A 134,047-nucleotide genomic window follows, 5' to 3' on the forward strand; every position below is an offset into this window, starting at 1 on the left:
CATGAAATGTCAAACAACACCTTTAATACACTTTTTTTTTTTCTATTCTAATATATGTGTTTGACAAATAGCTATGGTGTAATAGGACAGGATAGCGTCATAGGATGGTGGATCACTTCTAACAATTTTTTAAATAAACTTACATATTAATGAGAACAGTGAAAAAACTTTGTACATTTCAGCAACCCTAAAGGCTCCCTCCCTCCATGTTTTTTGGTTTTGCACTTCTTCTTTCAGTTGTATGATATGCATGCCAGTATCAGCTCTGACAGAATCAGCCATCATATTCCTTGGCGGCCGGGTCTTCTTTTGCCACTGATCTGTCCAAGCATTATAGATTTTTCTAGCGACTCTGCTCACATTACATGGCCAAAATATTTTATACAGTAGCAAAAAAGAAGAGCTGACTAGTGTAGTTTGTACTGTTGTTCTGAAATTGAGGTAATTTTAGGGTACCTGCACACGGGGCAAATATTTCCACTGCAAGTCCATGGCAAATTTGCTTGTGTTACATCCGTGTTTGTTGTGGATTTCACCTTATTCATTCAGCCGCTGACAATTTACATGCTGTGAATTTCAAATTCCAATCCAGAGGTTGGTTTCCACAAAGAAAACCTTTACAGTGTGTAGATGACACTTGTCAAAGCAGAATACATAAAGATACCCTAGAGATTAATGAACTATAGGGGTTGCAGGGGACGTGGTTGCACCCAGGCCCAGGAGCCCTAGGGGGCCCATAAGGCCTCTCCTCTATATAGGGAGCCCAGTACTATGAATAAAGCATTATAGTTGGGGGCCCTGTTACAGGTTTTGCATTGAGGCCCAAGAGCTTTAAGTTACGCCTCTGCATTAAGGGGTTAAGAGAAATTGGGGGCCCCAAGAAAAGCTCTTGCACCCATGCCCATGAGCCTTTAGTTACGCGCCTGACGTGATTCCAATAGCCCATTGAATTGTATTGAGCCACTCACAGCAGCATTTTTTTGCATGCATATTGCTCGCGTGAGAACAAATCCCAGAATGCTCTATCTTGCAGAATATTATGTGTGCATACATGCCAAGATAGTGCATGGTGATTGTCGGCACGCAATAAGTATGCATATCATTGCGCTTACGGTCATGTGAATCCGGCCTTATGGCAATAATCAATTTGAGTCAATAACTTTATTAGGATTACAATACAATGTAGAAATCTAGTCTATCACAATTGAAATGCAGTGGATGAATACCATAATAGTAAAAGCTACGCCGTATTTAACCCTTTCCAATCCAATTTTGGATTCAGGGTTTCCTAAAAGGCTTTCTCTTTTTGCTGTTATACAACGATGCCATCTACTGGCTAAAGCCAGTGTGTGTGCGCCAGAGAGGCTCTGACAACGGAGTGGCTGGCAATAGACGGTAAGAATACCCTGTCACACGTCTTCTGACATTGGAACTGTACAAGCTTCAATCAGATTGTAGAAAGATGTCAGACAGTGGATTGGAAAGGGTTAAAACTTACTGGCCAAACTTTTCTAAGACATTTCAGGTATGCCAACTTTTATCAAGTGGTTCTTTAACAAAAAAAATCCACCTAAATTTCATTGGTAATCCCTTATCTCGGATCACTTACAGCAGACCCAGTTTCAGCCATCAGAAAGTAGCCAGAATTCCATAACAGCAGGTTGACTATTATACAGTATAATATGCAGCCTGTTCCCTTTGGCTCTCCAAAGTATAAGACAAAATGCCGAGTAAAGACAAAAACCCCTTGTGGAATGAAAATCATTCACCAATACAGAAGCCATTTATAATGTTATAGAACATATAAAGCTTCTGATGCAGAAAACGTTGCCCTATTTTTATATAATTCATGAAGCACAAACTTCAAAATTTTATATAAAATACGTAACGCCACTTTATGTAACGCCACTTTTAATGACTGAACTAAAAATGATGTGACTGGAATCATTATTGGCTAGCAACATGAACTGATGGGAAGATAAAAAAACGCTTTTATTAAAGTTTGCTGCCTAATTTCTGGGAACTCTGTCCTCTAATTGCATAGAAATTATTTTTGGGGGGAGGGGGGAATTGATGAGATACAGGGTACATTAACTAAGGAATACGTTTGTAATTAAAGTGCATTAGTTGCTAGCACACAGTTAAAGCAGTCATTCTGTATGCCCAAAAACGCTCATAAAATGGTCGTCGCCATTTCACTGTTAGCTACTGACAAGTAATAGACAATACACTGAGAACAAACAGGCTATTTTCTGGTTAATACATCAAAAAATGGCTTCCTCAATTTTTTTTAGACTTAAGATTCAGCGAATATGAAAGTTACAAAAAAATAGAAAGTGCAACTCTCCCTAACTGTAGCAGACGGCAGCAAACAAGTTATCTGTTTTGTTTCAGCATCAGGAATGGACATGCGTGGGTCAGTAGGTCCAAGTGAAAGCAGCCATATTTACATCCTATATAGGCCAATTATTGATCTTTGACTTTGGATAAAAGTCCATCAGTAATACTTTAATGGGTGCTTTATTTACCCTGATAGGTAGTCCAACCTTGTTGTTGTATATGTGATGATAGCCTGCATGAAATAGCTAACTTCAGATATCCTTATCTTGCCCAAGAAGGCTTTCATATCGGTTCAGTTGTACCAGTTTCCAAGGAATTCATTTTTTCTGCTCCATTATAAGAGCAGAAAAATGTAATTCAGCCTGTGATATAATCATCACATGATAGATACCAATGACATATAATGGGGAGTGTTGGGGTCGGACTTGGTGTCTGTCATTTCACAGAAATAAATAGTCGCATGTTGCACAGTTTTTTGCAACAAATATTATGGAATCTGCAATGGAGGCTTCAATGCAGATGTGATCGTAGGACATAATTAGAAACACAGAAAATTGAAAGCAGATTGGTATATCTACTGTGCCCTTATATTATTTCCATAGTAGTAAATCCACTGCAGATTCTGGCAGAGTCCGCATTAAAGTGCACATGTATTACACATTTTGGTGCGGATTTTACCTTTTGGATGCGAAAGGGTGAAATCTGCAGCAGACAATTGACATGCTGCAGATTTAAAATAGGCACCACATATAAATTTTGCATTCATTCTGTATCATTAGGCCTGAACTGTAAAGGTATCTTCACACAGTAAATGGCTACAACATTTTCTGTGATGGTTTTCGCCTCAAAAAAGTCTGTCAAAAACCATATGCGGAATTTGCCCCATCAATAGATAAAATCCGCATACAGAATTCCAATTTGGAACCTAAAAAGAAGTGACATGTCACTTCTCTTTAGTTTCCACATTGGAATTCCACATGCAAATTTTGTTCATCAACAGGGCAAATTCCACAAGCGGATCTGCGCCAAAAACGGCAGCAGAATGCCACAGTTCTTGATCCTTTTCTAAAGTGGAATTCGCCATGGAATATTGCGCAGTGAATTATGCCATATGAACATGCCCTGGATGCTGCAGATTTTTCATGCAGAAATTCTGCATTGTCACCTAAAGCTTAAAATGCATACATTACTAAATCAGGAGGCAGAGTTTAGGAATTCTGAGCTTTCTACATACAGAGGCATTAGTAGTCTCTGTTTCCTCTTGTCAGACATGTTTGCATAAATGAGAACAGTAAATGCAGCCATATTTCATTTTACCATCTAGCTGGGAAATCAATTTAATCCTTTCCAATCCAATTTGTATCCTGGTTTTCCTAGAGGGCTTACTCTTTTTCTGTCATTATACAACGGCGCTATCTGCTGGCTAAAGCCAGTACTGCATGAGGTGACACGTTGGATAGGCTCCGACAGCAGAGAGGCTGGCAATATACAGTAAGAGAACCCCCGACGGATGTCTTCCAACATCGGAGCTGTACAGCCTTAAATCATAATATCTTTAGACGCCAGACAGTGGATTGGAAAGGGTTAAAGGTAAAAAACTATATGGTTGCACTTCCTGTAATCAATATGTATTACAAAGTAATATAAAAGGCCAGTAGTTTTATAAATGAAAAGAAAGCCTCAAATTCCAAACTCTGGCACTGATTCCCTACTATGTGGCCATTCACTATTGTCAGTATATGATTGCACCTTTGGTCGTAACCTGAACGTAAAGCTGTCCTCTATCATCATCCAAATTCTGATGACGTACGGTAATGCCTTTCTCTCGTAGCAAGGAATTTTTCAAAAGACTTGTTAAATACATTTGTTTGTATCTAACCTCATTCTGTCTGTTTTGCTGTTCATGTGTTGGCAATAAAGAAAAATGCAATAAAACAAGTTCTTTGTTGTATCATTAGCAAACGCTTGACATCACAGTAACAGAATAAAGTAAAGGTGGAGGAATTTTTCATGCCAGCCAATCAGATTGTGTTCACTTTCAAAATGGCCTCCTAAATGGGATTTGGAATCGGATTGGTTGCGATGGACAACTCCTCTACTTTTTGTTTGCACAAGTTTTTTATAAATAGCACCAATTGTTTTACTTTATTAATTTGTGTTTGTTTATTATTGTGTATATGAAATAGATACAGAGTAAGTTATGGGTACATTAAGAGGTAGAACACTTATGTTCTATCCCTTATTGATATTCAAGGGATGAAAAAACGGTCTTTTATGTGCTCCTGTCGTGTCATTCATTTAATCTTACAATCCCTTCCCCTTTGCAGCGCTGTAACATGAGAGACAGGAAATTTTGGGTAGAAAAGGTGCTTACACTGTTGTAAACACTGGAAAGATGCAACACGACACAAAGTGACCACATTCATATATAGTAGTTTCTACATAAAGCCTCTGTTCACATCCTCCATTGGCAGTTTTGTCACGTCTGACTGCAAGGATGACAGTGGACTTAAAGGGGTTCTGTCACTTAAAAAGAAAAATGCTATACTTATCTATTCCTTTCCCATCAGTCTACTTACCAGATCTTCACCTCCCTTATCTTCTCCTGTCTCCTGCAGTCCAGGGGCTCACTTCAGCTTCAGCTGCCTGATTCTTCTCCTTCCTGTGAGGTTACGTACATTAGGTTGGCATTCTGCCAATGTACATTATGTCACAGCTCACAGGCCAGCAGGGGGACTGCCTATCTTCTTCAGAGATTGCTCATGCGAGCTGCCTCTGAAATAGATTACAATTCCTTCCTAGACAGTGAAACTACAGCACAAGGATGTGACCTTCACTGACCCAGCAGGAAGGAGTTTGTGATAAAGCAGCCTTCATAACAAGCTGGTCCCAGCCTGCAGTGAGCTGACCTGGGGCACTGGAGAAGCTCAACCAGGAGAAGATGTGCTAAGGAGACAGACAGGGAAGGAATAGGTAAGTTTAGATAATAATTTTTTTTTTAATGACAGAACCCCTTTAAGTCGATGGTATTCTTTGGGCACCGTTGCAATTCGTTGTACAATGTGAACAGAGCCTACAGTTATAGCCGGAAAATATGTTGCTAGGACTTTCCTATTTCTTGGGGTTTGGCTTACAAAATAAAATCAATATATTCTGCACCAGTTAACAACAGTTTTTGATATATCAGATAAGTACATAATTAAAATAGGAGCACTTGACTACATAAAACACATTGGTCAGAACGTCCTGGAAACCAGACAATCTATACCCAGCCCCTCTATCAGTCCCACGGCACAAATGAAGGAAATGAGCACCCAATTTCCTTCATTTGGAAAAGGAAAAGACACCCACCTATAGGTAACGGTTCTACTCTGCACTGATGAGGAGCAAGGACACCAAAAGGGCATGTTGCACACAGCAGAAACATCTGGTGTGTAGACCTATTTGTAGGGCATGTTGCACACGGCAGAAACATCTGGTGTGTAGACCTATTCCGTAAAGAATTACATTGGCTGACCAGGGGAGAAAAAAACAACAATTGCATGTATAAAGAAATCATTTTATTGTCTCACAGTCCATGATAAAGTGACATTTATGTTTTAAAAAGATTTTTAGCAGCACTTAAACAATATATAAAATATATTCCCATTATCACATATACTGTACTTTACATAGAAATGTACAAACTTTAAAAATAGAATCCTAAATATCTGTTTATAGACTAGCAAGTTTATCCGTCTTCATCCAACATACCATGGATTGCAGTAAAGAGGGGCAGTAAGAGGTGCCCTACAAGCGGAGCCAAGTTACTTCAAATACTTTCTGCATAACCAAAAGCTGTTTAGTAAGTCTACTGGGGTAGGGCTTTGTTCTCACCAGGGCATATCATTACTGTTCTTCTCCGTCACAGTAGCCAACCAACGAAAATAACAGAAGTCCTGGCACATGAGGGACATGAAAGGAACTGATGGACGCCATTAACTATAATGAGGACCATCCTTATGCCCTCTCGCATTTTACTATCACATTATTTTGTCTGGCATTTCATGCTGGATGGATGCTGGAAGCTCCAAAAGAAGTGTCCAACACCCCGCCGTCCTCGCAGTATCCAGAATCCAATTTACTGTCCACAAACTGCTGTAAATGCATATAGTACATGGCATTATATAGCTTGTTGACCAGCAGGCAGAGAATCTGCAGTGTAACTGGAGTGATTCCAATGACAATAATGTAAGTAACATCACAAGCAGCCAGTTCTGGGCGCTGCCAGATGTAGGCAGGTGGAGATAATCCACAAACAGCAGTAGAGGTAGATTTCCTATTATGGTATTGGCATAGTGACTAATATAATAATAGGAAATATACCTCCATTGCTGTTTATGGGTTATCTCTACCTGTCTGCATCTGCCAGCACCCAGACATAACCTGCTTTTGATGTTACTCCTAACACTACAATGACGGTCCGCCAAGACTGCACATCAACTCAGTCCGGGGACAGCAGCAGTTTGTTTATCAGCAGTCAGCAGAGTTGTGCCTGAGTTTGCACAACTTTTTCAACTAAGCACATTTGTCACCATCATGTACTTTTTTCCTGTGTTTTTCGATTCTTACTATTATGTTATGGAATTATTTTAAAGGGTTGTGCAGCATTTCAAAAAAACAGGAATCCTTTCTTGCAAAAACTGCACCATGCCTGTCCACAGGTTGTGCATGGTACTGCAACCCAACTTCATTCATTTCAATGGAGCAATACTAAACACAACCTGTAGTCACGTATGGTGCTGTTTCTGGAAGTAAGCAGTCATCCTTTTGTAATCCTGCACAGCCCATTTATACATGTTCCTAATAACAACCTCAAAATACAGCATTAATTGTAAGATGTACCCATAATGTACAACACAGAAATATCAGCAAATTTGGTGCATATTACAGCAATTTGTAGCACAGCATGAACTTCTAAGCTGTTCAGGGCACAATAACATTTTAAATGTACTGAATTCCAGCACTGGAATAGTTGTTACTGATGCTATACTAGAGATAGAACTAGTCATATCCTAAAGGGAACCTGTCATGATCTTTGAGTATCATAAACAAAGGGAACAGGGAGTCCGGGGAGAGCTGTTTTATACTGACCAGGCGCCGCATTCCTGCACTGTGTTCCCCTGAAGTCCACGCGTGTCAACAGTGTGACTCTTTTCAGTCCGCCATAGAGATGAGTGGAAGATCATGACAGAGAGCGGAGGGTAAAAAGTTACGTAGTGTCCTGAGTCAGAACCTAATGCCTGGCTTTCTGCTCCACCATTAGATGTTTGTAGAAGTATATAATTAACCCATTAAGGACACGGCTTTTTCTTTCTATTTGCTTCTTTTTCCTCCCCACTTAAAAAAAAATCATAACCCTTTTATTTATTTATCAACTTGGCTGTCTGAAAGCTTGATTTTTGTGGGACTAATTTTCAGTGGTATTTTTTAATGCACCATATAATGTACTGCTAATTTTTTTAAAAATTCAAATTGGAGGGGAATGGAAACAAAATGAAATTCAAACATCTCGGGGGGGGGGGGGGGGGTCTGGGTGTTGTTTCAACGGTGTACATACTGCAACAAAAGTGACATGATAATTTTATTTTATTGGTCAGTGCGATTACTATGATGCCAAATTTATCTAGTTTTTTGTTTTTTTCTGCTGTATTTCTTTTAAAATATAAATACCTTTGGAAAAAAAATGTGATTATTTTCCCCAGCTTTCTTCTGACCGCCATAACTTTTTTATTTTTCTGTTGATATAGTTGTGTAAGGGCTCATTTTTTTTCGGGACGTCCTGTATTTTTTATTGGAGTACACAAGACTTTTTGATCACTTTTTATAAAAAATTTTTCTTGGAGACGGAGTGACCAAAAGTGCAATTGCTGCCACCAATTACAGACCTCGGATTTTTAGCACTGGACTCTGCAGCGTGTAAACATTATGTCATGGTGGGGACCGGGAGATGTGGAGAACTAGGAGGGCTAAAATTAGCTAATTTCTTATTTTCTATGATAGGGACCTTGATTTAAAAAAAAATATATATTGGACAACCTCTTTAATTAAAAATGATCACTTCAACTTCATATTATAGAGTGAGTTTCAGAAGGGGATGGGGTGGTGGGGGGTGTCAAACTGAATCTTTGTCCCCGGTGAAAGAAAGCATATCTACACCTCTGGCTTGGGCAAGCTCATGTAATGCTGGTACTGTATCAAGTAGGTACGTTAATAAAGGAGCATGGGAAGAAGACATACATTCAAGTAGAAGAATTAATTGCAGTACACAACATTCTAATAAGCTTACTGCAAAATATATTGCATTTACTAGTTGTTCCAACCATGTTTAAGCAAATTCAGTATTAGGACTTAGTCACACGGGTGCATCCGATGCGCCGGTTTTACTGCATGAAGAAGACGGCCGCACTGCAGGTGTGGATGTCTCTCCACAGCGCCGGAAGAAAGAACACATGACCGGCAATGTGTTCTTTCTCCGCACCTGCAGTGTGGCCGTCTTATACTGCAGGAAGACGGGCGCATCGGCGCCCGGATGCGGCCGTGTGACTAAGCCCTCAACAACCAATACTAGGAAAAGTTATATCAGTTAAAAACGCCAACAACTATAGAGGTACCCATTCTAGTGACACATGCAGTATATATTCATGTACATGTGGCTTGTGTGCTACAAGTACAAGCATACACCAGGTAGTACACCAACCAACAATGGTTCTTGTGATTAGATCATAATGTTAGGTCAAATCCAATGTGCCATGTAAACAATCATATTTATCCAACATATTTAACATTTGGGAGAAACATCATTTTAAGTCCTATGATACTACTGTTTTCATCTTCAGCAGTAATAGTGAAGCATCTTCTGAATTCTACTGGATTGGTCTTTAATGAAATGTGGAAAATGCTGGGGAATGAAAGGGCAGTCTCAAACTTTGCTAGTATTCCTCAATAATCACATTTATGTCAGTATTTATATAACAAGATGCTCTTCTTTCTGGTCCGCTATGATGGTTAGAATTTTAGCCTTAGAAGTAACCTGTTTCAAAGTTCATTGTTTTTTTCTGAGAAGAAGAGTTGTTGACACCTCCGTACAGTGTCCTCAGGTGATACAACTGTATGTCCAACTGTCCTTGGGTCACTATAGATCTCATAGTCATTACCACCCTGTGAAGGAAATAACTGTTCAGCAATAGAAGTCAAACAGCATCACAAACCATTAAATAGATGACTCATCTATTACTGCCACCTGAAACATCTGATGGTCATATAGTCTTAAGTGTATGGTCTAGCTGAATTCTTAATTAATTAATTAGGATCTCTAATTAAGTCTGAGCTGTCTTAAATATTTTAAAACTTCCTAGTAAGCAGTGTTCAACCAACTATAATGCAGCAGAAGATATGAATGAAGACAGGATGAAAATCGTGAATTGGTTAAGAATGATGTTGAGAAGGGCGGACTTTTAAATTTCTATTTTGTACCTGTTTTCACTCAGAAAGTAGATGTAACATCAACAGATCTTCCATGTGCTATTAGGAGAATAGAAGAATGCAGTCTGTCTACAACCAGAGAGATGCTGAGGGAACACTTAGCTAACTTGAATGAATTCAAGTCTCCAAGTCCAGATGAATTATATCCTAGGATACTAAAGGAAGCAACAGAGGTAATTGCTGAGCCACTCGCCATAATCTTTGAAAATTCCTGAAGAACAGGAGAAGTCCCAGAAGATCAGAGAACGGTAAATGTTGTCCTTAGGTTCAAAAAAGGGAAGATGGTCGATCCAGAATACTACAGATCTGTTAGCCTGACTTCTATATCGTGAAATAATTGAACAAATTATTAAAGGGAATGTATGCAAGTACTTGGATGAGAATGCATGGGTTATTAACAAACACGTCATGCCAGACTAATCTAATGTCCTTCTATGACAGAATCACCGATTGGGTTGATCAGGGAAATGCGGTGGATATAGCATATCTTGACTTTAGTAAAGCATTTGACAAAGTATCTCATACCATACTTATTGAAAAAAATGACCAAACATGGGATTGACAAGGCAATTGTTGGGTGGATACACAACTGGCTGAGTGATCGTACTCAAAGAGTGGTTATAAATGGCTGCACATCCACTTGGAAGAATGTGTCAAGTGGGGTACCAAGGCAAATGCGTTAGATATAATATACAGTGTCAGAGTCAACAGTATGATGGAGTAGCAAAAAAGGCAAATACAATTCTGGGACGTATTAAGAGAAGCAGAGAGTCTAGATCACTTGACTAGACATCATTATCTCCCTCTATTCTTCTTTAGTCAGAGCTTAACTTGAATACTGTGTCCAGTTCTGGGCATCCCAATTTAAATAAAAAAACAACAGACTGATGCAAGGTCAGAAAAGGGGTACGAGAATGGTGAGCGGTCTGCAAATCATGTCCTATGAGGAACGGTTAAAGGATCTGGGAATGTTTAGCTTGCAAAAAAGAAGGCTGAGAAGAGACTTAATAGCTGTCTACAAATATCTGAAGGGCTGTTACAGTGCAGAGGGATTAGCCCTATTCTCATCTGCACAATGAAAGATCTGAAGCAATGGTATCAAACTGAATGGGAAGGGAGACAAATTAGATAGGGTGATGAATGAGTGGAACAGGTTACCAGGGGAGGGGGTGAGTTCTCCTTCAATGGAAGTCTTCAAACAGAGGCTGAACAGACATCTGTCTGGGATGATTTAGTGATCCTGCATTGAGCAGGAGGTTGGACCCGATGACCCTGGAGGTCCCTTCCAACTCTACCATTCTATGATTCTATTCTATGACCCAAAAGCTTGCTACATGCTACAACTATTTGACGCTGCTTTGTGAAGAGATTATGGACTCCATTTAAAGTAACCTTGGTCCTTATAACATTGCTATTTGTGATGTTTATCTTTTCCAAACACAATATTTAACTGTGCGGCACTGTGTTAGCCAGAAAAATTGAGGCAATGCTCTGCAAAAAAGCAAAAATGTATTATAGGAGTGATGCCTATATTGGGTATCCAAAAAAACTATTTGCAAGCTTTCAGAGCAGAGAGGCTCCTTTAACAGGCATTAACAAATGAATGACTGAGAAAAATACAACATTTAAAAGACATTACATCAGGATTTGTGAATGGGGGGTTAAGAAATACATCAATAAGATCTATTACACAGGTGATGTAATTATCGTCAGTGCCTCAGACATTGCCACAGGTGTTCTTACTATAGGATATCCTGAAAACATGATGTGTTGGTGGTGCCTGAGGACTGGAGTTGGGGACCCATGATCTAGAGCAATTAAACTGAGATGTATGTTGGATAGAAGGGCAATAGAGGCGCTTACTTAGTTCAGAGATCTGGAGTCAGGCTGCCTGCACACGAACGGGTCAGATTCCGCATGCGGGAGCCTGCAGCAGAATCCAGCCCTGTGCCCAGCCAGCAACCCTGCGTACCTGTCATTTTATCTTCCTTATCTGTACTGCAGATGGCTGCGGGGAGCCACTATCAGACATGTGCAGTACAGATTTTACAAAAACATATCTATTTTTCCCATGCTGTCGCTAGGCAATGAAGCTTAATACGCAATATTTCCGCAATACCAATTGTGGAGGGGCCGTGGATCGGACGGCTTCCATTGATTTCAGCATAAGCCGGCCATGCAGAAGCCATCCGTGCGGAATCTGTACGAAAATAGAGCATGCTGTGATTTTTCCTTCACTTGCGGAAATCGTAATTCGATTTTGCCAGTGTGCAGGAAGAAGCGATTTTCTATAGCATGCTATAAACAGCATTTGTTGTAAATCCACGGTGCGGCTGCGGATTCCGCAATGCAAATCCGTTCATGTGCAGCCGGCCTTAGGGTTCATGCCCACAGCCGTGACGGGCTCCACAACCGGAATCCCGCAGCGGAGTCCGTCTCGGTCCCCCCCCCAAAGACCCCATACTCACCTAAGAATCCGCTGCGTAGCTCCTGCATGACGCGCCGGCGGTGTCATCTGATGATGCACCGGCGTCATATGACACAGCCGGCGGTGGGCGGGGCGCTTATTCACGCTATACTTCCACTGTGCTACAGCGGAAGTATAGTGTGACGGGTGGCTTCCATTGACTACACTGGAAGCCGTCCGCGCGTATTCCCGCGGCAAATAGGACATGCTGCGGGTAATTTCACTGAATTCTGTGGTTGAATTCCACAGTGTGTACATTGAGCTATTTGGTTCAATGGAACCTAAAAGCTGTGATGAAACGCCACGGATTTCTGCTACGTTTTACGTGGCGGAAATCCAGCCGTGGGCATTAGCCAATAGTCTGATGGGAGTGTAAAGTATGTTCATCTAGTGAGTCATAAATCCAGGTGTTAGACTGAGTCCTTGAGTCAATGGCTGGAAAGTTCTTATCAGCTGGAATTTACACGTTTTTTATTTTCCTGTTAGTTGTAGTCTGGTCTACAGATGTGTCTTCCCACTGTGATATCCAAATTCTTCTTTATCGTATGTCTATGTAGATTCTTCCTGGATTGTCGTTTTTGCTTCATTTCCCAAATATAGATTCCTTCATTCATCAGAGATTTCTCATGTAAAACCTCCCATATGGGGTACATGATATTGTATCTAAAGTGCCCAAATGAAGGAATCTATATGTGGGAAACTAAGCAAAAACTACAATCCTGGATGAATGTATACATAATAAAGAAGAAGCTAGATACACCCATGGAAAGACACTTCCTTGGACCAAACTAAGTATGACAGATATAAAGGTCAGTACTGAAAGGTCTTTTTAAAAATGACAGAGAGAAAGAAATTTGGAAATTCAAACTGAGGAAAACCTTCCACTCATTGATACAAGGACTCAAAGCATCTAAATGTATGACCCACTGCATAGACCCACTTGTTGGTGTTGTGACCAGGCAAGAGAATCAAACAAGTCAAGGATCAATACTGGGAAGTCAGAGTAAATGACAGTCCCAATGGACAGATGAGAGTCAGAGTCAGGGCTTATTCTGAAAGCGTGGGCACAACTCTGCTCAGCAGCACGGAGCGTAATTGCGCCTGAACAAGGTCATACAATTAATGGTTGAGAATCCCGATAGTGAAAACGAAACCACTGAAATCCATTAATATCACTGTTTTCATTTTGTCCTGTTATGCGGCCATGATTATCACGGCCATGTAAGGAGAAAAAAGAACGTTTAGCACCTATCTTCCTGCTGTTATTTTCAAACTCCTGTGCTCTGGCGCGGAGTTTGAAAAGCCGGCATTTGGGAAGGGATTCCCCTTCTTCAGGCACAAGTACACTCTGTGCCGCAGAGCGTAGTTGCGCCCACGCCTGTCTGAATCTGCCCCAAATGGCAGGCAATGAAGGAAGGAGCAGGCTCATATGGAGCACCAAGCACAGTCGTTGGGGCAACACACTGACTGGTGTGCTGGCAGAATTGATTAGCAGGTGAGAAGTACCTCGAAACACACAGCTCAGAAAGTTGGGCAATTATACACAAAACACAAAAGTACCCTAATGCTACTGCCAGAGTTAAAGTGATGATATCTGACACAAAGCCACGCAGGTACATTGCACCCCACCAACAGCATTTTACCGATATGTAGACAACGGCACTGCTGGCAAAGAGGGCATACGGCTGCATGTGCCCTGAGCATGCCTGCATGAAAACACAGTCGTGAGCATGAGCCCTTACCCTCAGTCAGTCATTTGCTACCTGATGAAGGGACCTGTGTGCTCTGCAAGTTTGCAAATATAGTTTTTGGTTAGCCAGTAATGGTATCGCTCCTGTAATATATTTGACATCACACCAAACAAATGAAAAATAAGTTAAACCTTACCGGTGAAGTTTCGTTGCCAAAGAAATGTATACTTAGAAACCGTTCCTCCCCCAGGATATCCAGACAGTAACGTTTGTCCCAGCCTTCTGGAAAAATGTCAAAGCTGATCATTCCACCTAGGAAGGATAGGAGCAGAAATCAATATATTAGTACAGCCATGTTATAGAGAGCGTGAATGGGAAACAACTTTTTTGAAGTTTAGTGCAGATCCTAAGTATGAACTTTGACATGCTGGGGAAATCGAACAACATTCTTTCATAGAGTTTCAATGCTTGTGTATGGTCATAGAAACAGATGCACTTTGTTCCATTTAGCTGCTCTCACGACGGAACGCTAATGTGAACTGGCCCTTAGAGAAAACATAAAATATAGTACAGAATGTGGGGCATTACAATACTAAGAGAAACGTTCATGTCACCTCTGGTAAATTGTAGGCCTTTCCCTGCAAATTCCTTCTGTAGTGCCGACACAAACTTCTCTTTGATTTTTTCTTTCTGCAAACACAATGAAACATTTAAGGACCACACTTGTTGCCCATTGACAGGGTCTATTTCTACAATCTTCTACTTGTAAGAAATACTGTATCACAGGTATTGACTGTACTCAGCAGACTGGCCATACACATTACTACGTAGATGTATATGCCACCAACTTCCATAGGATTGGCTAAACATCTAATGTGTGTGGAGGCCAGCAGAATCTTCCATCACAGCCGATATCAGGGAGAAAGAATGATAGGGCTATTGGTTTTCAACTTGCCCAATTCTTATGTTCTCAAGGAGATAAGCCGACCACCACAGATGTTTTGCCTACTCCCCTCTCTCCACTTAGAAAACAAGCACAGTATATTTAACTGAGCTGACTGTGCATGTGTATGGATAGTTATCTAATGTGTATAGCTTGCTTGAGAATCTTCCCATGGAGATATCATATCCTAGGCTAAAGGTCATTTTACATGGACGGTTATCGTTCAGTATAAATACATGTTTCGACTGAACGATGAACAAGAATTTGTTTGCTGCTCGTTCCCCATTCAGTTTTTGCATTCACTTGTTCACTTACGAACGACTGCCTATTAATTGTGAATGGAGGTGGGACAGCCAGAACGATCCACCTCCAATCACTGAGCAATGCTTGTTCCTGTGTAAAAGCACAGGAACGATTATTGCTGGGACGATCTGTCAGGCATCTGCGACAGGCAGGTTGTCCCATGTTAAAGGGCCCCTTAAGAAATTAAATTTCATTATTTCTGGTGACCAGTAGGACTATAATAATTTTTATTTGTATAGCGCCAACATATTCCACAGCGCTTACAAAAACAGGGGGAATACAGAAAGACAAAAGTACAAAAATTACAGAACCACAGTTACATATAGTAATCAATTAATGGAAACAATAGGGGTGAGGGCCCTGCTCCAACGAGTTTACATACTACAAGTAATGGGGTGATACAGAAGGTAAAGGGGCTGGAGATGTGCACGGTATGGCGAGGTGGAGAGTGTGGGATACTATACACCTAAACAAGGGTCAGACACTTAGCTATGTAGTCGCAGAATCGATATGACTGCAGGGGCAGTTGATGATGGTTAGCAGGAATTGCAGTCAGTAGGTCAGGGAACATGTTATCAGGCGGAGTACAGAGGGGTTTGTTTAGGGAATGCGGTATGCCTCCCTGAAGAGGTGCGTTTTTAGAGCATGCCTGAAGTTTTGTCCTAGATTGCCCGGATAGCCTTTGGTAGTGCGTTCCAGAGCACTGGTGCTGTTCTGGAGAAGTCTTGGAGGGGGGAATGAGAAGTTCGAATTAGAGGGGCGTGCAGTCTAGTTTCGTTAGTACAGCGGAGAGCCCGGGCTGGGTGATGGATTGAGATGAGGGAGGCGATATAGGGGGGCGCTGCACTGTGAAGGGCTTTGTGGATGAAGGTAGTGAGTTTAAATTGAATTCTGTATTTGACGGGCAGCCAGAGCAGTGACTGGCACAGGGCAGAGGCGTCCAAGTAGCGGCTGGACAGGAAGATGAGCCTGGCTGCCACATTCAGGATGGATTGGAGGGGGTAGAGTCTGAGCAGGGAAAGGCGATCAGCAACAAGTTGCAATAATCGAGGTGGGAGTGGATGAGGGCAACAATAAGCATTTTTAGCGTGTCCATGGTGAGAAAAGAGCAGATTCTTGAGGTGCAGCTGACATGTTTGGGACAGAGATTGGATGTAGGGGGTAAATGAGAGATCAGCATTGAATACGATGCAAAGACAGCAGGCGTGCTGTCTGGGAGTTAAGGTAGCACCACACACAGAGATGGAGATGTCAGGATGAGGTTGGTCAATGGAGAGCGGAAATACCAGTAGGTCAGTTTTATAGAGGCATAGTTTTAGGTAGAGAGAGGATATAGTGTTAGAGCCAGCGGACAGACAGTCAGTGATGTTTTAGAGGAAAGGTGCAGAGATGTCACCGGAAGAGGTGTATAGATGGGTGTGGTCAGCGTAGAGGTGGTAGGGGCTGTGTAGATGGAGAAAAGGAGGGGGCCGAGGACCAAGCCCTGTGGGACCCCAAAAGCAAGGGGAAGAGGAGGGGAGGTACAGCCAGCAAAGGAGACACCGAATGAGCGGTTAGATAGGTAGGAGGAGAACCAGGAGAGAGCAGTGTCCTCAAGGGGAGATTAGAGATAGGTTGGTAGTTGGCAGCATCAGTTGCGTCAAGAGTCGGCTTCTTTAGCAGTGGTGATATAATGGTGTGTTTGAAAGAAGAGGGAAAGATGCCAGGGGTCAGACAGAGGTTAAATACAGTGGTGAGATGGGAGATAACCACCTGGGAGAGGGACTGGAGGAGGTGTGAGGGGAGAGGCTCACTAGCGCAGGTGGCGGGGCGAACAGAGGAAAGGGTACTAAGAAAAGCATGAAGGTGTCAGGATGTGAAGTGTGTGCAAGACAAGTTGTGGCTGAAAAGTCTTCATGGCTGTCTGTACACATATAGAGAAGAAAACCAAAAGTGAACAACTGCAGTCAGAGAAGATGTCACCTGTGATCACTGGAGGTAAGTAAACTGTAATCAGTATCACTGGCTAGATGTGGTTTATTTGGTGACACATAGAGCTGAGCCGCTGTATCTCAGCCTGCCATGTTTTAAAACTTGTCTTATAGATATGCTGTCTATGGTGCATTTAACTTTTTTTGAAATGGTGGAAGGCAAAACTTGTCTTGCTGCTTGTGTCCCTTATCTTATGTAGACTCACTTATGTAGTCTCAGAATTATGGAAACAGTTGACTCAGTTATTTGACACTATTTCCATAACTCACATATAAGTGAATAAGAGTGCCTACAGAAACAGTGTAGAGCAGCCGGCTCGGCTTTTTTCATAATTCTGTCCCTCCTTGGTTGTCCAAGATTAGAACACTCCTGTAAACTCCTTGCTATTCTAATTGAACATTTCTTTTTAAAGGTCCCACTACTTCATTTTATAACATACTTTATCCAGTTCAGAGAATTCAATCCTTTCTTCATGACTGCAGCTACGGCCAATGGGTGAAATATTCAACATTCCATTGCGAAATTCAATAAATGTTCCCCTGCAGATGGACAAACAGTAGAATACAACACATGAAATATATACTGCAAATTAGAATATCTGATTACAAATGTATCACGTATGGGCACAAGTTGAGGCACTGCCTCTAGGGGAGAATATCTCAGTGCATATGGAGTCTGATCGAAGATACTTTGACATCTAATTTACTATTTCAAATCTTAGAATTCATGGAGGAGATTAATCAAACTGGTGCAAAGGGAAAGTGGAAGAGTCGTTAATAGTAACCAGATTTTATTTTTGAGAGGCTCTTTGCAACACTTTTGATAAATCTCCCCCATTATGCTCTACTTTTCTTAGATGTGGGAGTAAAGGGTTATTCAATCATTTATGTAGTTTCTGCAACATTTTCAATTTTCGCTAAAATGGTTACATGTGACACAGCGTAGAAAAGACGCTAAAAAGTTGCATATAACAAGTTATGTATAATGGTAAGATAAGATGTTGCTATAGAGTGGCGGTCTCTCCACAACCTGCTTTAACAAAAGGAATACGACACTGTTGGAATTGTGGATTCTGGTTGAAAAATGTCACAATGTCTGGGGATTATGTCAAGATATAAAGTTACCCCCTATCCACAGGTTAGGGGATAAGATTATGGTCGCTGGGGTCCGACTGCTGGGAACCCTTCCAATAAAAAGAGAGGGGGTCCTGAAGATTCCTGAATAAATGGAGTGTAGGTAACTTATGCACACCACCACTCCATTCATTTCAATAGGAAAATTGTACATTGCACAATTTATACAGTGTATGGCAATCTCTGGTGCTCCCATTAAAATAATTGTAGTGGCAGCACATATGGAGGACCTCCACTCCGTCACTATATCATTAGGGAACCCCATTCTCGGTGTCGATGGGGCTCCCAGTAGTCAGACCTCCACGTAAAGCTTTATCTTATCCTGGGGTTAAAGAATAAGTTTATGTTCAAACTTTTTTATTGATATTAAGTAACAGTCATACAACGTATTGTGCAAAGATTTATCTTGCTACGCGCAAATACAATGCCCGTATATTAAAGAATACCTTTATTTCTTGTCACAGCCCCTTTACTATTAAGCATGCTTCATACACCGTGTATTCTAATGGAAATGTAGGATGTAGAGTTGAGCGAACAAACTCTGCCGAGCTTGATGCTCGTTCAAGCATTAGCGTACTTGATGGTGCTCGACCCCACCCCAGGTTTTGGCCCCTCCCCACCGCTACGTTCCTGTTTTGGCCCCTCCCCGCCGCGATGCAGCGTGCGTCATGGCTGGCTGGCTGGAGAGAGAGAGAGAGAGAGAGAGAACCTAGAGAAAAAAAAAAGCTCGGTACCCAGCGTCCCACATACAAAAATGCTCGAGTCTCCCATTGTAGTCAATGGGGTTCGTTACTCGAGTAGAGCTCTCGAATTTTACGAAAAGCTTGACTCGAATAACGCGGACTCGAGCATTTGGGTGCTCGCTCATCTCTAGTAGCATGACCTTCACATCAATGACTTTTGTTAATTACCGTTTCTTGGGAAGCTTCAGCATAGCAATGTAGCTGAGACAGAAATTAATGAGATCTTGTAGCAGTTCCTCCCCAAGGTGATTTTGGATAGCCTAGAAAAAATGTATAAGTCAATGTATTATAGACAAATATCATGATAGTTTAATATTTATTACATAATTGCTTAACCCCTTAGTGACGGAGCCTGTTTGCACCTTAATGACCAACTAATATTTCAGTTTTTTTCATCATCTCATGATGATCATCCAGGAGCTGTAACTTTTAAATTTTTCTGTCAGCACAGCCATATGAGGGCTTGTTTTTTGCAAGACAAGTTGTACTTTCTAATGCCATCATTTTTGGGTACATATAATGTATTGTATAACTTTTAGTATTTTTGGGGGGGGGGGTTGGGATACCAGAGATACCAAGTTTTTTGCTTTTGTGTCGCAGCATTCCAAATGCCATAGCATTCATATTCTTTCATTGACAGAGCTCTATAGAGGCTTGTTTTTTGCGGGATGAACTCAAGTCTTCATTTATCCAATCTTTGGAAGGAGATAACATTTTGATTGCTTTTTATTCCTTTTTTTTCTAGAGGCAAGATTAACAAAACCTGCAATTCTAGCATGCTTTTTTATTTTTAACAGCGTTCAACGTGTGGTGTAAATAACATGTTACATTAATTCTGCAGGCCAGTACAATTATGTCAAATTTATATTGGTTGTTTGTTTTTTTTTGCAACCTTTTCACACTTGAAAAAAAAATATTTTTTTATTGCTGCATTCAAAGACCCCTAACATTTCTCTTTTTTTATCAATGTGTGAAGTTTTTTTTTGTGGAATGAGTTGTACCATTTAATTTTACCATTTGTTGATTCATACGACATTTTGATCGCTTGCCATTCCTTTTTTTGTAAGGCGAAATAGACAAAATTAGCTATTTTCGCCATTTTTTTTTTATTTCTTTTTTTAATGGCATGCACTGTTCTGGGTAAATAATGCACTGACTTGTTTCTCGGGGTTATTACGAATGAGGCAATACCAGATTTGTCATTTTTATTTATTGCTTTTTTTACACTCTAAAGGGTGAAAGGTGGGGTTTTGAAGTTTTTATTTTCTTAATTTTTTGACTTTCATCCCACTAATTTAATATCATCGCCTTTGATCATTCTTATAATACACTACATTACTTCAGTATGGCAGTGTATTGTAAAGCCTAGAAGGCTCAGCCACAGGTTGAACAACATAGGCCACCATAGCTGGCAAACCCAGAAGGACCATGGTGGGTCCAATTGGTGACATAGGAAGCCCCTTCACTCCGTCACCCTTTTACATGCTATGGTTGCATTGACCTCAGCATGGAATAGGTTAAACAGCAGTTAAATTCTCTCTGGTCTCTGGTGTTCGAGCAAGTGCCAGGCACACAATAAAAAGGCAATTTCATCAGAATAAATCCTCTTAATGGCCACTGTCAAAAGGTGTATGGGTGATCGTTAAGGGTTAAAAAGTTTTTAAAAAATTAAAGCAAAATGTTTATGGAAACAAAGCTTAATCTCTACAAGAGCTTATTCTAACGTGTGTAGAAAGAACCCATAAATTTCAATAGGTTATTCACAAATACAGACAGAAAGTCCCCTATTTACGAACAAGTTCCGTTACAGTAGGCTGTCCGTAAGTGCATTTGTTGGTATCTCCAAACAAATGCACATTCAAGTACATGAAATAAAGTTTACAACCGCGAACAATAAGGGACTATACTTTTGTTTCACACTGAACAATTATTGCTTACTTTCGCTTGTTTGAATGGATTTGGAGCGATAATCGTTGTGTAAAAATACTGTAGTAACAAAAGGAAGATTTTTAATGTTACCTTGATAAGTGTTAGGTTGTGCTTCTGGGACTTGTAGTAATCTGGGTTCCAGAAGCACACTTGTACAGGTGAGGGTTAATTGAGCTGGCTGGGTGTGGTTGTTCTGGTCAGCCAATCCCCTGGGTCTGTGTGTATATATATACTCCTGCCCCTCTGCAAGAAGAAGCTGTATTTCCTCAGTCTGGTTTGCTGTGTGAATAGTGTCTGGTCAGCTTGCAGTTTGCTGGATTTTTGGTGTCCTGTTCTACCTGTTTAAAGTCTTGCTAAAGTAGGGACTGCAAGACACGAGGAGCCTTGTCGTAGCCTTGCAGCTTAAGTTCATTGGCCAATGTACGAACTAATCCCTCACTTTTATATTCAGCTTTGCCATCTGCTTTAGTGTGCGAGCTTGTGTGGTAAGTGAGTTTGTGTATTTAATGTGTCAGTTCCGCCTGGTTGCGAGTATCACCCTTTCAGGGAGAGCAGGGCCGAGGTTGCAGCGCAGGCCACCTTTATAGAGGCCAGTTACAAAAAGGGATGCATTATGTTACGTTCGTGTGGGCAATTTAGCACGGGGCCCACATGAACGTGACCCAAAAACATGGGTTAGGGGAAACTGACCCTTTGCTGCAGGAAAGATGGCAAGGCCCTACCTAACAAGCCGAGTGATGGCCTCTATAAAGGTGGCCTTGTGCTGGAACCTCGGCCCTGCTCTCCCTGAAAGACTGATACTTGCAACCAGGCGGAACTGACACATTAAATGCACAAATCACTTACCACACAACCTCGCACACTAAAGCAGATGGTAAAGCTGGATATAAAAGCAAGGGATTAGTTCGTACATTGGCTTAAGCTTCATATCGCCTGCGGTATTACCCCCAAGCAGTAGCGTCAGTCTGTCCTTTGTGGGTTTGAAGCCAAGCATAGACTTCTCTTCTTTACTGATGTAGGTTTGATCCGGCATCTTCTTCCAATAAAGGCCTGTTTCGTCAACATTATATTTTCTGAGGTGAAAACTCACCTTCTTCGATGATTTCCTTAAAGGGGTTGTCCCGAGCCAAAACATTAAAAATTTTTTCCCCCCAGTTCCCCAGTTACTGAAAGGGAATACCGCAGCCATGTGTTATTTAAAAAAAAAAAATTCTCTTACCTGGATCCCCGTTCAGCAACTTTGAAAAATCTTCTGTCCAAGATGGCGCCGCTAGTCTTGCGTGCCTTGAAGAGGTTAAACCATCCATGACTTGCAGTAAAGGTCACATCTGCTGCTTCTTCCCCATATTTTGTCTTCAAGTCTTCAAAGAGACTTAAAGCCTTGTCTTGAATCAGCATTAGGCTTAGCGGGTTGCTTTTCTGATGACAATCCTCCATCCAAATGCTCAGATGTTTTTCAAGTTCTTCTATCACTTTTCCACGTTTCCTACTAATAATAGTAGAGTGCATAGGCACTGAACTTCTCACATGTTCCATGATCTTATCCTTGTCCTTGAGAATTGTACCAATGGTAGAACGATTCATCTGGTACGAGCGAGCAACATCAGACATCTTCTCACCGCGCTCCACTCTTTTTATAATGTCTACTTTAGTGATGGCCTGGTGTTTCTTAGTACTACCCAACGCATCACTGCTGCTTTTTCACTTAACACCCAACATCTTAGAATGTACAACACACTCTCTAATGAAACTACGTGGGTACAGTAAGAGAGGGCTATTCTTTAGGGCGTACAATACTCTCACTTGCTGTGGCCACCACTCGGCAGCAGTGTGAGCTATTCTTACGCGCTAACTTTATACTTGAGGACAACTTTGTTCGTATGTACAAAAGTTCGTAACATGAACGTTTGTAAGTAGGGGACTTACTGTGTTTTTCACTTGATTGTCAGTCACATGAAAATTAACAGCATGTCCTATTTTGGTCCGTATTACAGGCTAAAATAGGCAATAGAAGTGAATGGAATTCCACAAATATGGAGTGAATATGCATAAAATGTGTATTAACTTCATATATGTACATAAAATCAATGGTCCCTACTTGTATTTTTTGCGTGTGTAAATACACAGTGCTTACACGCAAAAAAAACATGCTAAAAGGGCTAAAATACACCTTGAATAAGCGCATATTCACAGATTGAAACCAGCATACACTCGTGTGAATGAGCCATGATAAAAAGTTCTGCAACTTTCTAACATGCTTTAGGGCTCCTTCCCACGGATGGATTTCCGCCGCTATTAGGTTCTATCGAACCTAATAGCTCAGGGCTCACGGTGCGGAATTCCACCACGGAATTCCGCACCATAAAATCACCCGTCCTCACCCGTGGCATGCTCTATTTGCTGCGGGTGTACGCGCGGACGGCTTCCATTGCAGTCAATGGAAGCCGTCCGTCACGCTATCTTCCGCTGTAGCACAGCGGAAGATAGCGTGAAACCGCTTCCCCGCCTACCGCATGCCGCGTCATATGACTCTATGACTCTACGTCATGCGGGACGTAGGACGCCGGATTCGGAGGTAAGTATTGGGGTCTCTGGGGGGACGTCGTGACGGGCTCCGCCACGGAATTCCACGGCAGAGCCCGTCACGGCCGTGTGAAGCCGACCTTAGTGTTTCATCATTTTCATGAGAGATTTTTACTGTCAGTGGATGAAACCATTCTTATTTATACCAACCAGCTGAGAAAAGAAATATTTTAAAATTAGGGAGGAATTATAACACAGTCTGTGTATATTAGAAAGTTGTATAACCTTTCATTATGCAATTGGCTGCATGTTACAAACTTTGGAACCCATGTGGCAAATCTGGGAAGAAAATCATATATTCAAACCTATCACACCACAAGAGATGCTCTGGATGGAAAAGTGGATTTAGAATGTAGATTAAGTTCCTACATAATACAGAATGGTGGATTTATCTCTGTTTCTCTGCATTACAATGGTATTTGAAAAATAATGTAACCTTACCTCTCTTGAAAGGAGCTGCCCATCTTTATACTGAACAATTCCATTCTCAGCAAACACATAATCAAACTTTTTAATTACTACAGGGAAGACACAAGATACAAATAATCATTATTCGAAGTAATGAAGTAGGAATACATATAAACATGCTAGATACTTGGATAACACATCATGTCTTAATTGTTTCTTGAACCGCATTTGCAGTTTATACGTCACTAACAATTGGAATAACTTTGCACTAATCATGAGTTACATACTGTGTATATCCCAGAGCGTCATTCGCAATACTGTTGGTAGCTATTTGAACTGGCCAGTAAGCCTGCTGAGAGGCACATCTAGCTTAGCTGAGCTCTTAGAACATTTTTTGTACATCAGATTACTGTACAGCAGCTGGTGTTATATGGAAAACCATCAGAATGCAAACCATCAGAACAAGCTTTAAAGCGTTCCTGCCATTTCAGATGACTTTTCAGAATACTCTGTCGTGTCTGTGTACATGAGGAGTTGCACTATATCTGGCCATTATATGACTTGTATATGGCATGTTTAGTGATCTGCATTCTCCATCTCTAATTTTCACTTTTCCCTAATCTGTTGGGTGGAAACTAGCTGCTATGATGTCTCTCATACACTGCACACAGAAAGTGGAGAAGTTGCTGCCCCCCCCATCTCTTAAATAATAAAAAGAAGCGTGGAAGACATTATAGCAGTACTGAGAAGATGTGATTTCACTAGCTCTAAAACACTCACCATTAACTGCAGCAATCTATCTATTTGTGTCTCTCTGCTCTCTCACTCAGCTCCTGTTCCCTCCTCTTCTCTCCATAGACTTGTATGGGCAGCATGTAATCTGATCTGTCAGTGAGCTGTTAGTCTGGTCTCTCAAAATGGAAATTACAGTTAATTCAGAGTGAGTGAACAGTTTATATGAGGAGGGAAAGCCTAATAACTGAAGATAGAAGCATTTTTGTCTGATAACATATAATCTAAAGTTTTAGATTTGCCTGTACTATTGCTTTATGCAAAATTTGTTGAAAGTGCAGTGACCATTTAAGTGTGCATTAAATCATACAAGGATGATGGGGAAAATTCAGCTCCATGGTTAACAGTATTGTAAATAAACCGCTGCACATGTTGTAACTCAGGATCAATGGAAGATATGTAAAGCAATAAGTGAACACATTTCCGCTAAATGAAATATATTACAGCTATCTATTGTGATCAAGAAGACTAATGATATAAGTCATACATATGTTACAAATCATGTCACTTAGATAGTTGCCCACTTCAGGCGGCAGTCTGTAGGACCTCAGACGTGTGGCGCTAGGGTTGGCACCTGGCTAGTAAGTCACTGGCCCGGCAGGTAAGTAAGCCTAAAGGCTGGTGACGGTATTTATTTTTTTACTGGCCATATTGATGGGCAGTAAAAAACAATGGTCAGCTGCCAGCCCGCTGGGCATAAATCTATCACCATCAAGCATTTAACTCACTCTGTCTGTAGCTCCCATCTGGCAACTGCTAATGTATCAGACTGTGACCCCTGACCTCTCCACCCGCTGTCCGAGTTCCTGCATGCAGACACCATCTTGTACACAGTGCAAACAAAGCATGGAGAGGTCAGGGGTCATGCTGGTTACAGCAGCCACGCTGCTGGACCGGAGATACAGACAGAGTCAGTTAAATGCTTGAAGATGTCGGGTTGCTGCTCATTCGGAGACCCACTAAAGGGGACACTATTAATACTGGCACCACTATGGGAGTCACTATTACTACATGGGCCGCTATAGGGATTAGTATTTATCCTGGAAGCAATAAGGAGGACAATATTACTACTGCAACTACTATAGGGGTTAGTATTACTAGTGGGGGCACTATTACTACTAGGGTCACTATGAGAGTCACTATTACTAATGGGAGCACTATTACTACTAGGGTCACTATGGGGATCACTAATACTACTGGGGCCACTAATGGGCACACTATTACTACTAAGGCCTTAGTCAGACGGGCGTTTTTAGCCGCGATTTGCGCATGCGCATGCGTCCGGCGATTTTTTAAAACCATTGCTTTGCAATGGTATCGGACACATGAGCACTTTTTATGCGCTCGTCCGATAAATTATAGAACAAAAAATCGCAGATCGCACCAATCTGCGATCTGCGATTCCTGTTCTCTTCTCTATATGCGCTCAATGGGGCCGGCGGCAGCAGCGCCGACCCTATTGAGAACATATAGAAGACAAATCATTCTTCTCTGCCACAGCTGTAACAGCTGTGGCAGAGAAGAACGATGTTTGCCCATTGAATTCAATGGAGCGGCAATACAGCCGCTCCATTGAAAGCAATGGGCTGCCGGCGTGCGCGGGGTGAATTGTCGGGAAGGGGTTAAATATATAAACCCTTCCCTGCAATTCATCCTAAAATGTGTTAAAATTAAAAAAATTGTATACTCACTTTTCCGCTGCAGCCGGAGTCCAGCCGCGGCCGCTGTCAGTTCTCCTGAACTGCTTCTCGGCACTATTCAGCCGGCGGGACTTTAAAATCCCCGCCTGCTGAATGATCTGCCTCTGATTGGTCACAGCCTGACCAATCAGAGGCCGGTTTCACTCACACACCCATTCATGAATTCATGAATGGGTGAGTGACTGCTGCCTCTCAGCGCTGAGCCAATCAGGGGCAGGTCTGACTCACATCCATTCATGAATTCATGAATGGGTGTGAGTGAGGCATGCCTCTGATTGGCTCAGCGCTGAGCCAATCAGGGGGCAGGTCTGGCTCACACCCCCTTCACACCCACTGCAGGACGGCCGCTCGGAGCTCCGGCTGATGGTGGAGTATACAGAAGGTGAGTATACAATTTTTTTTTATTTTTACACATTTTAGGATGGATTGCAGGGAAGGGCTTATATATTTAAGCCCTTACCGACAATTCATCCCGGGCTCGCCCGCAGTGCATTGCTTTCAATGGAGACGGCTGTATTGCCGTCTCCATTGAATGCACTGCGCTGGACAGCTCCGGCCCGTTTCTAATGAAACGCGGCTAGGAGCAGATTTTCGGGCGATTTGCGGGCGACTTGCGCGCACCGGTCACGCGATTTGCGGATGCGCATCCGTCATGCGATCCGCAAATCGCGCGAAAAAACGCCCGTCTGACTGAGCCCTAAGGATACTATGGAGGTGACTGTTATTACTGGGGTCACTAATGGGAGCACTGGTACTACTATTCCTTTTTTTCCCTCCATATAATATACCACCCTTCCCCATGCACCTGGTTAGTTCTACCATTTTACATTATTATTTTCGTTAAAAGAATATGCAGTAGGGCTACATTCACCCCCCATAGATTTGTTGCATAGATTTCTGCAACTGCGAAATCCATCTCATACATCTGATTGGTTTTTTTCTGGATGGTCACTCAGATGAATAAAGAATCAGGCACAGCAGATACAAATTTGTTGTGGCCTTGTGACTTTAAAGAACTAGACATGATCGTTTGTATGGATGGTGTATATTACAAAGTCTAAATCTGTTAAATCCTATAACTGGGGGCACAGATCCAACACTTGTGTTTGTAAGGTCTAATGATTACATTACCCTCATCTCCATCTCCAAACTGCTCTGCAATCTTTGAATAATCGGATCCACCCACCACTCCAATCTGTACCCTTTGCCGGAGCTCCTGTAAGAACAGGTCCACCTCGGGGTCCACTTTCTGTTAGAGATAAGAAATCAAACGTTTTCAACATTTTTTCCAATCACAATCCCAAAAGAGCAGTTACAGATTTGAAGTTAATATTAGTTGTTTTGTTTTCTTCTGTTACAGTCACTAGCATGCGCCCCCACCAATCCATGGCTGCAACGGGCATTTTGTTATATCCGCTGAAACCAACACTGTGCTCAGTGATAGACTGGAAATGCCACAGCTGCAGCCATCATAAACAGAGACCCCCTAGGGGAATCATGGAAAGCTGGTGCAGGAGCTGCAGGGGATTAGAAAGTAATTATGACCTATTTTTCATAGATTGTGCTATATGCAAGTAAGAGTACATTTTCTATTTAGCTCTCAAACCCCTTTTAACCCTTTCCAATCCACTGTTTGATGTCTTCCTACATATTGATTGAAGCTTGTGCAGCTCTAATGTCAGAAGACGTCTGCCAGGGTATTCTTACTGTCACTCTGCTGTTGGAGCCTCTCTGGCGCACACACAGGCTTTAGCCAGCAGATGGCACCGTTGTATAACAGCAAAAAGAGAAAGCCTTTTAGGAAACCCTAAATCCAAAATTAGATTGGAAAGGGTTAACTGTATATAATAATAAATCTGTGTACTAATGTTCATTCAGATCTTATTCTTCTGTAGAAAGTTGCACGCAGTTTGAATCTTGCTAATTTACGATCCAGCTAAGAAAAACACATGCTTGGCTTTTTCAACACGTATAGCAAATATCAAAACACCCAATAACTCTACATTGACTTAACTCCACAAAACCACTAACACCTAGTCATTGAAAGGAAAATAAATGCTACTACAATTAAAGAATGGGTCAGTGAAGTGACATAGTATGTTAGGCTGAAAAAATGTGATTGTTCCCAGCAAGAGAAACCAAGCAATCTTGTAGATATGATACCTTTTAATGGCTACCAAAAATAGCTGACGTTATAGCAAGCTTTCGAAACTCTCAGGAATCTTCCTCAGACATAATGAAATAGATCAGAAGAGACATGAATATATGTACACAAATTGGGATTGTTCCCAGCAAGAGAAACAAAGTAATCTTGTAGATATGATAACTTTTAATGGCTTTTTCCATTATATATACACACATACTTATGACAAGGCACAGACATGGATGTGATTAATTTGCACTTAAAAGAATACTACAACAGGATGAGTAGAGAAATAAATAAATAAATACTTAAATAGTCCACTGATAAAGATCTGAAGGTTTTATAGTCCCTGAATTGGTGTTAGGAGGTCACCAGGCCAGAGTGTTATCTGTGCTATAGATTTCTCATACTTCCCGCTCATGGATGAATTCTCTTGAAGAATTTAACCCTCTATTGAAAGCATCATAAGTTGTTATAAATTTGTACTCCCAAATTCTTCTGAAAAAAGACATATGTCTATCTAGTTCAGCCTATTACCCCCCAATGTTGTTCCAGAGGAAGAAAAATGAGCCCAATGAGTTAGTAGCCAAATCATTTAAGGGAAAATCCCTTTTCCGACCCCTCTGAAATAATCAGTGATATAAGATGTAATATTGTACCGCTCAAGAAAGGCGTCTAGACCTTATCGAATTCTCCATCAGCACGTCCTCAGACAGAGAGTTCTATAGTCTCACTGCTCTTACAGTAAAGAACCCCTTGTAAGTCTATAAAACAAACAGTTTTGAAGAACTGCCCTAGATCCGATTTGGAAGATTTGATTAAAATCTGAGAATTTGGTTCAAATGAATAGACTTCCAAGAATCCAATCAAATTATCAATTTTTTACAATGAGTATATCTCAAGCCCCACTATACACATAGGTCAACTGTTCAATTTATAGGTCATCCCGCTCAACCAAAATGAATGATTTTACACATTAAGACACTCCACTCATCTTGCTTGTCTGTTAATTCGATAGGTTAATACAGGGGTTGGACAAAAATATGGAAACACCATACAAAATGCATGCCTTAGGCTGCATGTCCACGGGCGTGAATCTGCCGGCGATCATGCTGTATGAAGCTTTCCATAGCATTGCCACGAGCAGAGAATCATAGCAATCCTCCGTTTGCGGGATCTAAATCACGGCATGCCGCGATTCTCCGCGGCGAGCCTATCTATTAGATAGGCTCACTGTAGAGACCTGACAGATATTCCCCCCCCCCCCCCTTTCCCTGTGGCGCAATATCGCTAGCGATATTCCGTAACAGCCGTGATAGGGAGCCTTAAATTACAAGGGATTATAAATCATATTTCAATAAGACATGTGGAGACCAATTTTAAGTGCAGGTAATATGACACAGATGCTGCCAGGCAGAAGTGAACGTCTGCCCGAGCAACAAGATTTCATTGGTCAGGGGTTTGAGCCACTCAGCTGCTGTTACCAGCTGACTCCAAGAAGTACCCAGAGCGGGGCAAGAAGTGAAGAAACCACAAATTTGGCAGGAAAGCTCCCAGCCAAGCAGGGGTCAAAAGGGCAGCTTGGTGCTAATGGTTAAAATACCATGCAGTTCATAAGGTGTTTCCATATTTTTGTCCACCCCCCCTGTATGTGTTACTCAAGGGAAATGTACTTATCTTTTATAGGAAACATACCTATACATTAAAAGATCTCTTTTTCCCTTCCACTCTTCACCATTGTTTTAGAACTTCAAAAAGCTTGGAAAAATGCCACTAAATAAGCATGGAAAAATGCCACAAAAAATGCTTCAAACTCAATGGAGAGAATTTGTAGCAGACATGGCAGAAATGTTGTAAGTTTTTCTGGCGTAATTTATTGTAAATCTAATGGGCCCCGGGAGGCTATGCCCTCATCTGCCCAGTATCGACAATTTTTAAAAATGGCAAGACAAGGTGAAAGTCCCAAATTTTGGTAAAATATGGTGTGCTCCAAAATATGTGACTTTTATATGCCATTAAGCTGGTGTAAACAGTGAGATAATTCTACACTCAAAAGAATAATGAATCATTTAATGGAATTTTTATATTCCTAGCACTGAGACTAAACAACACTGATCTTATCCACCTTCTATTACATGTGTACTCGATGGTCCTGTGTAGCTAATCAGCATTCACATGAGACATGAAACTTTGGAGTGTCATCAAAAAGGGAATGTGTCAAACATGTTAAACATATTTTTAAAATACTTTATAGTGATTTTTAAAAACTTTTTGATGTCACATTATATGTTTTCAAAAAATCCTAATATCCTGCAGTTTTCACAATAAAGCCACCTGCACAAAGGCATATTTGCATCGTGGAATCCGAGGCTGGTGTTCACCCCCGGATTCCTTGGCAAATACTGTCCATAGCATGCAATGGAAAAACGCTTTTTCCTGCCCACGAGCGCAAAACAATTGTGATTTTCCGCTCACGGAGGAAAAATCACAGCATGTTCTATTTTAGCGCAGTGTCCGCACGGACGGCTTCCGTTGAAGTCAATAGAAGCCCCCCGACCTGCAGCCCGTACGCAATTAACACTGCATACAGAGCACGGATTCCGCATCATCGCCTAGCGTGGGAAAATCTGTACTGCGCGTGTCCTACGGTAAGCCGTCTGCACCGTACGCAGCACAGATAAAGAAGAAGGAAGACAGGTATGCGGGCTCACCGGCCGGGCACAGGGTCGGATTCCAATGCAGGATCCGGAATCCGACCTGGTCGTGTGCAGCTGGCCTAGCCTAATAATAACCCGACACTTCCTGTTCTGCAGAGAAAGCTTTGCAGCAGTCCACAGTATAGTGTAAACACTTTCTTTATGTTACATACAATACAATTGTTTTTAATTTTACAGCCATAAAATATAATTTAATGTATAGGTTCTTAAAATTTTAGAATTAGGTGCCAAAGGCCACCACATAATATTTTTTAGCCTGGAGCCCTGAGTTGGGTGTGTGTCACTATACACTATCCAATCAGTGTCAGAGTGTGATTTTTGGAACATCTGAATGATAGCTATGGTTCTTCTTCTAATTGAAATGTCTCCAGTGCATCTAGGCATTTTATAATTCATCATGATAGATCTGTTCTATCTTTAAAAGTATTTGGTATTGAAAAAGTGAAAAAAACGCTCCTGGTGGTGACCTGAGGCGCCTTTTTATTAAAAAGGGAACCTTTTGGATCACGAACCTCAAAACATTTACGCCTTTAGGACTAAATCGGAGGAGTGATTTACATCTTTGCTTCATAGCTGAGTATCATAAAGTTCTCTACCGGCGTACACATGGCGTTGGAGTACACGTTCAGGCCACGGATTTTGTATAATGTGACATCAGGAAATGTTTTTGTTCATATTATTTATTTGATGCCTATGCTGATTATTAAGTTTGTCCCTGTAATATATGCCCATCTTATACTCCTCGAGCACCATGGAGATTCTCTATTACTATGTACACTGCTTTGGAGCTTGTATTTTTAAACCAGTCACTTTACGTAATATCGGCATATGCTTGTATTTATATTAGGAGGTCATGCAATCTGCAAGATGTGCGTACACCCACATTATGCGTTATTTAATGCTTATACCAACCTGACAACTGTCGTGTATTACAAAGTTTTTTTACCACGATATATAATTGGAACGCGGTGCATGGTTGCACTGATTCCAAGTGTCATGTAACGTATGAGCTGTGGCTTGTCCTTATTTTTTTGTTGTAAATCATATATATCTTATATTCTGCATACATGTGTTTTCTCATTTATTTTCTTCTATCAGCAGATCTCCTTTAGTTCATTTGCGCATGGACTGGCTTTTCCTTTCAGGGCTACATTCAGTTGGAAGTTTTTCTTACCCAGGATGCATATGATGAAATATGTAAGATGAGTTCTGCTGATATACACTATGTTGGGAGAGATAAAACTAGAGAACATTTGTGCGCCTGTGCACACGGCATGGGTCTCCGCGCATATACACTGAGACTACCATGCCATCGCCGCTTTCCCCTCCCTCCCCATCCCAGGTTCACCTCTGCTCTCCTCCCCGCTCGTTCTTTGCAATGAGAGGAGGTGGGGTGGAGGCAGAGCTAAGCGCCGTCCCCTTAGCTCCGACCATGTCACGCCTCTTGTCCGCAGCCAGCAATGGGAGGAGGGGGGACGGACCAGTGCTTAGCTTTGCCCCCACCCTGCCCCCTACCATTGCAAAGAGCCAGCAGGGAGGAGAACAGAAGTGAGCCATGCTGCTAAAATCCCTCCCACATGCAGCCGCTGCTATGGGCTACCATAGGGGCCCATGCAGCGGCTGACGTATTCCAGCCCAAAAGATAGTTCCAGGACTATCTTTTGGGCTCGATGTAAAAATGCCCAGCACTATATTGGCCGGCTGGGCACTTTTACGTCTCAGGAATACGGCCATGTGATCTGATGCATTGGAATCTAATGCACCAGATTACAGCGTACATCAGCCGGCCGTGAAAACGGCCGGCCAATATACGCTCGTGGGAAAGCGCCCTAAGAGTGCTGGATGGCGCCTGGAATGCATTACAGGGAATAACAACACCATGGTGTGTTGTGGTCCCATGTCAAAATATTTTTTCTAATCTTCAAATAAAGGTTTTTGATGTTATTTTTACAAGCATTGGATGAGCTGGATTTTTCTCTGCATGTTAAATGATACCACTGAAAACTACAACTAGTTCTGCGCAAAACAAGCCCTTATGCAACTATGTCACTAGGAAAATTACTGTTTTTACTGTTCTACCCTGGACCTTCATGCCCTCGATCCCAGTATGGCTTTCTAACTTACGTGCTAGTGGTTCAATCGCCAGATTAAATAAAAGTGGTGATAGAGGGCAACCTTGCTTAGTACCTCTCTGTAAAGGGAATCTTAGGGATAGGAAACCTGGTGCATTCATTTGCTCTTGTGGAGAAGAGTAAAGCTTCCACAAATAGGAGCCAAAGGGGCCTTTGGAGGCCATCATGTTAATCACTTCCCCCAACCAAGACCACGAGACATTATCAAATGCCTTTTCTGCATCTATCGTGAGAAGGGTCGGGGAAGGGTGAGCCGTTAGTTGTAACTTAATATCAGAGGGCGGTCAGGATCTTCCTTATGTTTATAATGGCCGAGCGTCCTTTTGTAAATCCTGTCTGCATTGGGGAGATTATATGGGGCATGATGGTGGCTGGGTGATCTGCCATCAATTTTAAATCAGTATTGATTAGAGAAATTGGTCTATATGATTTAGCTTCTGTAGGGTCTTTACTAGAGATGAGCGAACGTACTCGGATAAGCACTACTCGTCCGAGTAATGTGCTTTATCCGAGTACCTCCCCGCTCGTCCTGAAAGATTCGGGACGCGCTGCGGAGCGGGGAGCTGCAGGGGAGAGCGGGGAGGAACGGAGGGGAGATCTTTCTCTCCTCTCCCACCCGCTCTGCCCCGCTCCCCGCTACGACTCACCTGTCAGCAGCGGAGCGGCCCGAATCTTTCAGGACGAGCGGCGAGATACTCGGATAAAGCACATTACTCGGACGAGTAGTGCTTTTCCGAGTACGTTCGCTCATCTCTAGTCTTTACCAGGTTTGGGTGGCAGCTTAATATGGGCGATATTCAGGTCCAAGGGAATTGGGTTGTCCTGCATATACCTGTTGAATAGAGACTCAAGTAAAGGGGTAATCTGGTCTTTCATTATTTTAAAGAATCACCCTGAATACCCGTCTGGTCCCGGAGCTTTATTATTTCCCATATTTTTGATACACAAGTGAATTCCGTACTGTACATTGTTCCTTAGTCAATGTGGGCCAGGATATGTCTGAAAATAATTCTTCCCCTGAGACTGCATTCATTTTTGGTTGAGAGTAGAGTTTTGAGTGACCGTATAAGATTAAAAAACAGTATTGTGAAAGGATTACACAGGAAAAGAAAAACATAGGTATGGTGCTTAGCGAATGCAAAGATAATGCCCAACTGCATTACACCAGCTGTCAAACCTGGTGGAGGGTCTGTAATGGTGTGGAGGCCATTTTCCTATGATGGAGTGAGTATAGAATCAATGGAATTCTCAAGCACAAAAGGTACCACAAAATCCTTGTTCACTATGCAATCCCTGCAGGTAAAAGCTGGTTGGCAGGGGATTCTGTATGCAGCATTATAATCACCTAATGCACACTTCAAAGCTTTGCAAAGACTACCTGGTAAAGAAAGAAGGGGGTTGCCTGAAAATAATCTAATGGCCACTACAATCGCCTGATCTAAACCCAATCAAACTTCTGTAGGAAGAACCCAACTGTGAAGTGAGAACAGTGTTCAACCTCTGAAGAAAGCCTTAGGAACATATTGCAAGCTTCAAGAAAACAATTAGAACCAAGCATTTTACAGAACATAGTCATTAGGATGCTTAGAATAGTCAAAAGTGTGTTCAAAGCTAATGGCTGTTTCTTAGATGACAAGAAAGTTTGGCAATGTTTTTGTTTTGATTCTTATACCCCACGAATACTAGGCGTCTGTACATATTGTAAATATATCCAGGACTAAGTACAGTATGTGAGACTACACCTTTACCAAATAACACAGTGAATAACAAAGCAAAGCTTAGTCCAAAGGTTGGGTATCACTAAAGGCAAAGGTGAACAGAACAGATGTAGTCACAGCAACATGTCCTGGGCACAGGTGAGGGCGAATGGGAGCTTATCTTCACCATTCCTAAATAAGAAAGGAACTAGCCAAGGATGTCCTTTGTCCGCTTATTATACATCGTCCTAATAGAATGCCTTGCTAGAGCTCTTAGAGCAAATGAGTCAATCCGGAATCTGGGGGATTGCAGTAGGCAACTCTATACATAAATTGGCTATTTAGACAGACGATCTATTAATCTATACATATAATCCCGAAATTGGCTTCTCAGTAACTATAAGGTTTATTTACATAAATCAGAACAGCTTAACATAAACATACCTCAACAACATTGGTTCCCCAGTCTAAAACTTTTTGGGCAACCAGATTTACCCTTCCTACAAGAGTCTCTCTACCTTACATTTGGCTCTTTTGACTTGGAGCAGATCATCAGTCATGTGGTTTGAACAAGTGAACACTTTGAAAATTAATGTTCTATCACTTATCCTGTATTTGTTTCAGGCTTTAAAGGGATTTTATGGGAAAAAACTATTAATGATCTATCCTCAGGATAGCTCATCAATAGTTAATTGCCAGGGACCAACCACTCAGTACAGCGGGGCCGGACGCTGTCATAGGGGGCGGCAGCAGAAGTGCCATAGCTGATTTTATTTCAATTGAAATCAATGGGAGCTGAAGCGACTATTACACTTCCACATTAACCCTGGGGTTGGGGGGAGAAGTACTGGAAGTGTAATAGCCAGATTCAGCACCCATTGATTTCAATGGGAGTAAAGTGAGCTATGACACTTCCACTGCTGTCCCTAATGATGTGTGACCCTGCTGCAGTGACAGTGGGATCAGGATGCTGAGCAGCGGTTTACCAGTAATTAACTATTAATAATGACCTATCCTGATGATAGGTCATTGATACTTTTTGCACAAAAAAAAACCTTTAACCAATCAACATACCAAGTTCTTTCTTCAATAACCTGAAATCTCTCTTCATAAACTTTCAGTAGGCGGGTTAGAAGCCCAGGTTGCTATATATATATATATATATATATATATATATATATATATATATATATATATATATATATATATATACCCCTTATAAAATGTAAAATCAGTGGGAGTATGGAACTCCCAAACATTGCCCCACACTTTCAAACTTCCCTGTTGTCATTTATACTGAAGTGGTTTCACCATAGCTCCAACAAGCAATGTGTGCCTCAGAAAAGGGGAACTATTCAATATAACCAAATTCGAGATCTGTTGACCCCTTCGATTTTGGTTAAGGACCCCATAAGCTGACAATCTGGTTCAGTAGTTCATAACACTTAATCATATTTGTCTCACCTTCTACTCATTTGTTTAATAAAATTGATTTAATCATAAATTAAACAAACTAACAACTTATTTTCTTATTTGAATGTGAAAAGAGATCGCAGGTGTAATAAATGTACAAGTGAAAGCGCTGTGTCCACTAAATAGAACTGTTCATCATGTTTAACAGTTTCCATGTGCTCTCTGCTAGGAGCAGTCATGTACAATATCAGTCTGTAATTACCTAATTACATCTAAAAACCTGGGAGCAATAATGGGTAATGATTTGATATCTAAATATATTCTCTGCCTAATGGTTTGGTGGCAATGCTATCAATGGCTATGTTTAACCAGGGATTACGCTTATGAGCCAGTGATTTACATCACTAAACATGTAGGTGATCATAGTAAATGCAGATCTTAATAGATAGGCCAAGTTTCTATTTCTACAGTATGTTCTCCTGTGTCTTTTCCAAGTCAGGCTTTAATTATTTAATTATTAAAAGCCATGTTTCTATGCTCCATTATCCACTGAAAGACTATTTAGGAATATAAATCCCAGAATTCTATAACATTATTGTCAGCAATTCATTGATTATCTTGGTCTCCTACATAGGAAAAATGTGTTTCGTTATGGTCTCTAGCTAGCCTAGCTGCCTTCATTCCTATTGAAATCAATGGTGAGAGTAACCTGCTGCTGTGCTGTGTTCTATAGACTGTACACAGAGAACTGCAGATTATGTTCTCTTAATGTCTGTAAAACACATACACACAAAATCATGTTAATCATATTGTAGAACAGTGTACAGCAAAGTGAGCAGTGAGAATGTGATTTCTATAGGTAAAGCACAGTGAAAAGTAACTATTAGCCTTAAAGGGGTTGTCCCGAGGCAGCAAGTGGGTCTATACACTTCTGTATGGCCATAATAATGCACTTTGTAATATACATTGTGCATTAATTATGAGCCATACAGAAGTTATAAAAAGTTTTTTACTTACCTGCTCCGTTGCTGGCGTCCTCGTCTCCATGGTGCCGACTAATTTTTGGCCTCCGATGGCCAAATTAGCCGCGCTTGCGCAGTCCGGGTCTTCAGCAGTCTTCTATGGAGCCGCTCGTGCCAGAGAGCGGCTCCGTGTAGCTCCGCCCCGTCACGTGCCGATTCCAGCCAATCAGGAGGCTGGAATCGGCAGTGGACCGCACAGAAGAGCTGCGGTCCACGAAGACAGAGGATCCCGGCGGCCATCTTCAGCGGTAAGTATTGAAGTCACCGGAGCGCGGGGATTAAGGTAAGCGCTCCGGTAAACTTTCTTTACTTCCCTGCATCGGGGTTGTCTCGCGCCGAACGGGGGGGGGGTTGAAAAAAAAAATAACCCGTTTCGGCGCGGGACAACCCCTTTAAGGTAGTTTCTGCAGGAATGTGTCCTTCCCTCCTCTCCCTCCCCTCTTCGCTACTCTCCTCACTAAACTGTTCAATGAGCACAATGACTAATCCTCCTTCCCCATCCCTGTTCTAAGGTCTCTATGTCTCCTGTCAATCAATTGAGAGCAGGCAGTGAACAGCAAGCTGAAAGGAAGGGAGACAACACTCTATAGCGATTTTTCAGCACAAAAATGTCATTTTAGGTTTACAAAAATGTAAATAGCAGTTTTGCTAGTTATTATACAGGCTATCATATAAGCACACGTTGAATCCGCAGCCATTTGTGCAAGCTCTCATACTATTACATGGCAATGATGATTCAGGTAGAGGAGTTGTTTCGTACAGACGATATCCCCCTCTAATGACTGAGATCAGAGATGACTACAATCCAGAATGTTTAGCCTCTTAGATGATGCAGACAAAAGTGACCGCAGTACCTGGAGGTAATATAGTATTTATACTGCATGAATGGTGTGCATGAATGGCGCATAACCACTGGGACCACTGTAGGAACTTCTGGAACCTGATTGGGTGGGGGTGGGACATCTAAGTAGTGAGTAGTTTATAGTTTGTTATTTTGTGTCAACTTCTGCCCTCAACCTCTCTTTTGTAACGTGGCCAGACTTAAAGGGGTTGTCTCGAGGAAGCAGTGAATTTTTTTTTTGCCCAGTCCCCCTAATTAAGCATACATTACTAAGCCCCCCCTGTAAATGACTTTTCTAGCTGGTTTGTACTTACAGTTCCAGCAACTTATAAAAATTTTCCCAAGATGGCCGCCGGCTCTTTTCCCATCGCTTGCTGTAGCCCGACGTGCGCGCTCCCGAGACGCTACCAGCTGTGTCTCCCTGACAACCAGATGCCCCGCAGCCGCCGACCGGACCCCTGGATTGAACGCGGCCGACCACGGCACACAGTCACCCACCGCCAGGCAGCAGGTAACCGGCGCAGCCCCCCCCCCCGGTACAGCGACAGCCCCCCCATCACAGCGGCAGCCCCCCCCCGGCACAGCGACAGCCCCCCCATCACAGCGACAGCCCCCCCCCCCCCGGCACAGCGACAGCCACCCCATCACAGCGGCAGCCCCCCCCCCGGCGCAGCGACAGCCCCTCCATCACAGCGGCAGCCCCCCCCCGGCACAGCGGCAGCCCCCCCGGCCCATCACTTACCTGGGCGGCAGGACGGCGGGACAGCTGGGCGGCTTCTCGGGACAGCTGGGCGGCTCTGCACCTTCCTCTAACAGAGGATGGTACAGAATGGCCGCTCCAGCGCGCTCCCGAGCAGTGACAGCTCGTCTGCGCATGCGCAGAAGAGCTGTAGCGGGGAGCACACTGAAGCGGCTCGTGCTGAAAGGAGAAGACCGGACTGCGCAAGCGCGTCCAAAAAAGCAAGCTGCCAGCGAATTTAGACGGAACCATGGAGACGAGGACGCTAGCAACGGAGCAGGTAAGTGAATAACTTCTGTATGGCTCATATTTAATGCACGATGTATATTACAAAGTGCATTAATATGGCCATACAGAAGTGTATAACCCCACTTGATTTCGCGATACAACCCCTTTAAGCGTCCCAAATGACTGCAGTTCTATTGATTTAGGGGTTCTGATTTCTGAGAGCCGCAAACTGAGCATAGCTAGAGCCAGCAGCAGGAGATTGTGATCCCGCTGTATAGAGCTCTGTTATGACCACATCTGGAATACTGTGTTCAGTTCTGGAGACCTCATCTACAGAAATACATTGATAATAAAGAACGAGTCCAAAGACCGGCTACAAAAAAGTGGAGTGTCTTAGGAACAAAACTTATCAGGATAGACTGAACTTAATTTGTATAGCATGGAGGAGAGAAGGGAGAGGGGCATGATGGAAACTTTTAAATATGTTAAAGGTATACATAAGGTTAAGAAGGGAAGAGTTTTTATTAGGAAGATGAACACTAGAACAAGGGGACAATCTGAGATTAGTTAGGGGAAAATCAGAAGCAATGTCAGCAAATATATTTTTACTGAAAGAATAGTAGATGCTCGGAACAAACTTCCAGCAGACCTGGTTGGAAAATCAACAATAAATGAATTCAAGCTGCCAGGATAAGAATAGATCTATGCTAAGAGACAGCTAAAAAGGAAATAATATAAGGGCGGACTAGAAGGACCAGGGGATCTTATTTGCCTACAATATCCTGTTTTATATTGCGTAAACTTTCTCTTTATGAAAATAATCCAGAATGCTATTACAATTCTTTGGATTCTTGCGATCATTACTATCTGTGCAAAATTTTCATCAGAAGTGTGAATGAGATTCTGCAAGTTTACAGCAGTTTTCATTACGATTTGTTACATCTTATTAACTATACTTTTCCTAGTTATGGCTATGTTATGTAGTTTGGCACGTACCTTTCGTGCAGGGGTTAATGTCCCATCCACGTCAAAAAGACACAGAATGTCTTTCTGCTTTCGGCTCCTTGTATCTGCCATTGCTTCTCCATCTGCAGAGGCCTGCTGCCTGTGCAATGAATGAAAGTAGGAAGGGAGTGTCAGAGGATGGTTAAGGAGGATGGGAGGTGTGGTGGCCGTGTGGCCAATTATGAAGCAGCCTTATAGTCAGCTGGTACTGGTAAACAAGATAGAGATCACGTAGCATGGACTTCTTCCTGCAGTGTTAGATTAACACCAAAGCCAAGTAGGTTAAAGGTGACGGAGCAGATAGCTGTGACCTTACACATACTGTATGCAAAGGCATCTGCCAAATAGATCGAATCTACAGCACGGACTGCGGAGGATATTCCTGCACAGAAAGCAAACCTTAATCATCTGTACATACACAGTACAGAATTTCCAGTGATATGCATGTGTAATATAAGTAATAATTTGTGTTGGGTTTTATAATAAACAAATAAAAGAAAGTTGACATATTTGTTGTATTAGAATACAATTTCTGTACTGTGACATAAGTTTTGATCAGTGTGGAATCCAGTGCTTGCACCCCAGCCAATCACTGAACCAAAGGCGCTTATCTGAGACCGGTCTCTCCTTGCTAGCTGAAGATGGGCTCATAGACTTTACCCAGGCCTGTAGTTGCCAAAAGGCACTGGAGGTCCACAGAACCTTGTGTGGTGCAGAGTGTTAGGGCAGCAGTAATGCAGTCCTAAGCTCTTGCTCATGACCTGAAGGTTGTGGGTTTAATCACTGTATGATTCAGGTAGCTGGCTCAAGGTTGACTCAGCCTTCTGAGGTTAGTAAAATGAGTACCCAGTTTGCTGGGGCGTAAAAGATGAGTGGGGAAGGCAATGGTAAACCCTCCTGCAAATACAGTCTGCCAAGAAAATGTGACAATGTGCTTGCACCAGGGGACTTTACCTTATTAGAGGTCCAGTGTCTAGAGCGTACAAGGGCCTGGAGAGCAGACATTTTTCTTTTCAGGTCCCCCAATATCCGAGAGGTTTAATTTAGGGTGGGTGGGTGGGAAGGATGTTGATACACATGGCCGGCTCCAACCACTAGTCACTGCATTGAGGGAGGGTGTAAGACTTAGTTACTAAAAGATGTGCTTCTCCTACCACTTTCTGCAACTGGTGTGCTGTCTTTCCTGATTGGTGGAGAAGAAGTTAATCTGCTGCTCCACCAATCATAGAGCTTTTAGGTCAATGTGTTGTGCGGTCATGGACAGTGTTGTAGGGTGGCCGTGGAGGAAAGGGGTGGACATCCTGTGTTGGAGGAGCCTGTAACATAGCTGCCATCATGTCAGTAAGTGTTCCAGATGCAACTACTTCAGCAACAGGATACAAGCGTGAGAAGAAATGCAGACCAAAAGCATGAAATCTGACACACCTTCACTGGTGGTAATCAAAACTCCATAACTTAATAAGTTTGTTATAAATTAACTTTATTAATAATTATCAACTGACACGTTACGAGGCGTGTCGCCTCCTTTCCAGAGTTGGAGGTGAACCGAACACGATGGCTCCTGCCAGAGAATGTTTAGTGTTGCTCAAAGAAGAAAAAGCACGGCTTACTACCGCAGATGTGTGGCAATTACGGATTTCCTTCTCGCCAATGAAAATCCATATGCTCTTCAAGCATGCACATGTGTATGGAGGAGTCTGGAGGGATCGCTGTCAGCAACTGCTTGTTAGGCAATCTAAAGTGTATGGACAGCAGCTTTCTGTGACTCGCCCATACAGGGTGTGAGCAGTAAAAGGGCCTAGGACAGAACGAACTCTAAATACGGCCCTGCCTTTATGTGGGAATGAAGGTGCAGGTGCAATTGTTTCAGTGATACTTTTCTCAGTTTATGGTCAGTCTGGTTCTGACTAGAATTCTATGGGGAGAGTAATCACATATGCTTTGCGGTATACAGTACAAGACAGGAGGTTTGCTATTTGATTAACTTAAAAAAAAAAGCCATAAAGTGTTACTGCACTTTCAAAAACTTTTGATATGTCATAGGGATTAGTCAACAGTTTTGATTGATGAAAGTCCGAATACTAGGACCCCCACCATCCCTAGATCTCACTAGCCTCTGCTCACTAGCTGTAGATAAGCTTCCGTTGAAAGTCTATGAGCTCATCCTCAGCTAACGAGCAGATACAGCCCTGTACATTATATAAAAACATATACTGTATACACAAACCAGTGAAGCCGATAGTGTGGCACAATTGTACATTGACCATATTAATAGCACTACTTCAGCACATTATGCAGTCTTTCTACTACTCCACCTTTCATGTGTTACTTGTACGGACCAATCAAATTAGCCAGCCGTCTCTCGACTGTTTGTTCAGCCAACAGCCATCTCTTCGGACTCCCTCATAACCAGGGATACATTTACTTCAGTAGGGTGGGAGGAATACCCGTTTGTCAGACCCCAGCACTTACCCTGAGATCACAACATCCATTCGGGGTGTAATTATTAAATAGTCTTTATTTATCCAGCATGAATCTCTCCCCCCCCCCCCCCCCCCCCGAGCACGCTTGTACAAGAATGCAGTCACTCGATAAGAGCGAGGCTCGCTCGAGTAACTGACTTATCTGAGTGCGCTCGCTCATCTCTAGTTATCATATAGCCACAGGATAGAGTATACATTTACGATTAGTGAGGGTCTAACTGCTTGGATCCCCACCGATCCTGAGAATGATTGTCCCAAAGGTCCCCGCCCCCACTCCATTAATTTTAATAAAATTGCCAGAGATTGCCAAGAGCTCAAACTCTGCAATTTCCAGTGTTGTCATTGATATGATTAAAGTGGCAGAACACATACATTGGGGATCTTGAAGGCCCCCATTCTCAGGATCATTAGGGGTTTCAGTGGTCAGACCCCTACGGATCATAAAGTTATCCCCCATCCTGAAAATAGGGCATAACTTTAGATCTAGTTACAACCCTTTGAAAATAACCATATGTCTGCAGCCACCACTAGGTGGAGCTCAGTGTATATGGATTGACACACCTATTGAACTCTGGGAGATGTAGAACTCTATAGGCCATGAGCTTTCCCTTAGTGGTCCTTATGGGTCAGGAGACGCATCATGCCCCTCTTACTGTGGACTCCTTAGCAGATGACGTGGTTTGCCTTTATGGAAGGTGCACCACTGTGCTACATGTATACCCCTTTGGGATAACATAGGAATTACTGTCTAAACAATGGGTCAGAGAGCCCAGCAGCTGAGGGGGGCAACAATGGGTCAGAGAGCCCAGCAGCTGAGGGGGGCAGCAATGGGTCAGAGAGCCCGACAGCTGAGGGGGGCAGCAATGGGTCAGAGAGCCCGACAGCTGAGGGGGGCAGCAATGGGTCAGAGAGCCCGACAGCTGAGGGGGGCAGCAATGGGTCAGAGAGCCCGACAGCTGAGGGGGGCAGCAATGGGTCAGAGAGCCCGACAGCTGAGGGGGGCAGCAATGGGTCAGAGAGCCCGACAGCTGAGGGCGGCAGCAATGGGTCAGAGAGCCCGACAGCTGAGGGGGCAGCAATGGGTCAGAGAGCCCGGTAGCATCTCACCCCCTCACCAAAATAAGCAAACTCAACCGTACTGAATACATACTTAGGGCGCCCACCCACTGGCGTTTTTTTTCCCTGCGAAATTCGCAGCATTTTTTTCTCTGCAGGGGTCTATGGGACTTGTAATGTTAAAATCGCGATCGCGCAAAATCGCGATTTCGCGGTAAATTGCGATTTTGCGCGATCGCGATTTTAACATTACAAGTCCCATAGACCCCTGCAGAGAAAAAAAATGCTGCGAATTTCGCAGGGGAAAAAAAAAAAAAAAAAAAAAAAAAAAAAAATCGCCAGTGGGTGGGCGCCCTTATGGTGGAATCAAGAGAAACAGCAGTCAGACAACCATTATTTCCAGGGTATGGCCACTTGAAGACATAATATGTTCTGCTGACAGATTCCCTTTTAATAGTCCTTTAGAGGGTATCTTATAAAGAATCAATAAGATATTATGATAGTGAAACATTTATTATACATTCAAATCCCAAGTTTCCATGGGAAAAATACATTAGTAACTAGTTCATAACACACAGGATACTAAACCATGTTGCAAAGAATGTATAAAACATAATACTACATCATGCAAGATGTAATATATCCACTGTTAATTGTAAGGATTAGACACAAAGAGGTATAAATGTATATAAGAGTATATAACCTTTACTCATGTCAGGGCACAAGGGACAGGGAGATCTATTAACACGTATGCTGATCTAGTAGTGTAAAAAAATAGGTTTAAATTCATAATGATATCCTATTTATAAGGAGGGTAAAAATTGTAGCAGCATTTCTAAGTCTTCATTCCTATGGGAGTTTCTCCAAGATGAGTAAAGTTAGTTCATGAGAATGTAAGAAAGTCCCATTGCTTGCATGAACAGTTGCTGCAGACTTCAGCTGGATTTAGACAACTGCTTTATTTTTTTCCTAAGGCTTTGTGCAATGGCAGAAAAGTGGTAAGACTCCTGCAAAGGGGGTCTCTATTGAGTCTCCACCTGTGTGCCACCCTATAATGTTTTTAGGGGAGATAGGCACTGCACCTTTATCCCTGATGGCACACACCACGATTTCTGTCAAATTAGCTTAAAATTGACAGAAAACCACTTTGATTAAGTTTGAGGCATGTGGGGGTGCAGCCAGGCTGCATGCACCTTTAGGAGTGCTGGCTCACGGCTCTGCACAAAACTAGGCAGCAATACTTGATAGAGGCCTAAACTGCAGCAAACTCTAACATGCACAGTATTTCCCCCTGACTGCAATGAAAGTTTTGTGTTATGGGTTAATGTATATTTGTTCTGTAAATAACAGTTTTGAATTACAATTAGAACTTGTTTCATTTGTTGGAAACCTCAAAACACATTTGAAACATTTACTATAAAGAATCATTAAGTCTAGTCACTATTCCAGTGTAGGCTGGGCGTTACGGAATAGGTTTCTGAGATGGAGGGTGACCCTCTGACAGAATGAAGAATTGGGTATTCAGACTCCAGGGATCTCTGCAGAATGGCCCTCCATCTCCCAGTGTATACAGGGGTCTGCCCACAGACAAAAAAAAAAAGAGGTTTGGGTACAGTGTTGGCCAGTGGAACAAAAAATGTGATTGTTCTCAGAAAGAGAAACCAAGTAATCTTGTAAATATGATGCCTAACAAAAAGATGTTACAGCGAGCTTTCAGGGCTCCATCGCATCTTTATCAGGGCTTATTCACACAAGTAAGAAACTCGCATGAGTTTTGTGTAATGCGATGCACACAAATGAAATCTTTTCCTTTGAATCAATTTATTCACATTAATAAGGAAAAAAATAAAATAAATAAAAATCACAGCATGTTCTATTTTTGAGCATTCCCGCAGGAGGAATTGTTTCCTATGGAACATTTGGAGAGAAAAAAAAAAAAAAAGTAAAAAATGATGGCACTCCAAAGCTGTGCAATGTGCACGCAAGTGCGATTTTTCCCATTAAAGTTTATGGGACATACTTACAATCCTTTCCCACATGGATATGCAATTTCCCATAAGCCATGTGATTTTTAATCAAAACCGCATTGCTGCGAAAAATCACCTGCTAGCTTGCCCATGTGAATGTAGCCTCAGGCTGACAGAAAGGCTAAAAAGCCCCAAAAGCTCGCTGAATCATCATTTCACTTTGTTAGCCATTAAAATGGTATCATAACTACAAGATTTTGATCCTCTTGTTGCGAACAGTCACATTCTGCCCATATGGCGTCAATGGCCAAACGTATGCCAAGAAGGAGGTTCTCCTGGCTCAACATTTACAGTATACATCGGGATCTGCAGCGCCAATTGTGCCTTCCTATGCAACTAACAAAACAGCTTTGTAAGATAGCGTATAGACGCACAATTACATACGTCCTGCGGCGCTACACCAAACAGAAAGCAAAATGATATACAAGAGATGAATCTCGTTTTAGTGCTACAATCGCCCTTTTGTGGTACAGAGTACATGACACATGTAGCGGTGTTATCAGAGAACACTAGATGTTAACTTGAACCGCGTTGAGAACTTGAACCGCGTTGAGAAATACTACAGATACTGTAGGTCTGTTCACACGTGGTAGATTGGCTTTGGATTTTCCGCAACGGCAAATCCTCCTTTTTGACAGGATTCCACAACGGATTTCACTTCTTTGTTTTAAGGTATGAAATCCGCAGCAAATCCACATAAATATCCACACCATTTGCAGTACAGTGGTTCAGTAGTTAATACGGTTGCCTTGCAGTACCGAGTCCCGGGTTCAAATCCGAACAAGAGTAACAACTGCCTGGAGTTTGTAGGTTCTTCCCGAAGGTTTCCTACCACACTTCAAAAACATACTAAGGGGTGAATACAGATTGTGAGCCGCATAGGGACAGGGCCCAGTGCAAGCCATTAATTTCTGTGTATGTATGTATGTATGTATGTATGTATGTGCAGATCACTAAGTAATTATGCCACTGTGGAAAATCCGCAGCAAATCCATCCTGTGTGAACAGACCAACAGTTTTCACAGCGATGATACAGGTCACACAAAATGGTAACATACACTGCCTAAAGCTACATTTGGCACAGATCTTAACCATTCATTATTTCTAGACACTAATCTAGTTTTACTGAGGATTACCCGTGTCGTGGCTAGTAATACATGGCCATTTATGTAAGTGTATCATCCCTTTAGACGCAGGAAATGAGGTATTAGGAACTTCCACCTGACAGTGCATGACGTTAAAAACATTTCAATGTATCAACGCTACTTTTCTGGAGTAAATACAGAACTTTTTGACACTTTTCTAATTGAAACAGTATTTGAAAACAAGGGTAATTCCATCCTGCACCACTTCCATCCACACAGCATGCACTGCACAGGTGGGAGATACTGGCTCACTGTGTAGTAATACAAGGAGATCATGTAATAGGAAGGCCTAATGCCTATAAACCGGAACAATGAAGATAGATAACATACATTAAAAATTAACTTGCAGAAAAACAACCTCCGTGTACACGTGGAGGAAAACACTGCGGAGGAAAATGTTACTGCACTTTGTCTGTCTGTCTTTACTGGACAATAAGGGAGCAAAGTTCAAATACTCAATGTCCAAAAGGAAAAGATACTTAGTGGCTGAAAACACTGTGTCCTGTAAAAGTACGGATTGTTTTCCGTACATTGGTCAAGGTCTCCTGCTTACAACCTTTCCACCTACCCTGAAGAAGGGGACTATGTAATGCAAGATCGAATACCTGCAACAGAGAGCTTACATGCATCTCATACGGAATCCATGGGGGCTTCTGGACTCCCCAGATGGGTGGACAGTAATGCCAAATACACTCAACCCTTCTTAAGTCCATTTTACAAGGCTTGACGAGTGTTTGTTTACCCTATGGTCAGCCCAACTAAATATGCCTGCAATACACTGCTGAACGAGCAAATGCCTTTTCGAAGGCCGGTTGGATATTTAATGCGGGCATGAGTATGGGGCAATCAATATGGGGAAAAGTGATCTGAGTCATGATCATTCGACTCCATACTTGCTGCTATCGGCTTGTGTAAAAGCCACTTAACAAGAACCGATCAACATGCTATATTGTCAATCAGGGTATTACGGACTGTAAAACAACCCTCACTGAATAGACAGCATTAACTTCGTATACAAGATGAAAACAAATTACTCAGCCTTTGACTGATGGACTTCATAAGAAAAGTAGAAAGGAGGGGAACACAGACTGGGACTTCAAAGGATATCTGCCCTCTGTCTCCACATATGGTTCTCACCCAAAACTACTTTTTTCTTCACTAGAAAGTTTTCTTAATGATACAACTTAAACAAAGACAAATATTCAGAATGTATTCTAATATCTTACTTCAAAAGTTGAATGTAAAGGAACAATTAGGGTCAGAAATAGATAAAAGTATATTAAGTTAAAAAGCAGGGCACTGCCCACATTCGGGAGCAGGGCAATCTTGGTTAGCTTGGTCCGTTTTGCCTGTTAAAACAGTTTCCTCCAGGTGGTTGAATTTGAACAGAATCCAGCAGCGGACGGAGGGCTTGTCCAAAGGGTCTGCAAAAAAGAAAGACTAGAGTGATTTGGTTTCTAGATAGTAAATGCTAAAAAGAAGAAGATTTGAGGGGCAAAAGCAAATCTACCTCTAAAGGTAAAACAGAGCAAAGAGGTGCGTTGTGTATCTCACAGCTATGTGTCAGGTTTCCCTTCTACATCATTTTCCATCCAAAACAGAAGTAGTAGAGTCCTCAGAATACAACACAGTAACAGTATAATAGGCTTAAAAAATAAAATAAAAAAGAGGATATATGGCCATCCAGTTCAGCTAATAACCCCCACCCAAGGTTAATCCAGAGAAAGGCAAAAAAACAAACAAAAAAAACCCAATTTTCTTCATTTTAGGGAAAAACATTCCCTCCCGACTCCAATCTGGCAACCAGAATTATCCCCGTATCACTGCCCCTTCTGAGTAATCAGTGATGTAATGTGTAATATTGTATCACCCAAGTAAGGCATCCAGGCCCCTCTTATACTCTTATCAAGTTTACCATCACCACGTCCTCAGGAGAGAGTTCCATAATGTCACTGCTCTTACAGTAAAGAACCCCCTTCTATGTTGTGTCGAAACCTTTTTCCTCTTGATGTAGAGGGTGCCCCCTTCTTACAGTAACAGTCTGGGGTATAAAAAGACCATGGGAGAGATCTCTGTACTTTTCCCTGATATATTTGTACATAGTTATTAGGTAGCCCGGCTGCCGTCTTTTTTCTAAAGTAAACAACCCCAATTTTGATAACCTCTCTGGGTCTTGGAGTCCGCCTATTGCATTTATTACTTTAGTTGCCCCCTTTGTACGCGCTCAAGCTCTGATATGTCCTTTTTGAGTAGTACCAGAGCCCAAAACGGTCCCCAATATTCCATGTGTGGTCTGACCAGTGACTTGTAAAGAGGAAGAATAATGCTTTTGTCATGTGCCCCTAGAACTTTTGACGCAGCTGTAGTGGCCCAAAACACCCATTTCTGGCCCCTCTATAATGGTCATACATGTCTTTAATGTGGATGCACTGTGCAAAGTGTCTTGTCTGCTGTCATGTGTATTGCAGAGCTGCAGCATGGGTTTATGTCTGAAAGTGGCTGAACATTCATTGCGATGCAATTTTGACATTAGAAGGTCCCTTTGACTTTTGCAATAAAAGCTTGCGCAATTTATCACGATTATTCTCAAAAAAAAAAAAAAGAGAAAGAAAAACGCTGATGCTCAAAAATTGTTAGAACAAAGACGCGATTTTCTCGCGACAAAAATCACAATCGCCTGTGTGGCACTAGCCTAAGAAGATCAATGTAAACACGCTAGATGTGAAGGAATATACAGGGAGAGCACGGCAAGGATTTGCAAGCATGTGAGGAAAGTTTCCCTACTTCATTCTTACAAGATCTAATCCTGTTATTGGCATGGAATATACAACTGCATGGATAGCAGCATGAGTACAGCCATGTGAATGTGGACAAAACCCCATGATTAAACATTTTTGTCACGATTCCTCAAAGAATTAGTTCTAGAAGTGTTCCTTTTTTGAAAATCATGTTTTTCTTATGATACATTTTCCTCTATTAAAAGGAAATAGGGGGAAACCAATAACTCTGTATGAACATAAGACATGCTGTAGTTTGATCACGAGATGCAGCATCCTCTAAAAGCATCCCCCTGGTTTGAACCACAAAGTTTTGAATAGGGCTTTAAAAAGTCTTATGAATACTATGTACATATTGCAGTGGCCTAGACACAACTGGCACAGAAACATAGTAGCAGTGGAAGCTCCATTCCTTCCGTGGAGCGGCGCGACTGCAGTTTACCACAGACTGTCACCAAAGACAGCAGTAAAGCCACGTAGCAGTGCGGCTCACACAGACGGCTTTATGATATGCAGCAGAGATCTTCTTTACCCAAGTAGCTATTTGAAGTTTGTTTTAAAATCCAAGTTCTACTCACTCCAACACAGCAAGAAGCCATCAACTGAAGAAAAAATATATACGTATGTACTTACGTAGAGAGAACCTCAGACGGCAGCTCGGTAATATATGAAGGAATCTTCTTCCCAGTCAGAAATTGAGCGACTTCATTGCTAAATGTATTGCAGTTGTGATCAAATAAATGATAGGTCTCCCCACTGTGGTGAACAGAGCAAAACAGCAAAGATGAGACTTACACTTGGTTGGCGGGAGAAAATGAAAGAAAAAAAAAAAACTTGAAGGGGTTATCCAACTATTGGAAAGTTTTGGAAAACGGCTGCAGATTTCTCCTGACGATCCTCCTGGCGTTTTCTTACAAATGGCTATCACCTGCCTGTTATAGCCAACAAGTGGCCTCAGCTGCCGCGTGTCATACTCCACGGCATCACCACTCAGATGCTGCAGGCCAGGAGTATGGCACGTGACCCCAGATTGGATATAGCAGTCAGATGGTAGTTTGTAAACAAAGACTGGGAGGACGCTGGATCTCTAGGGTAAAGAACAAGTGTTGAACGACCCCTTTAACCCCTTCAGTGGCAAGTTTATTATGACCATGTCAGCGCAGCAAGCCCCAGAGATTTTCCTGAGGTAATTCGAAGTGGCAAACAAGTACAGTGGCACAATAACGGTGTGTCCTGGCCAGCATTTCAGCATTAGAGCTGTCCACCGAAATCTTCCGGGGTTTAACTGCATGGTCAGTGCAGCAAGCCCCGGAGATTTTTCAGACGTGCCACTAAAGGATTTAGTACCAGGAAAACTGCAGTTCTTAGAAGCATAGGGGCATTCAGATCATTACTGTAGCAGTTTTCTAGTTTGACTGTTCTTGTTTCATAATGATACTGAAGTTTCTGCATAAGTTTTGAAAAATTAAACTGATTTCAGGTATATTCCGAAATAGCGGGAAAGCTGTGGATTTTTCTGCAGTGGAAAATTCTGCTACAAAAACCTCAGCATTTCCACATCAACAGAGTCAAAATCAGCACCAGTGAATTGTGACTCAAAACAAGTTGTGAAACTGCAGCCAATTTCGCTGTGTCCCTCCTCTCACTTCGTAATCAGTAGCCTCTCCCTGCAGCGCAGCCAGCCCTTAGATCCCTCACCCAGCGTCCGCCAGTCAGGTGATGCAGAAGTGGGTGGCGGTATGGGTTTTGACAGATTTTGCTATGGAATTTTCAGTTATGTGTGAAAATACCTTTAGTGCATAAATGGGCCGGCAAGCTGTACCTGATCTTTGTGCTGATCATTTCACCTAACCGCATTACTGTATGAATAGGACATGAATTCTAAGAATATAATTGCCCTTCCTTTACAACCAGAGGAATTTGGGTAAAATTCCCTGGAAGACATGGGGATTTCAAATCTCCCACAGCTGCCCTCAAGGTAACATCAGTATACTATGGGTGTTGTTTAGATAAAGATTTCTCATTTTGGCTCCGCAGTGTTGCATTGGAGGGGTGAAAAACATCCCTGAAAGAACTTCCTACCAATTAAAAATATAATTTATCATTACTCTTTATATTACAGTTGCAAGAAAAAAAAAGTAAGCTGCTTTGGAATCACATGGATTCCTGCATTGATTACCCATAAAAAAAAGTGTTGGGATTGTGTTTGTTTATAATTGTGACTTTAATAACAATCAAACTAAAAAGACACAGTTGTACTGGTTAAGGCCCAATGTCCACATGCAGATTCCGCGGGACGGCTTCCATTGAAGTCAATGGAAGCACTCATATCCACAGCACAGCCATAACTGTCATTGTGGCTGTGCCGGACGCATCCACCGTGCTGAAGAAGGAAGATCCCGCCGGCGCAGAGTAGGTCCACGCTGGATCTGGACAGGTAAGAAAACCTTTTTTTCCTCCCACTGTCCGCGGGCACAGCTGGATTCCGCTGCGGGATTCAGCAGTCGTATCTGTGCGTGCAAGTGGACATTGGGCCTTAGCCTCTTAGGGCCGGCTGCACCAAGGTTTTGACCTGAGATCAACAACAATTGTTCTAAGATCAAGTAGAAAAGTGTTGCACCAACATGGTTTAGCCTGTGGCTGCAGTTCAAACTTTAGTTCAATTTGATATTTTTTGTTTAGCCGTTGTAATCCAAGATGCTGGACTCGACTGGTAGTTTTTTTCTGGGTGGTGACAGTGTACCCATGCTTGCTTCTGGTGGCAGCCATTTTTTTTTACTATCACTATGAATGCTGGGAAGAACAGCTGATCGCAGTTTAACTGAACCTGGATCGATAGCATGGTTGGTGCCACCAGCCCTTAGCGAACACACCACGTTAAACATCTATTGTAACATACAGATTTCGCAGCGGACTTGACACAAGTGCTCTGCTGTAGACATTACACCCCATGTGGACGTACTCCAAGGGATACGAGTATACACCAAGTATATGATCTACACTTGTGTCCTTCCAATCCTATTAAAAATAATGCCCACCTGAAACCAGATTCTCCCAAAGATGACAAATACTCTAGAAAGATCTCTTCTGTCACTTCGGTGGTACCAAGGTCTATTACGTTGTCTGGTTCACCCAGCATTGTGCCCCCCTAAAAGAAGAAAAGGAAAAAAAATCATGCAAGAGTGAACAGAAAACTTGCATTTTCAATGACTGCATCATACTTTGAAGCAATGAAAAAGTTTTCCCACAGTTCTACAAGATGGTGATTCAACACTGATCCAGTCGACTATCGTAGTAGGACGGCAGACATTCATGCTTATTTTTGTTAAATAGGACATCGTTTTTTCCACAGTTTCAATATTTACCTGTGCAAGGAGGGGAATGAGTCATACTGCTCATTGAAGTTTATGAGGGCAGAAGGGAAAGAACAGAAGGAGACACTCACCTAGACATGATTAGAGCTAATGGTAAGCTATGTACTGCTGTTTGTTCACATCTCCACTGCTCAGTACTGCTGATATGTCTCTGTGTGTTACAAACAGTTACAGAGCAGATTATGCAGTTCTCTGTGCATAATTTATAGAACACGGTAGCCAAGCTCCTCTCAACAATTCTGAGGAACGGAGAATCAGCTATACAGCCTACATAGGGGAAATTGCAGGACACAAGTCATATAATGGCCAGAGATGGACTAATGCCTCATGCACACATATAGCAACTTATTCTGAATAGTTAGATGCATGGAAATCTTAAAGTGTATCTACTAGACTCTTAACTTAAAAGGGTTGTCTCACAAAATGATGTTATCCCCTATAGTGTCTGAGCACTGGGATGCCTACCAGTCATGAGGATGGGAAACCCGAGCATTCCCGAATGGAGTGTAGATTAAGCGTGCACAACTATCGCTCCATTTATTTCACTGTGATTGCTATAGACAGTCAAGCACCTGTAGTCAGCTATCCCCATCTGTCTCATCGAAAAGAATGGCGTGGTAGAGCACACGAGTGATCACCACTCTAGTCAAGAACTCACAGAACCCCAGTTCTCATGATTGGTGGATGTCCCAGTGGTTGGACCTCTACGATCAGCTTGTTATCCTATATTTAGTGGATAGGAGACAGCTTCTTTTCTTGGGACAACCTCTGTAACTAGAGATGAGCGAACGTACTCGTTTAGGGCGATTTCACAATCGAGCATCGCTATTTTCGAGTAACTGACTACTCGGGCAAAAAGATTCGGGGGGCGGTGTGGTAGAGCGGGGGGGGGGGGGGGGGGGGAAAGCTCTCTCTCTCCCACTCCCCTCTGCAACCCCCGCTCACCCCCGAATCTTTTCGCCCGAGTAGTCAGTTACTCAAAAAAAAGCGATGCTCGATTGTGAAATCGCCCTAAACGAGTACGTTCGCTCATCTCTATCTGTAACCCCTTGGTGACTGTCCTTTTTTTGGGGGAGGGGGGGGGGTCTGTTTTTATTAAATAAATGCTAGATTGCTCTTAGTGGGAAGTGGGGGTGAGAGAGGGAGTAGGAAGGGCTCAAGGGTGAAAAAGGCAAGGATTAGATTTTTTAGGAAGGAATCCTACTACGGGTTACACCTTGATGAATCAATACATAGAATTTACAGAGGACCGCACATATACCAACTTAGATATTAACAAAGTCTAAGAAAGCATTTTTCTATTACTTCTAAAAGATTATACGGGATTAGATCAGTTTAGACCGTGGGTCCCAGGTAACTCAGAATTTTTTGTGGGTTCTATTAGTGCAACATTAGGGGCAAAGTGAAAGAACCTCAAATCTGCCCTTTATCTTTTAGGCATTTACTATGTAGTATTAATGACGGGATCATCTTTTCTGCAGGCCGGTAAGGTTACGACAATACCAAAATTATATATATATTTTCTTAGTTTGTCCACTTTTGGACAATGAAAACCCTTTGTAAAATATAGAGATGAGCGAGTATACTTGCTAAAGGCAATTGCTCGAGCGAGCATTGCCTTTAGCGAGTACCTGCCCGCTCGAGATGAAAGATTCGGCTGCCGGCGGCGGGCAGGGAGCCGCGGGGGAGAGCGGGGCGGGACAGTGAGGAGATCTCTCTCTCCCTCTTGCTGACTGCCGCTACTCACAGCTCCCCCGCGCCGGCACCCGAACCTTTCAACTCGAGCGGGGAGATACTCGGTAAAGGCAATGCTCGCTCATCTCTAGTAAAATAACTTTTGCCATCGCTGCATTCAGAGACCCATAACTTTTCTACTTTCCCATAGATGGGGCTGCGGCAGGGCTTGTTTTAGTGTGACAAGCTGTAGTTTTTACTCGTACTATGTTGGAGAACAGCTAAAATAACATCTTGGCTCTTTTTTCTATTGCAGTGGCGTTTAATGTGCAGGATAAAACGTGTGATCCATTGATTGCACTGATCGGTATGGAGATGTTGGCAGCAAACATATTTTTCAATTTTTTTTTTTAAACCCCTCCCTGTGTTAACTCTGTACATGCTGCGATCAACATAGGTTGAAAAAAGGTTCAAGGGGTTGTCCAAATTAAAAAAATTTTTTCTTAAACAATAGAACAGTATGCCATTGGGTGTAGCGGGAAACCGCTGCACATGTTGGGAATCACCTAACCGTACATTTCAGGCCAGACTCCTGCGGGGAGTTGTGCGTACAGGTCAGGGACTGATACAAGGTGCATTTTCACTAATATGCATTTAGAGAAATATTTTCTGCAGACTAATGATTTGTCAGTGAAAACAGATATTGGATTTCTGGCGATAGGTCCTCTTTAAATGGGAGTTTAGGGGCTGGTTGTTGTGTGCAGCAGCTCACGTGGCACCAATTACTTTGGGAATTTAAGAGTCACCAGAGCGTAAAGAGTACATTTGCGACAGGTCCTCTGCCTCTTAGGCATCCATGTCAAGTGGAATACCACAAACAATACACCCATTACTGTTGTACAATAAGGGGGAACAAGTGACTTCGGACCACTGAATAGCACTAGAATCAGGGTCCCATCTGTGAATAGCTGATAAGTGTCGTTGCAGGAAACACCCTTTAATGATCATTGTAAGAAGGCACATTGGCAGTCAATAAGAGGGGAATGAGGGACAGCAGCCTGGTGGGTACCAAGTAATAGATGCCAACAGATCAGCTGTTATTGACCTATGTGAACAATGCATAAGGGTGCTTTGACTTATTTTCAAGCACTATATGGGGCCATCGTTAGCTGCCAGAAGGAGCAGGAGCGCCCTGAAGTGAAAGTGCAGGTGCCCTTTAAACATTGTGGTGATTAGGGAAAGAGGTCAAAAGTACTTACTGGCTCACAGCTAGTGATGCCTCCTCCACCATAGAAGAATTCTTCTTTAAAGACGATAACCGAGGTGTGCCTGGAAGACAGAGCAAGCAGTTCTTAGTACACGTCCCGGATGAGTGGCACTTTTACCTTGTGTCATTTGAAATGATTCTACTATTTGTAAGACGGTTCAATGTCTTTAGGTTGTCACATAGACTTCCTTGATGACGACAGCATGCACCCAGTGTCTTATCTACTGCATCATCTAAGAGATACGCCCTCTAATGGACAGGGTGGAGCGTACCATCATCACAACTCTGCTTAGGCCGAAGAAATTGTTTCATCACCCAATGATGGCCTGCGGTGGTCGCTTCAATGCATTACCAGGCACTGCAGTGTATTTGTACTTTTGGAAATTACGGCAACAGCCACATTCACGTCAAACTACAGAAATTTGCACGGCAATCATCAATAATTGAGGAGCTAGAGGCGATACAACAGGGTACTAGAGCCTCTATGCCCGCCTGTATCACATCTTGTATCCAAGCTAGAGGCAGTACAACAGGGTACTAGAGCCTCCATGCCCACCTGTATCACATCTTATATTCAAACTAGAGGTGGTACAACAGGGTACTAGAGCCTCCATATAAGGGGGTAGTAAGTGATTGTAATCACTTACTTAAATCAACATTACAATCACACCGGGCAAGTTTCATTCAATTCTGAATTCTCTGGGCTCTTTTGCCAGTAGGTGTCCAAGTATCCAGCTATACATCAGTGCATACAAAGTGTCCAGGTGTATCTATCTGTATCGATCCAGGTGTGCCTATAGCTCCATCTCTGTACATGTAGAAGCACACACACTAATATATTACACACACAGCTGCGGCCACTTACCAGATCCCCTCCAGCTGTTTACCTGGAAGAAGCAGAAAGAATTGTTAGAAGAGACTACAGAACTGCTTATTCATCCCCCACACACAGGAGGCCAGCAGGGGGCAGCAGGGAGCACACCGCTCTAGTCACCTCAGTACCAGGCTCCATCCAACCCAGTGACATTTACACCCGCGCCTACAGACACAACCTACCCAGCATGACGGGGCTCAGGCGGCGGGCGAGGCCCCGGGAGAGGTCGTACACGTAGATCTGCACTGGCGTCGGGCCCTCGGCGCATTCCATGGCGGCTCTACAATTCCCCACAGTCACTCTGGCCCTGCAACACCGACTGACAGCCCGGCAATACAAGGCGGGCTTACTCTGTCCTAGACACGCCCACTGCGGGGAAGCCAGCCAATCCCTCTGACCAGCAGGAACACCAAAACAAGCAAACCGTAGGAAGCACACCAGGAAGACACGCCCACTTGCAATGTCATGACCAATGCGATGGAGGATGTGTCCGGAAACAAACGTGCTGATCCATCATGCCCCGCCCCTAGTGCCGGCGCCGGGTAGTGACGTGCCTGGAGTAGATCCGGGACGGGGAGCGCGAGGAGTGCGGCTGCTGGGGCAGGTACCGGCGGTGTAGCTGTGTGCACTGCTGTAGTCTCTGCACCCCCGGTAAAGGGCCACGAAGGATACGTCACACAATGACGTCATCCAGGGGGTGCACTTACTTTCTGACGTGCTTCAATTGGAGACTTGTTGGTTTCCGTCTACCAGAATTGTCTCCATGGAGACAGAGCTGAGGCGTCTACCAAAGAGTCCCGCAAGATGGCTGCTAAGCCTGCGTCGCTCATCAGTTTACTTGTCCGCGGTTTGTTGGACCCTCAGGAAATAGAAATGGCGGTGATAACCCAGCCAAAAATCTGGTGTTCCTGACGTGGTTTTACCGTCCTGACGGCCGCGAGCATATCCTGCAGGCGCTTCTACGGAGCCGTCAGCGTCCTCGCGTGTAAACGCAGAAAACCCCTGAGTGGCGGATGATAATTAGTTCTTTGTACTCCGCACTAATTGTCGCCGGCTCGTTCTCTAATTGCTCGGTTCGCACTGCGCTCGTTCAGTTACGTTTACAGCGAGGGTGACGAGCCAACGATGTGCCTGTAGTGACAGGCGGCATGGCGAACGGTGATGTTATAACGAGAAATCCGCAGGCCTGACCGGACGCCGCTCTTCAATACAAACCGCGGCCGGCGGCATCCTAATGTTCCAATATTGGGGGGAAAGATTGTTTTTAGTAAATGTAAATACAAAAACCGTATCTAACGGTCGACTGGAGAGAGCGAGAATCGCCGCGGCTGTGAAAGTCCTAAAAAAGTGCTTTATTCCACATGGTAAAAAAAACCCCAAACCCCAGAATTGCTGTTATATTGGTTGCATCGCTTCCCAAGAAAAAGTCCCACAAACCGGAGAGCGGTCGGATGAAAATTGCAGCTCAGCCCCCCCGCCCCCCAAAGCAAATAAAAGAAAAAAAATGAAAAAAAGTTGCAAAAAAGCAACAAAAACCCCACCTTTTGTATCCCCACATTGTAGCGACGTACAAACACTTTTACGGTTCATCGAACAACATAACAACAACCCCCACAGAACCGCGGTGCACCGAGTACTTGCGCAGACAAAATAACTCGCCGTGAGCGCACAGGTTTTCTGCGTATGGCGCACACATTTACGCGCACACATTGATTCCGTTGGGCTCTTGTAAATGCCACCATGACTGTTTCGCATTGAAATCAATGAGTCTATTTACTGTGTATTACGTGCGCAAATGTTGTACACATAGTACACTGTGCAAATACGCTGGTGTGAACAAGCCTTAGGCTAAAGGCATGTGGACGTATTTATTGAGCCATGGTGCTGTCCGTGGTACCCCAGTCCACTCCCATTATAATCTACAAGGCCTCATGCATGGGTTGGTGGTCTGTGGCCATCCTGTCTGCTTCAATGGATCAGAATGGCGCACGCAACGTCCCATAGATCGCACGGCACGCGGACACTTGTTCCCTCACCAGCTTCGTTATAGGAAAGGAAGTAGTAAAACACACTACAATTTAATACATTTTTTTTGTGCGTTTCGTCATCTTGCGTGCAGTTTTTTTGGGTCAGTGGCTCAATTTTACCGCAGCATCCTCGAGGGGTGGCTTTTTTTTTTTTTATAGACAATTTTCCTCCGGCATATTTATAGGACTGGAAAATGTGTCTTAGAAATATGTCAGTAGAAGAAGCATTTGTAAGAAAATAAAATAAAATTGAAGGTGTACAAAGAAAGCCCAAAGGTAAAGATGTGCGGGCGTACTTACAGTCCGTGTCTACAACGGAGCGAGCGTACTTGTAGTCCGTGTCTACAACGGAGCGAGCGTACTTGTAGTCTGTGTCTACAACGGAGCGAGCATACTTGTAGTCCGTGTCTACAACGGAGCGAGCATACTTGCAGTCCGTGTCTGCAATGGAGCGAGCATACTTACAATCTATGTTTACAACGGAGCGAGCATACTTACTATCCCTGTTTACAACGGAGCGAGGATACTTAGTCCGTGTGTACAATAGAGCGAGCATACTTACAGTCCGTGTCTACAACGCAGCGAGCGCACTTACAGTCCGTGTCTACAACGCAGCGAGCGCACTTACAGTCCTGTCTACAACGCAGCGAGCGCACTTACAGTCCATGTCTACAACGCAGCGAGCGTACTTAGTCCGTGTCTACAACTGAGCGAGCGTACTTACAGTCCGTGTCTACAATTGAGCGAGCATACTTAGTCCGTGTCTACAACGGAGCGAGCGTACTTACAGTCCGTGTTTACAACGGAGCGAGCGTACTTACAGTCCGTGTTTACAACGGAGCGAGCGTACTTACAGTCCGTGTCTACAACTGAGCGAGCGTACTTACAGTCCGTGTCTACAACTGAGCGAGCGTACTTACAGTCCGTGTCTACAACAGAGCGAGCGTACTTACAGTCCGTGTCTACAACGGACTAGATTCTGACAGATCCGTTGTAGTCAACGTGCCAATTCCCTCATCAGTGTTGTTTTACACAGACACACATATTGCGTAAAAAACATGGCGTACATTATTCTAAATGATTTTGTGGATGAGACTCTCACACTCAAGTCTGAAGAAAAACGGACACGGTTCGGGTTCGCTCCATGTGCTGTTTGTGTTTCATGCATCCTTTGCTAATAAACGCTGATAAAACGGACACATGACTGCATATGGATGGCATATGGAACCGCACGCACATGCAGAAAAGTTTTTTGAGGATGCAACATGGATAAGTCTTTATATGCTTGCATGCCTTTAGCCTAAGATTGTATTCACGTGGCGTATTGTGGCACGTATTCCATGCCACATTCCGCTTACAATATGCATCTCATCTGTAATGGGAAACCGTGTTTACATCATGGCAAAGCGTTTCTTCTAGACACATTTAAAATACACGTCACAGAAAATAAAGTAGTGACGTTGCGCCTTTTTTCATTTTCCATGTCGGATTTCCTCTTTGCAATCAATGGGACATCAAAATACACGGCACCGGGATTGGACGCATATTTTGACTTATATTCGCAACTAAAAACCAAGTGTTCACAGGGGCGGATTTTTTTCACCCCGTCAATTACGCTGCGTGAACATATTCGAAGGCCCCAGTCAGATGGCCGCATTATGCTCAGTATTTTACATCTGTAAGCCAAATCCAGAATTCGTCTAGCGAAGCCGCGCAAATCTCAAACCTACAGAGAGATCCATTTACTTCTTCCTGTAAAGCCTTTGCCGTGTTGGTGGTAAAGGTCTGAAAATGGGCCGATGTCTGTCTGTTGAGTTTTGTTTAGCCCATGTGTGGCTGGCGTTATAGACTGCAATACCCTGGATTGCATTTGTGTATTTCCACAGTTTCCATTGCTTTGTATAATTAGATTATTACATACATATTTCTTGTAGATTTCTGCAATAATGCCTGAGTGGGGATCCTATTACAATAAAGAAGAGGATGATGAGGATGAAGAACAGGAGGACGGAGGAGGAAGCCTTCAAGGTAAGAGTCCTTGTTGGAAATCTGTATTCACGAAATACCAGTGTTAATGTCTATTTCATCTTGTTTATTAGAGTTGTGTTATGTAATAATAATCTTTATATAGTGCCAAACATATTCCGCAGCGCTTACAAAAACGGGATACAGAAAGCCAAAAGTGCAAAAATACAAAAAACCACGGTTACATAGTAATGAGTTGGTGGAAACAGTAGGGATGAGGGTTCTGCTCCAACGAGCTTACATACTACAGATAATGGGGTGATACAGAAGGTAGAGGGGCTGGAGAAATGCAGGTATGGCGAGGTGGGGAGTGTGGAATGCTATACACAGACAATCGTCAGACATTAAGCCGTGTGGTGGCTGAATCGGTATGACTGTCAGGGGCGGTTGATGGCGGCTGGCAGGGATTGCAGTCAGTAGGTCATGGAGCACGTTATCAGGCGGAGTACAGAGGGGTTTGGTTTAGGGGATATTGTATGCCTCCCTTAAGAAGTGCGTTCTTCGAGCACGCCTGAAGTTTTGTGAATCAGGGATTGTTTTGGGTAGCACATTCTAGAGGAGCGGTACTGCTCTGGAGAAGTCTTGGAGGTGGGAATAAGGTTCGAATTAATGTGGCACTCGGTCTGATTTCGTTAGCAGAGCGTAGGGCCTGGGCTGGGTGATGGATTGAGATGAGGGAGGCGATATAGGGGCGCGCTGCGCTGTGGAGAGCTTTATGGATGAAGGTAGTGAGTTTAAATTGAATTCTGTATTTGACAGGCAGCCAGAGCAGTGACTGGCACAGGGCAGAGGCGTCCGAGTAGCGGCTGGACAGGAAGATGAGCCTGGCTGCCGCATTCAGGATGGGGAGGTAGAAACAGCAAAGGAGACACTGAAGGAGCGGTCAGATGGGTAGGAGGAGAACGAGGAGACAGCAGTGTTCTTTACGCCAATGGAGCGAAGCATACTGAGGAGGGGTTTGTGGTCTACAGTGTCAGATGTTGTGGAGAGATCGAGGAGGATCAATACAGAGTAGTTACTCCTCGATTTGGCTGTAAGGAGGTCTTTTGACACCTTTGTAAGGGCGGCTTCTGTTGAGAGTTGGGGGCAGAAGCCAGACTGTAGGGGGTCGAGTAGAGAGTGTTCTGATAGACCGCTTATAAGGCGGGAGTAACCCAGGCATTCTAGTAGTTTGGAGATGATGGGGAGGTTGGAGATAGGTCGTAGTTGGTAGATATGATGGCGTGTTTGAAAGAAGAGGGAAAGATGCCAGAGGTCACAGAGAGGTTGAAAATAGCGGTGAGATGGGAGATAACCATGGGAGAGAGGGACGGAAGGAGGTGTGAGGGGAGGGGGTCGCTAGCGCAGGTGGTGGGACGAGCAGAGGAAAGCAATCTGGAGACTTCTTACTCTGTCGTTGGTCTGAGTACAGACAGTGAGCAGGGGCTGTTACTGACAAGACTAGGGCCAGGGGAAAGTCTGAGATTGGGAAGTGCCGGATGTCGTTGATTTTCTTTTTGAAGTAAGCAGCCAGCTCTTCGGCACTGAGATCCGTCACTGTGGGCTGCGGTTTAGGGCTGAGAAGGGAGTGAAGGGTATCAAAGTGATATTTAGGGTTGTGAGATAGTGAGGAGACAAGAGAGGTGAAGTAGACTTGTTTGGCATGGTGGAAGGCGAGGTTGTAGGTTCTTAGCATAAATTTGTAATGGAGAAAGTCCGCGGACCTTTGCGACTTTCTCCACAGCCGTTCAGCACACCTAGAGCACCGCCGGATGAAGCGCGTTTGAGACGGGAGCCAGAGTTGCAGACGTCTGTATCGGATGGCTTAGGTCACTGGAGGGCTTCATCCAGGGCATGTTTGAGAGCGGTGTTGTAGTGTGCGGCAGCCAGGTTGGGGCAGGAGAGCAGAGAGATAGGGGGTGTGAATGGTCCTAAGTTTACTGTATGTACGGTAAGTAGGAGGGTCTGGAGAGATGTTAGGGAGCTTGACAGAGAAAGAGAGGAGGTTATAGTTAGAGAGCGGGAAAGGGTAGTTAGAGAAGTGGGAGGCAGAACAGAGACTGAGGAAGAGCAGATCAAGATTATTGCCATCCCTATGAGTGGGAGAGGCTGTGAGTTGTGAGAGACCAAGGGAGGAGGTGAGCGATAGAAGCTGAGAGGCAGATGGGGAGTTGGGGTCATTAGTGGGGATGTTAAAATCACCTAAGATGAGGGTTAGAATTTCGCAGGATAGGAAGTGGGAGAGCCAGGCAGCAAAGTGGTCCAGAAACGGGCAAAAAGCACCTGGGGGGCGATAGATAACTGCTACTCGCATGGACAGCGGACGGAAAAGTTGTAGTATATGTACCTCAAACAATGGAAAGGTGAGTGAGGGTTATAGGGGGGAATGACTTGGTAGGTACATTTTGGGGAGGGAAGAGCACCCACTCCTCCACCACGCCTGTCATCTGGTCTCGGGATATGGGAGAGCTGCAGGCCATTGTAAGACAGTGCAGCAGGGGAGGCCGTGTCAGATTGCTGTATCCACGTTTTTGTGAGAGCTAGCAGGTTAAGGCATTTAGCAGTGAAAAAGTCGTGGACGGTGGGGAGTTGATTACATGTTGACTGGCTGTTCCAGAGCGCACAATTAAAGGGGTCAGGAGAGGGTATGCATTGGCTAGCAGTTGGGCTTGAGGGATGTCCAAGTCAGGTAGGTAGGGGGTAATAGTTGGGAGCAGTGGAGGGTGGATCAGGATTGGGAGAGATATCCCCAGCTGCTAGAAGCAGCAAGATAGCGAGGGTGAGCAAATGGTTAGGAGATTTTTAAGGGCAACTGTTATGTTTCTCCGTGGCATTAGGGGGTTTGAGGCTTAGTAAGAAAGTAAAGAATGAATGCGAATTGTGCATAGGTGAGGATAGGAGACAGGGGCTGATGTGAATAGAGTGCCCCAGAGGTAGGCATTGGAAAGAGGTTCTGAAACTGACAACAAGGATGAGGACAGAGGTGACAGCATTAGTGATAGGTTTGAATTGTAAGGCATTTGGGCAGAGTCCTGCCGTATCGAACTGCCATTTTCAAAATGCATAAAACACTTGATTCATCTCACACTTAATACAGCTCGTATTCGCGAGGCTATCATGCTTACACTGATTTTATAATGAAAGTTAAGGTGACATGTATACTGTATCAGGCCGGGCTGACACGACATATGCATAAAACGCTGCGTGTATCCTGCAGCGTCTTACTGCTGAGTCGGCCTATCGCTGTCATGGCAGCGAGCCTTCCTGGTTTCTCTCTTTGTTTAAATTTTTCACTGTGTCGCTTTGCAGCGGTGTGTATAAACGTGTGTAGACGGCGTTTCCATACGGCAGAAAAATAAATCGCAGCATGCACTATTTCTCTGTGTATGGTACCGTATGAAAACGCTGCCCCTACGCAGGCATTGCGAGAGGGACGCATTTTGAAACACATTCCCACTCTAAAAACCCCACCGCACATGTCCATGGCGTCAGATTCTCGGACATTCACCATGTTGGCCGAGCGAAAGTTTGTGTGTAAAATGGCGCGGTTTTTCACATACGCCCGTGGACATAAGTTTTAAACGCTATGTATACGCAATGTAAGTGTGTATGTATAGTGTTGATTACGTGCCCATAGGGAACAATGTGCTCTATCAAGTGTAATACATGGCAATATACAGCATGCTGCATTATTTTTTGCACAGTTATTAAACACAATTGATATTTGCAAGTGTGAATGGATCAATGAAAGCGGTGTACTTTCATTGACTCCATTCGCCGTGTAATACGTAGTGAAGTTACGCTTGTGCGAGCCCGGTCGTAGAGAAATGAATCTGTACATCCTGCTGCATATATTCATGGAGGCAGACGGAGGTATAACAACTGCTTCCTGTTAGTCCCTGTTTTCACACGGTCATTAGGGCCAAGAGGGCCAATATACGAATTTCAGGGAATCAAATGAAGAAAGAGGCTAATGGTCTTTGACATATCCGAGAATTAAATCTCTGTTTTTGATATTTGGGTGGCATTCTGCTTGGATGTCATAATTGATTTAGTGATTTATTGCAATCTATATATATAAAATTGAATGTATGTCTGCGTGCGTGCGTGTCTGTCTGTCTGTTTGTCCTTTATGCGCTACTACACCATTCATCCGATCGCCATGAAACTTTGGGAAGTTGTTGAGTACACTCCTGGGAAGATTATAGGCATAGTACAATTATGCTATGATAAATGGCGCGCGTGCGTGCGTCGTCGACAGTTACGCCCCCCCCCCCCACATAGATCGTTCGATTTCCATCATTGCCACTAATTCTCTCACTTCCCAATGTCGTAGAAACATGAAATTTGGCACGAGCATTGATTATGTCATAAATAGGAAAAGTTAATGGGTCCCAACTCGATTATTCAATTCTAAGCGCCAAAGAATTAGCGTCCAAATTTTACGCACGGAATCTCATTTTCTCACTTCCCAATGTCATAGAAACTTGAAATTTGGCACGAGCATTGATTATGTCATAAATAGGAAAAGTTAATGGGTCCCAAATAGATTATTCAATTCTAAGCGCAAAAGAATTAGCGTCCAAATTTTACGCACGGAATCTCATTTTCTCACTTCCCAATGTCATAGAAACTTGAAATTTGGCACGAGCATTGATTATGTCATAAATAGGAAAAGCTAATGGATCCCAACTTGATTATTCAATTCTAAGCGCAAAAGATTTAGCGTCCAAATTTTACATACGGAATCTAATTTTCTCGCTTCCCAATGTCATAAAAACTCGAAATTTGGCGTGAGCATTGATTATGTCATAAATAGGAAAAGCTAATGGGTCCCAACTCGATTATTCAATTCAAAGCGCAAAAGAATTCGCGTTCAAATTTTACGTACGGAATCTAATTCTCTCGCTTCCCAATGTAATAGAATCTTGAAATTTGGCACAAGCATTTATGTAATAAATAGGAAAAGTTAATGGGTCCCAACTCGATTATTCAATTCTAAGCACCAAAAAATTAGCATCCAAATTTTACGTACGGAATCTAATTTTCTCGCTCCTTAATGTTATGGAAACTTGAAATTTGGAACAAGCACTGATTATGTCATAAATAGGAAAAGTTAATGGGTCCCAACTCAATTATTCAATTCTAAGCGCAAAATAATTAGCGTCCAAATTTTACGTACGGAATCTAATTCTCTCACTTCCTAATGTCATAGGGACATGAAATTTGGCACGAGCATTGATTATGTCATAAATAGGAAAAGCTAATAGGTCCCAACTTGATTATTCAATTCTAAGCGCAAAAGGATTAGCGTCCAAATTTTATGTGCGGAATCTAATTTTCTCCCTTCCCAATGTCATAAAAACTCGAAATTTGGCGTGAGCATTGATTATGTCATAAATAGGAAAAGCTAATAGGTCCCAACTCGATTATTCAATTCAAAGCGCAAAAGAATTAGCGTTCAAATTTTACGTACGGAATCTAATTCTCTCGCTTCCCAATGTAATAGAAACTTGAAATTTGGCACAAGCATTGATTATGTCATAAATAGGAAAAGTTAACGGGTCCCAACTCGATTATTCAATTCTAAGCACCAAAAACTTAGCGTCCAAATTTTACGTACGGAATCTAATTTTCTCGCTCCCCAATGTCATGGAAACTTGAAATTTGGCACGAGCACTGATTATGTCATAAATAGGAAAAGTTAACAGGTCCCAACTCAATTATTCAATTCTAAGCGCAAAATAATTAGCGTCCAAATTTTACGTACGGAATCTAATTCTCTCACTTCCTGATATATATAAATGAATGTATGTCTGTCTGTCCTTTTTGCGCTACTACACCATTCATCTAATCACCATGAAACTTTGGGAAGTTGTTGAGTACACTCCTGGGAAGATTACTGGCATAGTACACCTATCCTGCGAGCATCGTCGACAGTTATGCCTCCCAGACAAAGATCGTTTGATTTCCATCTAAGGCACAAAAGCAAAAGGCATAACGAGCAAGCATGTTCAACTACAAAATGATGCATCCGCCGAACGTTTCGCAAGACAATTGCTGGATATTGAGAATGCTGAGGTAAAATGAAAGCTGTGCTGTGATTGGTTGCAATGTCTTATACTGCTGAGGTAAAATGAAAGCTGTGCTCTGATTGGTTGCTATTTCTTATACTGCTGAGGTAACATGAAAGCTGTGCTGTGATTGGTTGCTCTATATTATACCGCTGAGGTAACATGAAAGCTGTGCTGTGATTGGTTGCTATATATTATACTGCTGAGGTAACATGAAAGCTGCTGTGCTGTGATTGGTTGTTATATATTATACCGCTGAGGTAACTTGAAAGCTGCGCTGTGATTGGTTGTTATCTAGATATATAAAAACGAATGTATGTATGTATGTCTGTCTTCGCAGCAACGAGCGACGGGTAAGCTAGTGTAGTATAAACTATGTAGATATGACATAATAATACTTCCTGCAGTTATTTTTTTATATATTGGATAGGTCATCAATAGTTGATCGGCTGGGGTCCATCGCTTGGGACCCTGACTGATCAGCTGAGCGGACTTAGGCCTCATGTCCACAGGGAAAAGAAGAATTAAAATCCGCAGCGGATCACCCGCACGCGGATCCGCGCCCCATAGGGATGCATTGACCACCTGCGGATGGTCAATAAAAGTGAATTAAAAAATTTCTGGAGCATGAAAAAAATAGACATGCTCCATTTAGGTGCGGGTCTCCCGCAGGGACGGCTCCCGCAGGCTTCTATTGAAGCCTATGGAAGCCGTCCGGATCCGCAGGAGACTCGCGTCTGAATTAAACTCACCTGCTCCGGGCGATGCAGATCTTCCTTCCTTCGCGGCAGGATCTTCTTTCTTTGGCCCGACGGATGTGCTCGGGCAATGCGCGCGGCACGCTGCCGACGTGCCGAGCACATCCGCCGGGCCGAAGAAAGAAGATCCGGCCGAGAAGAAGAGAAGACCTGCAAGATCCGCTGCGGGTAAGTTTATTCTTATTTTAATGCCTCATGTCCGCGGGGCAGGAGGGACCCGCTCCGGATTCTCCATGGAGAATCCGTAGCGGGCCTGATTTTCCCCGTGGACATGAGGCCTTATACTGTCAGCGCCGCAAATACACAGAGGTCGGAGCAGAAGCAGCAGAAGTCTCCATGCCGACCTCAGTGTAGTGGCCGGAGTTTGTAACTGCAGGCACAGCTCACATTGATTTCAATGAAAACCTGCTCCGACCTCTGTATATTTGCGGCGCTGACAGCATGCGTCAGCTCAGCTGATCGGTCGGGGTCCCAAGCGACGGAACCTAGCCGATCAACGTTTGATGACCCATCCTAAGGATACAACATCAATACTATTCACCCTGGAAAACCCCTTTAATGTGACATTTTTGGAGATGTTGTCCTAATATGTGTGTAACTGCTTTTGTTAAAAATGGTCATGTATTTTTGTCCTTTCTCTGCTGGAGTAGAGTCTTACTACGGAGGCCGGGACAGTATCATCTTCCTCATTGACGCCTCTAAGCCGATGTTTAAGAGCATGACTAATGAAGATTTAACACCGTTTGACATCGCGCTGCAGGTAACTAAGATTAAGCATGAGCTAATTTAATCTGTTTGTTGCATTTCCATGTTGTACACATTGGACTGTCTTATGGATTTTGGTTTCTTCCTAGAGAAGGGCACATCAGTATTACGGATCTGTAATACAGAGGCAGTACTGATTATAGTACATACTAATGCAATGGACCAATGAAAGGGCTTTATAATGTACCTGCACGATACTTGTTTACAAACGTACTTGTGTGAACAGGGTATTCCCATCTCGGGTATTACCATAACTTGTCGGAAAGAGCCGAGCGCTTAGTGCAGGACTGCTTCCATAGGCAGACTTTAATATACTCTTCTATGTAAGCTGCTGTGCCTGCACTAGAGATAACAGTGTTCAGCCATGCAGTTACATGAAGACGGATTTCTCTAGCAACGGCCTCTAGCTGCATTGCTGAATAGGGGTTTTCTATGAGAAATGTACAGAATGTTCGGATTCAGCATATTGCAAAAATACTTACAATCATCTATTTTGTACATTTTAGAAGAAAAGTCACACTTGAAGATCTACTATGATACCAATGTCTTGTTTTCACACTGAAGTGACAATAATTAGATCACAGGCTGTACTTGTACAATAAAATATTTTAGATACTTTGACATAAAACAATGTTTGTTTGTTTGTTTTTTACTCATTTCATTGAAAAATATCATTCGGCATATACAAATGTTTTCAGCAACTCTGCCCTGATTCAGGTGTTGGAAACAGACATTTGTGGTTACGAAATATACCCGTGGTATGTTTAATATGTTTTATTGAGATTTTGCATATTAATCACATACATAACATAGCTACGAATAGACAGAAAAAGAAGGCATCTGTTTTGCATCGGACCACGCAGGGTCTAGGCAGGAGAATTAAATATAGGAAACAAGTGCAACAGTAGTTCTATAAACCGTACCATCATCTGGGATTCCCTCTTGTGACCCCCTGGGGGCGGCCATCAATGAACGATAATTGTTAAAGCATGACCTTAGGTCCTCACATCTGATTTTCTCTTGTGCCTGCTTAAACGATTCAGCTCTCGACTGGCTGAACCTACTGTAACAGAGAGTGGTAACCAACATTAACCCCTTCCTGTTCCATGACGTAGCGGTCGTCATGGAGCGGCAGGGTATGTATGAAGAGAGGTTGCGTGGCAACCTCTCTTCATACAGTGCGGGCGTCAGCTGTTTATAACAGCTGACACCCGCAGGCAATAGCTGCGATCGGCCGATCGCGGCTATTAACCATTTAAATGCCGCTGTCAATTCTGACAGCGACATTTAAATCCCCCAAACGATGTTCGTGGGTCCTGCACGCCCCCCGTGGTGAAAGGCCCCAGGGCTGCCTTACCAGACTGCCATCCCTGTGGGGTGGCTTGATAGACTGCCTGTTAAATTGCAGTATGACGTAATGCTATAGCTGCAGGAGTGATTAAAGCAGGGGGACTTTAAAGTAAGGTTAAAAAAAAATCAATAAAGTTTTTTTAATTTGTAAAAAAAAAAAAGTTATAAAAGTTTAAATCACCCCCCTTTTGCCATATCTATTATTAAAAAATCTAAATCATAAAATAAAAATATGTATTTGGTATCGCCGCGTCCGTAAAAGTCCGATCTATCAAAGTAGTGCATTATTTTTCCCGCACGGTGAACGTCATCCGAAAAAAAAAATAACGCCAGAAATGCACTTTTTTAGTTACCCTGTCTCCCAGAAAAAAACGCAATAAAAAGCGATCAAAAAGTCGTATGTATTCCGAATTGGTACTATCGGAAACTACAGGACATCCCGCAAAAAATGAGCCCTTGCTCAACTACGTCGACGGAAAACTAAAGTTATTGTGCGCACAAAATGACCGCAGAAAATAATTGAAAAAAATTAAATGTCTTTGAAAAAAACAAAGAGGAGTATAGTAAGAAAAAACCTATACAAGTTTGGTATTGTAGTAATCGTATCGACCCATAGAATAAAGTTATCATGTCGCTTTTGTTGCCGTTTGTGTGCCGTAGAAACAAGACGCACTAAAAGATGGCGAAATGTCCTTTTTTTTTTCATTTTACTGCATTTAGAATTTTTTAAAAGTTTTTCAGTACATTATATGGTACTTTAAATAGCACCATTGAAAAATGCAACTCATCCCGCAAAAAACAAGCCCTCATACAGCGACGTCGATGGCGAAATAAAGGAGTTACGATTTTTTTGAAGGGGGGAGGAAAAAACGAAAATGGAAAAAGAAAAAGGGGCCGCGTCATTAAGGGGTTAAATAGACAAGAAAGGGTATAAAGTAACTAGGAAACTGAGGATAGAAAATGAGAGAAAGAGGAGTCTCAGGGGGAGAGGAGACTCCACAAGGGCAGAGGGGGGAGGAACCCTTCAAGGCTCACCTCAAGTTCCGCCACCTAGCTATGTCATGTTGCTTCCCCTTGCCTCCCGATGCCCGCCTCATCACCATCCTACCATCTGCTGGAACTGTGGTGAGTCGCGGTATGCGTTCCATACTGCCCAAGCCTGAACACCCTGCCTAGGTCCCTCAGCTCCCTCGTCACCCAACTCCTCCATGTACATTAATTGATTCAGTACCTGAACAAATTCCAGGATAGAGGGGGCTGAATTGCTACGCCAATGGCGCGGGATAACCGCTCTGGCTGCAGTAAGGAAATGTCGCAAGAGCCTTTTTTGATGGTGGCGAATGAACCAGGAATGATTGACAGCAGTGCCATTTGTGGGGTGACATCCACCTCGCAATGCAATACATTCTCGTGGAGCTCAAACATCTTACTCCAAAAGGGTTTGATAAGTGAGCAGTCCCACCAAATGTATAGCATGGTACCACGCACAGACCCACACCTCCAGCACTCCTCCGGGGTTGAGGGGAAAATGCGGTGCATTATATCAGGGCATCTGTACCATCTGGAGAGGAGCTTAAAATTTTTCTCCTGCGTGGCGCAGGCTAGGGGTAATTTATGGGCGAACGTGAAGGCCCTCTCCCAATCGGAGTCCTGCAATTCCACTGATAGCTCCCTCCCCCAGCCCCCAACATAGCTCGGTAGGCCCTGCGTGAGCCTCTCTAGGATGATTCTATAAATCCGGAAAAGGACCCGAACTGGGGCTTCGGTTCTCAGGAATAATTCCTCAATGGGCTCAGGGGTGTTCCCAAAGGTACATGATCCCAATTGGGTCCTCCAAAGCGAGGACAGCTGCAGGTACTCCATCCACAGCAATTTCTGCCCAGGCATGAACGCCTGCAGATTATTAAAGGATGGGAAGCCCCCAGAGCCCATGATCTGACAGCACCTTGTATCCTCCTCCTCCCGCCATCCCAGAAATTTCCGTCTCTCCCACCCCAGTGGAAATGCGGGGTTATGAAATATCGGAGCTAGGGCTTCTTTACGAAGCGTCGCGTCTCCTCTGGTCGTCAGTCTGTCCCATTCTTCTAAACAGTTCAGCGTCATTGGGGTATGAGGCAAAGACGCGAGTCTGTCTTCCCTCTTAATCCAGGGTAGTAGCCGCATGTAGGGCCAGATCAGTGATGCTTCCATTCCCACCCACTGCTTTGAGGCTGCGTGGTGATGCCAGTCTATCAGCCTGGTGAGAACCGCCGCTGAGTGGTATGTTTTAAGGTCTGGAAGACCCACTCCACCCCTGGATTTAGGGCGCGACATGGTTCTGAAGCTAATACCGCTGCACCTCGCTCCCCACACAAATCTGTGGAATACTTGATGAATTTGTTTAAAGTACTGAGCCGGTAGTTTAATTGGTAAGGTCTGAAAGAGATAAAGGAACTTTGGGGTCACGTCCATTTTTAGTACATTTATCTGCCCAAACCAACTTAATTGTTTAGTAGCGTACCCTTTTAGTTCCTTCGTCACTCTTTCCAATAGAGGAACATAATTAAGGTGGTATAACGACGAAACATCCGCCGCCATATGTACTTCCAGATACTGGATGGAGGTTGAGCGCCATTTGAAATTGAACTGGTCCGCAAGGTGAGCTACTTCATTGGGGGGGAAGTGAAATATTCATAGCTTCAGATTTGTGCAGATTGACCTTAAAGTTACTCAGATGGCCGAAATAAGCAAATTCTTGTAGGATTGCTGGAAATGTGGTACATGGTTGAGATACAAATAGGAGAAGGTTGTCTGCATAGAGGGCCGTCTTACAGATCTAACTCCCGACCTGCACACCGCGTACGTCTTGATTATTCCGCAGTGCCACAGCCAAGTGTTCCATAACAATGGTGTATAGAAGGGGGGACAGAGGGCAACCCTGTCTCGTCCCGTTCCTAATATGTACCGGGTCGGACGAGAGGCCGTTCACTCAGATCTGTGCTGATGGGTTCCCGTATAGTGCCAGAGTCCAGTTCAGGAAACGCGGTCCCAGGCCCAGTTGTGTCAATGAAGCACTCATTCTCCTCCTTCTGGGGCTCCTGTATGGCTGTTGAGGATGTTCGTTTCTGGGTAACGAGGGTAGGGTTGGCCACCCCAGGATGTCAGGGATCGGAATGTTGGGTGTCTCACAGAAAGCCGGTACCTCCTCCGGGTGCCTCAACTCTCTCATGCCTCCTCTATGTCGGACCTGAAGACGAAAGGGGAACCCCCAACTGTAAGTGATGTCTCGGCGGCGGAGTTCCTCCAACAAGGGGCGCAGGGCCCGTCCTTTAGCCAGTGTGAATCTGGATAACTCCGGCAGTATCTGGAGCAGTGTCCCCTCAAACTGTATGTCTCGTCGTTCACGAGCCCCTCTCATTGTGGCTTCCTTCAACCAGAATTTGTGGATTCTGCATACTATGTCACGTGGTCTGTCAGGGTCCATAGGTCATGGACCGAGGGCTCTGTGACATCTGTCCATCTTCAATGGGGCGTTGGGTGGAGCCTCCCGTGGGTCATTGAAGATGTTTCGTACAGTCCTCTATTCTAGCAGGCTTGATCTCCTCGGGAAGGCCCCTGACTCGGATATTGTTCCTGCGGCCCCTGTTCTCTATGTTGTCAAGAGAGTCCATAAGGAAGTGTAGTTGGTGAGATACTGTCGCTAGGGCACTTTCATGACTCTCCACTCAATCAGCAAGGGAAGCCACATTGCCTTCGGTTGTTGACACTCTCTCTCCCAGGTGGTGGACCTCTTGGCACACGGAGTAGATCTCGGCCTTATATGCTGATTCTAGACGCGAGACGTAGGCCTCCATATCCTCCCTAGTGGGGATGGATGGAAGCTGGGCACGCAGCTCACGAAACTCAGATATTGTATAATCGTGTCTCTCTTGTCGGGGGGGGGGGGGGGGGGAGATATGTTGGAGATATGAGGACTGCCTGCTGTGTTCTTCACACTCTAATGTCTCTGCACATCTGTCTCTTATTGTGGCCGTGTTTGAAGTTAACCTGTTTGCATTCAGTGCCTGTGTCTCCCGTGTGGTGCTGTAATCATCTCCATGTGGGAAGGATAAAGCATGTCTGTGTTCTAAGTCCGTGCTTGCATTGCTGGCTAATACCCCTACACTGGGGGTCAGGACAGGGCTCGCAGCTTCAGTCCCTGTGACTTGGAGGGCTATTGGGGACAGTCCTCCTCAGCCCTCAAAGGCCTGTGCCTCCATCTGGAGTTGGGGATCCACCTCAATGTGCCTGCTGCCTGCTTCTGTTTTTTCATGCTCGGACCTCGATCCTCCGCCCAAGGTGGGGGACGTTCCTCCATTTGCAAGCTCAGGGCTGGGGGGGCCTAGAGCCGGTTGCTTGGGAGGGGGGCCGCTGTGGGCTAAGGCCGCCATTTTGTGTGGCAGCATGGGCCGGTGAGGGCAGCCTCCTCATTGTGTTGGAGGTCTGTGTCCCTGCTTGTGTTTCGGCTGTCTCCCCAGGGAGCCCGGGAGGGGGGTTCAGGGGTAACAGCTGTCTCCCCCCTATCTCCTCTACAGTACCTCCATCTCTGTGCCGTACTCTCCCTCCTGCTGTGGCCTCTCCTGTAATGGCCGCTTCTTGCCACATGGGTTTGCTGGTGCTGGGGCCAGGTGAGCTGCCGCTGGTCTCTTGGCCCTGATCTGCGCTCCGATTGCCGCCGCAGTCTTCTACCGGTGCTGTGATGGAGGAGCAGGGAGAGTCTTCCCTCTCTGCCGGCTGCTGTAAGGACTTACTGTGCTCCCGCAACTCCTCCCCCGGTCTGCCGCCGGTGCCATCTTGGGGCTTCCCGCTGCTGGGCTCCCTCTGCTGCCCGCTGAAGATAAAGGCCTCCAAGCCCCGGCCCGTGGAGGTGCGGGAGTGAGTTGCCGGGCGCCGCTGGGGTCTGCCCTTCTTGCTGCTGCCTATTGTGGTTTCCTGGAAAGGTATGTGGCCGCGTTACGGGCTGCCGGCATCTCCGGTATCAGGAGCTCTCAGAACCTGCTACTGCTTACCGCCATGGCCAGGCCACACCCCCTATACCCGTGGTATGACCCAGTTTGTGTACAGATGATTTCCAATTTTATGTTATGGGAAAGTAGTGTACAGAAAATAACAAAAAAAACTAGAGTAATGTCAACCATAGAGGAGGAAGCATATAAGAGACTAGTAAACTAGTAAAGATACTGCAGAGTTGCACCACACAGTCCACATTTTATGGAATTTTTAGGTCGTAAGGTCGCCTTTCCACCATTTAATCACCACTGTCTTGTGCTTAAGAAAGAGCATTTCATGTAGTAAAATTTGTATGTGGCGCTGCAATGTTCCTCATCCAAGAGGCATAGTGTTAAAGTAATCACTTAATTTGGCTGATATTCAAGTGGTAGCATAACCTTATCAATCAAGTATGACTAATTATATATTGACGATGCATCATAGAAGAGAACCGTGAGAAACGCTCAAGTGATGTTTTCAAGCTTTTCTGTTCTATTGTTACAATGCAAGAAGTTATATTGTATAACAACCCCCACAAAGTCAGTAAGTCAACAACTCAAAGTCTACAGTTTGTGTGATACTTCTCTCTTAGTAAAACATTACAAAGGTTGATTATGACAAAGCTGCATGCTCAGCGTCTGGGACATATAATTCAATACTTTCACTCCAGCAAACAGACACCAGGGACTACGATCCCAACCACCTGGCTGAGCAAGTCTATCACGTGCAAGGCTTGTACTTATCTATTCAGACTGCCATTTATACCTTTGGGGAAAATAAGGTTATTTAGGCTAAGATATATCCTTTATATGATTGTTCATTTATGTTTTAGTACAGATCCAGCACTTCCAAAATTGACTTTGGCGGAGTGCTACATTGTTACCCTAAGGTACGATGTAATTTGCATAGTCCAATAGTAATTATATGTCCGTAGCTATGCAGATAGCAAAACGTGCCAAACTATGGTTCAGCGCAATAACTAAACAGATGTAGCATGTCAAACATTAGTTTGGTGCATGGTACATCCGTGTTTCTACTTACGTGTAGTAAAGTTCCCTCTGTGATGAAACTTCTTTCCTTGACTGTACTTGCTTGCAGTCTTAAATGTTACATGAAAATATTTCAAAACTGTACTTGATGTTCAAAATAAAAAGCTGTTATTTGATCTTCAGAGGGTCCGTCCATGCACACAGAAGTTATGTCTTATATAGAAATAGGAGTAGCAACCCAAGACATTGGTGATTACTGTCCCATTCACAAAGTCTGGCCTTTGTAGTATTAAGTGTGTTATGGATTGGTACTGAGTGTACCTAATGAATATCTGCCCCCTTCCTAATTAAGAAGCAAGTGCATGCACTAGAACGAAGAATCACACGCTGACGTGTTCAGTTGAATGACACTTCCCCTTTTACTCATCAAGCTGCATGAGGTTTTATAAACGGTATGCATAGTTAGTACGTCATGAAGTACGAATCTGTAGCTGATTGGTTATTGCCTAGGATCTGACGTCATCGTCTGTGGTATCTGGGTTGCATTCTTGGATGGAGGCCGCGAATTCTCCGGGGTCAGCCTATCTATTAGATAGGGCTGACCAGTGGAGATTCGGTAGCGGCTCCCGCGTCGGAGCTTCGTCGCGGGATACCGCATCGCACGTGGACAGCCGGCCTTAGGAAATCCGCGCGGGTGTCCCGCATGCGTTTTCCACGGCCATAGGGATGCATTGGACATCCGCAGGTAAGTAAATACCTGCGGATGTCAATTTTCCCTGCCACGCAGATCACATGTGCGGGAAAACACCCGCAGCATGCTCCATTTTCTGCGTGTCTCCCGCAGGCTTCCATAGAAGCCTATGGAAGCCGTCCGGTCCTGTGGTACACCCGCAGCTGAATTTCTGCTCTCCGGTGCGGGAGCGTGGGAGGGCAGGTGTTAAAAAAAAAAAAATAGTGCACAGCGCATGTGCGCGGCACACTGCCGGCGTGCTGAGCACATCCGCCGGGCAGAGGGAAAGAAGATCCGGCCGCAACAGACGGGAACCCACATGGTCCGGACAGGTGAGTTAAATAATTTTTCAGGCCTCATGTCCGCGGGAAACGAGGGACCCGCTGCGGGATTCTAGTGGACATGAGGCGTAAAGGTCTAATATGTTTTTTGTTTCAGAATTCAGGCTTCATTTGTGCTTGTCAACAATGTGAAAACTTTGGTAGTGAAACTTCTAGATGGGGTATTCCAGTTATATCACCAGGCTATGTCCTCTGAAGGGCACGAGGCACAGCAGATTGTGAACAACCATGGTGCTGCTCAGAAGGAGCCGAGGACACACAGCCCCTTCATTCCAGCAACCAGTAGGGTCCCCACAATCTGTTGGAACACCCCATTCCTGCTTTTTCATCATGACCGTCAGGCCCATACAGTATATTCTCCTGTTTAACACGGTGTTGTCTTCTGACTTGTTTCCTACCTAGTGTACCCGAAGCGTCTACACCAGCAAGATCATCAGCAGTCACCAGGATCTTCTATCTGTAGTGTTCTTTGGTACTAAGGAAAGCAAAAGCGCTGGTTCTTTCAAACACCTTTATGTCCTCCATGATTTGGATACACCAGGTGATGGTTTTAGTAGGCAGTCATATGTTTTAATGGAGAGAACGTCCTTCCTTATCGGTCATGACTTCCAGTGCATTATTTTTCTTTTAAATTGTCAAATAACATGGTTACTAGCGTGATTGTGACCCAGTTGTGCTTTATTACTCTTATTATCAATCATGTCTTAAGTATGATAGCTTACCATGTAAATGGCCAGCAGAATGCATAATCTAAATACATTGTACATTTTAAAGTGTAATTCAAGTTTTTAGAAACTTCTGTTGATCAGTGGGGGTCGGGTACTGAGACACAGCAGCTCCACCATGCCAAGGGGCGCTGCCACTTCCTCTATTCATGCTGGTCATTCAAAAAACATAGCTGTTCATGTCCGGTATTGACAAGCTGGGTCCGCCATAGTTAATCGCTGGGGGCCCTAAGTTAGGGATTCCCTGTCTACATGTCCATATGCCCTAATATGAGACAACACTCTTATTGTACTCATAAAGTTGTACGCTAACATATGCTATTACAGAGAGCAAAACTAAGACAAGCTCTGAGCCGTACTTTCCTGTTGTATGTATACAGGTGCAAGGCGGGTCTTGGACTTGGATAAATACCGGGAAGAGAAAGGAAGAGCATGCTTCTCTGAGACCATTGGGCATTCATCGGACTTCTCGCTGGGGGAGGCTCTCTGGCTCTGTACAACACTCTTCAGCAACATCAAGATGAAAATGAGTCACAAGCGTATAATGTTGTTCACTAACGAAGATAACCCACATGCTAACGAGTCTGCTAAAATCACACAAGCAATAACCAAGGCAAAGGATCTGCTTGACGCAGGTAGGCGATGGCCAGACCTGTTGTATGCATGCTTTAATAACGCTTGACCTGTGGTCTCTTTTCCGAATGCACCTGAGGGGTAAAGAACAGATTCCACATGCTGTTTATTATTTAACTGATCTAGTACTGAAGATAGATACCTGTCTGGTACATCAGATCAATCCAATTAGTCAAGGTTGATTCACAGACGCTTCTAGTACAGTAGCGAACACCCAAGTTAAGGTCCTTTGAAATAACTATAAGGCCAGCTCACACAGGCATATGATTACTGCGTATGGTCACTTTTGTGATGCGTGGTAACTCACATGCAATTACATTGCTTTCCGCAGTTCCAATCACATTAGCATGTCAAGATTGCGCAATACGCAAACACAAAAAATAAAGTAACATGTTCTATTTTGCCATGTACATATGTGAAATAGAGTCCGTTGTTCCCTATGGGCGCATATATACATGCCCATATGCAATTATATTGTGTATGGGTGGCATGTATATGCACTGTTGTGGGAAATATAAGCGAAAAAAGAAAACCTGAGCCAGGTGAGATACGCTGTCATGCGCAGTAAAATTTTGCTGCCATACGCAGTAGTACGCTGGGTCACCACTGGCTCCAGAGCTGTAAAATGCGGTGTGACCCATGCAGCATTTTACACTTACGGCTGCGTGAGCCCTGCCTAATATGGCTCCGTACATTTATGGAACATATAATTTTGTGACAGGAAGGGGATCAGATTTGGTTTGGGAAGGGTTTCTTCATTTTGTTCTGACCGTCTCGGATTGCCTTATTGGCACACATAGCTATATCCCATTATACATTGCATCAAAGCTGCAGTCACTTATATTTGTGACCTAATGGTTCTGGGCCAAAAAGCAGCCAATCACACAGGTTTATGTACTTGCAATCTGTGAAGGTGGCAACTTTGTTAAGTGACCAAGTTTTTCTGGGTATTTTCAGGGATTTTCCTGGATCTTATGCATCTTGAAAAGGAAGGTGGTTTTGACATCTCTCTATTCTATCGTGATATTGTGAATACAGATGACGATGAAGACCTTGGAGTGCAATTTAAAGCTTCCCAAAAACTAGATGACTTGATGAGAAAAGTGCGGGCCAAGGAAAGCAAAAAGAGATCTTTGTGCAGGTAGATGACAAACATTTAGTGGGGGTATTCCATGGTATATGCCATAAATGTATATCCTATCTCTGGGACCCACACCCATCACCAGGATGGGGTCACCCAACCACATCTTGGCTCACCTTTGTGGCCACTGGGATTACAGAGACAAACAGATTTGCTGTTTTACGCTCCTTATGTAACTCCCATTCACAGGTATAGGATTTACAGAACCGCTGGTTTGGCTGTTTCTGTAATGCTGGCCACTATTGGGTGTGGCTTATGGGGTGGTATTCCCATCCTTGCCATATTTAGCTAAGATAGGAATGCCTCTTTCCTATCCTTCACTATTGAGTGAATGGTCTTTACATGTTACAGTAATTTGAATAAATGTCTCATTTTCAATTACCTCTATAACTGAAATTCATAGACCACCTCCAGCCTTAAAAAGAGGCCTTCACTTCCCTAATATATATAAGAATCAATAGGTGATGAAACTTGTCTAACAGTAAAACTATTTACATGAGTCTCTTCCAAAACGTATGTCATGTGGTGCCACGAACAAGCATTGTTTGGATTGTTGGCTTTTGTAGTATTAGGTGAAAGCTGCCAGAATTAACATGTTATACTGAAAGCTTCCAAAATTTTACACACAGTCTCAATTTAAAGTCAAACTTTGATGAGATTATTGACTACACTAGTTGTACGAAGGGAGAGTTCTACAACTTGTATGGCAGCGTCTTGTCATGCAAGTCTTATAGTTTATTCTAGTATTTATTGGGAAATTATAGTACCAGTGTTTCTGGTGGCGCAATGCGCCACACAGCTGTGCTATATGATTTACAGACATCACACACACACACAGCTCTACTACATCCATTGTGACTCCACACATCACAAATATTAGTACTACATTTATTTGGATTCCCACACATCACACACACAGCTGTACTACATCCAGCCTAATTCCCACACATGACACAAACAGCTCTGCTACATCCATGGTGATTCCCACACATTACACACACAGCTGTACTACATTCATGCTGATGGCTAGACATCACACACACAGCTGTACTACATTCATGCTGATGGCCAGACATTACACACACACCTGTACTACATTCATGCTGATGGCCAGACATTACACACACAGCTGTACTACATTCATGCTGATGGTAAGACATTACACACACAGCTGTACTACATCCATGATGATTCCCACACATGACACACACAGCTATAATACATCCATGCTGACCCCACACATTACACACACAGCTCTATTACATCCATCCTGACCCCACACATTACACACACAGTTCTACTACATTCATCCTGACCCCACACATTACACACACAGCTCTGCCACATGCATATTGATTCACACACAGCTATTCCACATGCATCCTGATTCACACACATCACACACACACAGCTGTGGTACATCCATGCTGATTTCTAGACATCACCAGATCAGCAGACTCCTGGATACAGTGAACATCTCCTGGTCATGTGATCCCTGACTCCTCCCACACAGGTGATCACATGATGGTGATGCTCTGGATGAGGTAGCAGCCAATGGGTCAAGAGTTGGGGGCCTAGATGGATAGATCACTCTAAGTTTATCAAGTGATGCTTCACTATGATCACCCCTTTACCCTTCCGCCCTGATCCATATGTTTTTCATTAATCCTCTGTTAAATACAGTCCAGATTATTTGGATAAAACCACCAAGATTGAGACGTCAGATTAAATCTACTGAAAGTAACCTTAACCCTTTCCAATCTATTGTCGAACCTGGCCCAACATTGAGATTTCCCTGCATAGCTACAATGTCGGGCGGGGTCTGACACATGTTTCTAATACTATGCAGAAGAGAGCTCTGATGTTAGACCTCTTTTCTGCATAGTGTAATATACATATATAGTAATACATATAATACATATAATATATATAACGTCTAATTTTCAATAACTTGCTAATAAAATCATCATGACGGTGCATTTTGATGTGTTCCTGTTGAGTAAGTCCAAGGAATCCACAACAGTCTTTCCCACCAAAAATAAATAAGAGTCGGGGAGTGTGCAGACGGCAGAGAAATTGGATTGGAAAGGGTTAAAAGTGCAGATCAGGCTACTGTTGGGACCAGTATACTGCAACTCCAAGTCATTTGGGAAAGACTCCTCTTCTTCTCTTTGATGGGGTCTAATCCAATGTATTCATTTTGTTGAAATGCCACTAAAAGCACTATATACCGTAACACTCGTGTTCGTATGGATTGTAATGCTTTCTTTCTATAAATTCTTTTCCTCTTTGCAGAATCCCCCTGAAGCTGGGTGACGACATTTGTCTTACGGTGGGAGTGTATAACTTGATCCAAAAAGCTTTCAAACCACCTCCTGTAAAGTTGTACCGTGAGAGCAACGAGCCTGTTAAAACAAAGACAAGAACTTTCAACAGGGAGACGGGTAGCCTCCTACTTCCCAGCGACACAAAGAAAGCTCAGGTACCCAGGTGACAGCAGAAGTAGTTCAGTGAACTATGAATTCACACTTTATGTCCTAAAATACCAGAATAATAGCAGAAAATATGTTTTTATGCTTCCTAATTCTCTGAGATCTATGTTTACAGTTAATGTCATATAACAGAACGCCCAGAAGCGGCTTTTATGCCGATGTTGAGGGGGTCATTCTGAATTTTTGCTACAATTAGAAACCAATGCCTTGTATGTCTGATTATGATTATAGATGATGGTAGAACTTTTCCTGCATTAGTGAACGAGTCCGCGTATGATAGCATTAATGTACCTATCAGATGCACTTCTTGATCTCTCTTTGGCCAGATTTACGGAAAGCGGCAGATTGTGCTTGAGAAGGAAGAGACGGAGCAGCTGAAGAAGTTTGATGATCCCAGCCTTGTGCTGATTGGATTTAAACCAATCAGTTTGCTGAAGAAGCAGCATTTTATCCAGCCTGCGCAGTTTGTTTTCCCGGAGGAGTCGCTCGTCACTGGTAAGTCCAGTTCTGTGTTTTCTCTTATATAACACATGGCTGAATCACATACTTCGATTACCAAAGCATTGACCCACATCTGTCTACAGAAAGAGGAGATGCTATGTGGCTGCCATGCTGCTTATAAGGAAGAGCTGCAGATTTAGACAATGTGTTTATATTAAAAGGGTTTTCCCATTAAAAGATGGCAGAGACTGTTAATGCGATAACACTGCAGCTAATTATTATAGGGACTCGCTACTCGATCGCTGCAGTCTCTTGTTAGGGCAGCAGTCTATACCAGGACATTGAGAAGAACGAGGAGGGCAATGTGAGCTGCTACGAGGGATGTGATAGATGCTGATGTAATGGAACTTAGCCACATAAGATGTATGACATCCGGTTTATCCTGGAGAGCGGGCTGGACTGGTGGTCAGACTACAGTCGCACTACACAGCTGCCCATGATTGGTGGGGGCCGATCTCATTGACCTGCCTACTGATTCTAAGAATGAAAGGACCACAGCGCTGTGTTAGCAGTGTCCCCATTACTAGTTCTTCCTGCACAGCAGCCCCCTCTCGCAGGTCACCGGGGTCAGTGGGTGGTCATTCACTGATGTGAAAGGAACACAAAACAATACTTTGTATTCTTCATTCTCAGGATTGGTGAAGTTCCTAAATGTCCGATCCCCACTGATCGTGGAGTGTTGATATATCCTAGCGATACTTCTATATAGCGCTCACTTTATAAAATGGGAAACTTGTATTTCAAATGTGTAGTATAAAAACTGATGAACCACAAATGCACTAGATAGACTGAGCTCATGCTGTAGTTATGTTCTACCTTATATATGAAATAATATTTCTCATCCCATGCCCTGGGGTACATAGTAAGATCGTGGGTATAGCTGCTGCCACTAGGAGGCGGACACTAAGCAAAACAGTTAGCTGACTACCAGCTGTACCTCTCCCGCAGGCACTGAGATAAATCGGTCTTTGCTACATGTCCATAGGAGGCTGACCTCCTCAGGTGTTATCGGCTTTTATTATTTTTCCTTTTCCCCTTCCAGGTGGGAATAGGGGATGAAATGACTTTTCTAATTGTTCCCAAGTGAGGAGGGTGAGCAGTGTTGTATCAGACACGTTACCCTCTCCTGAAAGAAGAGAAAGCGGAACAGAGCAGGAATAACTGCTCCGCTATCTGCCAGCCATGGGGTCAGCCGAAATCCCAGCCTGTTCCCCCATATCCAGCGATCCCACCACTAAGTGAATGTTTCTGAAACTGTGAACCTGCTGGTATTCTGGGTGAGCTGAAGTGAAGAAGATGAAGATGAGGTGAGTAAAGTGGATTGGGTAAGTACGGTGCAATCGCTCCACACCTCCACTCTTTTGTCACCTTTCCATCCTCTACACATTCCTTTCAGTGTGTTCACTGCTAGTCAGGTAGCACCCAGCAGTGCCGCCAATCCCCTCCTCCATAGGACCCCTCATCTAAATTCACCTCTTACCGTTGCCGACCTTAACCTCCGCCCACCCTAGTCACTGGCTGTGTTTCCAGCCCCCTGCTAGCTCATACCTGTGCTGAGCGAGGGGTCTCCTGGCACCTCCCAACATCCACTCCCAAAGGGCTCTTCCTGGCTTAACACCACACCTGACTCCTCTGCCAACCCAGCGCTTCTAATTTAGGTCCCAGTTTCTAGGCTCTCTCAGCTGGGGCTTGCAGGAATTCCAACTGTCACGCTCTGATTGGCACATTAAGCTTGCAGGACTTCCAATGGGCCAGGCCAGCACGTTTATAGCGATATCGGCTTCTAGGCCTATACAGGCCATGTGGGAGGTGGGACTTTCGGTCAGTATGCTGGTGGGGGCCGCTCTCCACTCTGTCTCACTACAGGCCATTGGCCACGTCCAGGTCTACTACCCTCCAGTCCTAGATCACTCCCCTTCCTCCCTGACTACTCATAGCAGTCCTCTGTAGAGCACACCGTTCTAGATATGGGGCCTAGACCCCCCTATGAGGACAGTTTTCTCTAGTAGCTATTAAAGTACTTGCTCCGCTGCCTTGGACCAGGTAGGTTCTGCCCTTAGGGGCATTCTTGCTCCCCAGGAGGATTACATACTGTATGTCAGTGCTAGATTCTGTACCTGACATAACGCAGTGACTACAAGCCTCTGGCTGTCTTCCATATCCAGGGGAGGATCATTGTATTTGTGCTAGACTACATGTCTGACACGATTAGGCACTGAATGCTCCATAAGAGGGAGAATGGTATTACTGCTCAACCCCCTGTGTCCATCATGATTAGACAGTGAGGCAAGTGTCAGTCTGCTTTATTTCCCCTCCATAGCAAAAATAAGTGTCTTACTGGTAGACTCTGTTTCTGTATGTCATGATTGAATTGCCAATCAGCCGTTACCTCCGTCATTCACTGAATAACGATATTACTACTAGCCTCGGTACTAGTCCTGATTCTGCAGTAGTTAGGCTGCCTTCACAACTGCGGCGGGGATGTCCTACCCCTACCCCTGGCCCAACGGTTCCGTCTTGTAACGGAATCTAACCACACTAAACAGACTCGATTGACTATAATGGTGTCCATTCAGTTTTCGCTCAGCTGACTACCATCTTCCAGTATTTTGTGCCGGACCCGCAATGAAACCTTTGACCGGCAAATGGGAACCTAGCCCGAATAGTATCAGACAGTTACATTACACCCTTCATGGCGAAGTAGCTAAATTACTACGAGACACGTTATCTGACGCCATGTACAGTACTAACTTCCATAGGTCCAACAGCTATATAGCTTGATCATGGTGTTACACTAATGCTTCCAGGAAGATAATGAATGTCGCTAGCTTCCATACTCGGAGGTACTTATGCTATATTTGTAGCAGCTGGAGTGGTAACTGTATAATCTTCCTTATACAATAATCTCTGATATCAGTCAGACAGTGTCTTCATAAGCACATTGTAATGTATGATACCACACAGCCCATTTCTTGCTTCCACAGAAGGAGTTTGGTATTGTTTTGTTATTATAGTTGACATGGTCCTTTTTATTGTGGCAACCTCCATTCGGCTTCATTAAGCTCCCCCATGTGGGAATGACTACTGTACATTTAATCTCTGTACTGGACATAGTATTGCAGGTCTTTTCAGTATCTGCTGTGTCACTCCCCACAGAGCAGGTTGCCCTCCAATTTCAGTATCTGATGTTGAGGACTGTCAATGCCAGTATGTATTAAAAATCTCCTATCTCCTCTTTAGGCAGCATGTCACTGTGTACTAAATTCTGAAAAATCTCGCTAGCAGCACAGTACATGATGGGACACTCTGACTTCCAGCCCAAGTAAAAACAGTTAGGCCAGGCGCAGACGAGTGTATCTCGAAGTGTGCCAGCTGCAAGATATACGCGCACAGCACGCAGCCTGCGCAAAATGACATTGCGTACGGGCTGCAGGCAGCCCATTGCCATGTACTATCTTGGCGTGTTTGCGCTTGTAATACGCAGAGCATACTGAGATTTTTCTTAGGTGCTTAATATACGCAATTCGTGTGAGCGGTAGCATGGCTGCTTATGGGATATTGGTAGAGCGTATTATGTGCTCAAACCCTGCACGTGTAATACGCAGTTATCAGATGCTCGCGTGAGACGGCCCTTACTGGCTATATTTATCCTCAGTGAAGGCGTTATCTGGACAAGGCTTTAACTGGTTTGTCGACGTACCACAGAGGAAGATTCTTAAAAGCCTTCCAGTTGGTACTTCTGCCTGGCGAATACCTGCTCGCTTTTATTACATAGTACACTGAGCAGGCTATGCATTTCGCTCCACCATCAGTCAACCCTGATGATCCTTCCATAGCAAGAGCAAGTCCTCTATTGCTATCATAAGTAAACACACTACACATTTAGTGACGGTATTAGGCCTCCTTCACACGGGCGACAAAGTCGCGTGATTTTGTAGCATTGCTATGATGCTACAAATCGCATGTATGTGAAGCCCATGGTTTCCTGTGGGTTCCTTCACACATGAGATGCTTTGTAGCATGCTACAAAACGACACACAAACCTCGCAGGTCCGGCGATATGCCCGCGACACGCTAGGTTTTGTAGCCCATGTTTCTCTGTGGAGCCTTCCTCTCTGTTGCATCGCATCGCACGAAAACGCGGTTTGCATACGATGCGATGCAACTTTGATAGTAGAAGATGCTACAAAGTCGTGTTATTTTGTAGCGTCACATGCAACTTTGTAGTGCTACAAAATCACGGTATTGCTGCGAGAAAATTGCAGCGATATCATACAGTGCAGCGATGCGATATTGCTGCGATTTTCTCGCTGCGATGTGGTGTCGCCCGTGTGAAGGAGGCCTTACACTGATACATTATCTAGTAGTCACCTCTAGTGCCTTCTGCCTACACTGGCACACTGTACCTTTTTCTATTGGGTATGATGCCAGTGTCCGGGAACTACATTCTACATTCATTCTTCCCTAGGCTCTTAACGGGGGTGCATTCCATTGCATCTCTTGTCTCAGTACCTAAGTTCAAGGCATCTGGCGTGCTTCCTATAGCCCATCTTGACATTTGGTCCTTAGTACACAAAACAAAATATATCTTTTTTTATTTTATTTTATTTTTTTAACATTACCTGTGAGCCTTGGGCAAATTGGTCTCCCCCATATATGCAATCCTTCTCCATCTTCCATGCACATTCCTCTTTTAGGAAACATCATAACTTGACAGCACAGATTCTAGACCATTCCGCCTCCATGTTTCTGATATCCTAATCGCTCTCCAACAAGACTACTTATTTCCCCTAGGGGATTTTGGCCCCTTCTTCCACTATTCTGGTACAGATCCTTCTAGAATCCCTGCTTACAATCATCCTGGAACTTAAGATGTATATACGCCACTCATATACCAGATCTGTTTGGTGTCTATTCTCTGTTTGGGTCATTTGCAGGACCCCACAGTAATGGCCTGCAACGCGCTTATGTAACAGATGATTAACGTTCTGTGGCGGATTACACCCCACATTTCGACTCTCTTGATCTGCTATATTGTAGAAGTGGACAACTAGATGACCAACATCCACAGTCAAGAACAGATTAAATCGGAGGATGAGCTCTTCTCACCTTCATAAGGTTTAAGTAGAAGGCCTCTTTTCGACTTCAATTCAAAAATAGTCTTGCTTTGCCTTGCCTACTTGCAAAGGCGACATGCTTCCACACTTTGTAGTAAAGTCTGACAGGACTGGGAAGGGACAGAACTCCACCTTCAAGAAGGCTGAAGAACAGTCAGGAAAAGAAGGAATGGTAGCACATATAGTGTATTTCTTCTCATCCTGGGGTGGATGTCTTGGTTAACGGAGTGGATAGCTAGTGTTGTGACTAAGAATGCTGCTTTCAATACAAGAAACTTGGGCTCAGATCCTGGCTAAAACCCTGGCTAAAATGAAGCTGACCAGACTCACCCTTTCTTCTGCCCACCCCTTGGACCTGCTCTGGAACATCCTGAGGTTTTGCTATCTCCCCCAATGACACAAGAAAACAGGATTTTTGTTACTTTTCATAAAATCCATTTCTTATCTTGTTCATTGGGGGACATAGCACCCACCCAGTAATTTATTCTTTAAGGACTCGGCTTGCCTCCTCATAAAAGACCCTCAATCTCTTCTGTCTTTTACATGGTAACATTTGTTTTGTTTATTACGGTCTGTATTATTTCACACCGGGTGTTAATTTCTTTTTCTCCTACTGCTCTCCTACAAACTAATTAGCTCAGGGCCTGTGGGAGGGGTATGCAGGTAGGATCAGCTAACTCTTTTTTTTATTTGCTTAGTGTCTCCTCCAATGGCAGAAACTATACCCATAACTATATAACAGTAGATAAACTTGTCTCCCAATGAACAACACGAGAAATTAATTTTATAATAAGTAACAAAACTGTTATTCTCTCTAAAGGCAGCAGCACCTTATTTCAGGCTCTGCTCATTAAATGCCTGGAACGACAAGTGATGGCCATTTGCAGGTATACCCCACGCAGAAATGCACCACCTCGTTTTGTTGCATTGGTCCCACAGGAGGAGAAACTGGATGATGAAAATGTACAGGTTAAACCTCCAGGTGAGTACAGTGAGGATAAGATGTGAGAAAAAAATGAATGATGCCTATTTTTTTGTTTTACAAGAATTGTAAAGGGAGTGAACGCGGCATCATTGATTCATCTAAAGTTCAATTCGTCCAACACAAAAATTTACCTTTTGAAATGCCATATTCTAAATTGAATTTTCTTTTACTTCCGTTTGCCTGACATATGCAGGAACACTAATGGCTGTTTATTGAAGCTTACACTCCACAACAATGTCCAGAAACACAGATAAATTTTATCCTGTTCATCTAACCCTCTTAGATGCCAAGGTCAGGAGTGACCATGGTATCTAATTGGGTAGTTAGAGGGAAGAGCCAAAAGTATTACAGTGAATTACAAGCAATCATAATGTAAAATCCCTTTGTGGGACTAAAACAAAACCGTTTAAAATAGAAGCAAAGGAAAAAGTCAAAGGCCCAATAATCACGGGTTTGATTTGAGGAATCCGCATGCAAATTTGATTTGCGGACCTTTTAGTCCGGAAAACAAATCGCAGCATACTCCAATCGAGTGCGGATCCCGCATAGACAGCTTCCATCCCATCTGTAATTGAATTTTGGATGGGCCGTGAATTCTGTGGGAAAGCAAGAGTTTAAAAAACAAATATGCAGGACGCAGCGCCAGCCGGCACTTCTGCACACAGCCACAGTGAAGCAAATAGAAGACTCAGGCGGGTAAGCAGAAGACCCGCAGTGTCCTTTGCCGCGGGCAGGGTCGGATTCCGCTGTGGGCTCCCACATGCAAAATTTCGATCTACCTGTGGACCTGAGGCCAAACACAAATTTTCCCACTTACTATGTAAAAACCAAATTGTATCGCTCCCTCTGTGAAGTCTAGACTGTTAACATGTGATATTGCTTACCCTGCACAGTGAACGCCATTTAAAACAAAAGAAACACAACAAAAAAGTAATGCTAAAATTGCTGTTTTTTTGCTTCCCCAAAAATGAAGTAACATGTAATTAGAAAGTCCTTTGTACCCCAAAATGGTAAGAATCAAAACTATAGCTGGCCTCACAAAAAAGGCCCCCCATATAGTTATGTCGACAGGAGAATAAAAAACGCATGTCTCTTGGAAGACGGAGATGAAAAAACAAAAAAGTTGCCGCCAAGGGATTAATAAAAATGTCATTCTTTTCAGAGACATCTACTCACAGTAATAATTTTCTCTATCGGAAGGGCTGTCATTGATGATAAGTAATTAAACAGCAGTAACACTAATCTTCTTTATTGTCTATTAAATTTAGGTTTCAATCTAATTTTCATGCCGTTTGCTGATGATATGCGTAAAATTGACTACCATGAGATCGTTCCAGCTAATGATGAACAGGTGGATAAGATGAAAGAAATTGTCCATAAGCTGAGATTTAAATACAGGTATGACGTGAGTTGTATGGTGCAAGAATAGTATATTACCTGTATTTCCAACTCACTTGCCACCGTGTCATGACATCAATGTGAAATGCCAGAGATCGCAGAGTTGAGGCACTTGGCATATTCCGGTGATCCCATTCACTTCAGCTGGACTGCCAGTGATTGCCAAGCGCGCCTACTGCTGTCAGAATTTTGGGACTTGCTGGGCACAATTTCTCTGGATTGTTTGGGGTCCCAGCAGTTGGACCCCCATTGATCAGCAAGTTATCCCCTAACTGGACAGGGAATAACTTGCCGAGATGGGAATACTACTTAAAGTATAGTGTCAGCTTGGTACACATTTAAAGAGAATCCGTTCACATAATTGTTCCCCCTCCAGTGGTGTTAGTGTCATGTGTGGCTCTCATTGTTTGCAGCTCTAGTACTGTGCACCTCTGTGACACAAGGGATGTCTACTAGTGCAGTCTGTCTTCATTTCTAAAGTTTATGTACCATAAGTAGTAAAGACATCAGGAGATCCTAGCAGTTGCATCTACACCGTGAAAGCTTATAGAATATATTATAAAAATACTGGGCAAATTAAACTCTTGGAAATTAGGATTTTTTATTTCTTTTGTCCTAAATAGGAGCTTAGAAAGTTTCATAGATTGCGACTTGGAGATCATACTTCCTTTGCCCCATACAAATAATGGATGTGTATATCAGAAAGAGTGTTGAGGAACCTTTAATAGATCAGGTATTGTTCCTGATAGTTGCATTAACGCTTGACCCCCCCCCCCCCTTCCCATTAACCCTATTTGGAAACTGATAGGAAAGTGTGCGATAATTTACAATACTGCAGATGGAAATCAGGAGGATCTGTGGACTTTATTAAAGCAGTTGTAGCATAGAGGGTTAATACGATATACAGTTGGGTCCAGAAAACCAGTATTTAGACAGTGATACAAGTTGAAGTGAAGCTCAAGGTCAAGACTTCAATCACATCTTCATTACTTTGTTTCAGATCCATTGTAGTTTGTAAAGAGGCAAAATTCTGAAAATGTTGTCACTGTCCGAATACTTGTGGACCCAACTGTTTGGCTGATTTTCTGTAAAGTTTCTCAGATGTTTTAAGTGTGTTTTAGTTTATTGAATGTGGTTTAATTGTTTGCAGTTGAGTTCTCTTTGTAAATCGAGCTGGAAGTATGACCAGTGTTTTTAATTTGCCTGTTTCTTCTAATGAGCTCGTATTGTTTGTGGCTGTCTAGGAGCGAGTCGTTTGAGAACCCTGTTTTACAACAACACTTTCGTAACTTGGAAGCCCTTGCTCTGGATTTGATGGAGCCTGAACCCATTGAAGATCTAACTCGTAAGATTTACTGGGATTTATCCTCATTTGTCTCTTATTTTAGTCATGTAGAAGAATATGTTAAAGGGAGTCTGTCAGTTCCTGTGACCGCCCAAAGACCTGACATGCCGAGTCTAGCATTATGAGTATAAGGCCTGTTTCAGACGGGCTACAAAATTGCATGATTTTGTAGCGATGCAACATCACTACAAAACACATGTATGTGAAGCCCATGGTTTCCAACGGGTTCTTTCAGGCTACAAAACTTCGCTAATGTGAAAGAACCCATTGGAAACCATGGGCCTCACATACATGTGTTTTGTAGCGATGTTGCATTGCTACAAAATCTTGTGATTTTGTAGCCCGTGTGAAACAGGCCTTATGCTTACCTTCCTCTGTGTTCCCTGCTGCATGCATAACGAAGACTACACATGTGCAGACATAGAATGAGAGGACCAGCACTATCATCGTATGTATGCTTCTAAGTAGTCCACGGGATGCAGCAGCACAGGAGCATAGAGGAAGGTTAGTATAATATTCATAACCCCGGACTCAGCCTTTCTGCTCCTGTGAGCGCATAAATTTAGCCTTCGATGCTCATTGGTGCTAACAGACTCCCTTTATGAAGGAAGGTTTTCTCTCATCATACTAAATCATTATCAACACCTGCTTTCTACAGACTTTGCGTTAAAGGGGTAGTATCAGAGTACATTTTTTATCACCTGTCCATAGGATAGGTAATAAAAGTCTGATCAGTGGGGATCTAAATGGTGATACCCCCACAATCCTGAGAACCGGAATCCTATGCACCCCTCTCATCGTCACTGCTAGCTTGCTACAACCACCCGCAGGGACTTCAGGTTGGCCGAACTTGCACAAATCTACTCTGTTCATTTTAATAAGGCTGAGGGAAATAGCTGAGTGCGAACACTCTTCTATCTCTGGTAGTCTCATTGAAAATGAATGAAGTGGCACTGTGCATGTGTAACCGCCATTCCATTCAATCTCCCCTTCACTGCTGGGGGTGCAGTAAGCTAGCAGTGAGGAGGAGAGGGGGACATGAGACCCCCGTTCTTTGGATTATGGGAGTCGAGGCGGTATGACCTCCACCATCAGACTTTTATCACCTATCCTACAGTCAACGGTAACACTTTGAATTTCATGATTTAGTGTTCATAAAACATTACATTGCACCTGTATTTTTTTTTAGCTCAGGTATGTTACTGTGTTATCATGTAATACATACACAAGCTGGATATTAAGGGGGTATTTCCTGGCTGAGATGAGAAACCCGCAGCTGGTTTCTCGGCCACCTCGCTGGAAGTTATGGAAACAACAGAGGCGGTAGCCTTACACTGTTCCTGTAACTCTCATTGAAGTGAATGGGTGTTAATGGAAACAACGTAACACTCTTTTTTTTTTTTTTCAACGGGCTGATTCCTAAAATGTAACTTTTATTAATAATAATATAAAATAATTATTGGGCTATGATGAAACAAGACATACATAAACCCACGGCTCAATAATGCCCCCAGCTCAAAATTTGACTGGACGGGGAAATATTTTTTATTTATTTCCGTCCAGGAGCACAGCGGAGCCAGTTTGCACTCCCGATATCAGTATAGAGGAAAAACGATTACTGTGGTTGGAAATAGCTGATAGGCCTTAGCTAAGGTAACTTGTCAATAGCCACAGAATGCAACCTCAAGGAAACAAAAGTTGAAGAATAGCACCTATTTAACTGCTAAACTTTGTTGAACAATATCTATTAACCCTTGTTTGTGTGCAGTGGCGGATCTTTAGGAATGGTGTTAGTAGGACTGCTAGTACACTGTTCAAATCGTATATTGATGTTTATATATTCATATGATTAAATAGTGAGCTAGAATCCTAATTCTCAGTTCAAAAAGTGTTGCTTCTTATCCTTAGAGATCTTTGGTTCATATGGTACAAAGCGTTTCTGTTGAATTCTCAACTCATCAGGGACCTTAGTATTTTTAGTTTCTCGCAGTTAGTTTATCGCCTGGAGGGTATCCCTTTGTGCTTTTAGATCTGCACGAGTGATAGCATAGATCTAGATATGCCTAGATCTCCTGACAGGTTGAATCCCTCTATGGTGACTAGAGCGGACGCTATCAGTTTGCTGCAGCTGGTAAAATACCAATCTGGCAACCCCCCGGTGTCTCTGATCTGCGAGAAAGAATGTTAGCGATCATAGAAGATGGAAACAACGTAACACAGTTCGCTATGCCTTTTTTACAAAATGGGAGTTAGAGACCGCGTTGTGCTACACTTTTTCTGTAAATCTCATTCACTTCATCAGGAGTCACAGAAACCACATAAGGCTGCTGCCTCGGCTGTTTCAATAACCCCTGACAAGGTGGTCGGGAAACCAGCCGCGGGTTTGTTATTTCCCTCAAGAGACACGGAAATTGAAAATACTCCTTTAATTTCGTGTGCTGGAGAAGAGAAATAGTAAGTAACACAACAAGACAAACACGATCTACAGCAATAGATAAGCATGGATTGGAATACTAGATCAACCCATCCACTTGGGTTTTTACAGTACTGTTACATGGTCTTAGACATTTCTGGTACAGATCTAATACATAACAATCCAGTCCATTACAATAAAAGTTCACCTCTTGAAACCGTAACCAAATCAAGTAATCTTCTTGCAGAAGTTGTACTCTACGTTAAAGGGGTTCTGACACAAATAATGTTTTTATGCTTTAGCAGCCATTGTTCCCTGGTGTGCCTAATGGACCCAGGGAACCCACGGTTTAATGGCTGCTAAAGCATAAAAAGATAATACTTACCTGTTCTTCTGTTGTTGTTGACATCGGGGGGGTCATCTCCCGGCAGGCAGTCTTCTTCCTCTACGAGCCGCGCCGCTCTGGGATCGCGCGCATGCGCAGTGGAGAGGTGCCCTCTGACAGGAGTCAGGACGGGCTGCGTCTCCACTGCGCATGCGCAACACTCCGGAGTTCAGCAGGACGGACGGGCCGCCCACAGCAAGCACTGCTTGTGACGTGCTTGCTGTGGGCGGTCCGTCCGTTCACCTCGGAAGTGCCTGACGGACGGACCAGAGCAGGAAGCGGTCTTTTTGACCGCTCCTGCTCTGCTTTAAAGGCACAGAAGAAGATGCCGGCTGGAGGGGGACATGCCTGGCGATCGGGCCAGGCCAGGCAAGGTGAGTACAATTTTTTATTTTTGATGTCAGAACCCCTTTAAGAGTATATTTACAGAGAAATGCCTCCGTTTGTGTGGCACCATCTTTCCATGGCAGTACTGCTGGAATGATCAGCGGTTAAGTGACAATTAGTCTCAGGAACAGGTTCGGGGTCCAAATCAATATGTCAAACCAGCTCAAGTGCCAAGTAAGGAAGATGAGGCACACACTGGACTTTGCACGTCTTCCACAGCAGCTATCCTGAATTCCTTGAGTTGATTAATACGATCTCTCCAGATAATGGCAGGATAGACCACCACAGTAGAAGGACCTGCTCACACAACGTTCAGGCATCCACCGCCGGGTTCTGTCACAGGTTTCCATCTGGATTGCTGAAAACTACATTCAGATAGAAACCTGGAAGGAACAGTATTTGCCTATGCTATACTCTATGGCATAAATGCCAGAAATGAACAGAACCTTGCTCAGAGTCCTCATTGGTCTTCATTTGAGTAATGGAAGCCTATAGTTCCATCCAAGTTTCTGTCTGGTTGCTATTTCTGAGATCCACATAGGTACCTGTGACAGAAACCAGAAAGAGGCCTGAATATGGTGTGAACAGGTCCTAAGAAAGTGGACTACTTTGTGCCACGATATTTAAAGCGTGCCACCTCTGTTATTCATTGCAATTTCTTGGGTTAGTCAGACATCAATTTGGCTCCTTCTCCTTCAGCAGATGTATCCATTTCTTGTAACTGTTTTGTTATACAGTTTTCTTTAGATTTCTTTTTCTGAGGAGATCTAATCTAGAACATAAGATACAATCTAGAGATGAGTTGATGGTTAATAGCCTTTTCTAAGTATTTTGACGAAAAAAAAGTTAGCAAGTATGAGAGTCAGAGTAAGACCTTCAGTTAGCTCATAAGGCTTTTGTCAGACGTGGAATAAATCCTCTGGCTAGCTGTTGGTAGCTGATCGTGCAGAAGTTATCTGACACATCTCCTTCGATCTTAAACTCTTTGGACATGTTTAGAGACAACAAGCAGTGGCCTATTGTCACTGACAAGCTGCTCAGGAACACATGTCGTGCATCCCTATGGGCAGCTAGAGGTGCAGATCTCCCACGCGGGAGACTCGCAATGATTTTATAATTAAAATCTGCCCATGGATATTGGGCCCTTAAAGGTTTTTTTTCCATTAACATAAAGGGGGTTTTCTATTAACATAAATTCCCATTGTACAAACTGAACTTTCTTATGTACAGTTTAACAAAAAATGCAGCATTTTTGAGCCCACAGTTACCTTCTTTCCAGGGTCAGAAGCAGGAAGAAGCAGGTTTAAAAAAATGTCCTGCTTCAGAGCTGCTTCACAGGTGGAGTATATAGACTTGTTTCCTCTTTGCACCATCAGAGCAGCATGCATGTATAGACCTCTATGGGCTGAGCATCAACAGCGAATGTTAGCTGTATATTAGAACTGACACTCTGCTGCAATGGTCAGAATCAGAGATAACTGTGATCAAGGGCGTCTAACTCCTTGGGTGTTGTACTCAACAGCTAATGCAGAGGGTGGTGCTTCCTTTATGACTCCACTGCCACCCCTCCACTGCGACCTGCTCATGGAGGGCGAAAGCAGTTTGCTATGGTAGCTAGGGGCTCAGCAATGGCTCCCAGGTCTGCTATCATTGAAGTATACCTGTTAAGCCTTGCTAAAGGCAGGGCCTAATTAAAAACCTGTCACTGCAGTGCATTAATAGACTTGATTAACAGAGCATATCAATTCATCAAGTTAGAACCAAAAAGATTTATAAAAAAGTGTAATACAATGTTAAAACAAATTAATAAAGCAAAAATCCCCAGTTTCCCCATTAAAAATGCTTAGTGTCAAAATATAAAAAAAGTAACTGTAGGATCACTTTCATAATAACCCAAACAATAACATTGTGTTATTTAATCCACACAATATAAATTGCTGGTTTTTCGTCATCCCGTCTCCAAAAAAAAAAAAAGAATCAAAAGCATTCAAAATGTGTTATGTATGCGTTTTGTACCACAAAATGTGACCACCTAACATCAATTTAGAAACCATAAAACTTTCACATTCCCTTGTCACTGGACTAATTAAGCAGTTATTGTTCTGTGCATCCCTTTCCGGTATTTATTTAAGTGATATTAATCACATTGTGTCTGTGCCCTCTTATCCTGTCCTAGAATTCGTATCAAGTGCAAATTAATCTTACCATGTTTGTGCCCTCCTATGTGATCATATGTACATGTATTTATATAAATGCATCTTTAGATCTGTTCCATTATGAACCCTGAGTAGGTTTGAAAGCTCGTTATAGCATCATGTAATTTTGTCAGCCATTAAAAGTATGATCTCTACAAGATTACTGTATATACTCGAGTATAAGCCTAGTTTTTCAGCACATATTTTTGTGCTGAAAAAAGCTCCCCTCAGCTTATACTCGAGTCAAGGAAGGCTTTAAAAAAAACCCTCCATACTCACCTCCCAGCCGGCGTCTGTGTCTCCGGCGGCGGTGCGGTAGGCTGCTTGAATTCTCTCCGCTGTCATCCCCCGCCGTCCTCTTTGCTTGGCTCTGTCATCCCCCGCTGTTATCACTGTGTAAGTAAGAGCTGTGATTGGATCAAGCGTCAGCCAGTCACAGCCAGTGTTCGATCATTCACAGCCAATCAAGCTGCTTTAGAATTCTCCCCGCTGTCATCTCCCTACTTGGCTTTCAAATCCCCCGCCGTCAGTGCTGTGTAAATAAGCACTGTGATTGGATTGAGTGCCAGCTGTGACTGGCTGGCGCTCAATCCAATCACAGTGCATACTTACACAGTACTGACAGAGTCAAGCAGAGAGGACGGCGGGGGATGACAGCGGGGAGAATTAAACCAGCTTGTCACACAGATGCCGACTGGGAGGGGAGTATGGAGGTTTTTTTTTTAACCTAGTATATATTCGAGTATAGCTCGGCTTATACTCGAGTCAATAAGATTTCCCAGTTTTTAGTGGTCAAACTTATTGTCTCGGCTTATACTCGGGTCGGCTAATACTCGAGTATTTACGGTACTTGGTTTTTCTTACTGAAAACAATCCCACCATACCACAAAATGGCACTTATGGAAGTGTCTACTCAATATACAATAAAGAAGCCTACACAGTTCAGTCTAATGAAAAATAAGGTTATAGTTCTTGAATATGACAATAGAAACAATCATATGTGTCAGTATTGCAGTGTATTATATGAACGATGTATACTGTATTATTGCTTCACAAGCAACCTAATACAGTTGGATGTTGGCTTTTAGTTACAGGCAACGCTCGCTTGTGATGGTGTGGGCGCAGCATCACTGTGACATAATAATACAGGGATTTGTAAACGATCTGCTATTCATGATGGGCTAATATGTTGTGGGGTGAAAAAGGGCTAACCAAATGTGTGCCATGAGTAAGAACATAGGTACTGTCAGAATTGAGTAGGTTCTTGGATTTTGTGTATCATTTTATGCCTGCTGTACATGTACAACAGAAAATGGAAGGGATTTCATGGACTGGGCCCAGGAGCTGAAGGGTGCTGGCTATAATATACAGCGGTCACCCACTCGCATTAACAGGAGATTGGAGATGTCACATTATTTATCCTGCATTGTGAACACCGTAGGAATGCAAAAGATTACACAGTGCCAGAATTGTACTTTATGTATTGTGCACTTGTATGTCAATTTTTTCAGATGATCGCAAGTCAACAGTGGTGGAGGAAGGGTGAAGGGTTGGTAAGGTTTGTGTTTAGCAAGATAATGTTAATGGCACTTTTTTATATTTTTGTTCAACTCTAGTACCAAAATCAGACATGATAGATAATCGATTGGGTGCTCTGTCAGAGGAATTTAAAGAACTCGTTTATCCGCCTGGTTATAACCCAGAAGCTAAAGCCGTGAAGCGGAAACAAGGTAAGATTAGCCACACGCCTGGTTTAATGATTGGTTAGTATTGCATTTGCCAGTTATATTTTGTATTTAATGCAGTGAATATGCAGGACTAGTTCTGGGTGCTGCTAATAAAATGCAAGTGTCTCCAAAACATGTGCACACATACATACAGTATACTTCTGACTGCAATCAGTGGTACAGGCTCCACCTGGTGCTGCCCTCAATGAGGTCTGCAAAAAGATGGGGCGATAAGAAGAAAGAGAGTAAGGTTTAGGCAGTACCTGCAGCAGAGGCTTGGATTAGGTACTCAAGGGATATTCAAAGTGAAAGCTGGATTGGGCTGCCAGGTCAAGATGGGAGGATCTGTGTTACCACTGCTCCGCTCCTGGCTGGACACAGAACAGACAGGGAAAGGGGGGAGACCATTCAGTCCATAAGGCACAGTGACACTTTAGCAAGAGCTATTCTTGCTGGAAATATGTCTTCTGCTCAGAATAATACGGTAATCCCTTAGGGCTCATGTCCACGGGCAAAAGAAGAATTAAAATCCGCAGCGGATTTTAACTCTTCTCCCGCACGCGGGTCCGCACCCCATTGGGATGCATTGACCACCCGCGGGTAGATAAATACCCGCGGATGGTCAATAAAAGTGATTTTAAAAAAATGGAGCATGAAAAAATCTGGACCATGCTCCATTTTCGTGCGGGTCTCCCGCAGGGACGGCTCCCGCAGGCTTCTATTGAAGCCTATGGAAGCCGTCCAGATCCGCGAGAGACCTAAAATAGGAATTTAAAAGAATTAACTCACCCGCAGCGGACCGGGAAGGTCTTCTCTTCCTCACGGCCGGATCTTTCTTGCTTCGGCTTGGCAGATGTGCCCGGCGCATGCGCGCGGCACGCTGGTGACGTGCCGCCGGCGTGACGAGTTCATCCGCCGGCCGAAAAAGAAGATCCGGTCGTGAGGAAGAGAAGACCTTCCCGGTTCGCTGCGGTTGAGTTAATTCTTTTAAATTCCTATTTTAAGCGCTCATGTCCGCTGGGCAGGAGGGACCCGCTACGGATTCTACATGGAGAATCCGGAGCGGGCCTGATTTTTCCCGTGGACATGAGGCCTTAGAGCCATGTGTGCATGAAGCAGACACAGAGGTTGAGCCTGCTCAATATGTAGTAATATCCAGGTTATTACTCCAATTCTGTTTGTCTAACCTCTTAGATGCTGCTATCAATAATACTAGCAGCATTTAAGTAGTTAGATAAAGGGAGGTTGCTCCCTTTTATCACCCCATCAGCCCCCTCGATCGAGAACACTGAATTTACAGCTGTCTTTTTAGTCAGAGTGTGTTCAGCAGAGAGGGAGGGCCACCCTGCAGCAGAGATCATCTAGAATTCTCCTGTACATCTCCCAATCCCGGATAGCATGAATTTTTGAATATCGCCACCATCAATCAGAGAGCATATTTGCTCTCTGATTGTCACATATGGGGTTTGTCCCAGAAAAGGAGTAAAATGATGAGGACTTACTCATCTGATGACTCCTCTACAATATTTAAGCCTTCAGATGGCATCTAAACGTTTTTTGCAAATAAATGTAGAAAAACTTTTAAGGCTTTAAATATTGAAAAAATGAACAAACAAAAAACCTACACATAATTGGTATCGCCACATCTATAACAACCTGTACTAGAAAATATTACATTTTTTATCCAGCACAGTACATTCGGTAAAAAAAGACAAACAAACCCTAATAATAAAAAGCAAAAATGGCATTTTTTCTGATCATCTCACTTCCACAAAACACGAATAAAAAATAATTTAAAAACCACATATACCCAACAATGGTACCAATGAAAACTACAAGTTGTCCCGCAAAAACAAACCTAATACAGCTCTATTGATGGAAAAATTAAAATGATTTGGTCCTGGAATGTGACACCACACAAAAAGTCTTTTAAAAAAGTATAATCATAATGACATGCTTTTCGGGCCACTCCTAAGGGACGCAATAAAATTTAAAGGGGTATTACTAGCTAAAATATTTATAAAATATCGAAGTATGTAACATAAATATGTGATAGGTGCAGGTTCTCCTTCTCATCAATCCAGGGAGGTGCAGATTATGGGCGTTGCAGTAATGGCCTAGTATGTCCTAACTCCTGAGCTGTGTGATATTCTTCCCTCCCTGTGAGCAGTCAATAACAGACAAGCATTTCTTTGTCCAGATGGTTAGGAGCTGCATAGAATAGTATGGTGGGCCACACATGGGCTTTGGGTTGCAGGTGCCTTGCTATTGCTTTAAACCAACCTTCTCCCCATGCAACGTATCTGTATTTTACATTGGTCATTACGTGGTCTGAAATTCGTAATATTTTTGATTCGCTTCCACAACTTGGTCTTTTTATGTGGGTACCAACTACGGGAAGATGTTCTTCAGCTTGTTCATATCTAGGATTGATAACTGCAGTGTTTGCAGTTCTCACACCGGTTATCTCTTTTTATGGTGGTGACAACACCTTTAACAGCATTAGGAAAATAATGTATCGGTTGGATCAGCATTATCCTCGCGATGAAGGGATTACATGGTCTAGTTGAGCACTGCCGTCCCTGCACAGTGGCACTCTTGACCACCCGCTGTGCAGACTTTTTCAGTTGGATGTAGCTGTGTTGTAGCTCTGAGTAGGTGACAGATCACTGCTGTGTAGGAAATTCCTCCGAGGATCGGTGGGTTCGGATAAGTCGGGCCTCCACCAATCATAATGTTACACCACATATCCTACCTATATAACATAAGATTAAAAGATGTGTAACTTTTTGTAGGTGATGGCAGTAGCCAAGCTGGAAAGAAGGCCAAGACTGAAACTTCCATTTCTGAAGCAGACCTTAGAGCCTATGTGAAGAACGGAACATTGGGGAAGCTGACCGTGCCGGTGTTGAAGGAATTTTGCCGCAGTTATGGGCTGAAGGGTGGGAAAAAGCAGGAACTTATGGATGCACTTGAAGATTACTTTGCGAAACTCTGAACATTTATTCCCTATGATGAAAACAATATATTTTCTACCAATGTTTATGATATTTCATTGTTTTGTTACAAATGTTACTGGTTTCTGATGACCCCTGAAGAAGCTTCAATTATAAAAGGATTAAAGAAAAAAAATGACTCCCCTCATAAATCGTGTGCCGCTCTTTGTTGTTATCCCTGCAGCAGTGTCCAACCATGCGGCCAATCCCAAGCCTCAGCAGTCTCCTGGTGTGTATGTCACCACTGAGGTCAGTGATTGGCTGCAGCATTCATGTGGGTGTACTGTATGTCATCACAGACTGGTGGAGGTGCTGGAGCCGCAGGAGCTTCAGGGGAGTCATGGGATTTAAAAACTTCATTTCCTGGAAAATCCCTTTAAAGTTTAAATGGAGCTTATGAAAGCCTGCGTATTAAATGGGGGCAAAATATTTCTTCTATCTGCATGCTGATGCAAGTCGAGAGCTTGAGTAAAGTTTATGGTCAGTTTAAGCGATGGGTGACAATTTAATAAAAAGGTCACATTCCTGTTTTCCTAACCTGCCCTATTTTGTCGTGCTGGAAACTCTGCACCGCACATCAATTTCCTCATGGTTTTTTTTGGAGAATATGTGAAACTTTTAAAAATCTCACCCATTTCTTTGGTACTGTGATGTTTTTGTTCAGAAGTCATCTGCGGCGTATCCGCTTTGTCTGAACATCCCCTGCAGTACAGTACAATGGAAGTGAATGCGTCCTACTAATTCCATTCACTTTGGTTGAAATCTGCAGTGTGCCGTCGCAGAAAAGTGATGAACTTTTATTAATTGCAGTGAGTGAAATACATACCAAAAATCACATTTTTTTGTTTGATCACCCCTTTAACCCCTTAAGGACCAAGCACTTTATAGGGATTTTCCGCACGTGGTGGTTTTACTGCCCTGTTTTTTTCTTTCAGCTGCCAAAATGATTTTTGCTGCATTTTTTAAATTCAAAATCGTACTGCTTCTGTGTAGTTGTGATCATTGTGCGCGTTATGATCGCAGGTGATTCATATTACCATGAAATGGCCTTTAAGGTCCTATTGAAAACAATGGGCAAGACATTCTGAGGGAACGCCAAAGATAGAATATGTTGTGAGGAAAAAATAAAAACAATCGCTCGTGAATGAATCCATTAACATATATGTCTAGTTATTTTGTATCTTTTTTAAATGTTTTGGTTTTTTTTTAGTTTTAATTCCGGTGAAAAACTAATACCTTTTTAAAAATCTTTTTTTTTTTTTTTAAAATAAACTAGGGAATGGGTTCCTCATTTTGTCTTGGACGTTTTGATATATATTACGTATGGTTTCGGATTACAGTGCGCATATGGCAATGGTTTTGGTTGGCGTCGGATTTGGGTCATTGTGTGTGTGTGTGTGTGTGTGTGTGTGTGTGTGTGTGTGTGTATTTTACTTGTTTTTGAAACTTTTCGTTACCATCTTTATCCCTCATGATATATCTATAATTTATCTTACTTCCACTGTAGCTGGGGCTTCTATATGAGCCACATCCATAGGAATCCCAGTTATAGGGGAAAACTTCCCCTGTAGTGACAACAATCACTAACTGAGCTGATCAGGGTCTGCTAGGACCCTACAATTCTGCTCCAACAAGGGACACTCGGGAGTCACTTGATCGCCGGGTCGCATAGTGGAAATAATGCTTCCACTTTCACTCTAGAGTACATAGCGCTATGTTGCCTGGAAACGAGAAGCAGAGCGGTTAAAAATTGCTTCTCCCTTCTCCTCCGGGTCCTCGGCTGTATGGCAGCTGAGGACCTGACCTACTTCTGCTTGATTGCAGGAGCAAAGCTTTAATCCTGCGCCATACATCTTCCATTGGAGGAGATTAAAGCCCAGAACCAAATGCCATATATTTACCGTGCTTGGTCCTTAAACCCTTAAGGACCAGACACTTTTTAGGGATTTTACCCATGTGGCGGTTTTACTGCTCTATTTTTTTCCTTTAGCAAACAAAATTATTTTTGCTGTGTTTTTTTTCCCGTGACATATAGGTCTTTTTTTTAAATATCTTTTTCAGTGAGTTTGTTTTCCGTTTTTTAGTTTTATTGGGGGTAAAAAGTTAAAAAAATGATTTTTTTTAACATTTATAGTTTTTTTAAAGTTATTTTTATATTTACACTAAAATAAAGTATGGGAATGGGTTCCTCTATTTGTTTCGGACGTTTTGATATATAGTATGTATGGTTTTGGTTTACAGGGCGCTTATAGCAATGCTTTTGGTTGGTGTCGGTTTTGGGTTATTCTCTTTCTTATGTATACATTGTTTAATTCTGTAATTTTATTTTACTGATGTATGTAATTATGTTTTTTACTGTCTATGTCCCCCATGACGTCACGTAAGACCTCTGGGGGACATTCACTTTTTTTTTTCTTTATTTGACACTTTCCCCCTGTAGCTGGGGCAATCATAGGAGCCCCAGTTACAGAGTAAAGCAACCCCTGTAGTGACATTAGTCACTTGCAGAGCGGCCAGGGTCTAGTTTGACCCTCCAGCTCTGCAGTAGCAGGGAATCCCGGGAGGTCACATGACCCCCCGGGCTCCCGTAATGAAAGTGCATTTTACTTTCACTTTCCCCACACAGTACTCATTGACCACTGTGTATCGGGGAAACAGAAGGCAGAAAGGGTTAAATGATTGATTGCAGAGGAAGGAGACTTAAAGCGCCGATGTAATTTTACTATTGGCGGTGCTTTAAGTCCAGGACCAGGGGCCGTAAATTTACTGTGGCTGTTCCTAAACGGGTTAAGGGAGGGGTTAAAGTAGTTGTGCAGTCGGATATTTCTGTAACTCCTTCATAGTATAATATTTCTCCATTATCTCACGCCGCAGACCAACTTGTACTGCGAAAAGGTAGTCAGAGGAAAGCTCTACCCAAAATGTGTTTGGCTGGAATGCCAACTCCATGCCCATAGCGGTCCCAGGGTGTGCCGCTGTACAGGCTTCAGCGTGTTGTCTAAAGGCTCTCCTCTTGGGGGAGACAAATAAAAGCAATAATATTGTATCCTTGTAAGGGCTGTATTTACACAGGCGAGAGACTGATATCACACTCCTAAACTTGCCATTTTTTATGTGAGTACAATGCGTTTTGTGAGAAATACGCATCACTGTGCATGTGACTTTTACACTCGTGAAAAGCGCATGCTATTTCAATAGGAAAATGTCAAAAAATTGCATCACCCTTGCATGAAAATCACCTGATCGCTCAAAAAATAGCACATGTTCTGATTTTCCTATCTTACAACATTGCAGCGAGAGAAAAGTATCTCATGTAAATAGACCCGGTTTACATAATAGCTTCTACTGTCCTGCCAGTTTTTGCGTCTCGCAATGCACAAAACTTGAGCGATTATAACGCTTGTGTGAATACACCCGAAAGATGAAACTTGACAGCAAGACATGAAGCGGCTTCTTATCAACGAAACGAAGCAACTAGAAAGACTTTTTGCTTAGGCCGGACTCACACCCGAATTTGTATTATGGATTCCGCAATCACCATCTGCGCCAACGATCCGTGGTAAAACGCAGGCATTGAAAGGCATACATCTTTAAATTTTTCCTTCACACTTGCGGATACAAATTGTGTGGAGGAAAAAAAATCACTGCCTGCTCTATTTTGCCGTGGCTACCTGCGTCATTGCTAAGCATCGATGCAGGAAATACAAATCAAAAGAAAAAATGTCCTGCGCATGACCGCCTGCGTGCCTCCGCAGTACAGTTATATGAGGGACGGCATTTGGTCCGGGCCTTGTTGAGAAAACTGTTGGGCACTCTTGCATCCAACAGCTGACCTGTGTAAGGCCGGCTGCACACGGCCGTGACGGGCTCCGCCGCGGAATATTTCGCGGCGAAGCCCGTCACGGCGCTCCCCAGAGACCCCATACTTACCAGCGGATCCGGCGTTCTGGGTCCCGCATGACGCTTCGGCGTGACGCGCCGCCGCGTCATGTGACACGCCGGCCACATCACAAGACACGCCCACAGCGTCACATGACGCGGCCGTGTCATATGACGCGGCGGCGGTGGGCGGAGAGGCGATTTCAGGCTATCTTCCGCTGTGTTACAGCGGAAGATAGCGTGAGCGGACGGCTTCCATTGACTGCAATGGAAGCCGGACGCGCGTACACCCGCGGCAAATAGAGCATGCCGCGGGTGAGGACGGGAGATTTCACGGTGCGGAATTCCGCACCGTGAGCATTGAGCTATGAGGTTCAATAGAACCTAATAGCTGCAGGCAACGCGGCGGATTTTCGCCGTGTATTACGCGGCGGAAATCCGTCTGTGGGAAGGAGGCCTAAAGGTACACGATGTTGCAGAGTGCAGTGCATTTACACTCTTAAGCTCGTTTCACCCAGGCGATCGCAATTTTGCTGCGAGAAAATCAAGTCTTTGTTCCTGCGATTTTGGGACGTCAGCAATACTATTTTTTTTTACTGCTGCCCGCAATAAAAACGCACATTTTTTATTGCAAGAGTCAATAGGACTTTCTAATGATGAAATCACAACGCAAGTTTGTTGCGTTGCGATAAAAAGGAGGGCCCATAGGAAAACATGGGAGATTAAAAAATCGCACATCGCTGAAGGATGGAACATGACGCAACTTCTTTGTTCTCTCAACATGGCATCAGTGAAAACATCGCAGATGGGAAGGAAACCATTGAAAATCATTGGTTTCATGATCTTATCATGTGAAAATCGTGCGTTTTTTGGGGGGGGGTTTTCCCCCGCCTTTGTGAAACCACCCTTCCCGCATCCAGTGGGGACTGGAAAGACATAGACTAAGTAAAGGAACAAATAATTTGGTGTTTGGGAGTTGAAGAGAGGTTTGACCTTTCTGGCAAGATTGGTGATATAAAGGGAACCTGCCACATTAAACATGGAGTCTGATCCACCGGCAGCGTGTTCTAGAGCAGATTCCCATAAAACTAAATAACTTGAATTTCATTTATTTAACCCCTTAAGCACGCATCTTTTTTTCCACCATTTTCGGTGTTCTCTCGCCACTTTCAAAAAAATCAACTCTCTTATTTACTCATTGATGTGGCTCTCTGAGGGCTCGTTCAGACGAGTTTGTTCCGTACGCATTAGTGGCGTGTGAAAATATCGCGGCTATAGTGCTGTACTCGCATGTCCTATCTTTTGCAGGTGCCAGCATTTAGCGTGTCTAAAATTCCTTTGTGTGAACGCTTCTATAGGAAACCATTGGCCCTATTTAGACGCCATCTTTTCACGTGCTGCTATTGTGCGTGAAAGAAATCTGAGGGCTTGGGGTTTTTGTGCAACGAGTTGTATTTTGCAATGCTGCTATGTTATGAACCATATACTGTACTGTTTGAACGGGCGAGGGACATCACCACTGCTGGCTGAAACTTTGCAGCAAATGTAAAGTGCGCGATGGCTCGCGTTTAGATGTAATAATTATCACTGTACTATGTTAATTTAACACAAATTTAATTTAAGTTATTTAATGAAGACGGATCAAGTTTCTCATTCATAGCAACGTTACTGTGAAGTTGATCTACACTTTGGCATAGGAAATAAATGTTCCTGCTATCTTTGTTGTGCCCCTTTGGAAGACTACATTGGCAAACGCGAGAAACACGGCCCAATATCGCTCTTGCCAACATCCGTTTCTCACAGGGATGCAAAGCGTTTTTGATTCAAAATCATATTCCTTGTGTGAAATTGCGATCCTTGTGCGCGTTACGATCGCAGGTGTCTCACATTACCATGCAATGGCCTTCAAGTTCCCTTTAAAAACAATAGGGAAGATGTTCTGAGGGACGTCAAAAGATAGAATATGTTGCTGCAAGGAAAAAAATTAAGAAAGAATTGTTTGCGTGAATGAATCCATTAAAAAGAATGGATTTTGTATTTGGGCAACTTTTGTACGCACCGTAAAAACTCACGGAAGACTAGTGCTCATGTGACTAAGGCCTTAAGGGCTATTAACACGGGACAATTATCACTCAAAATGTGTTCAACTCAACAAAATTGGCAATAATCGTGTCGTGTAAATTCAAAAAAATCATTTATTATTCATTTACTCTTCGTTATTGCTGACTTCCAGTTAGCGTTAAAATCATCGCTGGATCGCGAGCTTCTTGCTGCGTGTGAACGCTCCCTGCTTCACATAGGTGAAACACTGAGGGAGAAGCCTGCGATCCAGCGGTGAAGTCTACCTGTCTAAACGCTGTGTACAAGCATTAACGGTCTTAGCGGTGACATCAGCACTCGTGCAGTCGCTTAGATGACAGGCGTCCCGTCTAAATGGGACATTAGTCTGACCATTTACAAAAGGCCAAATGATTATTTTAGAACATTACTAGAAATGAGCGAGCACGCTCGGTGAAGGCAGATACTCAAGCGAGCATCAGTCTTCTCGAGTAACTGCATACTCGTCTGAGCAGAGGCGGGGAGAGTGAGAGATCTCTTCCCCCCCCCCCCCCCCCGCCCCCCGCATTTGCTTGGACGAGTATGCAGTTACTCGAGAAGACTGATGCTCGCTCGAGTATCAGCCTTCACCGAGCGTGCTCGCTCATCTCTGATCCCAAAGTAAACATCCCAGTATGGCCTCTTTCAGACGGGGAGCTAGGTGTGCAAAAATCACGCAACTATTAATACCAATGGTTTCCTATCAGTTGTTCAGATGAAGCAACCTTCCCACAGGAAACCATTTGTTCTAATAGTAGTTTTTGCCTGCCTTGCTCCCTGTGAGTCAGCCCTAAGGCTGTCTGGTTGGAGCCTCTGGCAGATTCACTGTGAAATAGCACAGCATGTAGGGTTATTTCATCAGGAAATTTCCTGCACACATCCCTTAGGTCCGCCGTCTGATGCTTTGTTCCAGTGGGATATATGCCAAGAACTGAGCCGAACACTAATGTAAAGTTGCCTCACTGACCGGATAAAGTGTTGGCTGCTGACCAGTTTTCATGCGGACAGAATAAACAATTGACAAACACCTTGTGTAAGTAGGGGATGTGCTACCAATAATGTGCCAGATCACCACTTAGGAACAGGCGCTATTACACGAGCACTAGCAACTGCCACTAGGGCTCACGTTTCCCAGACAATTATTGGGCTGCACCTGCAAGCCCAGCAATTAACACTATTACAGAGGCATTTAAGCAGCACCCTCTGACTATCTACATACAGGCAAGCGTGATATCGAGCTGAGAGACTCAGCCTGATTGTGCGCTCGTCAGCGTGTATTTTCATGCTGATATGAACTGCTTATCTGGGAAAAAGACCTCCCAACACTTGTGGCAAGTAGCAATCCTCTGGTGCGGCTTTCAGGCACACTGGAGGATCAGCAAGTGTTTCCCCTTGTTTTCAATGGGAAACCTCACATCACACACTCTGCCATGTTTTACTGTCCCATTGAAAACAATGGGTGATGCATTCCCAGAGACACAAAAAGATAGGACATGCGTGGTACGGAAAAACATTGCTAAAGTAGGACTCCAGTCAAAAGGAAATGGGATTGTATTTGTGCGTCTCACAACAAACAAATCTTGTACGAGTTGCTTGGCTGTGTGAAACCGGCCTAAATATGTTCACCTAGTACAGAATTAGACAAGCTAAGATGGGTCACACGGGTAGAAGTGCATTTGCACCACATACTTGAATATTTTACTGCGCATGAAAAAGAAACCCCCACAACCGTGCTCCGATTTATTAAAATAAACAAACCTATTGAAATCAATAGGCTCTATTCACTCCGGATTGCTCGTACAAGACACATTTCTGTGACACAGGCCCTAGAAAATGTCTCGGCCGTTGTAATTTGACTAATGCTAAGCAGCCTTTCTTCCCCATTATTCCGCTGAGGTTCAGAAAAAGAACAGTTCCAAGACGTGTAATCACACCTGTGGAGGTTGTAAGGCCCCTGAACCATCCTTTACCACAAGGGGTCAGTATTGCATGTTGTGTTCTAGCTTCTCTCCTGCTAGATCGTAGCGGTAACTGCAATAGGTCATGCTAAAAAAAATTGTTTATTGCACCCTTGTGCCCAATCTAGTGAACTACACCAACTACAATTTGTAGTATGGCAGCAGACAATTGAGAAACCGTCAAATTCCCCGTTTCTACAGGATGGAGGGAAAAACGGGAATTTTTCTTACCGATAATTCCCTTTCTTGAAGGCATCATGACAGCATACGCTTGGAGGTTGCTCACCTGCTGACCTGATGGGACAGGAAAAGGCAGAGCATAAAAGAAACCTCCCCTCCACCAAACACCAGTGTGTTCCAAATAACCACAGTGACAGAATACTTAAGCAGAAGGTGTGTTTTTATTGACATCACACACCTCAGACAAAGAAACATAAGCATACACATTACCTCATGTGTTGGACAAAATAAAGGTAACCATGTCGGTAGGGGGGGGGGAAAGCCCGTATGCTGTCATGATGCCTTCAAGAAAGGGAATTATCGGTAAGAAAAATTCCCGTTTTCCCTTCGTCATCATGACAGCATACGCTTGGAGGAATACCAAATAACTGGCATGGGCTTTTTTAGGGAGGGATTACCGCTTCGAGCACCTTCCTACCGAAGGTTGCGTCCTGACTACATTTAAAGTCCAGCCTGTAATGTTTAATAAAAGTATGGCCAGAAGTCCACGTGGCTGCGTTACAAATCTGCTCGATTGACGCGTGCGCTCTTTCTGCCCAAGAAGATGCCACCGCTCTCGTCGAGTGGGCCTTCAATCCTTCTGGAGGAGGGATGCCCTTGGCCTTGTAAGCTTCCTGGACCGCTCTCCTGAGCCACCGGGCGATCGCATCTTTAGAAGCGGCCCTTCCTTTGGCCTGCCCCTGAAATTGAACAAAAAGTTTATCGGTCTTCCTGAAACTTTCCGTTGCCTCAAGGTACGCTAGTATAGCTCTTTTGACATCTAGATTATGGAGCTTCTGCTCCTTTTCGTTTTTGAAATTTTGGCAGAAGGCTGGAATAACTATTGGCTGGCCTCTGTGGAAATCTGACAAGACTTTAGGCTGAAAGGACGGGTCTAAAGAAAATACTATTTTGTCTGGGTGAATAGTCATATATGGGGCCCTTCGTGAGAGGGCCTGGATTTCACCCACGCGTCTGGCCGACGTGACTGCCACAAGGAGGGCTACCTTATACGTCAGCAAGGCGATGGATAGATCTCTAATAGGTTCAAAAGGGGGATCGCAGAAGGCCTGAAGGACTATGGTCAGATCCCAGGGGGGTGCCGTAAGCCTTGTAAATGGATGCAATCTACTTGCCCCTCTAAGAAATCTCCTAATCCACCTGTGCTCCGCAAGCGCGAGATCAAAAAATGCCCCCAAAGCCGCAACTTGGACTTTGAGGGAATTCGGACTCAACCCTTTATCCAGGCCCGCCTGGAGAAAATCTAGGATTTTACGGATGTCTGGCTGATCTAACTGCTGGATGTCCTGGCCTATCCACTCTGAGAATTTTCCCAGACTTTGGAATAGATCTTTTTTGTCGAGGGTTTAAGGCTCTCACTAATAGTGGAAATTACGTTAGGAGAAAGACCCTTCCCCAAGAATTTTACCCGTTCAAGATCCAGGCCGTAAGCCTGAACCTGTGAACCTCCGGGTAAAGAAGAGGGCCCTGCAGCAATAGGTCAGGTCTTGGTGGAAGGTGGAAAGGCTCTCCTACTGACAGAGATCTCAGGAGGGGAAACCAAGGTCTTTTGGGCCAATAAGGTGCTACCAGAATTACTGACATGCTTGACCGCAGTAATTTCCTTAGTAGGAGCGGAATTAATGGTAAAGGGGGAAAAGCGTACGCCAAGTCCCAAACCCAGGGGTGAGAGAGAGCGTCCGTGCCCAAGGCCTGTTTCTCCGTGCCTCGGGAAAAGAAAAGCCGGCACTTGGTATTTGCGCTTGACGCAAATAGGTCTATTTCCGGTACCCCCCATTTCGTCACGAGCAGGCTGAACACCTCGGGATAGAGTTCCCACTCTCCTGGGTCCACTTTCTTCCTGCTTAGAAAGTCCGCGGCTGAATTCTCGGCTCCTTTTATGTGAAAGGCCGACAGTGACTTGGTTGTGAGTTCCGCCCACTGAAGGATCCTTCCCGCCAACTGCTGCAGTAGAGGATTCCTGGTGGTACCCTGGTGGCGAATGAGTGACACTGTTGTCATATTATCTGAAAAGATCCTCACATGCTTCATCCCTAAGAGCGATTGCAGGCTACGTAGGGATTTCCACACCGCATTAAGTTCTCTAAAATTAGACGAACCAGATCTCTCGATTGTCTGGTCGAGTGAGGACTGTAACTTGTCCCAATTCTGAAGGATTAGTGACTGGAGACCGCGACTATGGAACTGAGCCCAGGGAACCACGCCAATACACGAAGTCATTAGCCCCAGGATCCGCATTGCGTCTCTTACTGTTACTCTAGATTTTTTATAGAGAGTGGAGCATTCCTCTAAAATATGCTGTTTCCTTAGAGGAGGAAGGGATGAATTTTGGAGACTGGAATCCAGAATGACTCCCAGGAATTTTTTCCTGGTTTCTGGTTCCATGTTGGATTTTAGATCATTAATAATCCAACCCAGGTCCTTAAACAGTTGAAGTGTGGAACCCAAGTGTGACCTCAGAATAGTCGGGGAATCTGCCACCAACAGGAAGTCGTCCAAGTAGGGGACGATAATAGTCCCACGATTGCGCAAAAAGGCAACCATTTCTATCACCACCTTGGAAAAAATTCGCGGAGCGGAGGAAATTCCAAATGGGAGGCAAATAAACTGAAAGTGACAGATTTCCCCTTCCATTCTCAGTGCAAACCTCAGGAACTTTTGCGCGTTGGTGTAAATAGGGATGTGAAAGTAAGCATCCTTTAGGTCAATTGTAGCCATTACATTATCCCTGGCAATTAGGGGAGTTGCAGTTCTGATAGTCTCCATTTTAAATTTTCTATACTCAATGAATTTATTCAATTCTTTGAGGTTAATTATTGTGCGGTGGGAGCCATCTGGCTTGGGAACCAGAAAAAGGGGGGAATAAAATCCCTTCCCCTGTTCCTTTTTGGGGACGGGGATAACCGCGCCGAGATCCAGCAGGTTCTGTACACCTCTCAACAGAGCCTGCTCTAGGGCTGGAGACTGGATTGGGATTACAATAAATCTGTCAGGGGGGCGAGATTCTAGTTCGATCTTGTACCCCTCCGCCACCAGGTGTAGCACCCACTCGTTAGTCGTTATATTATGCCAACTAGTGGCAAAACGAGCCAGTCTACCGCCCACCGGGCACGAAGATGCGGGCTGAGGGACGATAATAAGAGTCTTACCCCTTCCACCCTTCGGATAAGACCATCTTCCGGTCTTCCCTTTCCCAGCGTATGTAGACGAGGGACGTGGAGTGAAGGGTCTTTTGGGCGGTCTGATGGCTGGCAGTCCCTGGTTCTTGTCCCAGGTCCGGTCCAAAAATGCGTGCACCCCGAAAGGGTAGGGCACACAGCTTGTTTTTGGATGTTAAGTCCCCCGACCACTCCTTTACCCAGACTGCCCTTCTGGCGGTGTTGGATAGGGCTGCCGTGCGAGCTCCGAAGCGGACTGTTTCCATAGAGGCATCCGCCAGAAACCCCGTTGCCATCTGTAGCAGAGGGATGCCGCTCGCCAACTCTTCCCTGGAGGCTTTTTGGTCGATTAGGGACACAAGCTGATCCAGCCAGACTGCCATGGAGCGAGCCACCGAAGTGGCCGCGATATTGGATTTTATAATAAGGCTGGACGTGGACCAGGCCTTGCGCATGGTCATGTCCACTTTATTATCCAAGGAGTCCTTTAAGTGGGACGTATCTTCAAATGGTAATCCAGACTTCCTGGACACCATAGCGATAGCTGCATCTACTTTCGGCATTTCGTCCAGAAACGCCACCTCGTGTCCCGCAAATAAAAGGCGCTCCTTAAACTCCCTAGGGATTAGCGGAGTCTGATCCACACAATCCCACTCGTTCAGGATTAGTTGTTTAAGTGTGGCATTTACAGGAAACGAAGATTTCCGTTGTGGAAGCAATCCCGCAAACATATTCGTTTTGTGCTGTGCGGGGTTGCTGCACATCTTCCTCCACCTGCATGGTTCTACGTACAGCTTTTAAAAGTTGATCCATGTCAGTGGTGGAAAAAAGGTACTTTTTCTCCTCCTGCAATACTTCCCCAAGATTACCAAACTCCAAATCTTCCGCCATGTCAGAGTCGGACTCTGACACAGCCGGAGCAGACCTTCGTGTAACCCCTGAGGGCCCAGGTTGGAGGTCTGAGAGGGAGGACTGAACTTCTTCCCGGACGACCGACTGAATTTCGGACATGAGGGAAGATTTTTCCTCCTGCAGAACTTTTGCAGAACAAACGGCACATAATGTTTTGGTGTTGGAGTCGTCGAGTTTGGCCAAGCACACTGGACACTTTTTACTCCTCCTCCTAGCCTCCCTAGGTTTTTGAGTATCCCTGTCCTGAAATGACATGGGAGAACTCTGTTAGTAAGGAAGTGTATGTAGTGCAGGTGTCTGTAGGTTGGCCCACTGGACCACTTACAGTTTGGAGATTCTCTGGGTCCTCTCTGGCCGACATCCTGTGCTTGCTTGTGGGATCAACTCCTGTACTTAGGATCGATTCCCGGCGTGAAGAAACACCAGCTGCTTCCCTGGTGTGGAGGAGCTTTAAAAATTTGAATCCGGCGCCAGCCGCGCTAAGCCACGCCCACGTTCACGCTAGGCCACGCCCCTTGCGGAGCATCTGACGTCACCGCGTCACTCCCGGAGCTCCGCTGAGGCCACGCCCCCTTGAGGAACGCTGCTGCTCGGCCCTGGACCCAGAGATGGCGGCCGCCGCCGTGCCGGAAAGCCCGTACTTGGACCCAGGCCCACGCAGTCCCCGGTAAGCTCCCAGATGAGGTACTTCCCACTGGGGCGCCGGGGCTGCCAGAAGAGATGCCGCCACTCACCGGTAAGCCCTGGAACCTCCGGCATGGGACAGCATCGCTGGAGCTCTGCCGCTGCTGTCCTGAAGGGACAGGAAAAACACTGGTGTTTGGTGGAGGGGAGGTTTCTTTTATGCTCTGCCTTTTCCTGTCCCATCAGGTCAGCAACCTCCAAGCGTATGCTGTCATGATGACGAAGGAAAAATGGGAATATTTATTCCTGTAAAGTCTGAAAGATTTGACATAGAACCTGTCACAGGTACCATGACAACATGTTCAGTATGACAGACCAAGTGCGTTGTAGGAGACTCCTCTATACGGTCAGGAACATTGAGCGACCCTCTGCTTGTTGATGACATACCCTAGATCCCAGAGTGCCAGCACTATACCTGCTGCTCAGGATTCCACATTCTGATCTATTGGAACAGCCCCATGCTTGTGGGTTATCTGGCACCACTTCAATTTAAAAAAAAACAAAAAAAATAAAAAAAATAAACACATCTTAAACTCCTTTTGTTTCTCAAAAAAAAAAAAAGTAGTTTATTCAGGTGGCATAAACACAGCAAAAACCTACAAGGTAGCATCAATTGTGTCAACTCAAAAAAAATGGTGCCAGGTAACCCACAAGTATCAACATCCTCTTTGATGCATCTTAAAGTAAAACAAGAAAAGCCAATATACAGGACTGAAAAAAAAAAACAAAAAACAAACTTCCATGTATGTTTTTTTAATTAAAAATACATATAATACAAGTCAACAAGGAAAGTTATCAGATTCTTTCTGGCTAAAAAATAAGTTTGCAACAATTGCACAATTCACTGTAGGGATACTGCGAAAGGACTTCTTGGTTCAGCCCACAGATTAGTTACACATATGTAAGCTAGGACATTAACTTGTTACATTGGTAAACTGTACAATAAATCTGCCATGAATGGGGATTACACAAGAAGTCTCTCAATGGCTTGCTGGACAGACTGAATCTGAGGCTTCAGCTGAGACCCTTCCTTGATGGTGACCGAGCAGGCGATAACCGGTCTGGACACCCCACAGGCTCTTCCCAAAGCTTGCTTGGATCGTACGAAGACATAAGGTACATTCTTATCCTCACACAGAAGAGGAAGGTGAAGAATGATCTCCAGAGGTTCTGCATCAGCCGCCATGGCAATGAACTCAGCGATCCCTCTGTTCAGGGTCTTTGTGGCTGCGAACAAGATCACATTAATGTATTACAGTTCCTTTAGTTGTGCAGAAGGGACATTGTGTCAAAATGAGAAGAGTGTTGATGAAATAAAAAAAGAACTTCAATCGCCGGTTCCGCCACGATGGATTGGCCGCCCCGTGTGGATGAGATTTTTACAAAATCTCATCACATGGCTGGCTGATCCAGGGATTGGGAGCCGTGGGCAGGCTTGCCGAACAGAAATTACACTGCATTTACATGGCAAATCCGTCCCGTGTGAACACAGCCTAAAAAAAAAAAATTTTTTTTTTACGCCACCGTGTGTGCAAGGCCTTATGCTCAATCTGCATATGGTAGCTGTGCAGTATTTCGGCCACCTTCGTGTAATGCTACAATCACAGCCAAACCTGTTGGAAACAATCCAATCAACAGGCTGCTGTGTATTGGGCTAGTCAGACGTGTGATGGTGAAGAGGACAGATGAACGCTGCACCGTTACACTACTATGCACTGAACACAGCCCACATCTTAAAGGGGTTGTCCCGTGGAAGCAAGTGGGGTTATACACTTCTGTATGGCCATAATAATGCACTTTGTAATGTACATCCTGCATTAAATATGAGCCATACAGAAGTTATACACTTACCCCCTCCAGTGCTGGCGTCCTCGTCTCCATGGTGCCGTCTAACGCTGTCTTCTCCTTCCTTTAGACGCGCTTGCGCTGTGCGGTCTTCTGCTTTGTTCAATGGAGCGCTCCGGCGTGCTCATGCCGGAGAGATGGTCTGCGCATGCACAGACGACCAGTGCGGCGCAAGCACGTCGGAGCGGCTCCATTGAACAAAGCAGAAGACCGCACAGCGCAAGCGTGTCTAATGGAAGGAGAAGACAGCGTTAGTCGGCGCCATGGAGACGGGGACGCCAGCACTGGAGGGGGTAAGTGTATAACTTCTGTATGGCTCATATTTAAGGCACGATGTACATTACAAAGTGCATTATTATGGCCATACAGAAGTGTATAACCCCACTTGCTGCCGCGAGACAACCCCTTTAAGGGGGACAAACCCATATTGGGCGGTGTAATAAGGGCTGACCTTAGATATCGGCCATCAAAGGACCCTTATATCAGGAAAGCCACCCCCAAGGGTTAGGAAGTAGACCACATCCAACAGTTCAGTATATATAATCTCAGTACCAAACAGTGAGACCAACTTGAGAAGACCACCCAGACCTGCAGTGAGGGGGCCAGCCTGCACAATGTATGATAAAGGGTGGAGGGGGCTGTACATGGCTCCTACCTTCATTGGCTCCTTTGCGCAGCTGCTTGTAGTTGGAGGCCTGCTGCACCAGGTCCAGGATGGTCTTCGTCAGCTGGGCATCGGCCAGTGGGTAGGCTTTAGGGTTCACCTCACATTCACTCTGGAAAACACACGTGGACGGGGTTAAAGGGGGCTCTGCACATGGTTCTCAGTTTATACCCATCCACCGGACAGCTAATAGCGCCCCCTGCCGCTGATCCCGAGACCAGGGGTCCCATTCCCTCCTCACTTGCAGGGACAGCACTGTATAGAGCGCTGGCCCTGCATGGCGCCCCTCCAGGCTGACGGAATCAGCCGAGCGCCTCGTACTCGACTAGAGCGGCAGCGGCCCCTTGTGAGCAGAACGGGAGAACAGACCACCAGTTCTCGGGTCTCCGGAATATATCCGGTGGAGCGGACCGGCTCACCATGGCTGCTGTCGGCTGCGGTTCCGTCTAGTCCCCTCGGCCCGGAAGCTTCACGGAGGAAAACTAAATGAGCGCAGAGCTCGCAATGCGGCAGCAACGTGCTTCTTACTTCCGGCGACCCGAGGCGGAAGGGGCGGGGTTACAGTGTGACTCCGCCCTCGTGGCCTACTCGCTGGCGCCTCGTGCTGCAGCGGTGAGGAGCGCTCCACAGTTTCATGTAGTGTGAAGTGGTTATCGCTCGCCTCACCTGCACCTTGTGATGCGGTTCAGAGAGTGACCAGCTGGTCACACAGCGCCCTCTGCTGGCACTCAGGTTCAGTGCAGACAATAGGAGTTGGGAAAGCCTTCAGTGGGCTGGTCGGAGGCGGACGCCTCGTGCTGCGGTCACACCCGACGGGTGTTCTCAGTGGGGGAGGCGGGGAGGGAGAAAACCTGCAACAGCAAATGCATCATGTTGGGAATTTGAACTTCTGCCCCATAACGATCTTCTGCTGTGCTAACCACAGTACCAGGCTCCCATTGATTAATATTACGATCATCCGCAGTGCTAACCGCAGTACCAGGCTCTCATTGATTAATATTACGATCATCCGCTGTGCTAACCGCAGTACCAGGCTCCCATTGATTAATATTACGATCTTCCGCTGTGCTAACCACAGTACCAGGCTCCCATTGATTAATATTACGATCATCCGCAGTGCTAACCGCAGTACCAGGCTCTCATTGATTAATATTACGATCATCCGCTGTGCTAACCGCAGTACCAGGCTCCCATTGATTAAAGGAGATGTCCCGCGCCGAAACGGGTTTTTTTTTTTTAACCCCCCCCCCCGTTCGGCGCGAGACAACCCCGATGCAGGGGTTAAAAAAACCACCCGCACAGCGCTTACCTGAATCCCGGCGGTCCGGTGACTTCAATACTTACCGCTGAAGATGGCCGCCGGGATCTTCTACCTTCGTGGACCGCAGCTCTTCTGTGCGGTCCACTGCCGATTCCAGCCTCCTGATTGGCTGGAATCGGCACGTGACGGGGCGGAGCTACACGGAGCCGCTCTTTGGCACGAGCGGCTCCATAGAAGAAAGCTGAAGACCCGGACTGCGCAAGCGCGGCTAATTTGGCCATCGGAGGCCAAAAATTAGTCGGCTCCATGGAGACGAGGACGCTAGCAACGGAGCAGGTAAGTATAAAACTTTTTATAACTTCTGTATGGCTCATAATTAATGCACGATGTACATTACAAAGTGCATTATTATGGCCATACAGAAGTGTATAGACCCACTTGCTGCCTCGGGACATCTCCTTTAATATTACGATCTTCCGCTATGCTAACCGCAGTACCAGGCTCCCATTGATTAATATTACGATCATCCGCTGTGCTAACTGCAGTACCAGGCTCCCATTGATTAATATTACGATCTTCCGCTATGCTAACCGCAGTACCAGGCTCCCATTGATTAATATTACGATCATCCGCTGTGCTAACTGCAGTACCAGGCTCCCATTGATTAATATTACGTTCATCCGCTGTGCTAACTGCAGTACCAGGCTCCCATTGATTAATATTACGATCTTCCGCTATGCTAACCGCAGTACCAGGCTCCCATTGATTAATATTACAATCATCCGCTGTGCTAACTGCAGTACCAGGCTCCCATTGATTAATATTAGGATCATCCGCTGTGCTAACCGCAGTACCAGGCTCCCATTGATTAATATTACCAGCGCTCGAATGCAGCGTTTCCGAAGCCATGATTTTCGAGTGCTCTCCGCTCGTTTCTTTACGTCTTTATGTTTTTTAACCCACTTCATCACCCATCAGACGAATCACACATGTGTTCAGCAAACGCTGCTCGCAATCGTGGCATTTCCCCCGCTCCTTTAAGCGGCGGAGCACGTGTCACAGCGATTGACAGTATTTTTTAACACACCATCATTGTGATGGGTGAGGAGGTGCGTTAAAAAGTGCTGAAATAAATCCGACTACGCTCGAAAATTGTGGCGTTAGAAATGCGTTCAAGCGCACATCTGCAAATGAGTGTCGGCGGTTAGTGCAGTGCTTGGGACGCTGCGCTAATCGGTTAGAACAGCCAGTGTGAGAGCGGCTTCACAGTGATGGAATGCAGTAAAAAAGGCTGTCAAACCCTGGTCAATACGTTAAAGAACACTGCTTAAAATCGCGCAATTTCAAGTGGCACGTGTGGAGCAGCCTGGGAGGGGCCTTAGGATGCATTTCTACATATCCGATACGGCTTTAGAATGTGATTTCACTCGGCCACGGTGGCCAGTGGAAGTGCCATCTTGCCGATAAAGTAGGCTGGGCAGAGTCTCAGCCATAAGCTGCTACCCCGTTTCTCCAAAAATAAGACCTACCTTGAAAATAAGCCCTACGCTGATTTTTCAGTGAGACTTGAAATATAAGCCATACCCTGAAAATAGGCCCTAGCTGCATTACATTTGATAAAAAAAGGAATACTTACCTAGCAGGCTCGGCCCAGGTCCTCCTGCTGCTCTCCGGAGCTCCGCTGTGCATCCGGCAGTCCTTGTTCACCCACAGAAAATAATTTTTTGGTTACAGGATTCATAAATCCCACCTCCAGGAAGCAATGACTCTGATTGGCTCTCAAGTGCTGCTCAGCCAATCAATGCAGTGCTCGATGAACCAATGTGATGGCTGTGATTGGTTCATCGAGCGCTGCATTGATTGGCTGAGCAGCAGTTGAAGAACCAATCACAGCCGTGGCGTTGTGGAGGCAGGATTTATGAATTGGCCACCCAATGCTGCGGCTCAGCATGTCGGAGCTCAGGAGAGCAGTGGGAGGGACCTGGACCTAGCATGCTAGGTAAGTATAATAAAACATCCCCCGAAAATAAGACCTAGTGCCTCTTTGGGGGCAAAAAAAATTACTATAAGACAGGGTCTTATTTTCAGGGAAACACGGTACCTGTTAGGTGGGACCGCACCCTGAGGTCGAATTCACACGGGCGTATTTACACATGAAATTTTTGCGCGCACAATGCACAGAAAGTAGAACCCATTGATCTCAGAGGGTTTGTTCACAAGCATGTATTTTGCACACGCAATTGCTTCTCAGAAAAAACGCGATATGCTCTATTTTATGGCGCACATATCTGCCATTTTAATGGCTGAGAGCCTCATCGCGTAATCTTTTGTGTGCGCAATTTTGAACGACACAAAAAGTTAAGTAACCAAACGCAGTTGTCTGTGTATATAAGTAACTCATTCCAGAAAGATGTGCGCAAATACGCTTACACTTGTGGGAAGCCGACCTTTAGTGAATAGAATTACGTGAACCCCTCTTACATTGTACTGCAGACGTGCAGAGCTCCGACTCAGATATAACGCTAGCCAACATGCATTTTTTCATTTTGAAAACATATTGCATCACTCTGTGAAATTGCGATCCTCAGGCGTGATTCACGTGTATCAGAGGATCGCAAGTGGTTCCCATTGTTTTCAATGGGAAACATCACATCACACGGTGTACGAGCGCCATGCAATGTCTTTTAAGGTCTCATTGACCCACAGATAAAAGCTGCTGCGATTTGTATCCTCGCACTATGGCTCATATTCATGGGAGATTTATATGTCTCGCAACGCACTAAACTTGTGCGAGATTCTCGCTCCCCTGTGAATGCAGCCTCATCCTGTAAGTAAGCACTCGTTCACATACATGTTTTTTTCCGTTGTTCAGCAACATTCTAGCAGCCAAACAACAGAAAAAATGGAAGTGCCGGACCTGAAAGGCGCCAGATGGACTGTAATGGGTTCTGTCTGGCTGCTGTGGCATTACTTCATTCATGATTTTTGTGGAAATTCGCCATGGAACCTCCAATGCTGCTGTGAACAAGCACTGAAGTAGATTACTTCATATCAAGAAAGGACTTGTGATTAAGCCCCCTTATACCCCCTAAGTGTAATAACCCAGAGCTGAGGTCACGCAGCACTTTTATAGCTACCTCGTGTGGAGTGTGTACTAATGTTTAGTAATGACTATTGGTCTTAAAGAATCACTAAGGGTTAATATCTGGTTCCCTCACTAACTAACACTGCATGACTATGCAGAATTCACCCTAACCTGCTCTTTTACTTGTCAATCACTGCTAGGACTGGGATTGGGTAGAAAGAATCCCCTTAGCTCAGGATTAGTTAGTAGGGAGAGTATAAAAGACAAGGCGTGGGTGGGGGTAGCCAGTTTTCAGTTTTAGTCTAGTCGTCCGGTCCGGTCCGGTCATGTCATCTAGTCTATTCTAGTCATCTGGTTTTTTTTATGTGTGGAACTCATTGGAAATGATGGCTTATGGCGACAGTCAGTGGGTAAAAATGTATTTTGCATTTGTTATAAATGTACTAGACACTCCTCTCTAGTAATGATGTTTATCGCTATGTAAAGGATGATGGAGCAACTCTCTGCTCCTCCACTAAAAATGCAAGCGGTGCTGCTCCAGATGACTCGCACATTGGCAGGTTTTGCCCCTGCAGTGACACGGCCAGTGCATCAGCGGCCCAGGAGATCTCTCTTCATCAGGGATTAATGCCAGCATATCACCAGTGACAGGCAGTAGGAGGAGAGGCCCAATAAAGGTGCCCAAAGGGTGATATTTTAGACAGTTGTGGCACACAGAATTAAGTTATAGTGGCAGAGACCATTTGTCTAAAAGGCAACCTGTGCTGCCCAAGCAATGTAGTGAGGCCTCGGCACAGACCAAGTAGTGAGCAGAATGGGGCCCTGCAGAAGAAAGGGCCAGCAGAGAGGGCTGAGTAAAGGCCTGCTATAATGGCCTGGTAAGGGGCTGTGAGAAAAAGCCAGCTGTGGCTGCCACCATAGTGGGTTAATTAAAAGGGACCATCAGCAGAAGATAGCAGTACATTGTGAGAAGAGATGCAGATGAGTTGCTGACAGTCCTCCCACAAGTGACTGACAGAATAGCTGCAGACTGTGGTCTGAGGACTATGTGAATGAGTCTTTTCACCTGAGGTCCTAAAAGTGGATCCCCCCATGGCCTATGAAAAGGCTCTCAGAGTCTACTTGTGTGCAGTGGAACCTCTTTTTCCGCTTGTGTAGAGCTTGTTAAACACTAGAAGTGTGTTTCCTCTTATGGTAGAGCTTTCAAGAAGCATTTTACAGCTGGATAATGCTAAGCCACACACACAAGGGGGTCACAGGAATGCCACCACAACATTGCCACAATTCCATGGCCTGTCCATTTGTCAGACCTGTCACAAATAGAACATGTATGAGACCATCTGGCACGCCAACTTTGACAGCCTATGGGTTTGCACAATCTAGAGCCTCAGTTACAGCAAATTTGGAGTAATATGCCCTCCATGCCCACCCGGGTATTAGAGTAGTATGCCTCCACCAGAAGTATGGGTTGGCTGGGCTCACCTACAGGTAACGCCCAGGTGGCTATAGCCACACCCATACGAGCTCTGAGCTGACGAGCGATTAGCCCCGAGGCTACAGCCACTGCCACCTCAGAGCTCCTGACTGGCTAGCATACGTTTTCTTCACTGCCAAAACTAGGCCTGTACATCCAATTGTTTCAAGGAGGCATCATGAAAGCTGCTGAGCAGAAAGCAGGAGCGCTTCTGGAACTCAGAGGTGGGCGTGGTGGCAGGACGGGAGCTCGGAGACTGGCGTGGCTATAGCCACACCCATACGAGCTCTGAGCTGACGAGCGATTAGCCCCGAGGCTACAGCCACTGCCACCTCAGAGCTCCTGACTGGCTAGCATACGTTTTCTTCACTGCCAAAACTAGGCCTGTACATCCAATTGTTTCAAGGAGGCATCATGAAAGCTGCTGAGCAGAAAGCAGGAACGCTTCTGGAACTCAGAGGTGGGCGTGGTGGCAGGACGGGAGCTCGGAGACTGGCGTGGCTGTAGCCTCGGGGAATCTGTGAAGGTGTGTGTGGGGGAAGCCAAATCGGGAGCTTTGGGCATGATCTGGGCATTGCCTCTAGCTGAGCCTGGCCAACACATACTTCCAGTGGAAACATACTACCACTAATACCACCCACCCATATCGCATCTTGCATCCAAGCTAGAGGCAGCCCAACAGGGTTCAATGCATTTCCTTTGATACTAGAACTCTTTAGGAACCAAGTTATTCCAAAAATAGAAAGTATCTTCGATTATAAGATATAAAGCTACCTGTAGTCTTGGTCTTGTTAAGTATCCCACATGCGGCAGGATAAACTAAACCCTATACAGGTTAGAATATAATGCTGGTTACTGCCTAAAACAAGGAAGAAGACCTTCTAGGAAGATAAATCTCAGATGACAACCTCAGGAGCTAACCAGGGTACAATCCCCCTTCATCTATAGAGCCAAAAAATAAAAACTAGCAAGACCATGAGGGCATCAAGGAAACACGTCAAACCCTTATAGAATGTTATTAAAAAAAATTCAGATTGAATAGCAGAGGGCTCTAGTACCCTTTAATAGCCAATAGTAAATGAGAGGACTTGGTTCTCAGATTCTAACCATCAGCAGGGTAGAATGTTACCTCACCTCATATGCTTGGATTAAGGATGACTGAATTTACAACTGGTCCCTTGGCTTTCCTCTTCATGAGGGGGATTATATGGTATTAAGGGGTGTTCGGTTGATATATCTGCCCCTTCTTAATTCTCGAGCGAGTAGTGCCTTATTCGAGTACCTGCTCGCTCTTCTCTAAAGATTCGGCTGCCGGCGCGGGTGAGAGGTGAGTTGCGGTGGTGAGCAGGGGAAAGCGGGGGGGGGGGGGGGGGGAGAGAGTGAGAGAGAGATCTCCCCTCCGTTCCTCCCCGCTCTCCCCCGCTGCTCCCCGCCCCCTGCCGGCAGCTGAATCTTTAGAGATGAGCGGGCAGGTACTAGAATAAGGCACTACTCGCTCAAGTAGTTTGCCTTAACGAGTACGATCGCTCATCTCTATTCTTTATCTCTCTGTCTATAAGATTTCACAGAGACCTATGGTGAATCTTTGCAGAGGGACAATTTTCATTACTCGGGTTGGGAGAGGTTTTGCTTGAACTGGGCTGGCCACGGTACTCCATGACTCGCCACTTTTTGAGCAGGCATCTCTCAACGTCTATTAAGATCAGAGGGAACTAGCGGTCTGGGATCTCTTCTTTTCTTTGTTTGCTTTCATTATTCTGGTATCCTGAGGGGTCCATCTACCCGGATTCCATCTCATGACCTGATGAGAGTTACCAGTGTTATTTTTTATGTATGTTAGTCCTAAGCCCCGTATTTTAAATATAATATAATTTATTAAAAGCTATGTTTCAGGTGTCTAATCTGTGAAGAGCATTTGTTCTAGACTCCTCTGCCTTCAGTGAGATACATCCGTTGCAGGCTACGGGAAATCGCTTCTTCCTGCACACTGGTGGAAACCAATTGTGGTTTCTGCGAGCAGAGGAAAAATAGCAGCATGCTCTATTTTTGTCGGGATTCTGCGTGTACAGCTTCCATTAAAGCTAATGGAAGCTGTACGACATTGCGGAAAGGTCGCAGATTCCGCGTCATTGATGGCACAGGAAAAAATTTTTTGTTTTTAAATCTATACTGCGCATGTCAGATGGCAGCTCGCTGCGACCATCCACAGTACAGAAAAACACGAGAGAACACAGGTACACATGGTCGCCAGCCGGGCACAGGGCAGGATTCTGATGCGGGCTCCCGCATGCGGAATCAACACGTTCCTCTGCAGGCAACCTAACAAGGACATATTCTTGGCTTCTGAACAACCTCACTTCAAGGGCATATGAGATATGACCTTATCAGGAAAATGGTTAACAGACACACCTGAACTCCTGATATCTTAAAGTCTTTTACAGAGTACATTGTACAGTTCTAAGTATACATTGGACACATATGCATTAGACATTTATGATAAAAGGGGGAAAGGGACTTGTTATTTGTATAGCGCCAACTTATTCCGCAGCACTTTCAGGTAACTTTTTTATTACCCCCCTAGCAATCTGGGTACTCATTTTACCGATCTCAGAGGGGTGGAGGGACAAGTCAAACTTGAGCCGGCTACCTGAATCATTCAGGGATTAGAACCTGCAACCTTCAGGTCACTTCAGGTCATGAATGAGAAGCTGAGGACTGCATACTGCTGCCTTAACACTCTGCACCACAAGTCCACTTTAATATGATTTATTGTGGTACTAGCTTACCCGTCACGCGTTGCTGCGAAGACAGACATACATACATACATTCGTTTTTATATATCTAGATAGCAGCTTTCAAGTTACCTCAGCGGTATAATATATAACAACCAATCACAGCACAGCAGCTTTCATGTTACCTCAGCAGTATAATATATAGCAACCAATCACAGCACAGCTTTCATGTTACCTCAGCGGTATAATATATAGCAACCAATCACAGCACAGCTTTCATGTTACCTCAGCAGTATAAGAAATAGCAACCAATCACAGCACAGCTTTCATGTTACCTCAGCAGTATAAGAAATAGCAACCAATCAGAGCACAGCTTTCATTTTACCTCAGCAGTATAAGAAATTGCAACCAATCACAGCACAGCTTTCATTTTACCTCAGCATTCTCAATATCCAGCAATTGTCTTGCGAAACGTTCAGCGGATGCATCATTTTGTAGTTGAACATGCATCCCGTTGCTCATAATGCCTTTTGCTTTTGTGCTTGAGATGGAAATCAAACGATCTTTGTCTGGGGGGCATAACTGTCGACGATGCTCGCAGGATAGGTGTACTATGCCAGTAATCTTCCCAGGAGTGTACTCAAAAACTTCACAAAGTTTCATGGCGATTAGATGAATGGTGTAGTAGCGCAAAAAGGACAGACAGACAGACATACATTCCTTTTTATATATATAGATGACATCAGAAAGTGAGAGAATTAGATTCCGTACGTAAAATTTGGACGCTAATTCTTTTGCGCTTAGAATTTAATAATCGAGTTGGGACCCATTAACTTTTTCTATTTTTGAAATAATCAATGCTCGTGCCAAATTTCAAGTTTCTATGACATTGGGAAGTGAGAAAATTAGAATCCGTACGTAAAATTTGGAGGCTAATTCTTTGGCGCTTAGAATTGAATAATCGAGTTGGGACCCATTAACTTTTCCTATTTATGACATAATCAATGCTCGTGCCAAATTTCTAGTTTCTATGACATTGGGAAGTGAGAGAATTAGATTCCGTACATAAAATTTGGACGCTAATTCTTTGGCGCTTAGAATTGAATAATTGAGTTGGGACCTATTAACTTTTCCTATTTATGACATAATCAATGCTCGTGCCAAATTTCAAGTTTCTATTACATTGGGAAGTGAGAGAATTAGATTCCGTACGTAAAATTTGGACGCTAATTCTTTGGCGCTTAGAATTGAATAATCGAGTTGGGACCCATTAACTTTTCCTATTTTTGACATAATCAATGCTCGTGCCAAATTTCAAGTTTCTATGTATGATATTGGGAAGCGAGAAAATTAGATTCCGTACGTAAAATTTGGACGCTAATTCTTGTGTGCTTAGAATTAAATATTCGAGTTGGGACCCATTAACTTTTCCAATTTAAGACATAATCAATGCTCATGCCAAATTACATCGTGAAGTGAGAGAATTAGATTCCGTACTACGTAAAATTTGGATGCTAATTCTTTAGCGCTTATAGTTAAATAATTGAGTTGGGACCCATTAACTTTTCCTATTTATGTCATAATCAATGCTTGTGCCAAATTTCAAGTTTCTATGATATTGGGAAGTGAGAGAATTAGATTTCGTACGTAAAATTTAGACGCTAATTCTTTGGTGCTTAGAATTGCATAATGAAGTTGGGACCCTTGAACTTTTCCTATTTATGACATAATCAAGCTCGTGCCAAATTTCAAGTTTATAGGACATTGGGAAGTGAGAAAATTAGATTCCGTACGTAAAATTTGGACGCTAATTCTTTGGTGCTTAGAATTGAATAATGGAGTTGGGACCCATTAGCTTTTCCTATTTATGACATAATCAATGCTCGTGCCAAATTTCAAGTTTATAGGACATTGGGAAGTGAGAAAATTAGATTCCGTACATAAAATTTGGACGCTAATTCTTTGGCGCTTAGAATTGAATAATCGAGTTGGGACCCATTAACTTTTCCTATTTATGTCATAATCAATGCTTGTGCCAAATTTCAAGTTTCTATGATATTGGGAAGTGAGAGAATTAGATTCCGTACGTAAAATTTGGACGCTAATTCTTTGGCGCTTAGAATTGCATAATGGAGTTGGGACCCTTGAACTTTTCCTATTTATGACATAATCAATGCTCGTGCCAAATTTCAAGTTTCTATGACATTGAAAAGTGAGAGAATTAGATTCCGTACGTAAAATTTGGACGCTAATTCTTTGGTGCTTAGAATTGAATAATCGAGTTGGGACCCATTAACTTTTCCTATTTATGTCATAATCAATGCTCATGCCAAATTTCAAGTTTCTATGATATTGGGAAGCGAGAAAATTAGATTCCGTACGTAAAATTTGGACGCTAATTCTTTGGCGCTTAGAATTAAATAATCGAGTTAGGACCCATTAACTTTTCCTATTTATGACATAATCAAGCTCGTGCCAAATTTCAAGTTTATAGAACATTGGGAAGTGAGAAAATTAGATTCCGTACGTAAAATTTGGAGGCTAATTCTTTGGCGCTTAGAATTGAATAATGGAGTTGGGACCCATTAGCTTTTCCTATTTATGACATAATCAATGCTCGTGCTAAATTTCAAGTTTCTATGACATTGGAAAGTGAGAGAATTAGATTCCGTATGTAAAATTTGGACGCTAATTCTTTGGCGCTTAGAATTGAATAATCGAGTTGGAACCCATTAACTTTTCCTCTTTGTGATATAATCAATGCTCTTGCCAAATTTCATGTTTCTACGCTATCGGGAAGTGAGAGAATTATTGGCAATGATGGAAATCGAACGATCTACGTGGGGGGGGGGGGCATAACTGTCGACGACGCTCGCACGTGCGCCATTTATCATAAGATAGTTGTACTATGCCTATAATCTTCCCAGGAGTGCACTTAACAACTTCCCAAAGTTTCATGGCGATGGGATGAATGGTGTAGTAGCGCATAAAGGACAAACAGACAGACACGCAGACAGACACGCAGACAGACAGACAGACACGCATACATTCAATTTTATATATATAGACTAGCGTACCCGTCGCGCGTTGCTGCGAAGACAGACAGACATACATACATTCGTTTTTATATATCTAGATGACGGCAGCAGCGACCACTGAGGTTTTGTAGGCCGCTGCTTCCCCCTTGCGGGCTGAATAAAATAGCCGTTGTGTGGAACATCCAATTTATCCGGCTGCTGTGGCTTCTTGGGAAGATATCCTAGTACATGTTTGCCCACTTCCAACTCCAATGGAGACTGACTGTAAATGGCTGGCGTGCTCTAGTATTTATGGTTCCAAGCTGTACGTGTCATTGCATACAGTCTATCTATCTATCTATCTATCTATCTATCTATCTATCTATCTATCTATCTATCTATCTATCTATCTATCTATCTATCTATCTATCTATCTATCCCCTATCTATCTATCTATCTATCTATCTATCTGGGTTATTGCATACAGTCTATCTATCTATCTATCTATCTATGACATCAGGAAATGAGAGAATTAGATTCCGTACGTAAAATTTGAACGCTAATTCTTTGGCGCTTTGAATTGAATAATCGAGTTGGGACCCATTAACTTTTCCTATTTATGACATAATCAATGCTCATGCCAAATTTCAAGTTTCTATGACATTGGGAAATGAGAGAATTAAATTCCGTACATAAAATTTGGACGCTAATTCTTTTGCGCTTAGAATTGAATAATCGAGTTGGGATGAGACATAAGGCCTTGCCCATAAGCATTCCCCAACCTCCAAGAACTGAACCTACCTACCTGAATGAGATTTTGTAGGCCGCTGCTTCCCCCTTGCGGGCTGAATAAAATAGCCGTTGGGTGGAACATACAATTTATCCGGCTGCTGTGGCTTCTTAGGAAGATATCCTAGTACTTGTTTACCCACTTCCAACTCCAATGGTAATTGGCTGGCGTGCTCTAGTGGTTCCAAGCTGTACGTGTCATAATACAGCCTTAATGACATCACAATGCAGCTTATGAGAACATGTTGGGGCATGTTCGCGCGTTGCTGCGAAGACAGACATACATACATACTACGTTTTTATATATCTAGATGACGGCAGCAGCGACCACTGAGGTTTACCGCTGGGGTATGTCACTCTTATTACTAATGGGGGGAGTGTCACTATTATTACTGCTGTGGGATGTCACTATTATCGCTGGGGTGAAGGTGTCACTGTTACCGCTGGGGTATGTGTACATGTGGCAGAAATGGGCAGGGCTCTTTCAGAATAGACCGGGTGCAGATTTTGACTGCTTTTTAGATGCGGAAATGCTGCAGAATTTTCCACAGAAATCTCCGCTGAGGACATTCTGCAGTATTTCCGCGTCCAAAAAGCAGTCAGAATCTGCACCCGGTCTATTCTGAAACAGCCTTGTCCTTTTTAGAACGACGGGGGTAAAATCATACGTTGTGATAAGCCCCGCCCCCTGACGTGTTGGCACTTTGCGATACATAAGTGGGTTTTGGGTTGTAGTTTGGGCACTCGGTCCCTAAAAGGTTCGCCATCACTGGCCTAGTACATGTTTGCCCACTTCCAACTCCAATGGAGACTGACTGTAAATGGCTGGCGTGCTCTAGTATTTATGGTTTCAAGCTGTACGTGTCATTGCATACAGTCTATCTATCTATCTATCTATCTATCTATCTATCTATCTATCTATCTATCTATCTATCTATGACATCAGGAAATGAGTGAATTAGATTTTGTAGGCCGCTGCTTCCCCCTTGCGGGCTGAATAAAATAGCCGTTGGGTGGAACATACAATTTATCCGGCTGCTGTGGCTTCTTAGGAAGATATCCTAGTACTTGTTTACCCACTTCCAACTCCAATGGTAATTGGCTGGCGTGCTCTAGTGGTTCCAAGCTGTACGTGTCATAATAGAGCCTTAATGACATCACAATGCAGCTTTATAGAACATGTTGGGGCATGTTCAAGGGCGTCCGATGTTGATGACATCAGTGATGACATCACAATAGCAGGTGGCTTACTTATTCGATCTACGTGGGGGGGGGGGCGTAACTTTCGACGACGCTCGCGCGCCATTTATCGTAGGATATTTGTACTATGCCTATAATCTTCCCAGGAGTGTACTCAACAACTTCCCAAAGTTTCATGGCGATCGGATGAATGGTGTAGTAGCGCATAAAGGACAAACACGCACGCACGCACGCACGCACGCACGCAGACAGACATACATTCAATTTTATATATATAGACTAGCGTACCCGTCGCGCGTTGCTGCGAAGACAGACATACATACATACATTCGTTTTTATATATCTAGATAGCAGCTTTCAAGTTACCTCAGCGGTATAATATATAACAACCAATCACAGCACAGCAGCTTTCATGTTACCTCAGCAGTATAATGTATAGCAACCAATCACAGCACAGCTTTCATGTTACCTCAGCGGTATAATATATAGCAACCAATCACAGCACAGCTTTCATGTTACCTCAGCAGTATAAGAAATAGCAACCAATCAGAGCACAGCTTTCATTTTACCTCAGCAGTATAAGAAATTGCAACCAATCACAGCACAGCTTTCATTTTACCTCAGCATTCTCAATATCCAGCAATTGTCTTGCGAAACGTTCGGCAGATGCATCATTTTGTAGTTGAACACGCCTCCCGTTGCTCGTAATGCCTTTTGCTTTTGTGCTTGAGATGGAAATCAAACGATCTTTGTCTGGGGGGCATAACTGTCAACGATGCTCGCAGGATAGGTGTACTATGCCAGTAATCTTCCCAGGAGTGTACTCAACAACTTCCCAAAGTTTCATGGCGATTAGATGAATGGTGTAGTAGCGCAAAAAGGACAGACAGACAGACAGACATTCCTTTTTATATATATAGATGACATCAGGAAGTGAGAGAATTAGATTCTGTACGTAAAATTTGTACGCTAATTATTTTGCGCTTAGAATTGAATAATCGAGTTCGGACCCATTAACTTTTCCTATTTATAACATAATCAATGCTCGTGCCAAATTTCAAGTTTCTATGACATTGGGAAGCGAGAAAATTAGATTCCGTACGTAAAATTTGGACGCTAATTCTTTGGCGCCTAGAATTGAATAATCGAGTTGGGACCCATTAACTTTTCCTATTTATGACATAATCAATGCTCGTGCCAAATTTCAAGTTTCTATTACATTGGGAAGTGAGAGAATTAGATTCCGTACGTAAAATTTGAACGCTAATTCTTTTGCGCTTAGAATTGAATAATCCTATTTATGACATAATCAATGCTCGTGCCAAATTTCAAGTTTCTATGACTATGGGAGGTGAGAAAATTAGATTCCGTACGTAAAATTTGGACGCTAATTCTTTGGCGCTTAGAATTGAATAATCGAGTTGGGACCTATTAACTTTTCCTATTTATGACATAATCAATGCCCGTGCCAAATTTCAAGTTTCTATGACATTGGGAAGTGAGAAAATTAGAATCCGTACGTAAAATTTGGAGGCTAATTCTTTGGCGCTTAAAATTGAATAATCGAGTCGGGACCTATTAATTTTTCCTATTTATGACTAGAGATGAGCGAGCACCAAAATGCTCGGGTGCTCGTTACTCGAGACGAAATTTTCGCGATGCTCGAGGGTTCGTTTCGAGTAACGAACCCCATTGAAGTCAATGGGCGACCCGAGCATTATTGTATATCGCCGATGCTCGCTAAGGTTTTCGTTTGTGAAAATCTGGGCAATTCAAGAAAGTGATGGGAACGACACAGCAACGGATAGGGCAGGCGAGGGGCTACATGTTGGGCTGCATCTCAAGTTCACAGGTCCCACTATTAAGCCACAATAGCGGCAAGAGTGGGGCCCCCCCCTCCCAACAACTTTTACTTCTGAAAAGCCCTCATTAGCAATGCATACCTTAGCTAAGCACCACACTACCTCCAACAAAGCACAATCACTGCCTGCATGACACTCCGCTGCCACTTCTCCTGGGTTACATGCTGCCACCCCCCCCCCCGCACGACCCAGTGTCCACAGCGCACACCAAAGTGTCCCTGCGCAGCCTTCAGCTGCCCTCATGCCACGCCACCCTCATGTCTATTTATAAGTGCGTCTGCCATGAGGAGGAACCGCAGGCACACACTGCAGAGGGTTGGCACGGCTAGGCAGCGACCCTCTTTAAAAGGGGCGGGGCGATAGCCCACAATGCTGTACAGAAGCAATGAGAAATATAATCCTGTGCCACCGCCATCAGGAGCTGCACACGTGGGCATAGCAATGGGGAAACTATGTGCCACACACTATTCATTCTGTCAAGGTGTCTGCATGCCCCAGTCAGACCGCGGTTTTTTTATAAATAGTCACAGGCAGGTACAACTCCGCAATGGGAATTTTGTGTGCACCCACAGCATGGGTGGCTCCCTGAAACCCACCGGCTGTACATTAATGTATCCCATTGCAGTGCCCATCACAGCTGAGGTAACGTCCGATTAAATGCTACGGCCCACACTGCATGCCCCAACCTGAGCGGGGTTTTTAATTCATAGACACAGGCAGGTACAACTCCCTATTGTGAAGTCCGTGTGGACCGACAGCATGGGTGGGTGCCAGGAAGCCACAGGCGGTACATAAATATATCCCATTGCAGTGCCCATCACAGCTGAGGCAATGTCATGTTTAATGCAGGTGGGCTTCAGCCCACACTGCATGCCCCAGTCAGACTGGGGTTCTTTAGAAGTGGACACATGCAGTTACAACTCCGTGTGGACCGACAGCATGGGTGGCTCACTGGAACCCACTGACGGTACATAAATATATCCCATTGCAGTGCCCAGCACAGCTGAGGTAACATCAGATTAAATGCAGGTGGGCTTCGGCCCACACTGCATGCCCCAGTCAGACTGGGGTTCTTTAGAAGTGGACATATGGAGTTACAACTCCGTGTGGACCGACAGCATGGGTGGCTCCCTGGAACTAGGTGGCAAGTAAAGGACAATAATGGCAGGGTCAATGAATTGGTGAGAATCCAGTCCAATCTATAGTGTTGTTTGTGAGCCGGGGAGAAGTAGGTATCACTCTCTTGTGTTGGTTAAATTCCCTCCATGTATCTGATAGAGTTAGTAAGTGAAACGCTTCTTTGAGTTTGTGTTTTAATCATTTCTCTCTTGGAGGGGGTGTTTGTGACGTTGAGTCAATTTTGGGGTTGATAGTGAAGTTGAAGTCCCCGCACCATATTAATCTGGTGTACTCCAGTGGTAGGAGGATATCACAAACTGCTAGGAAGAAATCTATTGGTTTTTCATTCGGTGCGTATGTATTAACGATACAGAGCTTGTCATTATAAAGTTCACCCATGAGGATCATCGACCACGGAGTTGTTCAGTTTAAATGGGAGAGAGTT

The 134,047-nt window shown here is 44.0% G+C and overlaps 4 protein-coding genes across 6 annotated transcripts; 1 reads left to right on the forward strand and 3 right to left on the reverse strand.

Moving 5' to 3' along the window:
- Window positions 1-6,718: 6,718 nt before the first annotated feature.
- PMM1 (phosphomannomutase 1) lies at window positions 6,719-40,587 on the reverse strand. The gene is made up of 8 exons (XM_066596435.1): window positions 40,456-40,587; window positions 27,659-27,776; window positions 24,069-24,145; window positions 19,284-19,375; window positions 17,679-17,778; window positions 14,637-14,712; window positions 14,219-14,334; window positions 6,719-9,540 (listed from the first exon to the last, which is right to left on the reverse strand). The coding sequence occupies exons 1-8, from the start codon at window positions 40,534-40,536 to the stop codon at window positions 9,418-9,420; spliced, it is 783 nt and encodes a 260-aa protein (XP_066452532.1). The 5' UTR covers window positions 40,537-40,587; the 3' UTR covers window positions 6,719-9,417.
- Window positions 40,588-44,497: 3,910 nt separating this feature from the next.
- On the reverse strand, window positions 44,498-57,499 carry DESI1 (desumoylating isopeptidase 1). Its single transcript, XM_066596439.1, has 6 exons — window positions 57,324-57,499; window positions 57,133-57,154; window positions 56,260-56,329; window positions 52,991-53,100; window positions 50,586-50,708; window positions 44,498-48,599 (listed from the first exon to the last, which is right to left on the reverse strand). Exons 1-6 carry the CDS (start codon window positions 57,412-57,414, stop codon window positions 48,506-48,508), a joined length of 510 nt encoding a protein of 169 aa, XP_066452536.1. The 5' UTR covers window positions 57,415-57,499; the 3' UTR covers window positions 44,498-48,505.
- Window positions 57,500-57,600: 101 nt separating this feature from the next.
- On the forward strand, window positions 57,601-101,790 carry XRCC6 (X-ray repair cross complementing 6). 3 transcript variants are annotated; one of them, XM_066596436.1, is made up of 13 exons: window positions 57,601-57,745; window positions 61,103-61,196; window positions 68,655-68,764; window positions 77,589-77,727; window positions 78,292-78,546; window positions 79,502-79,685; window positions 81,981-82,167; window positions 82,504-82,672; window positions 88,616-88,777; window positions 90,049-90,178; window positions 91,423-91,523; window positions 98,520-98,633; window positions 101,426-101,790. In XM_066596436.1, exons 1-13 carry the CDS (start codon window positions 57,614-57,616, stop codon window positions 101,626-101,628), a joined length of 1,980 nt encoding a protein of 659 aa, XP_066452533.1. In that variant the 5' UTR covers window positions 57,601-57,613; the 3' UTR covers window positions 101,629-101,790. The 3 variants fall into 3 exon arrangements, with proteins under 3 accessions (XP_066452533.1, XP_066452534.1, XP_066452535.1); XM_066596437.1 differs by having other exon boundaries at window positions 57,652-57,741; XM_066596438.1 differs by having other exon boundaries at window positions 57,701-57,792.
- Window positions 101,791-115,291: 13,501 nt separating this feature from the next.
- SNU13 (small nuclear ribonucleoprotein 13) lies at window positions 115,292-117,630 on the reverse strand. The gene is made up of 3 exons (XM_066596440.1): window positions 117,483-117,630; window positions 117,055-117,175; window positions 115,292-115,781 (listed from the first exon to the last, which is right to left on the reverse strand). The coding sequence occupies exons 1-3, from the start codon at window positions 117,483-117,485 to the stop codon at window positions 115,519-115,521; spliced, it is 387 nt and encodes a 128-aa protein (XP_066452537.1). The 5' UTR covers window positions 117,486-117,630; the 3' UTR covers window positions 115,292-115,518.
- Window positions 117,631-134,047: the final 16,417 nt, after the last annotated feature.

The sequence above is a fragment of the Eleutherodactylus coqui genome, chromosome 3 (genome assembly GCF_035609145.1).
Source record: "Eleutherodactylus coqui strain aEleCoq1 chromosome 3, aEleCoq1.hap1, whole genome shotgun sequence".
NCBI classification, from domain to species: domain Eukaryota; kingdom Metazoa; phylum Chordata; class Amphibia; order Anura; family Eleutherodactylidae; genus Eleutherodactylus; species Eleutherodactylus coqui.

What these genes read in the sequence shown, in the direction of transcription:
- PMM1 (XM_066596435.1), bottom strand. Translation starts at nt 40,536, where the DNA reads ATGGCAGATACAAGGAGCCGAAAGCAGAAAGACATTCTGTGTCTTTTT. An exon ending in CATTAACCCCTGCACGAAAG is followed by an intron (nt 27,777 to 40,455) that starts GTACGTGCCAAA and finishes TATCTCTAACAG; the next exon opens with AAAGTGGACCCCGAGGTGGA. An exon ending in CTGAAGCTTCCCAAGAAACG is followed by an intron (nt 17,779 to 19,283) that starts GTAATTAACAAA and finishes GTCCATCTGCAG; the next exon opens with GGGAACATTTATTGAATTTC.
- DESI1 (XM_066596439.1), bottom strand. Translation starts at nt 57,414, where the DNA reads ATGGAATGCGCCGAGGGCCCGACGCCAGTGCAGATCTACGTGTACGAC. An exon ending in AAACAGCTGGAGGGGATCTG is followed by an intron (nt 56,330 to 57,132) that starts GTAAGTGGCCGC and finishes TCTGTCTTCCAG; the next exon opens with GCACACCTCGGTTATCGTCT. An exon ending in CCGTCTGAGGTTCTCTCTAC is followed by an intron (nt 48,600 to 50,585) that starts GTAAGTACATAC and finishes TCTTTTTTGCAG; the next exon opens with ACCCTTTGGACAAGCCCTCC.
- XRCC6 (XM_066596436.1), top strand. Translation starts at nt 57,614, where the DNA reads ATGCGATGGAGGATGTGTCCGGAAACAAACGTGCTGATCCATCATGCC. An exon ending in CGTTTGACATCGCGCTGCAG is followed by an intron (nt 68,765 to 77,588) that starts GTAACTAAGATT and finishes TTTCCTACCTAG; the next exon opens with TGTACCCGAAGCGTCTACAC. An exon ending in AAAGGATCTGCTTGACGCAG is followed by an intron (nt 78,547 to 79,501) that starts GTAGGCGATGGC and finishes GGGTATTTTCAG; the next exon opens with GGATTTTCCTGGATCTTATG.
- SNU13 (XM_066596440.1), bottom strand. An exon ending in GCGCAAAGGAGCCAATGAAG is followed by an intron (nt 115,782 to 117,054) that starts GTAGGAGCCATG and finishes TCTTGTTCGCAG; the next exon opens with CCACAAAGACCCTGAACAGA.